The 103,513-nt window shown below is 49.5% G+C and overlaps 9 protein-coding genes across 12 annotated transcripts; 6 read left to right on the plus strand and 3 right to left on the minus strand.

Moving 5' to 3' along the window:
* Positions 1–15,803: 15,803 nt before the first annotated feature.
* On the plus strand, positions 15,804–46,998 carry notch3 (notch receptor 3). Its single transcript, XM_067233644.1, is given in 34 exon segments — positions 15,804–16,021; positions 17,283–17,355; positions 28,366–28,508; positions 28,625–28,960; positions 29,536–29,658; positions 29,755–29,988; positions 30,101–30,256; positions 30,416–30,601; positions 31,780–31,893; positions 33,149–33,262; positions 34,489–34,722; positions 34,831–34,941; positions 35,060–35,252; positions 35,381–35,526; positions 35,903–36,126; positions 36,128–36,137; positions 36,300–36,452; positions 36,825–37,053; positions 37,385–37,586; positions 37,754–37,910; positions 38,032–38,216; positions 38,333–38,465; positions 38,606–38,863; positions 38,989–39,101; positions 39,232–39,767; positions 39,895–40,221; positions 40,348–40,496; positions 40,707–40,932; positions 41,097–41,187; positions 41,322–41,490; positions 41,605–41,909; positions 42,222–42,369; positions 42,491–42,588; positions 42,829–46,998. Coding segments are annotated over 34 exon segments (7,434 nt in total). The 5' UTR covers positions 15,804–15,960; the 3' UTR covers positions 44,326–46,998.
* A 241-nt stretch (positions 46,999–47,239) lies between these two features.
* LOC136941205 (microfibril-associated glycoprotein 4-like) lies at positions 47,240–48,970 on the plus strand. Of its 3 annotated transcripts, none has more exons than XM_067233646.1 (5): positions 47,240–47,319; positions 47,417–47,614; positions 47,747–47,843; positions 47,983–48,144; positions 48,242–48,970. In XM_067233646.1, the coding sequence occupies exons 1-5, from the start codon at positions 47,314–47,316 to the stop codon at positions 48,484–48,486; spliced, it is 708 nt and encodes a 235-aa protein (XP_067089747.1). In that variant the 5' UTR covers positions 47,240–47,313; the 3' UTR covers positions 48,487–48,970. The 3 variants fall into 3 exon arrangements, with proteins under 3 accessions (XP_067089747.1, XP_067089748.1, XP_067089746.1); XM_067233647.1 differs by having other exon boundaries at positions 47,417–47,563; positions 47,977–48,144; XM_067233645.1 differs by having other exon boundaries at positions 47,241–47,319; positions 47,977–48,144.
* A 717-nt stretch (positions 48,971–49,687) lies between these two features.
* On the minus strand, positions 49,688–51,343 carry zmp:0000001048 (retinol dehydrogenase 8). The gene is made up of 6 exons (XM_067233188.1): positions 51,247–51,343; positions 50,951–51,112; positions 50,575–50,754; positions 50,321–50,414; positions 50,006–50,189; positions 49,688–49,903 (listed from the first exon to the last, which is right to left on the minus strand). Exons 1-6 carry the CDS (start codon positions 51,341–51,343, stop codon positions 49,688–49,690), a joined length of 933 nt encoding a protein of 310 aa, XP_067089289.1.
* Positions 51,344–52,584: 1,241 nt separating this feature from the next.
* shfl (shiftless antiviral inhibitor of ribosomal frameshifting) lies at positions 52,585–55,797 on the plus strand. Of its 2 annotated transcripts, XM_067233121.1 has the most exons (9): positions 52,585–52,706; positions 53,094–53,229; positions 53,353–53,402; positions 53,660–53,725; positions 53,992–54,033; positions 54,173–54,328; positions 54,506–54,609; positions 54,690–54,847; positions 54,975–55,797. In XM_067233121.1, the coding sequence occupies exons 1-9, from the start codon at positions 52,689–52,691 to the stop codon at positions 55,208–55,210; spliced, it is 966 nt and encodes a 321-aa protein (XP_067089222.1). In that variant the 5' UTR covers positions 52,585–52,688; the 3' UTR covers positions 55,211–55,797. The 2 variants fall into 2 exon arrangements, with proteins under 2 accessions (XP_067089222.1, XP_067089223.1); XM_067233122.1 differs by lacking the exon at positions 53,660–53,725.
* A 2,561-nt stretch (positions 55,798–58,358) lies between these two features.
* Positions 58,359–61,068, plus strand: LOC136940537 (heme-binding protein 2-like). The gene is made up of 7 exons (XM_067232726.1): positions 58,359–58,369; positions 58,506–58,565; positions 58,880–58,961; positions 59,115–59,235; positions 59,357–59,496; positions 60,260–60,423; positions 60,563–61,068. Exons 1-7 carry the CDS (start codon positions 58,359–58,361, stop codon positions 60,654–60,656), a joined length of 672 nt encoding a protein of 223 aa, XP_067088827.1. The 3' UTR covers positions 60,657–61,068.
* A 2,597-nt stretch (positions 61,069–63,665) lies between these two features.
* LOC136941123 (heme-binding protein 2-like) lies at positions 63,666–65,844 on the plus strand. Its single transcript, XM_067233536.1, has 7 exons — positions 63,666–63,726; positions 64,083–64,142; positions 64,654–64,738; positions 64,856–64,976; positions 65,074–65,213; positions 65,296–65,459; positions 65,568–65,844. Coding segments are annotated over exons 1-7 (666 nt in total). The 5' UTR covers positions 63,666–63,724; the 3' UTR covers positions 65,662–65,844.
* A 1,538-nt stretch (positions 65,845–67,382) lies between these two features.
* Positions 67,383–71,912, plus strand: nr5a5 (nuclear receptor subfamily 5, group A, member 5). The gene is made up of 7 exons (XM_067233535.1): positions 67,383–67,550; positions 68,417–68,532; positions 68,821–68,962; positions 69,731–70,515; positions 70,700–70,819; positions 70,954–71,101; positions 71,284–71,912. The coding sequence occupies exons 1-7, from the start codon at positions 67,457–67,459 to the stop codon at positions 71,529–71,531; spliced, it is 1,653 nt and encodes a 550-aa protein (XP_067089636.1). The 5' UTR covers positions 67,383–67,456; the 3' UTR covers positions 71,532–71,912.
* A 363-nt stretch (positions 71,913–72,275) lies between these two features.
* Positions 72,276–94,074, minus strand: camsap3 (calmodulin regulated spectrin-associated protein family, member 3). The gene is given in 19 exon segments (XM_067233534.1): positions 72,276–74,897; positions 75,038–75,156; positions 75,293–75,411; positions 75,512–75,605; positions 75,743–76,035; positions 76,256–76,383; positions 76,486–77,217; positions 77,219–77,530; positions 77,532–78,621; positions 78,722–78,794; positions 79,034–79,104; positions 79,262–79,298; positions 79,444–79,528; positions 79,640–79,779; positions 79,878–80,016; positions 81,489–81,572; positions 81,840–81,980; positions 87,677–87,948; positions 93,607–94,074. Coding segments are annotated over 19 exon segments (4,362 nt in total). The 5' UTR covers positions 93,740–94,074; the 3' UTR covers positions 72,276–74,597.
* Positions 94,075–94,942: 868 nt separating this feature from the next.
* Positions 94,943–101,144, minus strand: xab2 (XPA binding protein 2). Its single transcript, XM_067232542.1, has 19 exons — positions 101,005–101,144; positions 100,456–100,604; positions 100,174–100,297; positions 99,867–100,064; positions 99,593–99,727; positions 99,285–99,449; positions 98,985–99,129; positions 98,301–98,452; positions 98,021–98,140; positions 97,741–97,872; positions 97,449–97,580; positions 97,169–97,282; positions 96,900–97,062; positions 96,554–96,744; positions 96,316–96,438; positions 96,069–96,234; positions 95,718–95,844; positions 95,362–95,474; positions 94,943–95,215 (listed from the first exon to the last, which is right to left on the minus strand). The coding sequence occupies exons 1-19, from the start codon at positions 101,038–101,040 to the stop codon at positions 95,154–95,156; spliced, it is 2,547 nt and encodes an 848-aa protein (XP_067088643.1). The 5' UTR covers positions 101,041–101,144; the 3' UTR covers positions 94,943–95,153.
* Positions 101,145–103,513: the final 2,369 nt, after the last annotated feature.

Here is a 103,513-nt window from a genome sequence, read left to right on the forward strand (position 1 = left end):
ATTAGACATAGCAGCAGCTGTCCCAGGCTCAGGCCCCTGTCTTACTGGCCTGGCATGGCCAGAAGGGCATTACAGTTTTAATGACTGATTAGTGTCAGATATCTGGCCTGTGCCACCCAGGCCTGACTGTGGGAAACCTTCCGGGGTCCACCTGATATCTGGCTCAGTTTAGGGTTTCCATCAGGAGGAACACAGAGAAGCAGCAGATAATAAACAGGACATAGAACAACAACCCGACAGAATGGCTTTGGATGAAGATAAGCAACGTTTTCCAGCAAACTCCAGCGTCGCCCGTCTTCACCCGCATCCTCGCGCTGTCGAAAATAATCGTTTCTCATCCTTCCCTGCTCTGCGCTGTCCAAATCTCATTCCAGTGTCATAGTGACATTTGGTGTGGAGGCCGCAGAGTGTGTTGCCAGGAAAAGGAGGGAGGTTGTAATGTATTCTGAAATCCTGTTGGAAAACTTTAACGGTTCTTTTTTTCTCTTCTGTTCTGGTGCTTTATGGCTATCATTTTATTAAGGAATCATGCTTTTTCATGGGAATACACCACATTCATAACTTACCTTTGCAATGTCTTGCTTTTGCCAAGCAAAGTCAATTTTCTACAAGCGGAGCAGCACATATGAAACCAGTTTTGTCAATACACTATTTGCTTGAAATAGCTGTCAGTTGTACAGTTTTATACCTTATAGATATACGGAATCACTTACAAGCTTGAACACAATTGTTTCCTGTAAGCGTAACAGTGCCAATAACCTGTTTCGTATCTACAATATCACCTTGACTGGATTTGTCTTGATGCAAATACATATTTCAGAAGGATTTGTGGACTCACCATCCCTTCCCAAGAGTGGAGCAGTCAGCCAGAGAGAAATGAGGACCATGTGGGCTCTTAGGGAGGCATCCCTCACTAATCACCTGCAGAGTGACGCCTGGCTCGCTAGCTGGATGTTTGACTGGCTGGCTGGCTTGATGGGTGGGTGTCTGGATGGCTAGCTGGCTTGATGGGTGGCTGGCTGGCTGGCTGGCTGGCTTGCTGGGTGGCTGGCCAGAGAGGCTCATTAGGATGTTTAGGGATGTGGGGTTGGGGGATGAGGATGAAGTAAATAAACAGAAACAGAGAACAGAGAGAGACCTTGAAGGCTAAGAGAGAGAGAGAGAGAGAGAGAGAGAGAGAGAGAGAGAGAGAGAGAGAGAGAGAGAGAGAGAGAGAGAGAGAGAGAGAGAGTGAGCTCATGTTTTAAATGAAATAATCCCCACCATCCGCCATAATGCTTACAGTCATCACACTTGAAACCCCCAAGCGCTCTCTTCTCTTTTCTTCTACTATCCTCTCATCTCCTTCTCTCCTCCCTCTCCCACTTTCTCTTCCCCTCTCTCCCCCTCTGTTTCGTTCTCCCTCTCCCTCGTTCTGTCTCTCTCCCTCTCTCTCTCTCTCCCTCTCTCTCTCTCTCTCCCTCTCTCTCTCTCTCTCCCTCTCTCTCTCTCTCTCTCTCTCTCTCTCTCTCTCTCCCTCCACTCTTGGCACCAGCGGGTGTGAATGATGGCCCTCCCAGCATCTAAGAGCAGTGGGCAGAGCAGATGGGTCTCTGTGTAACGGCTGCGGTGTCCTCTCTAAGACAAAGAGGAACTTGGCAGGCCGCTGAGCTGCGGCTGGATCAAACACGCACTGTTTATTGGACCTCTCCTTCCATTCTCCCCTCTCATCTTAGCTCGGAGGGGAGACTGCAGCTCGGAGGATCTGAAAACTGCACTCCACAGGCGCGCGGGAAAGCACACACACATTGGTGGACTGGGGAGAGTCGGACCACACACAGGGTGTTCAGTCACCACAAGGAAGGGCCACGGTATTACGTTATACACACTGTTCATATCGTAGGGTCCTATTCTGTCTATGCCAGGCCCTGTTTATTCTATCTCTATCTGTTCTGCTCGTCCTCTGCTAGTCTCTCAGTCCCTCCTTTATAAATGTACAGTAATGTCCTGTTCTTTTTCTTCCCTCCTTTTTTGTTTTTTTCCCATGGTGCCAGTGCAGGAATGTGTTCTTGTTAAAGGTGATATATATTCACAGTCAAGGCAGAGACAGGCTTCATTACTGCCTGACACAGATACAGGGGGAAACCGAGTTTGAACACAAACTCCCAGAGGCATTCAACAGCCCACACTTGGAGCCTGGGAGAGACCTGAGACGTTTGTAGTCTTCGCTCTCTCAAGGATGGTAAATCTTACAACAACATGACAGCAGCAGCGGGCTGAGGAAGTGTGTGTGTGTGTGCGAGAGAGAGAGAGAGAGAGAGAGAGAGAGAGAGAGAGAGAGAGAGAGAGAGAGAGAGAGAGAGAGAGAGAGAGAGAGAGAGAGAGAGAGAGAGAGAGAGAGAGAGAGAGAGTGCGTGCCTGTCTTTGCAAGTGAGAGTGAAGATTATGATGGGCTTGATAAGTGTCGTAGGATGATGTGGACGAGAGAGTTCAGGTAGAGACAGGCTGTTGTTATCCTCACATCTCTACACTGGTTCCCAGCAGTCCCACGTCCCTTTGGATTGGGGAGTTGTGGAGGATAGGGGGGTGAGGCTATGGATCTCCAAAGGTGTTGTTTTCTCATTGGAGCCCCTGTCCCCTAAACGCTCCGTTCTTACTCTCCCACGTCCTCCTCCTATCTCTGCCCTTGATTCCCACGCTAAGCCCAGTGGTCGATGGGAAAATTCCATAACAGAAGGACACTATTAGGTTCCAGAGTACTTGCGGTGTGCACATAAACTATCCCCGCGTCACACAGTTTGAAGGAGACAGAAAGCGAGGGAATGAGGGTTAAAAAGACAGAGGGGGGAAAAAAAGTTATCTGGGTGACCTTGCTGGTGTTCATGTAATGTTGAAATTACAACATGGGGAGGAAGTTCTCACACCAGTCCTCCATGCCTGACCAAGGCCACTCTGCAGCACTCTTATCTGGCCCTCATCGATCCCCACTGTGGAGTGCAGCTTCCCACAAAGACTCCTTTCACCCTTTCAGCGTAAACAAACACGCAGGCCCTGCCATCTGGGTCTGGGATGGGACTGCTCTGCTCCAGCTTCAAGCCCGGGGATGGACGTGGCCTCGGGGAATCTCCGACCCTGGGAGCTGCTACTCGGGACTTCGCCGTGTCCTGGGTGGGATCCACGGCCACCAGCAGAGCGCCAACCGAGCGGCTTGGGCACATCCTGGGGATCTGGGTAGCCAGGGTAGACAGCAAACAGACGGACGGTGTTTGATTGGATGCTGTGGAGCTGTTGAAGCCAGGCTGGTGGAGTTAGTCGAGGCTATAAAGGCCTGCCGTGTCCACACAGAGAGCATGTGTTTCACTCATCAAGGGGATCGTATGCCCTGGCTGCTTCTCTGGCTTCAAATGGCCCACCACTTTAAGAGCTGTGGCCTCATTTAAGGAGCCGGTGTGCAGACTAGAGTGCCCATCACACGACATGGTTAGCAGGGTTTGGTCTAGTTAAAACAAGAGTAAAGGCCTCATAGGAATACCACATGTTCAAGATGAACTTGGAGACGAAACATTTAAATAGCTGAGATTTCCCGTATGTTTTGAACTTCACCTGTTTAAAAAGTCTCAATCAACCTTTCTCGGTCCCCACCAAAGAAACTGTATTTATCGTTCTCAATGTTGCCCTGCCTGCCTTGACAACCATCCACTCAGCACTCTTCGGATTGAGACGCGACCTACTGGAACATCAGAATCAGAATTGTTTTTTATTGCCATGTCAGTTACAGTAACACAAACACCGAATTTACTGTGGCAGGAAGGTGCATACAATAAACATATACGGATCATCATTTTTTTTGTTTTGTTGAAAAAGCAGAATGTATAAATAAAATGTAAAAGTCTAATACTAATCTATTCTAAACTTTCGAGAAAGAACTAAGATGTTTAGGGAATACATGACTAAATATCCTGTCCCATCTCAGTCGGAAAAGGTTCCTATTTGACTCATATCATAATGATTATGGTAAGGCACTTCCCCACTCCCCTTCCACAGTATCATAACTCGCCACTGTTTTCCCCTCGATCTCACCGAACTGAGAACTCACGGAACATACTTGTGGCGAATCAAATGTGTTTCCTGTTCGGGGAGAACCACAGAAGATGTGGAGCATCAGATCAGCGTCTCCACCGCGGACGGCTCCTTCCCCCCCCCCCCCCCCCCCATCTGCGTTTGAACTGCGAGTCTCACCGCCTCATCCAGGCCTCTCTAGAAACCTGTGGCGGGGACCCCCCCTCTGCAAAGAGAGGCTTGGTAGGAACGACGATGAACAGGAGTCCGAAACACAGACACCGGTTTCGGGGAGGGACTTCAAACAGGCTGAGTTTGGAGGGACGGCCTGTGTGAAACCACTAAAACCAAAGGACCCCATGTGAAGGAGAGACATTCCCCAATATATGAGGGCGGGGGTTGGGACCCCCTTCCGTCTTTTGCCACCCCCTCCCTCCCTTGCTGCAAGCCCCTTGTGATTGCACTGACCCTCATCCTGGTCGGGCCCTGGAGGCCGTGGGCCTTCTTTGCTTCCCCCCGTATTTGTCCAACGGGAGCAGGGAGAGAGGCAGGAATTGGAACAAGCTGTTGAAACAGCGCTTCCATGGGAGAGCTGTACTGAGAGGCCCCCTCTGCATGCCCCTGATCTTTCTCATGCGCGTGTTGGGAAACTCGGTTGTATTCGGCGCCAGGAAGTAGGCTGGGTGAACCCTCATCCTTTCATATAAGCTACGAGAAACAACTGCTCGAGACTTAGGAGTCATGCCTGGCAAACGGGGGAGCGGTAGATATGAATTGGTCGAGTGGATGCTTTGTGTCATGAATCGCAGCAGTATTTCATTTGGCTGCACACTTTCAGACATTCAGAGAGTCTTATTGAGCAGTTGGCTCTGACCAAAAATCTATTTGAAAACATTGTGGAACGCCCAGAAATATTACTGCAGTAATGAGTCATTACGTTTTTTGGTCTACGGGAGTACACTGTGTGTCGGTGCACAAGCGTGCGTGTGGTTGTGAGTGAGCATGCATGCACGCACACGTAAGTGTGTGCGTGAGGGAGATGAGAACAAGAAGATAAATCAATCGACATTCACTTGCCTGAATCACGGAGCGATTCCCAGTAATTATGTTCTATAATGGAGCCGATAGGATAATTAGGGGGTTAGCGCTTAGCAGAGAACAGACCACATCTGGGTTCCCCAGGGTCTCTTCACAGAACTGTGAGAACCTGGCCAGGAGACACCTTCTATGTGGAACTGTACACTGTGGAACTCAGGCATCTGAGAAGCAGTTTTGATACGAAACGATAAAAGTATTAGATTGGAACGCATTTATCTTAAAACTGGTGTCTTTGTTGACACCAAGTGCTTCTTGCTTTTTCGGAAGACCGGCATATCTTTTTTTTCCTCCAGGCTTTTTCTATAACGGGAAAACCGCGGTATTCTGTGAGAATCTTCTGCGAGTCAGGATCTCATGCCACGGGCTGCCGTCATGTCTCCCTCTATCTCCGAGGCAAAGCTGAGTGAATAAACAAAGCAACAGGTGACCGTAGGTCTGTTTTCCTCCTCAGCAAGAGAGACAGCGGAAAAAAAAGAGGGAGAGAGAGGGAAGTCGCGCAGCAGGTGTTCTCCTCTGTATAAACATACCGGCAGGGGCCTTCGGGGTCCAGTGTGAGAACGACGTATCAGCCTCCAACTCACCAGAGACAACCCCGCCTCCCCCCCACCTCCCCCCCCCCCCCCCCCAGGCCCCCGGAGGACCCCTTCCCCTCCAGGCCTGCTCCGATGCCATGCACCCCTAATTAGTGGATAGTGCCAAGGGGCCAATTCTCCTATCACTGACCATCTGTAAAATAACGACCGTCATCTCCCCCCCTGTAATCTCCACGAGCTCCTACCTGCCACAGGTGACGTGGTCAGCAGATGACCTGGCGGAGTGGAAGTGAGCATGGGGTGGGACGTGCTGCACTCAGAACCCCCCCCCCCTTCAAACACTCCACTGGCCGGGCTTTGATGCTTGAGGGTTTGCAGAGCTCGCGACAGCTGCTCCCAAATTAGAGACTAGGAAAGGACACGACAGGGCCAAGGAATGCCAAGACTGTCCTGGCCCTCCGCTTCCTCGGCGCAGTCCTGGGAAGAGGGCAGCAGCTCACGGTAGTTTGTCAGGATGTTGGCTCATCGAGCCTGCGCCATATATTATCTGGCTGATATTCCAAAAATGTGTTTAGGGGGTGGCCAGATGTTTGTTTTGTACAAAATGTAACCATGTCAAACCAGGAGCCATCGTTTTGCGGTTGGTGTGGGGACAAATACATGTTTCACATGCTCGCACTGAGACTCGCCCAAGCTGCCTGAGTGATGGTGTTAGTTGTTGTTGTAGCCCAGCAGCGAGGCTCATCCGAGACCACCTCCGTCCTGCAATACCACGGCGCCTTCATTAGTAACCAGGGAGACAGTGACCAGGTCACGGGGGTCAACGGGGCCAGAGGCATGGTTGTAAAATCAGCCAGACAATAAAGTCGGCCTCAATAACAGTGTTGGATCCATTCACGGGAGATTAGCGCTACACAGATCTCTGAGATCCACCCCACACAGCTCCAACCTTTACCTAACGCCAACGGAACACAAAGACAACAGAGGCCGTGAGGGAGGAGCACCACCGGGCTCTCCGACCGTGAGGCTGCTGTGATAGTGAGGAGCCCCCCCCCCCCACCCCCCCCCCCGCGGGGAGCCATGGGGAGCGAACATCGTCAGGACCCGAGAGAGGAAGTGGAGTAGCACGGGGGTTGTGAAAGGGTAGGAGGAGAGAGTGAGGGGGGGGGGGGGATGGTGAGCGAGGGAGGGAGGGGAGATTAAAAAAGAGTGGGCCGCATAGAAAAGCGGCCGGACAGCTGTTTGGACGGGATGGGAGCGGGTGGAGGAGAGAAAGGGAGACAGAGAGCAAGGGAGGGAGGGAGGAGAGGATGAAAGGTTCATGGCCAGAGATGAGGCACAAGCGGCGGAGGAGAGGAAAGAAAGGGTTGGGGGGGGGGGGGGGGGGCGCGAAGGGGGGGGGGGGGGGGGGGGACGAGGTCACGCTGATTTTCTTTCCCCCCCTGCAACAACAGTGCGGCTTGTTGTTTTTCTTCAATATATTTTAATAAAAGTGGTATTACTGCACCCCCACCCCCCACCCCTGCCTGGGGGTGAGTGGAATGTCTGCTCCTCTCAGATCCCCCGCCCCCACCAGCCTCGGAGGAAGGCCGTGCTCAACTCCAATCATACACTTGACCCACTAGACCCCCGATATGGGAAAGAAAATAATTTAGCACAATTAACTTGAGTTAGCATTCCCACGCTCTCTGTTTCATACTAGCCTCAATAAGAAAGCAAGGCATCCATAATCTGTAAAAATATAAACATGCCCTAAACACTAATGACACGGGCTGACAATTGCATTTCTTAACAACAGTGTGTACGTGTGTGTGTGTGTGTGTGTGTGTCTGTGTGTGTGTGTGTGTGTGTTTGATTAGGCTACAAGATAAGGGTGAAAGGTCTATTCAAAGTTTCCTTTGTTCCAGTAAGTTTGCCTTCCAGCACAAAGTATTCCAACCATGTCAGCCATCATCGGCTTCATTCCTTTACTGCCCTCTCACTAAATACCTCCCCACCTGCCACAGTCCGGGCCTGAAATGGGATGAACGTGGTGGAATCTAAGAGCAAAAAGCCTTCCCATTCCAATTCCCCAAATGAGTCTTGGCCTTTCCTTGACTTGATCCCCACACGGAGTGCCTTAAGACGGGCAAAGAGTGCGTTCCCGTCATGGGCTCTTCTGTAATGAAGTGGAGCAGCTGTTGTGCTGTGGTGCAGGATAACATCTGTAACAGGCTCTGGCCATGCACTCTGCCCGCCATGCCTGATGAAGAGGAGGAAGACTCCGGTAATAACCGGAGATGTTATCTGACACCGCTTCAGTGGGCTCCGACAAAAGAACAAGGGGCCCCATGACGGATCCTGCGATCAGAGACGGCTTGGCCGACAGAACAAACAGGCCTGTGGACATTGGCAGAGCAAAGACTGGCCCATCTTGGCAAGACTCACACACCAGTCATCCACGCAGCCAATGCCCAGCCACAAAAGCCATAATGCCATAAACATATACATCAAACGCACAACTGAAAGCGTGGGCAAGCCTGAGGTTTTTATGAGTCGGTTTAGTCAACAGTGAAAAACAGGGATCAAAGTCTGCCCATGAGAGCAGGAAGTAATACTGAACCCGTCCATGCGTGTGACTTGGCAGAATGACACTCTATGTGTTTGCTGTGACGTCCCTGCTAGAAGGTGGGAGTGTCTGCGTGTGTGTGCGTGCACGCGCGTTGCGAGCGTGCGCGTCAGTGTGTTTGTGTGTGGTATTCCTAAGGTAATCACCCTGTTCTTGGTTGCGTTAGTTGTAATTATACCCTAGTGGTGCTCTGGCATTGTTTTCTTCCTGGCTGAGTTTAAATGGAACCCAAGCCAGATTTACCTTTTCCCCTGTTTTTTTTCCTCCACAGAATGAGAGGAGGCTCAGGAGGGCTCTGCAGGGGCAGGTAGGGACAGGTGGAGCAGAGGGCGCAGTCTCTCTCACCTCTGTGAGGTGTGGGAACCGCTCATCCCCCACTAGTGCATGAGTAACGAGACTCCTGAGGGAGTGTGGCGTAATCTCTCTAACGCTTTTCTCTTTCTCTTTCTCTCAAGACGCACACATTGACACTCAAGGAAATGGGCTCGCGCACAATCACCTGAATCAGTGCCTATTCACAAACGCCAATCTAAAAATGCAAAACCCAGTGTCTGAGGACAGAGGCAGACTGTGGTGTCAGGAAACAATCCTAAGCACACAAGTTGAATTATGAGGAGACGAGTTCTACCTCCTACACCCAACACACACACACACATATAACACACATGTTGACTAACTACCTGGTAAACGCCAACTGACACGCCCATTTTTAAACTGGGGAAAAGGTGTATGGGAAATAATAGTGACACCGTTGATGTATAAAAGGAGTCTCCTGGAGCTCATGTGATTGTGAAAACAAATCACGATTACTAACTTATATCAAGCCACCCACTGAGTGCAAACTTGGATAATTGCTAGTAAAGAGCCATGCCTAAATTGGAACGCTGCCTGTCTCAGTAAATAAAGTATCCATAACAAAGTGCTGTAAGACAACAGACGCACACACCAACCTGAAAACACTTAACACACACAGACGTACACACCGCACACTTTCTTAGGCATAAACAAGAAACAAGCAAGTGTAATGGTGACAATGGCCTGTTTAGAAGAATGAAGAGGAGGGAGTAACAATGGAAGCAGGCCTAATACCGGTTTTATAGTGCGGGGCTGGAGGAGCAAGGCTGCCCGAGGTGCTGGGGGGCAGTGGGCTGGCAGCTGTTGCCGCTGTGCGGGGGCTCTCGGGTCTTGGCCTACCCCTAATGGCCAGACCAGCTGTCGGAGTTCTGTCTGTAGGGGCGCGGGGCTGCAGGAGGCGGGGAGGGCATGAGAACCTCCACCCCCCTGTCCTGGGGGGCGGGTCCCCGGCCTGTCTGCCCTCCTCTGAAAAGGGTTGATTGATGGCGCAGGGTTGACACCATGCTTCCACAACAATTGACTTAGAAGGGAAGGAGGACGAACAGAGAGGTTAGGTCCCCTCCATTTCTTTCTCCTCTGGTTTTCAGAGGCAAATGTGGGATCAATTGCAGTTGTATTTCAGTCATTTTTCTCAATATGTCTTTTTTTGGACATTTTTAGGAGAACATATGCTACTCTAAACAGGCTTCAAAGGCCCCTCGAAACATTGTCCTCAAATACTACATTCCACAAGTTATGTGTTTAGGGATTATTTGGCAGATAAGCAGAATCTGGACTTGTTTCTGACGAACGTCTCAAATGACCCCCGACATTCCTTCAGATAAGACCCCTTGTTTTGGACTGCCACTGGTGCCCTCTCCTCGGTTACGGTTCCTCTCCAGAACCGTAAAGCCGCAGGCCAGACAGGGAGAAGAAGAAGTGTGATGACCTGTGGTGTTCTTTGGTGCTCAGGGCTGGGAGGACAGCAGCACCCTGTGCAGAGGCCGTATGCCGGGTGATGTGTGGCTCTCAGCCTTAAACCCCGGCACCAGGGCCTGCTAACACAGACCTGACCCCGTGCACTAAACCCCAGGAACCCCTCCGGAGGCCTTTCAACAAGTCGCTAGCACCTCCCGGCCTCCTCTGAGATTTACAGCCCCGTGGAGAGGGAGGGGGGGCAGGGGGGCAGAGGAGCTGGGGGTGCTGAGAAGGGAAGAGGGGGGCAGAGGAGGGGGGGGGGGGCACTGTCCGGCAGCTGTTCACAGTGGTCTTAAGTAGCAATTTCACACGGAAACGGAGCCATGGCACTCTGAATTCCTCCAGCTGGCTTGTCTCCAGGTCCATCTGAAACACATTCCTCCACAGAGCCATCCTATGCATGTCCTCCTCTTTCAGCACCAGGGCCGGGATCTCAAGCCTGGGCTCCACCACGGTCTGCTGTAAGGTGTTCCCTTTGTGTCCTGTCATAACAAGAAGGGTACGGGTAGAAGAGGGGAATCCTCTGATTCTTACCTCCCTTCCACATCACAGATTGTCTGTTCAGAGAGTCCCACTTAGGTCAAGAGAGCTGTGCATGTGAAAGCTGGCCACCAACAACACAAGATTCACAGACACAAAATAGTGCACAGTCAGGGATTGTTCTAGAAGGGTACAGGGGGAAGAGCTCAGAATACAGAAAAAGTCTCCCTGATCCTTAAACAAAAACGCTGTTTCTCACATGGACACAGGAAGGGGGAGAGAAGCCGAGACACGCAGGCTTTAATAGCCGTTTAGAGGGCTTGTGTGAAAGTCAAACTCCTTTTCCCACAATACAGAGGAAGATCCATCATTCACATGTATTTACCTACCTAAAGCAACAAGCCTGGTGTTTGTGTGCGCGTGTATGTGTGTGTGTGAGAGAGAGAGAGGGAGAGAGAGAGGGAGGGAGAGAGAGAGAGAGAGAGAGAGAGAGAGAGAGAGAGAGAGAGAGAGAGAGAGATAAAAAAGGAAATAGAATGTGTCTGGTTGTGTTGTGTAAAGTGGAAGAGATTAATTTTGTTGGTGAAAATCAAAAATCACAGCTAATGGTATTATCTATTGTACAATAAAAAAAAAAGAATCACAATGTTGTTTTAAAACTGATTTCAACAGATTTTACCATGCAATCTTTTGAGTGAGACATTTTCTTGAAATACTAAAATGATTATAAAGAATTTGAAAGTTGGAGGGGGATTTTTTTTTGTTCCAGTCTATTTATCATCCTGGAAAAAGCAGAGGTGTTCCTTTCCTGAGATCTGTTCCAGTCCTGAGATATTATCTTGACTTTCCAGTCGAGATACAAGTGATGTCTTATCATCCTGGGAACAGGCCTGTGTGTGTGTGTGTGTGTGTGTGTGTGTGTGTGTGTGTGTGTGTGTGTGTGTGTGCGTGCGTGCATGCTTGCACGTGTCTACGCCACCCTCCCACCCCTTCTCACACCCTACACAGACAATATCCAGAAAGATGTCTTGTTGTCTTGTTATCTTAAGATGTCCTGTTATCTTCTTACAGTTCCATGGACTTCTACAGTCAGTTGAAAGAACATCAATTCATCCTTTAAGCTCTCTTGATAAAGACATCCTGATTTCATAAAACACTGATAGGCAATAAAGACAGTAGAGCTAAATGCAGTGTGCTGATTGGCCGTGACGTCTGTCTGTAGGGGGTCTAAGTTGCTGATTGGCCGTGACGGGTTTTGTAAAAGAGGCTTTTAATCCTCTCCACACTCTCCACAGGCACTCCCAGAGCTTTTCCCACATAAATCAGTCTGGTCTGGGTGGTAAAGTCATCACGTCCACACAGAGGATGCTAACCCTCAGGCATGCTAACACTCTCTTAAGGAGAGCACTCTCCAGTCGGGTCACATCTACCGTCTGACCCGGCTGGTTGAGTTTCGATGTCTGCATGTGACTACTACGGGTCACAACCTTATAAGTGAAAAATTGTGTGTCTGATAGTTGCAAAATAATATCTGATATGGTTGAAGAGCCGTCCTACACCATCTCCTATTTATAGGTACTTTATCCTAGTTCACATACTGTAAAGATTGAACGACGGCATACTCTCAGAATAGTCCGACTGGGTCCAGCTTGTTAGATGGCCTGGCACTAGATGTGATTCTTACAGCGTCAGCGTCTTTGTTATGTTGGCCTAAGTGACCCCTGCAGTGTATCAACACTTCTGGGGCTGGAGTGCGAGGGGGCCAGGTTAGGAGGAGAGAGAGATAGCACGTTTATGCAGCTTTGCTCTACTCGGGGTGGTCCCCCCCCCCCCCTAAGTTGTGTTAACCCACTGCTTTCCCTCTTCACTCTGTAAACAGATCGTATCTTTCCAATGCAACACTGAGGGGGAGAACGAAGCTGTGTGCGACAATGTTGAATTACGATACAACAGAAGAACTCGTCGGCTACGGGGATCAGATAGTTGAACCTGGTACAGCTGAACCTACATGATCACAAAGCTATAAATAGTCGTACGATCCCTTAACAAAACAACGTTATATGTGGGTCCTATTACACAGTGTTCATGATGGTAATAACATTAAAGTGCACAATTATACAGTGTAAAGTACACCCAATACCTGTAAGCCTTGCTCACCGTCACTTAAAGAGGAAAATGTTCAAAGGAGAACATGAGAGACTGTCACCCCCTTGTCTCATCAGTGAGCAGGGCTATAAATCGTTGTTGCTGTCGCAGTCTTGTTTGTCTGATTTTAGGATCCCCCTGAGTCTGGCGGGAATTTTGTCACCAGTCTTTCCTCTCTCACACCCTGGATCCCCTAGACAAACAATAACATCTCTCTGTCTTTCTCTCTCTCTCTCTCTCTCTCTCGCTCGCTCGCTCTCTCTTTCTATATGTCTGCCTTCGAAATTCATTAAATACAGACCAAACACAAGTTATGAAAAAAAGAAAAACTGACGAGAGACTACGTAATGTGTACATTCATGCAGAAACTAGTCTGGTGTTCTCTTTCACTCCCAAACAATCAAGGAGAGGTCTCATTTCAAGAGCTGAAGGCTTGGTACTGACACTTCCACAAATGGGATCTGAGAAAAAGAAGTCAAACTGGAATTTTCTGATTAGGCTCCTTTTCTGGGTATCATTAAACCTTACCTCACAACATTTGTGCTTTGTTTTTTAACACAGAAGGCGTCTGGGGTTTTGTTCGCTAAAGCAATCTCTCAACACACAAGTCCAACAATGTGGGGGATTCTGGATTTCGTCAATAGCAGGATATACACGTGACTGATGCAATGTCTGGCTTAAGTTTCAGAAGATATAGGCCAACAGTTTCATGTAAAATAATTTTTCCGACTCAAAAGAAAACTAGCCAGCATGTTTCTCATTTTACAAACATATATGGTGATAAAGTATATTTTTAGTTTCGTAAGCACTGTACTTCTGTAAGAATTACTGCAGGACAAGACTATAGTGCTATTGCATGCAAGGTCTCTTGATGAGATTTTAATGCCTGTTAAAGTAATCATCCAAATATCTGCACCCACCACATTATAATAACCTACTAGATGATGTTAAACATGCCATCAACATCTTCACAATTATAAGGTTTCAGGTCTCCATGTCTAGCTAAGCAACAGGACGATACTCTAGAATCTAATACACTTCTAATTATGTTACATTTTCTTGTCATAACATGATTGGTCAAATCCCTGTCATCAAAGCCTTGTCAAAACAGCTTAGAGCTTGAAATTGTGGAACTGAGCCACTCTCGTAGTCCTAAGCACAGGGGTGACACACTCTGCAGTTACAACGACACACACACACACACCTCAAATCAAATCGCTGTCCTTCCACAAACCCAAACATCTGTCCCAAATGTTACATCTCTGAGTGCTACTCCTGCTGAAGTTTGAAATAGATTACATTTATTCATTTAGCAGACGCTTTTATCCAAAGCGACTTCCAAGAGAGAGCCTTAAAAGATGACGCTACATCTGCAGCTGTGAGATTTTAAAGTCCCACCTCCTCTGTGAATGTCATCAGGAGAAACTGATGGATGAGGAGGTTACAGACTTGGAATTCCTAGCTGGTTATGAGTACAGCTACAGAGACAACTCTCTATCTCTAGGCACACCGAGAAGTCCATCTCTGGGAAGACATCCTGCTGGAGTCTATTCAAAACATTGTGCCTGCCAGAACCTCCATGGAGTAGCTTTAGCAGGGTTTTGTGGCCACAAAACTGCAGCCAGGTGAGACACACACACACACACACACACACACACCCTATTACACATACTTGCAAACTCTGCCCCACTCTATCTGTTTTTCACATACATTTGCAGACACACTCACACAAATACCTTTACAGACATGTAGTTGAAAGTCTGCATCCAAAGGAACACAGTATGGAGGAGATTCATTTTGAGTGTCAAAGTACAAAGACTTCTTTAACCATGTCATTGTGTTTAGGCTACTGAATCCAGCTATTGACTGAAATCGTTACAGCAAACAACTTTTATCAGCCAGTGCCAAATGAAGCAGGTGTCTGGAGGGCCTAACAAGCTCTTTTGAATGACCCTTATAGATGACGTCACTAGCTGTAACGAACTTCATTCTAAACTAGCCTGTTACATTCAGAGCCCTATCTGGGCTTGTCATTTATTCAAGGCCCGAACCAGAAATAGGGGGGGACAACGTCCTTGAATGTCAGTGAGCTGCCCCCTCCACCTCCATCCCCTGCAGAGAGAAACTGTGTCATAATGCCGGACTCCTTTTATCATTCAAATCACGGCCATTGTCTCTGTAAGCGACTGGCTCCGCTCTGTGCCTCGGAACAACCGAGGCACTATATACCGGCTGTAGAAAAGGAGTCCACCAACATGGGCTGTGGAGAGAGGCAGGCTGTCAGAGCAGGCCGGCTAGCCCAGTACAGCAAAGGCCTGCATGGAAGGCGGGGTGGGGGTGGTGGCGGGTGGGTGGGTGTGGTGGCGGGTGGGTGGGGGTGGTGGCGGGTGGGGGTGGTAGCGGGTGGGGGTGGTGGCGGTGGGGGGGAGTTGACAGGGACGTCTGCTCTCATTTCCATCACATAAACAAGATACATTCTCTTATCAGCAAAACCTCATGCGTAGATACACAAACAAACATTAGCACACAGACACACTCCTGTCTCGATGACTTGAGGCTTATTGTTAAAGCGCATGCTATATGTTTTGTTGCTACAGTCTTGTAGTCTGTTGTGAGTAGTTATTGTGAGGATAGTCAAATGTATACATTTCTGCTCTCTGTTTATCTCGACAAACTTTTCCTTTTTAAAACACCTGTTGATGAGAATCATTCCGATGGATGTTGTTTGTGCAGTCAGGAATGGAGGGCTTATCAAAGGACAACAAAAACATCAAATTTAGAATTTAGTCAACTATTCTTAGATTTTTAAGATAATGAGAACTGACATTTTGACGAGTTCGTTTTCTTAAACATCACTATTGTCCCATATGATCATATTAGGTTGGAATAGAATACCAACACGAAAAGCGCAAACTATTGATCAGTTGGTTTGTGGACTACTTGAGCGGAATAACCCAAGAGAATCGCAAGAGGAGTTGGAAAAGGGGGAGGAGTAACACTCCGCTCGATCCCAGATCAGGCCTGAAGCTGAGGAGAGGAAAGTTTTTCAAAAGTTCCAGGAGGCTTACCGAGAAGTACGGCAGCTGTGTCCGAGCTGCGGAGGGAAATAGGGATTGGACCTACGTTTTCAAAATCGTCAATTTTATGAGGATTCCCTGACACTCTTGGAACTTTTATGTTTGTTTGAACTTCTAAAGGATGTATTACTGCTAATATTTTAATAGAAGCGTTGGGATTTCCACCGAAATGGGGGGGAATATTCCTTGGATATTCCTTTCAATTATATTCACTATTCATAATTGTGAAGGTAAGGCAAACTTTATTCACTTGCACATTATAAGTAATAAAACGGTCTGTTCGGATGGGACAGCTCCACTGTAACATTGTAGTCTAGACAGCACTTACCGGCATCTCTACATACTATGATCACGAATGCTACACTTGCTACTCATAATTTACTACATTCCCAGGCGTGACATTAAATCAAAGCAGGAATACCGGTGACTTCCAAAGTACAAAATCCGAGTGTCTGTGATTAGCCTACCATTGTATCCTGGGATTCAAGCTAACATTGCCTGCATCGTTGAAATGCTTTGTTAACTACAAGAATCACAGTATATGCGAAAGGGGGGTTTCTACAACTGAGAGTGCAGCCCATGTGCCATATGTCAGTAGCTATTTAAGTCCTGTTTTGGTAATTGAGACAAACTACTATATACTTTTCTACTGTGGGTCAGTTTTTCTTTTCAGATTGCACAAAATAACAAACAAAGAAGAATGCATGTTTGTGCGGTATTGGTATGCTTGCATAAGGAATGGCTGCTTCTTGGGGGTTAATACCACCGTGAGAAAATCATTGAAACTTGAAGTAAAGCTCTGCGTTGCGCTGAGGCGCGAGCAAGCAACTCTAACGCGTATGGGTTATAGATGAGAAGAATGTGAGACTAACAACATTAGGTTTTTTTTTTTTTTTGGGGGGGGGGGGGGGGGGGTTGCATTCTACAAGTTGTACACATGGTAGGCTATAGCTTACGTATAACTGAAAATAATTTGAGAACTGAGTTTTTGTTCTCCCCAGTAATTCCTTAAATCATCCCGGGGAAAATAGTGGTTTGTGTGATTGAAAGGGGGTGATGAGACAAAACGTATCCCCCTCCTTGATCTGAACAAAGAGCTTTTAACAATTGAACTTTGTTGGGTGGGGGAAGTGAAGATGGCAGGCTAGTAGCCAGTGTGTGTGACTGTGCCCAATATCACGGGCCCAGAGATATTAATAAGGTGGCCGTTAGTTCTAGCCAAAGAGTAAACACAGTAACATCCACAGCATGCTGGCGTGTCCATAAAATGCCATTTGACGTGGTAATACAGCCCTACTGCTTCTAGAGCAAATCTATAGTGAAAGTCCAGAAAATGGTTTGGGAAATTGTTGCCTAGTCTACTTTATGTCCAGTCATGGTTCCAATAGGCTCACCAACTACTTTTAAATGATTTCAGTGCGCTCAACTAAATACTGGAGGTCTGTCGTAGGTTATATTAGTGTCTCTAATTATTTTCCTCCCTTTCAACAGGATTCCGCTGCGAGAATAAAAACAGACCGTGTGAAAATGGAGGGACTTGCATGGACTCACCTGGTCGATGCATGTAAGTGCAACATCGTTTTAGGTTTACTTAGATTTTTATCCTATCCCCTAATGCTCATGACAAACGTTGCTCTGACGGTTCCGGGCATGCTGAAAGCGAAAAAGCGACTTATTAACGATGGAGGAGATCGTTGCATAACATGCATAGCCCAGCCTCATGAAACTTAATTGTCTGGAATACAGCCAAGTTCCAAAACTCTTATCGTTGCAGTGGCACATAAACTTCACGTGACATATCTTTGTTTCCAACGTCATGTATAACATAACCCATCAATTGGGGAAGATAAGTGTGCTGAAAAACTAATAAATGCAAGGTGACGGCATACACCCATCCTGCCTGGACTTGAAGGCACTTAACTGACAGTAGATGTTCACTTGCACCTGTTGAGAAGCTTTGATGGCATAAAGGATGTTATATTCTATGAAGCAAGACTAAGGTGCTCCTCGTTGGCAGTATAAATCAATGTATTGTTCTATCATTACCCAGAGCTGGGCTTCTATTGAAAAAGGGGAAATATCATGGATATTAGGCTATAACGTGCGAAAAGTTGTCTGCTTTCTTCTTTCCCGCCTATACGAATTTAAGTTTGAATGCAGTCGTTAATGGTGATTACAGGATCTTTTTTTTTTCATCTTGATGGGAGCGTGGGAAACGATCTCTTTGGTAAAGCTACGTGCAGTGACATTCTTGAGGTGGGAGCTTTTGTGTAGCCTACATTTAGGCCTAATATGTATTTGTGTTTCAAATTGTGAGGTTTACCACCCCAAAACATGACTGTTTCGAATTCAATGAAACAAAAATGTATTCTTGTTTTGTGTTTTGTCTAAGGTCAGCTGTCTTCCCACTACAGTATTTTTATAACTTTATGAGTTTTGACCTACCACTCCCTCACCTTTACACAAAAGTCCAATTTGGAGCTAAGTGGCCTTGTTAGCCTACTGTGCAGTTTCTTCAACAAACATTTAAGCAAAAGCATTAAATATTTTGTCTTGTCCTCTATTCTTTGTTATTATCACATTTTGGTCTAACAGTGTAATTTGCTGTAAACTATAACTGACAATAGCGGCACATTAATTTATGGACACCTGTTTAGTAAATGTTGCTCAAGCCTATAGGTTTTAATTATTACCTAGAGTTAAGGAGGGTATGAGTCATTAGGTAGCCGGTGGGTAAATGTGTTTTCAGTATTCCAGATTTCTCAGTATTCCAACAAAACCAGACCTTTCTTGACTGTCTCTCCACTCAAATGTGTTGTTGGTTGGACTAGGTAAACCCTTGACCTTGGACCAGTATTCATTAACCTGTACACTATAGTGATCATGTCTCTGAGTTAGTGCTTGTCATTTACATTCTGTAGCTCACCTGCGTTGTGTGTGTGTGTGGGTGTGTGTGTGTGTGTGTGTGTATGCGAGTGCGTGGAGGGCCGTGCATGCGTAATCACTCTCCCGGTTCCGTGCCAAGACAGCAAGGGGCATTTCTTTAAGTGCGACAAGAGGGACTTCCAATGGAAAGGGGACACCAAATGTCATACCACACAGTGTGGTAGCAGTACTACTGCAGGGCAGCAGAGCATAGCGGGGACAGCGGCAGACAGAGGCTTGTAGAGCCACCCAAGCTCGCTCCCCAGAGACTTCACAGAGAAACTGGAGATCCCAAACAGCAGAAAAGATCCTTTCTTCCCCCAGATACCTGAGTGTAACCGGGCACCAGCAGGACAGGGCGGAGAGGGTGAGAAAAGAAAGGACACTGGAGAGTGAGGCAGATATGGGAGGAGAGAGAGAGAGAGAAAATAAGAGAATATATAAACAAAGGGGTGTAGAAAATGAAGAGGTCAGGTGGGATTTTAAGATTAAAGGGCACATGAGCCATTTATTTAGTTCCAGATTGAATTCAACCATTATTTTCCTTGTGATGTCGTGTTGAGCGCACATTTGGTCCTGGTTTGAGTTGGGCAAGTAAGATTTGATTTCCAATAGCTTACCTCGCGGCTAGTATGCTCTCAAGTAACAGCAATAATATGTTTTTATAGATCTTTGTATTGTCATTGTTAGTGTCCTAGATATCAAAATATCCTTTGTCTCGTTGGCAAAAAATGAAAGTCACACCAATCTGTGTCCTAAGCATGCCAGAACCATAAACTTTGTTCCTTTTCCCCACGCTTCTTGCCAGGGATCCTCTGAGATTAATGAGAAAAGACCAGGCATATGTACTTGATACCAGATTACAGCAGTAAAACAGTTTCACTGATTGAACACTCTTAAATAGCCTGATTGGCATCGTTTGATGGGCATTTCTGTAGAAGCCTGAAGCTTGCTGGCAGTTAATCACGTGTCACTCGTAGAAAAGTGTTCGTGTTTAAACTTTGATGTGGCAACTGCACCTGTTCTTGTGCTTTGACTCATCAACACCCCACTGTGATTCACAATATCGAATTACGACATTGTCCTTTAGCTTCAGGCAGTGACGCTTCCAATTGTGTCGAAGAGTGATACTCAGTCACTCCCTTTTCTAAACGGAATAAAATCCCAGTTGGTTAAAACACTTTATATTGCTTCCGCTTCCAACCTATCTTCCTGTCACTGTGATTCCTACCAAAAAAGACTGGCATGTGCACTTGACAGTTGAAGGGCTGAGAGTGTCACCAGAAGTGCAGCCCTCTAGGTGAGCAGTCAAGAAGTCCGGTGAGGAACCCCAGGCCCCTCAGCTCCGCCCTGTGTGCGGAATGTGCCGCTCCAGTGAGGGGCAGTGTCGCGGGCCTGGAGGGGCGATAATTAGGCAGATTGAGAGGGTGTCATTCAGAGAGGATCCAGCTGGAAGAATTGGGAAGGGGGTGGGGGGGGGGTGGGGATGAAGGGGGTTGCGTAGGGGACAGCTGGTGGATGTTGTGATGGTAATCCAGTGAAGTCAGATCCTAACAAAGGGGGAGCGGAGGGCCAGGTGCTCCCATTGAGCGGCTGGCTGCCCCCCATGCTGGGAGCAACGGGCCCCGGCATGGACGAGAGGAGCCCGGCGGCCCACGGGTCTCTCCCTGCACATGCGCCGCGTCTCACGGCGCCTTTGTCTCAAACCGCTGTTTGGGTCTCGAAAGCACACAGTGGTGGATCGACAGATGACGCTCTGCCCTGAGACTCTCGGCGCTCCATGCGTACGGATGAATGAGACGCTCTTCTCAGTGTGTGTGTGGCGGCCGGAACGATACAGTGGTTCTCTGTGCCATTATTAACGACTTGGCCTTGACCCTCCGTAGAAGAGTAGCCTATAAATTATGAGTGTTTTGTTTTAATGACCCATGGAAGCTCCCAGGCTCTTAGAGCATGATGAATGAGGACAGTTTTGAGTTTGATAGGGAACAACACACACACAGTTAGTGTGTGTGTTGTGTCTCTGGCATATCTTCCTCTGTGTGACCGGGTCTACTTCCTGTTCAAGATGAACCTGAGGACAAGATGGCTTTGGGGAACGGCCAAGACTTTCCATATAGAAAGTACATGTTGTTCTATGAAATACACTAGCCTCTTTTATATCATTTAAGATGGATGGAGAAAAACGTTCCAGTGCATCGTTCTTTAAAAGCCCAATTTACCTTGAAGGGGAGATTTGCACACAAATTCCCAAGAAAATGCCCTGGCTGACTTTACACAGACACACACAGTTTATATTGTTGGCTTGGCCTAGAGCACCTTGGGTATATTTTTCCGGTGTCTTCATGGTGGATTAGAAAGGAATGCTTAGTAAGAGTCTTCCTTTCCCCCTGTTGCTTTGAGAGCATTGTCCTCACCTCCAGTCCATTCACCCCCGCCGCCATCTGAGGAATGCCTCAAACAATGCCGTCGACCGAGTCTCATTTAGGAAGGGATGTTTGGAATCGCTTGTTTGATTTGCAATTAGTTACTCTGCAGTTTGCGAGCCAACGTGTAGCCCAGATCACTCATGTTTGTTTGACAAGCAGATGGAGCCATCCGTCATGTCTGGAGCACCATTGCCACTAAAGAGCCTGTACACCAGGTCTGTGTGGCATGGGGACGGGAAGTTTGAGTCGAAGATGAGCGCTATCTCAGGGGGGGGAGGGGGGGTCCCCACTGCTCCTGGGTCGTGACTTGAGACGGGGAGTTGAGGTTCCCAGGCCCCGTCACAGGAAGCGGTGGCTCCTGACCCTGCTGCGACGCACATCCTGTCTATCTCACCAGCGTGGAGGAGCTCACTCACCACAGGCTCTACTCCTCCCTCTCATCTCTCCTCGGACCACAGCGCGTCCAACCCTCGTCGGCGACAGGTCCGTGGCGTCCGCGACCATCCTTTTACGGCGCACCAAGTCGAAAGGGAGACCGGTTTATGTCCACCTTACGGCAAACGCGGAATTTGACCATCAATGTCCCGCACCCGAGTGGCACACACACACAGACACGGCTAGATAATCAAGGTCAGACTTTCCATTATTGTGCCGACTGCAGAGGCAGGAAAAGGGTTGAGTCGCGTCTTATTAGTCCTTGTGCTGTAGTCTGTGTATGTCTGAACCACATGCTTAGAGAGGGATAAGCCTTCCTCAGATGTCTCCTCCTCTGATTGTTTCTCTTCAGCTGGGAGACGGCTTCTAAAGAGACATGTAATTGGAATAACCCAGGTCAGCCTCCCCTGCCCAGCTGAAACTCATCCTGTTCCTCCCTTCGTTTCAGGCTAGCGAAAGGAAGGGATGGGTCCTTCTTTCCCAATGTGACGGGAAGAAAGAAATATTGCCCTTCCTCCCCCCTCCCCCCCCCCAAACGTGTTTATTTTGCTAGGAGGCTTTTACGCTAAGGAATATCGGTTCTCAGCCCCGGCACAGAGAGATGTTTTGAAGGTGCGCTGTTGGTACAAGACATGTATCACAGACAAATAAAAGTGAATTCCCACGTTGCGGTTGTTAGTTTCTGTGTTTATAAGATGTTGGAGAGGATAAGAGAGGATCTCCACCCTTCATCCTCAAGTTGGAGAGTGGTTTATTGGGGACAGTGGTTGAGATAATGGACATTCTTGAGTTGTTTTCTAGCATTCCCCCTAGTTTGTTATCACAAACACACAGTGGATTATCTCCCAAGGACTCTGATCTCACAGTCTATCTTCTGTGCCATTTCAACAGTTTACAACTGTTGAAATGTGCATTTTAAACTTTACCAAGTAGCTGGGGTATAAGAGGGAAAGTCTTTTAATAAGGGTGCAATCTTATCCCTAGTTAGACCATACAATGTTGAATTATGTTTGTGGTTTTGGACGTTCATGGATGGCCTTCTCATTGTGCAATAAATGTTCACTGTGAAACACATGACTCACTATTGGAAGGAGTACACTGCAACCTCTCATCAACTGTGTGATTGTCCAACGATTTAGGTCAGGACAATGCAAGGTATTGGGAAACTCGAGTACTGTGATATTTTATGCTAGAATGGGGCTTTTTTCCAGTATTTCCAAAGATCTCCAGATGTCTGGTTCAGTTTGGGTGGTGGGGTGGGGTTCTGTGGTTGAGCATTCAAGAATGCTTTGGAAGACCTCAACCCTAGGATACATGCAATGAGGTTATGGCTGATGCTTTGCTATTCCAAAAATCTCCTGGAGTTTTCTCTCCAAAGTCTGTCAACTGTTATGTTCACACATACAGATAACTAAATAGCATTAGCCTATAAATGACTAGCATATTGCCAGCATTAAGCATTTAGCTTAAAATGTATTTTCAGTTTTAGATTTGATTTATGTAGTGTCGTGGAGAGTCCACTCGTGTAAAGGATTACGACTGCTTTCCAAATGCTCAGATCTCTACACGACCACACCTATGTAATTTCCTGGCGGAAGAAATGTCAGGACATTTGGCAGAGCAAGAGATTGAAAATCAGTTACTAATGTGTGCTTTTGTGAAGGCCGGGGCCCTCTGTTCCAGGCAGACTTGCTGGTCAGATTCATATTTGCTTTTCTTTAAGACAAGGTTAATTGTCTTAATGTTCACATGGTTAATATTCATGCCATGGGGGGTGCACCAGAAAGCTCCCTCTGGTGATTTCAATACCTCCATTGTCTGTTCAAGCACCATTGTTCAATTAAACCTTGGTCTTTAAACGGCGAAAAACTCACACACATATCCTTTTTATATGTGATCAGAGTCCGTCGGATTGATTTGCCGACAAACTGTGCTCGGTGTTACCTTTGTCTACAGGGGAACACTTCTCAGAAGTTCTCAAACTGTCCTCACAGAACCTGGACTCCCCAAACCCCCCCCCCCCCCCCACACCCTCTCCCCAACCATGGGTTACTGTTGCCAGGCTACAGCCGAGGCCTGTTGGTCCGTGTAAGCTCAGGCCTGAAAGCCTGGCTGTTTGGGTCACTGCCCCCCTCCCTCCAACCCCCCCCCCCCCCCCTCACACAATGGGGTTCTGACTACTTTAGCTCTTTTATTTGGACCACAAAACGCTCCCCTACCCCCAATCTGGCTCCTTTCTGAGAAAGAAGAGAGCAGAGGAGAGGGGCTGTTGGGGGAAGGGGGACTCTTGTTGGCAGTGTGGTGTCAGTATGGAGTCTCACAAAGGAATGGAGCTGGTTCCTGGTTGTGGGGGTTTGGGGAATGGGGGGCTGAAGCTTGGTCTACCACTCTGCCTCACAGAGACTTTTGTTGGGAGTTCCCAATTCCCATACCTTCATAAATTCCTTCAAAGGAACTCGGCAAACCAACAAGTTGGCGACTGAATTCCTTGTTCTCGGCTGGGATGGGCAGACGGTCCTTCTTGTTGTTGTTCATTTGTTTTGTGTAGAGTTAGGGTAGGGCTAGCAGTGCCTGGGGAACAGGATCCCCATAAGTGGGGAGAAGGGGCATTCATCCATACTTGTTGCTTTGTAGGCCGTGACTGTCTGTATTGAACCGTGTCAAGAGATTACTGCCTGCTGGCCACAGGTGAGCCGCCCTCCGACCCAGAGGTGATTCGGGGGTATTGTGTTGGAGAGGATGGGCTTAGGTTACCTGCCACAATGACCCTCAGGCCGGAAAACTAGCATTGGGTTACACAGGCAGAACGAAGGTGACAGGATTCACCTACATAACTCACCAAACCTTTATCTTGGGAACAACACACTCTCGGGGGAGAGATCACTACAGTCTGACACTTCATTATCAATCTTGGCAGATGTGGGTTCTGTGAAGGATTCCCTTTTCTGTAAAGTTGTGATATCTACATAAAAGTAGCTGTGTCTTATTGTCTGTGTTCTGTACAGCAGTGGACCCTTTCTACACTCTGCTGGGTAAAGCAGTCACCCTCATCAACAGCTAAGACGGGTTGTAAGTTTTTTGCTTGTGTTTGAGTGTGTCTTGGAGTGGTTACTGCATGAGTAAGCATACAACCTGAGTGCTTTTCCTTTTGTTGCAGTGGTGCCTTTCGTTGTTAACGCTCTCGACGGTGTGTTTACGGGTAACTGAAAATGCATGTGGGCTTTCGTGAAAGTACGAACCCCGTCTGTGTGAGAGTGCGTTTGGCTGCTTCTCCCCGTCTCCCGGGCAGAATAGCTCCATTGTTGGAGGGTAAAAAAAAATCCGGGCGAGTGCCAGACAGCCGGACTTCTGCTGACAGATGTGGACAGATGCGCAGGCCCTGCAGCTGGCGCGAGCTCTCTGGGGTGTTGTGACGTGAGGAGATTAGGGCCTTCCCCAGGCCCGTGCCCGCAGACTTCCCGCCCGCCCCCTCGTGCTCGCTCTTCCTCAGGGGTCAGGAGTCGGGGGGGGGCTCCGCGTAAATCTCTCTCGAGGATTGGGGCGGGTTGCGCAACCACCTGCACCTGCTCTCCGTTTTCACCACAGGCAGGTCCGTCCCAGTCCAAGGTTCTCCCCCCTCCTCCTGCAGACGGTTTCACAACAGTGGCGAGCTCTACTTGGCTGTAAAGTACTCCTGCTTCCTGATAAGGCCTCTGCTCTCAGGTGCAGGGCAATGTAGCGCCCTTCATTAGGCTGCTCTGATAGCACTCGGGCTTCACTGTTATGGGAGTAGCATACAGCCGGTGGCCAAGGCCCAGACAAAAGAATGTGTGTTTTGACTGTCGGACTTGGCTGTGTGTTTTTAAATGAGGACAAATAATCACTCCAGCATTCCCTCCTGCTCCTGCTCCTCGGCTAGCTAACCTACACACACACACACACACACACACACACAAACAAACAAACACACACACTATTCATTCTGACAGTTTAGCCATACTTTTGATATAAATACTCTTTGAACTCTCAAATCTCATACATATCCACACATAATCAGGTTCTCCACAGTCGTCTTTTGTCGCCCTGTACTTTTAACTCAGCATTTAAACACAGACCTGAGGTCACATAGATTCGAGTGTGACTGCACTGGGCTCATTCATTCCCACACAAATTGTCAGACAAACACACACAAATCCAGTTTCACATTCAGAACTTCCTAGAAGTGTCTGTACGTTTTTTTCCCAGTCCATGAAGAGCTGTGAAGGGCTTTGGAGCGGACCGGGCCATAAAGATGGCTGTTCTGTGGCTTTCTTCACTATTTAAATGTCCATGGCACAGAATGGCCTCAGACGGGTCGGACTGTCAGACTGTGTTGTACTTCCAGCCCTTCAAGAAGCTCTCTCTTCAGTCCCTGCAAACCCTTCTTTGTGCTGCAACTCTGTTAAATATCTTTTTTTGGTGACACCCTAGATTCCAGACATAGTTAATTTGCTTCTAAATAAACCCAGCCAAGCCATGACAAATAGCCAAGGGGACATGGGTAGGGGGTGATTGGTGGGGTGTCAGGGTTGCTCGTTCGTCTGTGAGGTTTCCAGGGCAACGGGGATCTAGGATTCAGAGAGAGTGTGAGTGTTTTCAGAGCAGGAGACGAGGGATTACAGAAAATATGACATGACATTCTCTCTGGACCAGACCCCCCCCCTCTTCAGCCACCCCCCCACACACACACACACACACACACACACGCACACATACCGAACCACCACCACCACCAGACCCCCCCCCACACACACACACACCCCCACCAAGCCACCACTCTCTAAAGACATTCCCCCTTCAACAGACGCTCCCCTCTCTCCCCCTCCCGGCCCGCCCCCTCTCCATGGCTGACTGACATTATCATCACAATCAGACGGGGGGGACCTCTGACATTTGACCTCTCAGCATGTGGGGAGGGGTTGGTAGGGAAAGACGGGCCTGGGCTGGAGGCTAGCTGTAGGGGCTTTGGAACATGGTGGAGTAGCCGTGGCAACTAATCTAGTCCCCTCAACATGGCTGTTCTAGCTCTTTTACTACGTAGAACACGTACTTCCAGCCAAACCAGTGACCCCCATGGATGCAGCCACATCAGCCAGACCTGTTGGAACATGAAAGGGACTCTTCTTCTGTGAATGTAAATGTCTCATGGTCCCAGATACCCAAATATCTTTATTTTTGTTGGGCTACCCCCTTATCAAAAGGAGTGATGGTGGAAAAAATATAGGTATTTTGTATACGTCGAGAACACTTCCCGGATTTTCTCTTTTGTCTTTGAATGTGGTCCGTGAATGTGTGTCGTTTCGCATTTTTGTGGGTGGGCTTGTCTCAGTGCTGAGCCTTGTGGCTTCCCTGTCTCGCCTTTGTCTTGTTGTTCTGAAGAAAAAAGAAACTAGAACACTGAACGGTCTTGTTTTTGCGAAGCAGACCAGAGCAGCCAGGGAGACGCAGAGACCTGGCAGCCTCAGCAAGCGTCCGGGCTGAAACGGCGCCCCCTAGGGGTCCCACCCCGTACCTGGGGCCCTCCTTACAGCCCGGAGAGAGAGTACAAGCAAGTCAGGGAAAGGCAAGATCGAGAGAGAGAGAGAGAGAGAGAGAGGCCACAAAAGAAGCACACACAAATACAAGATGAGCTCGCTCGGTGTAATCGCGGGCCCCCGCTGCATAAAAGAGAGAAGAGGAAGAGTCATTGTTGTTTTCTGCCCAGGGGTTATTTTACAGTGAAAGAGGGACGAGGGCCCGAGGGAGGTCGGAGCCCAACCACCACTGCCCTGTCATCAGCTTCAAACAGCCCCGTTTGAAGTGGGAGCCTGTCTCCCCCCCCCCCCAGTCAGGGGCTCCCTGTGTGGGTGTAGGGTTACCCAGCATGTAGCCTCACAAACAGCCCCCCAATTGGAGCAGTGTCCCAAGCAGGCCCGGGCTCCCTGGAGAGGGCCACAGGAAACCCTGTTTGGGGGGTTTATCTCGCCTCACCTGTGCTCTTTGAGGTCAGGCGCAGTCGTTCCTCGCAGTGGCGCGGGGGCTCTCCTGAAACGACTGCAAAGGAGGGGGGGGGGGGTCTAAGTTCTAGTCTTCGCTGATAGTCTCAAAGCTGTGTCGGCTGTTTTAGACTCTAGAAGTCCATGTCATGGGTCAGTGAGGTCTCAGGTTGTCTTAACGCTGCTGACAAGGTGACTAATCTGCTGGTTTTGGGGGGGCGTGTTTGTGTTAACATAGGATCGAAACGCGAGCTGAAGTGTGGAAAAGCAGTAACGGAGAAGGAATGTTAACTGGCATGGAAAAAGTGAGGCTTTCCAGCCGGTAACAACAGAGGGAAAGAGAGAGGAATGCATTTCTTGTCTGTTCCAGCGAAGACAGAAAGACTTAAGAGAAGGCCTGCATCTGTTTCCGAATGAAAACTTGCGTGTGTGTGTGTGTGTGTGTGTTGCCACTGACAAACTCAGTGCAGGCTTGGGATATTGTGAGGGATTGGAGTTGAGTGAGAGCCGGGCCAGCCCAGGGCCCAGAGGCCCATGTCCTGCCAGGGTCTGACTCAGAGGCAGCGAGGTCTGCCAAGGTGTCATGGAGACCCAGGCTGCCAGAACCTTGGGCAACATGGTGGGAATGGGCTCCCGGGGCTCTGGCTGGAAAACACACACACGTCGTTTAACATCTCAGTCCTAAATGCCTCAACTTGTCATTTTGTCTTAACCCGCTAACCAACAACTGTCTATTCTGAGAGGGCTGTCTGTCTGACCGCCTGTCTGTCTGTCTGTCTGCGTCCTGTTCAGATGCCGGCCCGGCTACATCGGACCTCTCTGTCAGCACCTGGACCCCTGTCTCCGGTCGCCATGTCTCAACGGAGCTGCCTGCAAGAGCCAGGTGGCCAACGGCATCCCACAGTTCACCTGTGTGTGCCACCGAGGGTTCCGAGGTACAGACGAATCCGGCGCACCCGAAGGACGGCGTCGTCGAAACGGACGACGCCGTCAAATCGCCAGTGGCTGTGTGTTTGACCGTTTAACGTTTCCCCTCTCCCACCGAAACCAGGTCAGGACTGCTCCCTCATAGACGCGTGTGCCACCAGCCCCTGTGCCAACGGTGCCCGCTGTGCCAATTGGAACAGCCACTACAACTGCTCCTGCGCGCCCGGGTTCCAAGGCAAGAACTGTCGCAGCGACATCGACGAGTGCCGCAAGCCCGGCCTGTGCCTCAACGGAGGCCTGTGCCTGAACACGCACGGCTCCTTCCGCTGCCAGTGTGTCCCGGGGTACAGCGGGCGCACCTGTGAGGTGTCCTCCCTGCCCTGCGCCCCCTCCCAGTGCCTCAACGGGGGCACCTGCCGCCAGACCAGCGATCACACCTACGAATGTGCTTGTCTGCCAGGTACAAATTGCACTTCCCCCGACACACACACACACACACACATTTCATCTCAGGCTTTCCCAGGGCTGATGATGTAGCTGTCAGGGATGCTGGGATGATCTCCCCTGTGCCAGGTCCACTTCCTGTCTGCTATTAATAGCCACTGACGAGCAGAGAGCAGGCCACCGCCCGGCTCTGCTCTGCTCACTACTGGAGGAATTTACTTTATGGGCCTTCTGGTTTTCCTCCGGGGAGCTGACAGGAAATGTCTCATGCCGGAAAGGAAGTCATTGAAACTGTGAGAGATTATAAAACAAGCAAACACAGCGGGGAGTAGGGACCTCTGGAGCAATGTGGTGTCAGAAACAGGCGCTGCCACGGTGGGAAAACGCCATGAGAAAATGTAAACACTTGGACACCCACTGAACCTTTTAGCTGCCCACGCTGCCCTCGCTACCTTCACTACTGTGGGAAACGGAGAGGGACGGGGAGACGGGTGGAAGTGGATGTTAGACAGCTCGGCTCTGGAAAACGGGCATGTTTATTATCCGGCGCTCAACCCCCCCCCCCCCCCCTTACTTTTCTGCCTCTCCCAGGGTTCGATGGCCACAACTGCGAGACCAACATGGACGACTGCCCGGGCCACAAGTGTATGAACGGAGGCCTGTGTGTGGACGGGGTCAACACCTACAACTGCCAGTGCCCGCCTGAGTGGACAGGTACGGCAGGCGCGCAAGCAGCGCACACACCAAGCCCTGTGTTTGTATCACGCGCCATGGAGTCCAACATCTCTCCCCCCCCCCCCTCCCCCACAGGCCAGTACTGTGCCGAGGACGTGAACGAGTGCCTCATGCAGCCCAACGCCTGCCACAACGGCGGCACGTGCTTCAACACCATCGGCAGCCACACGTGCGTGTGCGTCAACGGCTGGACGGGCGACGACTGCAGCGAGAACATCGACGACTGCACCACCGCCATGTGCTTCAACGGCGCCACCTGCCACGACCGCGTGGCCTCCTTCTTCTGCGAGTGCCCCGTGGGGAAGACGGGTGAGTCGGCGCCTCGCGTATCGGCCGGTGTTCGAACCCGGCGCACGCGCGCACGCACACGCACCTCCAAAGAATAGACTGACTCAGCCGTCTCTTCCACCCTATCCCTCAGGCCTGCTGTGTCACCTGGACGACGCCTGCGTCAGCAACCCGTGCAACGAGGGCGCCGTCTGCGACACCAACCCCCTGAACGGCCGCGCCATTTGCACCTGCCCCGCTGGCTTTGTGGGCGGAGCCTGCAACCAGGACATGGATGAGTGTTCCATCGGTAAGCCTGCCGACAGCTCGGCACCTTCCCGAAACCCCACCCCTCCTCCTCCTCCCCTCTGTTTCCTCCCCCCCCTCGTCCCCCCCTCGTCCTCTCTCCTGGCCGGCGCGGCGCGCGTTGTGTGGAAGTGACGCTCTTTCCTTCTCGTGGGGCCTCCAGGTGCCAACCCCTGCGAGCACTTTGGGAAGTGCGTGAACACCGAGGGCTCCTTCCAGTGCCAGTGCGGCCGAGGCTACGCCGGGCCCCGCTGTGAGATCGACATCAACGAGTGCCTGTCCATGCCCTGTCACAACGACGCCACCTGTCTGGACCGGATAGGGGAGTTCACCTGCATCTGCATGCCAGGTAACCACCCCCCTTTCTCTCTGTCTCTCTCTCTCTCTCCTGGAGCCCCTCACAGCTCTGACGCACCGAAGACAACTCGGCGCACCCGCCGCCCGTAGGCCCGACGCGACACATAGCGTAGCCGACGGCGCTCGGATCGGACACGGAGCCGCTGTCGTACCTCAGCACCATCGGCCACTTGTGGATTCAGTTATGTAATCCAAGCCCCCTGGCTGAGCTGTGGGGGGGCGGGGGAGGGGGGGGGGGGGGTATGGAAGTGTTCTTTTTGTACTGGTAATAGTGTACAGCCAGACGGGGCCAAACAGAGGGCTACCCGGCATTGTGGCCGGGACTCTCATTCACAAACACAAATTGAAACTCTCACACACGGTCCTACATGCATCCTGGGGTTTCGAGGGGGGACTATACAAATTAGGAATGGGAGTGAGGTCTATAGGGCTGGGTGGGAGAGAGGGCGAGCGGCGAGGGGAGGAGTGTGCGGCGAATACTAATGAGCCGTGGAGTGGTGGGAATGGAGGGGAACAATAGGGCCCCTCTGTGCTCCACTTTGCACCCCTCATACACACGGAGAGGGAGAGGAGCTTTTTCCCAGAGCCTCTTCTCCCCCCCCGACCCCCCCCCCCCCCCCCCTCCATTTCCACAGACGGGCCCTTCCTCGCCCAGCCTCCTCATCGTCGGCTGGGCCCCGGCTAAGCCTCATGCGGAGCGGGCCCTGTTCTTTTCCGATTCCACGCTAGCTCCGCCGCGCCGGCAGCGCTCCGCACTCGGCTTTCGCCTCAATGGGAGGAGTTCTTCCGTGGTGTCGTTCCTTTTGATTCGCAGAACATGTATCAGCTGAATGGGGGAGTTGACCCAGGGAGCGGTAATACTCTGTGGACAGTAGGGTGTGGTGATTCAGGTCAGCGCAGAGGGAACTCTCGGATGTGTCTATGATCGTTTCCCACCCAGAGGGGGAAAAAAAGCTTGACATTCCCCCTGTGGTTTGGGGAGGGGAGGCCGTGATTGAAAGCCCTGTGGCCTCCTGTGACTGCGAGGAGGAACTTTCCCACAGCCGAACTCCCCTCAGTCCAGGAGAGACAGCTCGCTGAACCGTCGAATCGCTCCCTCGTCGCGCTTTAGCGCCGCTGCGAGCGCGGAAATCTCTTGCTCACGCCTGTGACCGTTCCCCCCTTTTGCAGGCTACATGGGGACCTACTGCGAGGTGGATGTGGACGAGTGCGAGAGCAACCCCTGTGTGAACGACGGCATCTGCAGGGACATGGTCAACGGCTTCACGTGCACCTGCCAGCCAGGTACGGTATGGCCCGCGTCGGACTCTCCACGTCGGGCCCTTCTCCAGCCCGTCTTAGACCCCCTGGCTGGGTGTGGGTGTCCGGGGGGAACAGGTGTCAGATCTGAGGCTTCGTGTCGGAGCACCGATGGGCCTGCTGCAGTTTAGAGACACCGCTCATAAAAGCCAGGACCTAGAGGCGGCCTGCCTATCCTCTCTGCCTAAACAAAGACACCATTGTACCCCCACTTCTCCCTACCCCCCTCCCTCCCTCCCTCCCACCCCAGTCCCCTCTCTGGTGGAATGTGGAAGGGACAGCAGTCTCCGTCCCCACCCCCCCCCTCCCTTCCTGGTGGTGGAGGGGGAACAGCAGTCCTACTAATGAGATTCTTTTCCAGGTCCGCAATTTACATCTGGGGCAGACAAACCCCCCCCCTTCACCCCCTATCTAGCTATTGAGCCTGCCGAGCTGAGGCAGGGAGGGGAGGGGGGGGGGGGGTTCCCCAAGAAAGAAAACAATCCCACTGTCTCCCCCCCTCTAACCTCCTGCCCCAGGCAGCAGTCCCCAGCCCATCCTCACACTGCCCACCAACACAACATGTTCCACCAGCGCACCAAACCACCCATGACCAGCGTTTTTTTTCCTTATTTTTTTTTTTCCGTTCTTCGCTCTGCAAGCTTCTTTTTTTTTTACAGCAAATACGTGATTTTTCTCATGTTAAGTAATGTCATGAAATATATTCACGTTCATCAAATCGAGAAACCGCTTGCGGAAATTGCGTTGGTGTTATGGTAGTGCAGTAAGTGTAAAAGTGTCTCGTCTACCCAGTCCAGTTTCGCATTAGCCATTTGCAGATTTTGGAGATAGTTCCAGACATTCCAGAACCCAGCACCGTCCAGACAGGCATTCTGAAATGCAACTTAGCCCAGACATTCCAGATCCCGGGATATTCCGGACATTCTAAAGGATACACTGTCATGGAATTCCAAAATGCAGGGCTCAGAACAGGAGCCGGTCGTTACCTCGACTCCGGTGTAGATTCCTGAATCGGGCTGTAGCATGTGGGCTGAGGCATTTGGAGTCTATTATTCCAAGCCCACAGGTAGCACGTCCTCCCCAGGCCGGCCCAGACGGCGCTATCCTAGCCTAGCCTAGCTTAACCAGAGACCTCTGGCCTCAGTGGTCCGATAGAGCGACCTGCCCTCCTGACCCTTAATGTGGACACTTCCACTGGAGCTTCTCTCTGACCCTTCACCTCTGTGTTTGCCTGTCCCAGGGTTTACGGGCACCATGTGTCAGATCGACATTGATGAGTGCGCCAGCACGCCCTGCCAGAACGGAGCCAAGTGCTTCGACCGCCCCAATGGATACGAGTGCCGCTGCGCTGAGGGTAAGAACCACTGCCCGTTGATTGTGCGCGCGTGTGTGTGTGCGTGCGCGCGTGTGAGGAATGAGTGCTCCCAACCAGGCCCCACACACAGCAGATGTGGCTCCCTCTCACACCTGAAGGGGTGTGGACGGCCCTTAGTGATAGTGGTTCCGAGGTCAGACGGTTCCCTGTGTGTCTGCGCTCAGACTGCAGGGGCAGACTGACATGAGGCCTCTAATCCCCCCCTCCCGACCGGACCTCTGGACCACAAGGTCACTCAGGGCCAGCAGCTGCTGGGGGGTGTCGGGGGGGCTAGAGGGCTTGGTCATCACCCCGACATCTGTTCATGTGTACCCCACAATACACCCCCCCCACGCACACACCACACCACCTTATGGCACATCTTAGCTCACGTCCATCCGAATTCTCATCCGCTCATGTAGAAGAATGCGCTCGGCTACAGTGGTTGAAAGCTTGTTTGTTGAGCTGGTGTGTGTTTTTAGTTTTTTGTTTGTTTGATGGGTGTGTGTGTGTGTGTGTTTGTGTGTTTGTTTCGAGCCGTGTGTATGGGCAGCCGGCTGCATTGTTTCAGGGGCCAGCTGCTTGGTATTCCCTGTGTTGTGGGACCCCTCTGTTGAGTGAAGTGGCTCTGTTAGACGTGGCGCGGGCCATTGTTCCTGCTGCCGCTGGGGAACAAAGACAGGCCTGGGAGGCCCGTGAAGGGCCCTTTGCTCCTGCAGACCAGCAGGCCCTCCCCAGCACACACACACTCTCACACACACACACACACTCTCTCACACACACCACACCGACAGCCTCAAACACCGTCGGCATGGAAACCACAGGGTCTAGACTCCAAACTGTAGAACCTTTCACACACAGAGCGAGTGGAAGGGAAGAGGGAAGTGGAGAAAGAGTCAAATGAAATAAAGGGAAGAGAGAGAAAAAAAGAGAGAGGTGAATAGGAGATGCGATATAAAGTGAGTTTGGATGAAGAGAGTTCGTAGGCGGCAGCCATTATGCAACCGAGAGGGAAAAAACATACATACACACTGGCCCCTCGATCCCATTAATAACGTAAAAGAATCGAGTTGGTTTTCCATTCCCACAGTCCGCCCCGCACTGTGGTCCCTCTAGCTGGGGAGAGAATGTTTAAGCCTGGACCTGACCAGATGAAGAGTGGTCAGTCAGTGATTCTCTCCCCCCCCCCCCTTCTCTCCCCCCCCCCCTCCCCCCCCCCCCCATAGGATACGAAGGCACTCTCTGCGAGAGCAACATCAACAACTGCCAGCCCGACCCGTGCCACCACGGCACCTGCGTGGACGGCATCGCCAGCTACACCTGCGACTGTGACCCGGGCTACACCGGCTACCGCTGCGAGAACCAGCTGAACGAGTGCCACAGCAACCCCTGCCAGAACGGGGGCAAGTGTGTGGACCAGGTCAACAAGTACATCTGCCAGTGTCAGCACGGGACGTCAGGTGAGTTGGGCGGACGAGCCAACATGACGCGTCAGCCGCGGACGCCGTTGCGGGTTCGACGTCGATCGACCCCCTTCTCTGACCCACCTCTCCTCTCTGTACACGCAGGCACAAACTGCGAGATCAACTTCGACGACTGCGCCAGCGGCCCGTGCGACTACGGCATATGCAAGGACGGCATCAACCGCTACGACTGCGTCTGCAAACCGGGCTTCACTGGTAAAGCCCCCCCCCCCACCGCTTGCACAGCAGTTTGGAACTCCGGAGCAATCCGTCCACGGTATGAACCCTCTGTTTGAACCCGGTCGACCCATCTGCGCGCGTGTCTCTCTCTCAGGTCCCCACTGTAACGTGGAGATCGACGAGTGCTCCTCGAGCCCCTGCAGGAACGGAGGGACCTGCATGGACGAGGAGAACGGCTTCCACTGCAAGTGTCCCGAGGGCTTCAAGCCGCCGTACTGCTACTCCCAGGTGGACGAGTGCGGCAGCAGCCCATGTGTCCACGGAGCATGCAGGGACGACGTCAACGGGTGAGAGACGTCGTCCTTCCGAGCCCCCGCCCCTCCGGGGGGGGGAGGGCAAACGGACGGGTCGGAAAAACCCCGCGTGTGAGGGGGAACCGGGTTTGTGACCGTGTCTGTTTTCGTCGCCATGCCAGATACCGTTGTGACTGCGAGCCAGGCTGGGTGGGGAAGAACTGTGACCTGGACCGGAACGACTGTCTGCCCAGCCCCTGCCAGAACGCGGGCACCTGCATCGACCAGCTCAACGGCTTCACCTGCAAGTGTCGCCAGGGCTTCAAGGGTGAGTCTGCTCCGCACCTCAGGACCCAGGGACGACATACACACACACACACACACACACAGACACATGCACACACTCTCACACGTCATCCACACATCAAACGCATGCTGTAAACATACTTGGGCTTGGAAAATAAACATAAACAAAGCAGCCAACAGCCCTGGAAGAGTTCCAGTCGGTTAGATATACACGTCTGGTTCCTCTCAGCGGTGGCCTTGTGCAGTTCTCTCATCGTAAGGGAGTCCTCCACTTCCGACCAACTATACCACATCTCCCCCTAGTGGACGCAAACGGAACTGCCCTGCCTTGACGTACGAAGGGAACGTCCAGTCTAACACGTCTGTGCTGTGCGTGTCCCCCCCCCCGTGTCTGTCAGGTAACCTGTGCCAGGTGAACATCAACGAGTGTGGCTCCAGCCCCTGCCTGAACCAGGGCACCTGTGTGGACGGAGTGGCCAGCTTCACCTGCCTGTGCGAGCTGCCCTACAGCGGGCCCACCTGCGCCGACGTCCTCACCCCCTGCTCCCCCAACCCCTGCGCCAACCACGCCCTCTGCGTGCACACGCCCGACTACCTGGGGTACCAGTGCAACTGCCAAACGGGGGTGGCAAGGTGAGCAACGCGCTTGATTTATTTCCTCGTATATTTAGTCATTCAATCCACGGCGTCCAAGGACCTGTTCATCCTCCAGTTCAAGCCCGGTCGATCTGTAAGACGGCGCGAGAGGAGAGATAGATTCCTGATATCTGTGTGTTTCCCCCCCGCCCCCTGCAGGCCAGCTGTGCAACATCGACGTGAACGAGTGCGTCTCGAACCCGTGTAAGAACCGGGGGACTTGTGCCAACAACCTGGGAGGCTTTGTGTGCTCCTGCAGGGCCGGCTACACGGGCCCCAACTGTGAGACGGACATCAACGACTGTTCACCTAGTGAGTGACACGCACACACGCGCACGCACGCCGACTGTGTTTACTGGACCACAGTACCCGAAACACTATCTCTTCTGTGCAGTCCAGTGACCAAGTTTGAATATCTCCGTAACTAATCTCTTTCTCTCTCTCTCTCTCTCTCTCTCTCTCTCTCTCTCTCTCTCTCTCTCTCTCTCTCTCTCTCTCTCTCTCTCTCTCTCTCTCTCTCTCTCTCTCTCTCTCTCTCTCTCTCTCTCTCTCTCTCTCTCTCTCTCTCTCTCTCTCTCCATCTGCATTCCTTCTCTGTCTCCCTTTCTCCCTCGCCCTCCCTCCCTCTCTCCCTGCCTCCCTCCGTCTCTCTCTGCCGCCCGCCCTCCCTCTCTCCCTCCCCAGACCCCTGCCTGAGTGGGGGCTCCTGTACGGACAGCGTCAACTCGTTCCGCTGCAGCTGCCTGCCCGGCTTCACGGGGCCCCGCTGTGCCCAGGAGGTGGACGAGTGCCAGAGCGGCCCCTGTAAGAACGCCGGCACCTGCACCGACTACGTCAACTCCTACACCTGCGGCTGCAGGCCGGGCTTCACCGGCATCCACTGCGAGACCAACATCCACGACTGCACGGAGAGGTAGGTCTCAGTCTGTGTGTGTGTGTGTGGGGGGGGGTAAGTGTGTTAGTGAGTGAGTGTGATAGTGGATGTGTGGGTGGTAAGTGTGTTAGTGAGTGTGGTAGTGTGTGTGTGGGGGGTAGTGTGTGTGTTTGTGTTTGTGGGTGGTAGTTTGTGTGTGTGGTAGTGTGTGTGTGGTAGTGCGTATGTGTGGTAGTGTGTGTGTGTGGTACAATGCGTGTGGGCGGTAGAGTGTGTGTGTGTCGCAGTGTGGTACTGTGCGTGTGGGGGGTAGCGTGTGTGTGTGTGTGGCAGTGTGTGTGGGCTCTGACCCGTGTCCGGCGCTCCCCAGCTCCTGCTTCAACGGAGGGACCTGCATCGACAAGATCAACGGCTACTCCTGCACGTGTCGCTCGGGCTTCACCGGCTCCCACTGCCAGTACGAGGTGAACGAGTGCGACTCGCAGCCCTGCCTCAATGGAGGCATCTGCCAGGACGCCCTCGAGTCCTTCCGCTGCTCCTGCCCCAAGGGCTACACGGGCAACCGCTGCCAGGTACACACGCACACATTTCCTCACAAACACACGCACACAGACTCACACTCGCTGCCTCCACAAACGCGCACGCGCGCGGCATTGCTTTCGCGGCGACGGCCAAGACGCATCACGCGGATGTACCGAGCGTGTGAGTTGAGCAGGTTTTCTCCCCCCCCCGTGTGCAGATGCCGGTGGACTGGTGCCGACGCTCCTCCCCCTGCCAGAACGGAGGGCGCTGTCGGCAGAAGGACGCCTCCTTCTCCTGCGACTGCACGGGCGGCTGGTCCGGACGCTACTGCGACATCCCCGGGGTGTCCTGCGAGGTGGCGGCCCGCCAGAGAGGTGAGCGCCTCCCCCCCGCCCCGACCGCGTGCCCGTCCGTCCCGCGGGACGGAACAACCCGAAAAAAAAAGAAGAAAAAAACACGGTCTGGTTTGACGCGCTTCCTCGTCCCGTTTCCCAGGCCTCCAGACCGACGAGCTGTGTCACCGCGGGGGCCACTGCGTCAACACCGGGAGCGCGCACTACTGCAAGTGTCCCGCCGACTACACGGGCAGCTACTGCGAGAGCCAGGTGGATCACTGCGAGGACAAGCCGTGCCGCAACGGCGCCACCTGCAGGGGATACGTGGGAGGCTACCAGTGCGACGTGAGTTCGGCGGAGCTCTCTCGAGTGACGCCACCGCCTTTTCTTTGGAACCGACTCCCGTAAAGCTACCGGGTTCCATGCGATCCCAGCTGACGGTGTTTCTCCTCTTATGACAGTGCATGCCCGGCTACACGGGAGAGAACTGCGAGATGGAGATCAACGAGTGCCAGTCTCACCCGTGCCAGAACGGAGGCACGTGCATCGATCTGGTGGGCCACTACATCTGCTCCTGCCCGCCTGGCACTCTGGGTACGTAACCCCCCCCCCTCCCCCCGCCGCCGAACACACGAGACCCACCCTCGTCCGCTGTCGTCCGCGGCCGCCCCACGCCGCCGCTGACCAGGTGACTGAGGTGTCCCGTGTTCTTTCTCCCCGTCTCCGTCCCTCAGGGGTCCTCTGCGAGATCAACGAGGACGACTGCGCCCCACCCCCGAGGCCTCGCGGGGCCCCGCCCAAGTGCCTGAACAACGGCACCTGCGTGGACCGAGTGGGCGGCCACCGCTGCAACTGCCCCCCGGGCTTCACCGGGGACCGGTGCGAGGGGGACATCAACGAGTGCCGCTCCAGCCCCTGCAGCCAGGCCAACACCCTGGACTGCATCCAGCTCCCCAACGACTACCTGTGCGTCTGCAAGCCCGGCTTCACAGGTGAGGACTCGCCGGCTAATTGTTTGTGGTCGGTTGGGGTGGGGTGGGTGTGGGATGTTGGGCGGGTTATTGGCTGGGCCGGCAGCGCTCTAAACGCACGTTTCCCCTCGCCTGGTCGTCGGCAGGTCGCCGGTGCCAGAGTCGCTTCAGCGCGTGCGAGTCTCAGCCCTGCCAGAACGGAGGGGCCTGCTCCGTGTCCGGCAGCGCCGCCCTGGGATACACCTGCACCTGTCAGCTGGTCAGTACGCCCACCACCATCGCCCCCGTCCCTCCTCCCACCTCCCTGTCACGCCCGTTCTTCCTCTACAATCGTAGCGTGCTCCCCTAACCTCGTGTGTGCGACCTCTCTCGTGTGCGTCCCCCCTCAGGGCTATCTCGGCTCCGACTGTGAGAGGAGCCTCTCCTGCCGCGAGCTGTCCTGCTTCAACGGGGCCAGCTGTGCCCAGACCACGCGGGGCGCCCGTTGCACCTGCCCGCCGGGCTACGCCGGCCCCCAGTGCCAGCACCGCAGCAGCGAGGGCTGCTCCTCCCAGCCCTGCCGCAACCGGGGCCAGTGCACCGAGGAGGCCAGCTACCCCTTCTTCCACTGCCAGTGCACCGGCGGCTGGACGGGTAAGCGCTGCGAGCAGGCCGGCGGCAACGGCCCGGCCGAGTCGGCCCCGCCCGCCTGCCCGCTGACCGACTGCCACGCCAAGTCCAACGACGGCGTGTGCGACAAGGAGTGCAACTCGCTGGCCTGCCGCTGGGACGGCGGCGACTGCTCGCTGGCGGCCAACCCCTGGGCGCGCTGCCCCGACCCGCGCTGCTGGCGCGTCTTCAACAACAGCCAGTGCGACGAGTCGTGCAACAACGCCGAGTGCCTCTACGACAACTTCGAGTGCCGGAGCAAGGAGAAAGTCTGCAAGTGAGTTCTCCCCCACCCCTCCAACACACACGCACGCTCTCTCCTGCGCACCGCCACACACCGCCCTCCACGCCGTACCCCCCCTTGAGCTAACCTCTCCCCTCGCCGCCGCGTCTCACCCCCTCAGCCCCATCTACGAGAGCTACTGCATCGACCACTACGCCGACGGCCGCTGCGACCAAGGCTGCAACACGGAGGAGTGCGGCTGGGACGGCCTGGACTGCGCCGGGAAGGTTCCTGAGGACCTGGCCGACGGGCTCCTGGTCCTGGTGGTCCTCTTGCCCCCGGAGGAGCTGATGCGCACCAGCGCGGCCTTCCTGCAGAAGCTGAGCGCCATCCTGCGCACCACGCTGCGCTTCCACCTCGACAGCGACGGCCAGGCCATGATCCGGCCCTACACCCGCCGCGAGGCGCGCATCAAGCGCGAGTTCCAGCCCAACCAGGAGGTCATCGGGTGAGTGCTCAGTTATGGTTAGGGTCAGGGATCGCGTGTGCACCCGTGGCTCGTCGTCGATGCCGTGGTTCAGCGGCTAACCAGGCTCTCGTCTCTCCCCCCCCCCCCCCCCCCCCCCCCGCGCAGGTCGATCGTCTACCTGGACATAGACAACCGCCTGTGCTCGCAGGGCTTCGACGACTGCTTCCCCTCGGCCGAGAGCGCCGCCGACTACCTGGGAGCCCTGTCGGCCAGGGAGATGCTCCGCTTCCCCTACCCCCTCAAGGAAGTCCGCAGTAAGTTCAAAAACGACTTCCGGCCTCAGCGCCGGTGTTTTCGTTTAGAAGTCACGGGGTCTTCAGACCCTCCCGGGCGCCCCCGCCCTCGCTGTCTCGTCGCCTGTGATTTGTCCTGCGAACCCCCCCTGGTGCGTCCTGACAAGACGCCCACGGTGCACGTGACCCTAGTCAGATCCTCAGACTCTCTCTCCGTTTTTGGCTTCTCAGGCGAGAAGATTCCCGACTCGCCCGACGTGCCCGAGTGGGGGAAGCTGATGCTGGTGGGCGTGGCGGCCGTCTTCCTATTGGTCATCCTGGTGGTGGGCATGCTGATCGCTCGCAGGAAGAGAGAGCACAGCACTCTGTGGTTCCCCGAGGGCTTCTTCCTCAAGAAGGAGCCCAGCAGCAACAAGAACCGTCGAGAACCCGTGGGCCAGGATGCTCTGGGCATGAAGTGAGTCCCTTGTACACACACATACACACGCGCACACACACACTGTATGACTCTGACTGATTTTGATACTATTATTTAACGAGTTGAATTCTTACTATTACTTGAAATGTGTTCTTTTGGATTGTTATTTGGCTAAAACCCTTCTCCTTTGCCTCTCCCTGCAGACACATACCTAAGACCGTGGAGGAGTCTCTCCTCGGAGACCACAGTGACCAGTGGATGGACACAGACTGCCCAGAGGCCAAGAGACTCAAGGTGAGTTCTCCCTGCTCGCCTCACCGATATCACCCTCGGCACGTGGAGCCCGCACGTGTTTCGTTGAACGCAGTTTGTTTTTCCCTGCCTCAGACCTTACCCTGGATGTGTGCGTGTGTGTGTGTGTGTCACAGGTGGAGGAACCCAGCATGCTGTCGGACAGCGAGGACGCGGTGGACTGCAGACAGTGGACCCAGCACCACCTGGCGGCCGCAGACATCCGCGTGCCCCCCTCCATGGCCCTGACCCCGCCCCAGGGAGAGTTCGACAGCGACGGCATGGACGTCAACGTCCGAGGCCCAGGTCGGTGTTGGAACCGCGGAAGCTTCCTGCGAAGGTTTCTGTCACGAACGATAATGGCCGACTTGTCGACTCGTATTGACGTGCGTCGACTTCCCGCTCTCCCCCCCTCCCCAGACGGCTTCACCCCCCTCATGCTGGCGTCCTTCTGCGGAGGCGGCCTGGAGCCCGAGGTGGCGGAGGAGGAGGAGTCGGAGGAGTGCTCGGCCAACATCATCTCCGACCTCATCTACCAGGGCGCCTCGCTGGCGGCCCAGACGGACCGCACCGGCGAGACGGCCCTCCACCTGGCAGCCCGCTACGCCCGCGCCGACGCCGCCAAGAGGCTGCTGGACGCGGGGGCCGACGCCAACTCGCAGGACAACACGGGGCGCAGCCCACTGCACGCCGCCGTGGCCGCGGACGCGCAGGGCGTCTTCCAGGTACACATTTATACACACACACACGTGTTTATTCTGTATAGACACATACAGCGTATACTAGTACAGACATACACCGACGCACACGGAAATACAGGATATACACATATACGCACACACTCATATATACACACACACATGCAAGCTAATGTAAAGGCAAACAGAGCACATTCAAACTTGACAAACGATACAGTATTGGTGACAGTGTCTAGTGTCCAGCTTGTTTGGAGGCAGGAGACGGTGTTGACTGGTACGTATTGGTAACGGCGTCTAGTGTACTGGTTGCTGACTGGTATTTCTCCGGCGTCTCTCCAGATTCTGATCCGAACCCGCGCCACTGACCTGGACTCGCGCATGTACGACGGCTCCACCGCCCTCATCCTGGCTGCCCGCCTGGCGGTGGAGGGCATGGTGGAGGAGCTGATCACCTGCCACGCCGACGTCAATGCCGTCGATGAACTGGGTAAGCGCGCGTGTGTGTGTGTGTGGCGCTGCGGGCTTCTGACACATTAGGGCGCTCGTGCGGTTTGCTGTGTAGGCGTGGTAGCGATGTGTGACGCAGGTGTGTATCCGTCTCACTCTAGGCAAGTCTGCCTTGCACTGGGCAGCGGCTGTCAACAATGTGGAGGCAACCCTGGCCCTGCTGAAGAACGGAGCCAACAAGGACATGCAGGACCTCAAGGTAACACGCGCTGACTCCCAGTTACCATCATGCTGCTCTGTGGGTCTATAGGACCTCCTCAGAAGCTGCAGAGTAGCAAGTCTAACTCTCTCTCTCAAACTCTCTCCCTCTCTCTCTCTCTCTCTCTCTCTCTCTCAAACTCTCTCTCTCTCTCTCAAACTCTCTCTCTCTCAAACTCTCCTACCATATCTCTCTCTCTCTCCCCCGCTCTCTCTCCCTCCCTCTCCCTCTGTGTTTCAGGAAGAGACTCCCCTGTTCCTGGCGGCCCGCGAGGGAAGCTGCGAGGCGGTGAAGGTCCTGCTGGCCCACTTTGCCAACCGCGAGATCACCGACCACATGGACCGCCTGCCCCGCGACATCGCCCAGGAGCGCATGCACCACGACATCGTCCAGCTGCTGGACGAGTACAACACGGTGAGGAGCCCCCAGGGCCACGGCGGCGCCGGGCACCACCTGGCAGGGGGCCACACCCTGTCCCCCCTCATGTGCCCCCCCAGCGCCTTCCTGCCCAGCCTGAAGAACACCCCCCAGGGGAAGAAGAGCCGTCGCCCCGGGGCCAAGGGCTCCAGCCTGGGAAGCCAGCACGCCGCCAACCTCAAGGAGTCCGCCAAGGCGCGCAACAAGAAGCTGACTCTGGACATGCAGAGCGCCCTGCTGGAGAGCTCCGTCACCCTGTCTCCGGTCGACTCCCTGGACTCCCCGCGCGGCGGGGCGAGCAACGCCGGCTACATGACCAACCCCACCTCCCCGGTGGCCATGGCCTCCCCGGGCCTGTTCCACACCTCCATGTCGGTGCCCAACACCCCCATGGTGCACGGCAGCATGATGGAGGGAGCGGGCCCTTTCGCCGTGTCCCTGGCCCAGCTCAACGACCTGGGCGACGGAGGCCTGACCATGCAGGCCCGCGTCGCCATGGCCAACCAGGGCCACGGCTACGTGCTCAACGCCGGCCAGATGGGCATCAACATGGGCATGGTCAGCCCCGTCAGCGTGCCCTTCGACTGGCACAGCCGGATGACCCCCTCCTCCCAGTGCGGCCCGCAGGTGGTCAACCTGGTCCACAGCAGCCAGGCGGGCATGCACCCCCAGAGCCCCGCCATGCAGCAGCAGCAGAACAGCATGCTCATGCACCAGCAGCAGATGTACCGCAACGCCCAGCAGGCCATGCTGCAGCCCACGCCCGTCTCCGGCGCGCCGCCCTCCCTCAGCCCCGTCAAGCTGGCCTCCATCGCAGAGCAGCAGCAGCAGCAGCTCCACAACCACAGCCTAGCCAGCCAGCAGAGCCTAGCCCGCATGAGCGCCTCCACCCCGCCCACCCCCCAGACGACACAGCCCCCGCCCGCCTTCTTCCAGCAGCAGCAGCAGCCTCCCCAGCAGCCTCCTCAGGCCCAGGCTGCCCCTCAGCCCAGCCAGGCAGCCGCCCCGGCAGCCCAGCCCTCTCAGGGCCCTCCGCCCCAAGCCAGCAGCAGCACAGGGCTGGAGGATTACCCGACCCCGCCCTCCCAGCACAGCTACTCCTCTGCCCTGGATGCCACCCCCAAGCATTACCTCCACATGCCCAGCGAGCACCCCTACCTGACCCCCTCCCCAGAGTCGCCGGAGGCCTGGTCCAGCCCCTCCCCTCACTGCGTGTCTGATTGGTCAGACTCCACGCCCAGCCCGGCAGTGGCTGGACCTGCCCAGACCCAGATCCCCCATGTCCAGGAGGCCAATGGCAAGATGCAGGTGTTTGCATAAAGATCCCAAGGCTCCTCGTTAAGTAAAGGACCAGGGGGGGTGAGAGAGAGACGGCAGCAGGCTCAAGGGTCTGGCTGTGTTTATGTGTCAGCCTGTTTCCAAGATTTTAATTGGATTTGGATTGACTGTGTTTTATCAAGAGGATCGTCTGCTAGTGATGTTTGCAGAGAAAGAGTAAAGGGAAATGTGTGTTGTCTGTAAAAAAAAAAAAAGAGCAGACAATTTAATGAAGTAAGACTTATTCTGTCACAGATGGACTTGTTTTTTTATTATAAAAAAAAAGTATATGAAGAAAACTAAGTCTTTCATTTCAAAGATTTAGAGACGCTGTCCTGAAACTAACAAACTTTTTAAAAAGTAGATGAAAGAAAAAAAGTGCGAAATGTCGAAGGGAATGCCTTCTGTTTTTATTTATTGTTTTTGTGTCTCTCTGAACTGCCTTTTCTGAGGCGTTTCCTCTCTCTTTCTGTCTTGATCTGTCAAACAATGTTGTATTGTTACGTTGGACACAAGTTTACCCGAGGCCGGGGAAGAATGGGATTTTACAATGAAAATAGTCTAGGTCATTCATAACCAACCATTTATATAACTCTGTTATATACTCTGTAAGAATTTCTACCGGGTTGTCAGGCAGAAAGAGTAAGAGGTCTCGCCTCACTTGACTGATGTTATTTATTTAGGCCAACTAGATATATAAATGATCAATTGGCTCTGAAAAATATGTACTCTTCAGTTAGCCAGCATTAGTGATTTATTTTGATCTGATACAATTCCGAAAACAAATAATGATTACATTCCGTAGAAGTATTATGTCTAAGAATGTAGACGGGTGTCTCTGAAGCACTTCATGGGGCCAGCATTGCAGGGCGGGTGGGGGGGGGGGGGGGGGGGGGGCGGAGGATGGGGGCTCTGACACTGCAGTAAGACTCTCCAGATATCTGTAGATCTGGAGGTTACGTCATCACTGAGAGTTATCCAACTGGCTGTCTGTGATCAGTGATCCAGCTCTAAAAAGTCAGTGTTTTGTTGAAGTTACCCCCCCTCCCCCCTCTCCAGTTCAGCTCCCCTGGACTCCAGTCTGGCTGTTGAGGGCATCTATAAACCCGGCCTCAGACAACTATTTTTAAATATTGTTTTCATTCATTATATAATGTTTTTAGATGAGGGGATTGTCTCGCCTTTTTCTAAATCAGCCTGTCACTGCCCTTTAGTTTTGGTTGTGTTCTTTTGGTTCCTTTGTTTGTTTAATATTCTGTATATTTGTTGAGACCATGGTTATCTGTTTGAACATTACCTTGATGTACTAAGCTATGTTTATGGGCTGCTATTCTAAACCACTCTCCTGCAAACATTCCTGCATGTTTCCCGTCAGTCTGATAGCATGTAGATGTCGTGTGAATCCTCCTCTTCCCCTTCCCCGGTACCATCCACCTCGGATTGGACCGCGACCAGAACATAGCTGGTTTCGTGGTTCTTTCCCCCTGACCTCTGTGTTCGTGTTTCTGTCTGGCCTAAAGGAACCCACTTCCTGCGGCGCTGTGGTCGGCCCAGGCCCGGTATGGTCTCTCTCTCTCGCCCCGTGGTTTCGGTTTTACCGTCAGGTCTGTTGGGCCTGTCGCCGTGGTCGCGGTTTCGGTCGGTGTTGGCGGTCTGCAGGCGTGGCTGCCGGGCTGGGGCTGCTGGTGCTCTGTCACTCCTCAGGGAGGTGTTATATGGCATGCAGAGGAGCGTTCCCTGCATCTTCAGCAGCATCCGCCCCGGCAGCCACGGGGGCCGGCATCTAAGATGACTCGCTCGAAGACTGATGGAGAGAACACTACTATGTAGTGCTGCGCCTTCTGCTTTTGACTGTCGTCCCGGATGTCGTCCCTAGTGATCCGACTGGCCTCCATCTGCCGTGTGGCCAGCTGTAACTTTAGATATCTGAGTCTATGGGATAGGGACCATGCTCTGCATTGAGCCTCACGGATGGGCTTCCATTTTTATAGACCTGTTGAGCGTCGGGCTGGGAAAGTAACTTAAACAACATAAACTGTGTTTTTGATTTGGTAAATGTTGTCTCTTATTGCATCCACATAATACTGCCCAAACTGTCATGCCTTTGCCTTAACGCAGCAGTACATCTCTCCCAGAACATTCCAGGGGTTCCAGGCTCCACGACCCTCTGTTGTTTCACATTCAACTTTTAGTTTTGCTCCAGCAAATGTTTATGTCAGACCAGAAAGAACAGTGTTCAACTGATCTGCTCCCGTTCCAGATCCAGTTTTGATTTGTGTGTTTTGATTTCAGACTGGTCCTTTCATTTCTTACGTTGGCCACAGTACAAAGTGTTCTGGCCGTTTAAGATTCCGACTTCTGCCTGTAAATATGTTCGTTTTGGGTAGATATACTTGTTTAAGATGAGTCTTATGTTTCTAAAATGATGTACTAAAAAGGATAAAAACAAAATGTACTTCCTTTTAGCCTTTTTTGTGAATCCGAGGATGTGACTGATATTTTATTGGTCTTGTATTATTAGAACAGTCATAGATATTTTCTATCATTATTATTAATTCCTATACTTGTTTAAAAGTAGTTTAAAATCATTGTACATAAAAACCTTTCCACCATGTTTCTTTCTACAGAAAAAGTTGTAAAATAAGTTACTTCTAATAAAAACTTTAGGGAACTACATGATGGTGTTTTTGTGTTTTTTATACATTTTCAATTGAATTTGCATTAACTGCAAAGAGTTCGTTATTCTTGTCTAATAACATTTAGGTAAATTATTTATTTTGTTCTGTTATTCCCATTAAAGTCAAGGATGTATTTTACAGTCTGCCTCTGGGGTTTGCACAGTAAACATGTTGACCATGTTGCAGAACAACATGCCCTTTTAAGGCAGAAAACTGGGAGCTCCAGTTAACAGGTTATCATTCACTCGCTCAAATACTTGTCTTTTCCCGGAGCCAAGAAGGATCTAGATCTTGTTCATAGTTTTGCTGAAAAATGAAGGTGAGATTGGCTGGTGAATGACAGGTTGAGTCTAGAAGAGAATTTTCAAGGAAGGATTTAGGATTTCAGCGAAGTATTTGTGCTTGCTTGTTTGTAGGTCTTTGTGGTCCTGGTTGCACTGCTCCCAGTCGCAGTGAGCTCACCGCCTTTCCTACCAGTGGATTGTGCTGACGTGTACAGCAGCGGCTTCGGCTCCAGTGGAGTGTATACCATCTACCCTGCCGGACCAACTTCCCCTGTCCAGGTTTACTGTGACATGGGCTGTGTGGATGAACCAGATGGGGGTAGATGGACGGTGTGTGTTGGGGGTCCATTGTATGTTGTTCTGGTGTGGTTCTTAATGTCTTCTAAGGGTTGATACAGGATATGTGACGGTGATGCAGAGTGGAGAAACCTTCCTCTTATGTCGACCGTCTGTCTATCCCAGGTGATCCAGAGGAGAATGGATGGGACCGTTAACTTCTACCGAAAATGGGATCAGTACAAGAGTGGGTTTGGGCAAGCATCTGGAGAGTACTGGTTGGGTAAGAATATAAAGCGCTAGGCTAGTTTCTGTGTTGGGTTCCTGAAGGAGAGCTGTTAAAAGTGGTGTGTGTGTGTGTGTAAACTATATCCACCCCTGTATGCGTCTGTCGTCAAGTCGCTGTCTGTCGCCAGGGCTAGAGAACGTCCACCTCCTCACTCTGAGGAAGAAGTACGAGCTGAGGGTGGACATGGAGGACTTTGAGGGAGCTAAGGTCCATGTCCAGTACTCCTCCTTCTCTGTCGGGCCGGAAAACGACGGATACCAACTGGACCTTAGTGGCTTCACAGACGGAGGAGCGGGTGAGTTGCACTTCTCGCCTCGACCCGTCACGTGTTTTTACATTTGAGATCAGGACATCTCATCTTAAACCAATTCCACTTTTGTTTGAAATTTCAGGGAATTCCATGACTGCAGACAGCGGGAAGAAGTTTTCCACCTTTGACAAAGACCAAGATACTTCCAGTTCAAACTGTGCTCAAAATTATTTAGGTGGATGGTGGTATGGGGAGTGCCACAGTGTGAATCCTAATGGTCAGTATTTGTGGGGAAGCTCTATCTATGGGTTAGGGATTAACTGGGTGTCCTGGAAAGGATATAAATATTCACTGAAAGCCATTGAGATGAAAATAAGACCTGTGTAATATATGAACTGTGGCGTAATATCCTCTGACACTTATCACTCTCCTTCTGTCTATATTGTTTTGCACAGATCAGTACTCATATAATCGTGTTGACAAATTTCGTTTTAGACGTTTTCTTCTTACCCTGATGTGCTGACAACATGAAATTGCTTAGTTCGTCATTACATCTTGCTTGTTACAATATGTTATCATTGGTATTGCATTACCATAGGTGATGGCTATTATATCCATTATCCAGTATATAGGTAGTCTGTATGTTCTATCTATAAGCAGATACTGGTATGCTTTCAGAATAACCATGGTGAAATCATTTTATTTGAATATTTCCATCATCCACCATGTACAGTACTGCTTACTTTACACCATGATGCTTGATCTTTTATGTGTCCAATGTGCCTTGTCAAAGGATTAGCACACATTTTGGAAATATGTCTAAATATTCAGCATTTATATTGTATATCCATTGATGAAGTAACAAAACAAATATGTTTGTCTTGTGTTTATTCAAGTATTGTTAACGTATGCAGTAATTCAGTTCAAACACAATAATAGGGATTCAGAAATCGAAATGTACAATTACAGGTGTGTAAGCATATCCAGCTCTGACAGACAGGGCTGAACAGGTGCAGTTAGAGCAGGCAGTCTGGTCAGTCTAGAGACACACTGGCACTGCCAATGAGGTTCACCTGAAGAAAACATCACAGTTTAGAGCATAGTCTGGAGTGACATCCTTTTGGGAATGTACTTTTTATACACTTAATCAGGGGTGAAGGTTTTGTTTTAAATGTGGGTTTATAACCGAGGATGCGGCCAATAAATATAATGTTCTTAATAAAAGCCCCCACTAATAAAAGGGTGTTACAATTTCCAATGTTCCACCCATATATTATGAAACATACACCCCTGTGTTTAATGTACAAACAGCTCAAGGCAAATGATTGGGTTTCACACAAAAAAACATAACTGAATAGGACCTCATGTGTCCCTGACATTTGCGCCTATCATTCAGTCCTATCTACTGTACTCTCCAATCCTGGTGTAGGCATTATGAGTGAAGAGGAACCCAGGACTAACAGTAAGGAGTACCCCCCCACACACACACACACACACACACACACACACACTCCACCAGAATCTTAAAAGCTCATTGATTCTGTCTTTACTCACAACATCCCTCCAGGGGTTTCAATGTGACTGTCCTTCATATGGAACCTTTCCCCATTCTCTTCTGTAGCATACGCAGCACCCCCAGACTGGCATTGAACACACGGTCATGTTTGAAGAGCATCTTGTAGAAGGTGTCCAGAGGCAGGCGGCCCGTGGGGTCAGCATGCTTCAGGGCAGTCATGGGCATGTACAGACGGTTGGTTTGGTGGCGAAGTGGAGGATCCTTGGCTGTGATCACTTTCAGCGTTTGCTGCAAGAAATGAGCTGAGCTGAGCCACGCGTCTAGCAATTCAGCTCTGGTACCCGTTTTTTTACAGACCATGAATATGAGGCGTTTCCTAAACAAACTCACCTCGGCAATGTCCTCCGGGGTCTGGCCTAGGGAGGCGAAGACCTTCCTGGAGTACGGTAGATATATCTGGCGGAAGATTCTGGCAGTCTCCTCGTCTGTCCCTGACAGGTCCATCTTCTCGGCGTCCTCATACACCTTCCTCTCAAACTCTGTCACCACCGGCCCCGGCTCCACTAGAGTCATTCTCGGGACGAGAGAGGAAGGGAGACACAGACAGACCACCTGTGTTTAAAATGGTGATATAGTGTACTTCAACTGTTTTTGTCCTACTGCAGTGATCAGCTAGCGGGAAGGTGTCTTTCTCAGCGTACTCACTTGATATTAAACTTCATGACTTGAACAGCTAGACTCTCACAAAATCCCTCCACCGCAAATTTTGAAGCCGAGTAGACGTCATTGAAGAGCAGACCTACGTGTAAGACACCAAATAAATTGCGGCACGTTAGACTTTTCTCAAAAATGCAGTGTAAATGAGGACAGGCAAACCCGTCAAGCCATCCCATTCCCTACTGAATGTTTCGTGACATGACTGTTGACGGTTAAGTGGTAACGCCGCTTGGCTGACCCACCCTGAATCCCCATGACACTGCTCATCGCAACAATATGTCCGCTCTTCCTTTTCTTCATGTCGGGCAGCACCTCCTTCACCAGACGCGCCAGCCCAAAGAAGTTGGTGTTGAAGAGGTCCTGCATGGACTCCACACTCTGACACTCCAGAGGCCCGATCATCCCCACGCCAGCATTGTTCACTGGGAAGGTCAAACCATCATCGGTATCACACACTATTCATTCTGAGGTTAGGTTCCTTAACACGTGACTGTCACAGGACGACGTAATAATCGAGTGGAATACGTTTGAGAGAGTTTAAAGAGGGACTTTTTCATCCCATACACACAGATCGTGACGATGTTGAGGGTGTGGCGACAGAGACGGGGGTTTACTTACCGAGCACGTCCACCAGTCTGTCCGGCAGGCTGTTGACGCACTCTCTGATGGAGTCTTCACAGCAGGCGTCCAGTTGTCTGATCTCCAGGGTCCTGTTCAGAGCCTGGCCGGCCGCCCGCTCCAGGGCCTCCCTCTTCCCCAGGTCCCTCATGGTGGCCACCACTGACCCACATCCACAGCTGGTTAACTTGATCATCGGATCCACCATGGATCCGTGTTTTTACACACAGATCAGTGTATTTACACACAAAAGTCGAAGAATCTGTTCAGTATTCAAGGTTTGTGGAGTGTCTGACCTTTGAACCTCCTGAGATCATCCCTGGCCAGTCGGACAGCCACAGCTAGGCCGATGCCAGAGGAGCACCCTGTCACCAGAACCTTCCTGGTCCCCATGGATACCGGACAACAGCCACAGATGGATCTTGAGTGCAACAGGAAGATGTTGCGAACACTGACTTATTGTTTTTTCAGACTTTTCCTAGATGTGGTGGTCTTTGATGAACTATGTGGCCATGTTGTAGTTGGTATGCTTTGACTTTGATACAGTAACTTACTGTGTCTAAGGGCCATGGCCTCTATGTGAAGCAGAGCTTTTGTTTCAAGCTTAAGAGGCCATAATCCTATTTGACTGTCCCAGGAACGCTTTGGCTGCAGTGGTTACAGCCAGACTGGGGTTGCAATGCTTGTCCCACTTCATTTAACTGTCAACTGACATTAATGCTATGATTTTTTTTATGAAACAAGTTTCTCTTGTGATCAATGCAGCCTCAGAATTATTATGCAAGTATCTTACATAAATGTTGCATTGGATATAGGCTATAGCCTACTCTCTAGTTATATCTAATATAACAACGTTAACTGTTTTGTGTCTGAGCAATAGAGAAGTTTCAAAATGTACCTACTTAGTTAGAATGCAGGCTGCCCAAGGCTAGACATCGACTTCCCACATTTCGATTTTAGCGTCCACTCCAACACGTAAACCTTATTTATTTACACATTCAATTCCAAAAAGCTACTAACCTGTAAAAATGTTTTACTCTTCACAGTCCCTTCAGCTAAACAATAAGTGTCAATATAGATTTAAAAAAATCTAAAATAAAATCAGGCAATATCAAGTAATCAGTCACATCACGATACACCCTACATTCACCGAGCAGTGACCAACAGTGACCTAAATGGGTCATAGTTACACTGTGTCCAATGGGGTGCGGGAGTTGTAGTCCCTTGCCGACAAATGCGCAAAGGACAGGATTACGTATACTGGTGATTACTGGTCAGTTTGTGTGTGCTGGTAGACCGGGCGAGCAGCGGAGCAGGGTCTCGTTTTTAGAGAAAACCTGTCAATATAGACAATGAAAAATAGACCTAATGTATCTCTGTAAGTCAAGGAAATAATAACTATATAGATGTACGTGTGTGTATGTGTGTGTGTGTGTGTGTGTGTGTGTGTGTGTGTGTGTGTGTGTGTGTGTGTGTGTGTGTGTGTGTGTGTGTGTGTGTGTGTGTGTGTGTGTGAACTCGCGTTACTGCAATTATCATGGCTGGTTATGATTTCCCTCTAGTGGCAAAGAGCAATCCGTGCACTTTAGGGCCACCGTAGATACCAAAACGAAAGTTAATAATCCACCAATAACAGGAAATAGGAGTCAAACTAAAGTCTACAGCACGAAACGCAAATATTGCTATTAGTGTTGAAACATTCGATAAGCATCCTTTCGATCTCAAAAAGGGAAATAAAATGAATGTTGAGGTTGAGGTAGGCTACACAATTATTATTCTAGCGTTTATATCACGTTTGATAGTCCCGACTATTTATTCTGTCACTTTGCTCGCATGACGCGTCTTTTGAGCCAATTTAGTTATGGGGCAAATAATAAATGTACCGTTATTGTGAGCCTACTATCCAAATTAATTATCAATCAAATTGTTATTTATGAATTAAAACTATAGATATGGTATCGTTATAGGATACACCTTTTTTGTCTTTGGTTTTTACTGGTGCAGATAAATAGACAGCACTATAGGACATGCCCGCTCGCAATTTGGCTGCTGTAGTGTGGAATCCTTGGAGTGAAACGGTTACTCAGTTGTTTTCAAACTTGGTTACCACATCATAACTAACTTGTCTGTTTTGTTAACAAAGCTGGAAAAAAATGTCAGACGATTCAGAGAGAAGTTCCATGGCAAGGTTGCCATTGACAAGGCAACAATACTAATGAGGCGATATCTAAACAACCATCACATGGTCACCATGGAGGTGATTCTGATGAAGGATAGAGGTACATTGTTCCATTAATTTTCCATTCGGTTTTTTTTAACACAGTGATGTTTGTAACCTTACTTAAAATTTTTAAGGGCCGACAGCCTCTTGATATATTGCATTTGTTTTTGTGTCTGTGCAGACCTGGATGATGAAGATAGACAATGCCTACACAAAGACCTGGCTGTCAAGGTAGTTGATTATATGTATATGTGTGTGTGTGTGTTTTGTGTGTGTATGTGTGTGTGTGTGTGTGTGTGTGTGTGTGTGTATGTGTGTGTGTGTGTGTGAATGTGTGTGTGTGTGTGTGTCTGTGTGTGTTTGAGGTGTGTGAGTGTGTGTATTGTCTTACTTGTAGGTGCATCAGGACAATGTCTGTTTAAATAATTTGTTTAAACATTGTCATGTAGTTTGGGCACAACCTGACTCCTCATTGGCCTCCTCTGTAGAATGTCGTTGAGAGGCTCACAGCAGAGGAACGACAACAAGCCCCGCCCCTGGTTCCACCTGCACAGGTTGGATTATGTAGGCGGATACAGGCTGATATAGGCAGATATATGGAATGTATAACACAGGCAGGGACACCCAGTGTTTATAATTCAAGATCGGAATTCACTTTTTGCCTGATACTTCACAATACACCAATAAAATACAAATAAAATCACACATCAATAATTACATCGTTGAAAGGGGGAAAGGAAAAGGTTAAAATACCAAAAGATTCTCTGGTAGGGGAAATGTTGTTCACTACTGTATTTCATTCTAAATATGTAAACTTCAGGCCCGAGCTGACAGACGACCAAAGGAGGACGAGGACATAAAGGTTCGTCATCCATGGCCATGAATCCCAAGCATTTACACCGTTTTTTTCTTTGCAGTCGAGAAACGCCTTAATACACCACCATAAAATACGCAAAAAACTACCGCTGAAGAGACCGCGTGTGTGTTTTTGAATCTGTCAGGAACTGGGCCAGCGTTTACAGGTCCTGCCTCTCACGGAGAAGAACAAGCGCATGTTTGACAACGCTCAGCGGAACCTTACCCCCTCTGCCGTGCACCAGTTTGCCTGTCAGGCCTGCGACAAGGACTGGTGGCGTCGCGTGCCCCTGAGGAAGAGGGTATTGCACCCCGCCTTGCGTTCACTGCCCTCCACTCAGCCCCAGTAACACGCTCACACTTCAGATCCCGTTCCACGGCATGCATCTGTATATAGCATCGGTTTCGTGAGTGGGTATTATTTGTGGAAATGATTCGGTTGATTCACTCTTCAATCTCGGTCTTCGTCATCCATCCAGGTATCTCGATGTCATCTGTGCAAGCAGAAGTACGACCCTGTCCCTCAAAATAGAATGTGGGGTATTGGGCAGTTCAACTGCCTCGTCTGCGCTCGTGTCTTCAGGTAGAAGCTGTCCCATGACTGTTCCCATGGGTTATTACACATGTACATCTCTCATTGACCAGATGTTGTTTCTCTCCAAGGGGATTTGGCCGCATGGATCTGGGCTCTCCGTGCTACAGGTGCAGATCTCTGGTGATCCCGACTGAAATCCTGCCTCCACTACAGGGAGGGGCAGGAGAGCCTGGCAAGACACGGAACCCACACAGCTGCCTTGCTGAGGACTGCTACAACAGACAAGGTTATACACAGGCATACACACATACACACATAGACACATACACACATAGACACGTTTGAAACCAAACCAAGAGGTGACATCGTTCCCGCCAGCCTGATCAGTGACGGCCTGATCCCTGCTCCCCCAGAACCCCATGTCCCAGGGACAGAGTGTGTGCACCCACGAAGTCGCCAGGTCAACAGGAAGCCCAGGGTGGTGAACCCCAGCCCTTCCCACGACAGCTCCGGCTCCACGGTCAATACGTGTCTTAGCCAGGGCAGCCTGGACAACCTGTACGACCTCATCATGGACGACATCAAGGAGGAGAGCGACGACGAGAGCCGAGGAGGCCGCTCTCACGGCAGTGGCAGCAACAGCAGCTGAAACAGCCGTTTGTTTTTCGCCGCACTCCAAAACACATCCTCTTATTGATCCCAGAGGTGCCCCGTGTTTCAATTGGTTCGAGGGGAAACCAATGCTATCTCCTTCTCAACCTTTGACCTAAAAGCTGAAAATCCTAAACATTTTATTGCTTGACTTTCCTTTTGGTGTCAAATCAAAAGGAAAACGCGACAATCAATTTTGTCCAATGATGGGAAATACCGTCCCTTTTAACTTAAGTGATTCTTTTTTCATTGGGCTGCTTCTATAAACTAGTACATCTGAATGTCTTCACAATGCCTCACTCATCCAAAGTTTAAAATCAACGTTGTGTTCAACCAACAGTCGTGCCTACGGTTCCAGAAGTGTTGTTCGGTACACATGGTCTCGTACGTTGTCATGTAAGAGAATCAGAACTGATCTTTCGTGAGATCGTGTTGTACTTTCCCATAGTCCTGCACTAACAGAAAGTACATGTTCAACTGTTCCAGCCGTATTCTGTCAGCCCTGCTCAAGTTTCTTTCCACATTCATTTTAATTTGAAGCTTAACAACATTCATTAAAAGCTTTCTTTTCGGTTGTGAATTACATGACGTGTCAAGTATCCAATGATTTTCTTTATAGAATGGTAGAGTATGCAGCTGTAACCAAACACTGGCAATCAAGGGCTATACAATACATAAACAGTCAAGGTCAAGGTGTGTGTCTCACTTTTGCCAAATTAAACCAAAACATGAACACATCAGCAAGAGGACAACCAGGAGAAGATGACCAGGTCATCAACAGACACAAAATCACACTTTCATAACTGCAGCTGATCAGATTGTCTCAGAAGTTCTATATCAGGTTTCCTATTTCCATGGCGCCTGTAGGCGTGGTGGTCTAGATCCTTTGTCCCTATTCACAACAGAATTCATTACAAGGATTTAAGATCTAGGGACCACCACAACAATGCATGAAAAACTTTTTAGAACATGTATCGTGAGACCTGTGGTAATCCAAAGCAGGAAATTGAACCTTCACGTGCACACCCTCTTACTGTATTTCCTTTGGTGGAGAATCCTTTGTTACTGCTAGACAACAAAGAATCTCTAATCCCAAGGAAGTCATTGAAGATTAAATTACAGTCAGTACTGTGAAGCATAGTGGTGTAGGAACAGGACAAATGTCTCTGAAAAATGAATTTTGGAAATGAACAATTTAAGATACTTACCTGCAGTAAATGTTTGATGTAAATCAAGGCATGGCATTGTTGTCTCCAGCTGTGACACAACATTTAATTTCTACCATGATTTAATTTACAGCCGACCAGATTTGGGGGATTACAATTATCTTTGGTTGAACTGCTATGTTTCCCTGGTGTGATTTCTGAATGTGATTTAATTTTCTGAAGCTGACATTTCTGTAATGATATGTGTTGTGTGAGTGGGAGTTTGTAGGCTACCAGTTGAGACCAATTAAAGATCTTTAAGATTCGTGGTGCTCGTACTGAACATCAAACTGTTGGTTTACATAAGAGACATTTTCTTTCGTTGTTCCCCTGGAACAGAACAATCCCAGTTATGGTCATTGTAAATGGTTGTCCCTGTAGTCAATTTACAATACAAACAGATCTGATTTGTTCTAAAGGTGAAACTTCACTTACAAAACAGCAGCCTCACAACTACACGTGATCAAACTTGTTTCACACACTCTCGTGGTGTAGGAACAGGACAAATGTCTCCAAAAAATGAATTTTGAAAATGAACTATTTAAGATACTTACATGCAGTAAATTGTTGATGTAAATCAAGGCATGGCATTGTTGTCTCCAGCTGTGACACAAAATTTAATTTCTACCATGATTTAATTTACAGCCGACCAGATTTGGGGGATTACAATTATCTTTGGTTGAACTGCTGTGTTTCCCTGGTGTGATTTCTGAATGTGATTTAATTTTCTGAAGCTGACATTTCTGTAATGATATGTGTTGTGTGAGTGGGAGTTTGTAGGCTACCAGTTGAGACCAATTAAAGATCTTTAAGATTCGTGGTGCTCGTACTGAACATCAAACTGTTGGTTTACATAAGAGACATTTTCTTTCGTTGTTCCCCTGGAACAGAACAATCCCAGTTATGGTCATTGTAAATGGTTGTCCCTGTAGTCAATTTACAATACAAACAGATCTGATTTGTTCTAAAGGTGAAACTTCACTTACAAAACAGCAGCCTCACAACTACACGTGATCAAACTTGTTTCACACACTCTCGTGGTGTAGGAACAGGACAAATGTCTCCAAAAAATGAATTTTGAAAATGAACTATTTAAGATACTTACATGCAGTAAATTGTTGATGTAAATCAAGGCATGGCATTGTTGTCTCCAGCTGTGACACAAAATTTAATTTCTACCATGATTTAATTTACAGCCGACCAGATTTGGGGGATTACAATTATCTTTGGTTGAACTGCTGTGTTTCCCTGGTGTGATTTCTGAATGTGATTTAATTTTCTGAAGCTGACATTTCTGTAATGATATGTGTTGTGTGAGTGGGAGTTTGTAGGCTACCAGTTGAGACCAATTAAAGATCTTTAAGATTCGTGGTGCTCGTACTGAACATCAAACTGTTGGTTTACATAAGAGACATTTTCTTTCGTTGTTCCCCTGGAACAGAACAATCCCAGTTATGGTCATTGTAAATGGTTGTCCCTGTAGTCAATTTACAATACAAACAGATCTGATTTGTTCTAAAGGTGAAACTTCACTTACAAAACAGCAGCCTCACAACTACACGTGATCAAACTTGTTTCACACACTCTCTCTCTCCCAACTCTGCAGGATCTTTTATTAACACTGTCCATGTCACATTTTTCAACTTGGTACACAAAGACTCGAAAGATAGTCATTTGTTCAGGGTGTGTCTCACAGGTTTGGGGAGGGGCCAATGTTACTTTCATAACCTAAATCATTTAAATAGTGGCTCTAGTCCAACCATTCTGACACTTCTGAGGGTTCTGTAAACATTTAACTATTTTAACAAACACAACAATCTTCGTCAAAATGTAAGTAGAAACTTGAGTTTAGTGTGGATTTAAGTATTTTAAAGCTATCTTTGTGTGAAATGTTTTAATTTACTTTGGTACAATGTTAAAAGATGGATGATGTCTCTAGAAATGTGCAAACGGTACTGTATATCTTAAATGCAATCCCTTTGGTAAAAACAATCAACAGCATTTATTTTCTGCATCAGAATTGAGTTAAATGGGTGATTCATTCTGGTTCCTGTGATGACACTGAACTTCATTGTGTTTGTGTGTCAGGGTTTTTCTTGCAGGGTTGGCTGGCTTGCTGCTGGTGTTGACAGTAGAGGCCAGGGTTGGGTAAGCTGGTACTTACTTGTGCTTTAAGTACACACCAGGGGGGTATTCCAGAAAGCAGGTTATGAGACATAGGCTACCCTGGGTAAGTTAACTCCCCAGCTGACACCCAGCATTGCAGCAACATTGCCAGTAAGTTGCTGTGACATTGTGCGTCAGTTGGAGAGTTCATTTACCCGGTGATGTCGCATAAACTGCTTTCTGGAATACCTCCCAGGACCACACTTCTGACATGATTTGCTTAATTCTGCATTGTATTCTTCACTTTTTTTGCAGTTTTCATGTCATTCAGTTAGATCTTTTGTCTTTTTTTTCAGGAACTCCTCTGAGTCAGGCTTCTGTACTGAGACTAAAGAATGTCTTCTGTATGACCTGGTTTGTGAAAATGAAGGCTATGAGGTGAGTCTGGAGCTACAGTAGAAATTAAGAAGTCATTGAGTCAAAGTAGGAAGTAAATTTCCACTCAACAAAACACTGAACCCACTCTTGTGCTGGACCTGTACCCATCACCCAAAGACAGCTCACGACTGAGTGTATGTGATTGTCTCCCAGGTGCGTCACTATGAACCCACCAAATGGGTGACGACAGAGCAGGATTCCTACTTTATGGAAATGGCACTCGGAACCCTCTTCAGAAGACTCTTCAAATACATCAATGGGTCCAATGAGGCTGGTGCGTGTGTGCATTTCTGTGTGCAGAAATGAGTGTAATCAACACAATCTTCCCATGCAATATTGATCTACATGTACCTAAAATGTTCAACATTGTCTTGACATGATTCCTTTCCCAACAGGTGTGAAAATTGACATGACAGCCCCTGTGATAATCACAATGCAGGAAAAGAAGAGTATGTGGCAAGTGTCCACCTACACCATGAGTTTCCTGCTGCCGTCTGCCCACCAGAGTGCTCCTCCCAAACCAACTGATGACAAGGTAACTGATGTGGCATCCTAGGGGGATAGGTATAACTCAGTGGTAGAGACTGCAGAGGTCCCAGGTTCATCTCCATTGTGTGTCACTGATCATTTTCATCCTAAACACACTGAAAAAAGAATGAGGGGAAAATTATGAGATTAAGTGTAGTGTAATGTAAGTAACAGACTTTCCCTTGGTTTGTTTACTGGCTAAGGCAGTGTTGACAATAATACCATTGAATAAATAGCATAAATGAATATCCTGCGAACTCAGAACAGTTTAGGTTTTGGATTTATTTTGTCCTCTTAATGACTGTAGATGACATGTTTGATACAGTATCATCCGCTTGCTGTAGACCAGGGTTCCCCAATTAGATTTCCAAAAGGGCCAAATTTGGTCAGGCATGCCAAGCCAAGGGCCAACATGTTTTTTTTGGGGGAGACAGTTTTATGCGCGGATGTTACTTCTATTATGATTTTATAATTATTAGTAGTGGTGTTGGGAGTTACAGTCACACAAGAGAAACATTTACTCTTGAAACAAAATGTGTCCAAAACCGACTATTTAATTAGGAAATGCCGCTGGAGCATATTCTCAGCAAACAAAAAATGTTTTTCTAGATAGTTTGCATTCAAACTGTCAGCATGAATAGAGTTAAAGCTGTCAGCGTGGGCCAGACATTTGGCTCTTGCGGGCCGGATCTGGCCTGCGGGCCGCTAATTGGGGATGGCTGACGTCTGTGTTGTAACTCTGAGATACGGATGACTCCTTTCCTCTCCAGGTGTTTTTCACAGACATGCCAGACATGAACGTGTACGTGAGGAGCTATGGGGGGTGGATGATGTCCCTGTCATCCAAGATCCAATCCAACCTCCTGTCCAAAGAGCTGGACAATCTCGGGGCCACGTACAACAAAGACTTCCACTACGCTGTGGGATACGACAGGTGAGAAAGTCAACATTTTCCAAATGTGTGCCTCCAATTCATTTCACAGAAATACTAAAGGCGTATGTGTGTATGTGTATGCATTTGTGTGGGTTCGCTCGTGTGCGTGTTTGTGCGTGTGTGTGTCTGTGTATTACAGCCCAATGAAGATTCTGAACAGGCACAATGAAGTCTGGTATGTGGTTGAAGGGGAGCCAATGTGCCCTGCTCCTGAGGACCCAACCTCCTTCTGAGCTTCTTTTTCTTAACAGATCAAGCTGTCAGTTTGGACACACTGTCAACAACAGTGTTGGACAAGTAGTCTTGATACTGTGGCATATTATACCCAACCAATATATAAACGACCATGTTAGATAAACACTTTTTTAAAGTCATCATTTTGTCTAATGTGATTGTCGCACATTTGATCTCAAAATTATTTTACACTGTTAAAGTAGATGCACTGTTGTGCAAGTGAATTACAAGTAAATGTCATTGCCTACAGTACAACGACAGCACTTCAAAATGTATTGTCAAATCAACTGTATGTTAAACAGTCAAGACAGAATTGTTCCAGAATTGTTTCAGCATTCTGATTGAAAATTTAGAATGGAGTTATGTGTACTTTGCTCTGAAGGAAAATTAAATCTTTAAATCTTTCAAACTATTTAGATAGTCCCAGCTCAGGTTTGTTTCTGTACTGTCTATCATGCGAACCAAAGCCTTCTGTTTGTCAGATTCACTTCTATAGTCTTTGTAGACTAATATACCCCTGTAACTATACACAGTCAATCCAGGGTTATTATAATGAATGATCTGTACCTTTCTCACTTCCAATAATTTCTGCAACCAACACATGAACACATCAGAAAAAGGTCAACCACAAGACAATGACCAACTTATCAACAGAGACAAAGTCACACTTTCATGCTTGCAGCTGATCAAAAAGGCTACTGTTCTAAATCAGGGCCCCGTTTCCACGGTACCTTCTGCCACGACTGGATGTCAGCTGGGCCTCTCTCCACAACTCCACCTTCTATTCATTCATTTCTTTTCTCATTCTTTTGTTTATACATTTAATACGTCCTTTAGTAAAATTAACAAATGGACCCAGTTAATTCAATTGTGTGCAGTATAGTGAGACTTGGGGACAAAGCAGGAATCTCAACCTTCACATGCACACGGGTAACAACTGATTAAAAGCAAATGAATAGTATTCATGTGAGAGAAAAGTATATCATTGTGTAGCACTCTTAGTAACAGCAGTATCTTCTCCCAGCCAGTTTATGGGCTAGGCTGCAGGAGAGAAACTAAGGAGGGGGAGGGCATGTGGAACAATGTGGTTGGAGTCGTATTTGTTTGTTCAATACCTAGGCTATTACTGTTCTTTTCATTTTGGACAATGTTTAGGTTTTGTTTGCTAAATTATGCTGAGAATAACTACCACTTTAAGAAAACTCTACGGGAGAAGGGGTGCTCCCCAGGGTAAATCTGGTCAAATCTCTGCAGCTAGAACAAATACTTTTGCAAGGTCCATACCAAGGACATATGCCAAGTTTAAGCAGATGTTGTGTTTGGTCTATTTGTTTGTTTTAGTGTTATCAACCCTTGACCTCCATGTTTTCACTTCTTCTAATTCTTTTCTATCCCCGACGCTGTCCTGCATCATTTTGCTTGCAAGGCCAACCTCACACACCACGCATTTCCTCCTTTTGTGAATCATTATTGCTACTGAAAATGGAGAAACCATGGAAGATAAATATCACTCAGTGAAATGGGATGGACGTTTTACACTGTCTCCAAGCAAAAACTGGTGTGGAAGATTATCAACAGAATCTTTTTTATTCAACTGATACTAGTAAGGGAGAGAGAAAAGAGAAGGAAGACAGAGTCAAGACTCACTCCAAGATGTTGTTGCAGTATATGGCTGATGTAAATCAAGGAATGCATTTTATGTCCAGCTGTAACACAGAGTTTCATTTTAAGCATTAGTTATGCCATACCCTACCAGACTCAAGGATTTACAATTAGCCTTGGTTGAGCTATTGTGTTTCCCTGCTGTGTTTGCACAGTGTGCTGTCTGAAAGCCAGTCGTTTGTGCTGACCTTTCTGTGATGTAATAATCTATGTGTGAGCCCAGGACACAGGTCATTTAAAGCAGCATACACCATACAGGAAATATCTTGACCCGAGATTTGTGCCGAAAGCACTGAATGGGTCTCATGGGTTTACATGAGAGAAAAGATCATACAAGGTTTTTCCACTGAAGCTCAACCATCCAAGTTAGGCTGATCTCCCACTGAGCTCTGGAAAGGGTGGTCAGCTGTCCACACAACATGAATCTTGCTATCATGTTAGACTTCAAATCCAGCTGTGTTTGTGGCCAGCCTAAGAGGGTAAACATTATAACAAAACTGGGAAACACCCCAAAAAACTATTTTTCCACCCTGCCAATAGACTATTTGTCCGTCTCCCTCAGGCAGGATGCTGCGCAGCATCAGAACCAGAACAACCACGTTAAAGAACAGGTTCTTCCCAGAAGCTGTCAGATTTTCCTTAGAACTGACCAACTGAACTTTTGTCCTAAAAGTTACATTGCATTGTATTACAATGCTGCTAATTTCTATTTTTTTTTTGTATGTATCTATGTGTGTGTATGATTGGTTATCTGTATTTATTGTATTAATTTATGATGAGTAGTTTGTTTATTTATTTATTTGTGAGTGGTTTTAACCGGACCTCATTACCTAATTTTGTTCCAGCTCATGTACCATGTTTTGGAATGACAATAAAAATATTAAATTTGACATTATCCGACAATAAAGGATTACTATGCAGTATCTAAACAGTCTAAACTTTCCTCAAGTTCTTTTCTCTTTTGGTACTGAGTGATATGGAAGGACAAGACAAATATTAATATAATGTTAAAGTGTTGTCTTTGTAGTGAAGCCACAATGCAAACATACCCTCGGGTGGTTTGTTCTAAAGGTGAAAATCCTCTCTTATGAAACAGCTGTCTCACACATGTGACCAAACTTGTACCACATTCTCTCGCCCAGCTCTGCAGGATTGTCTACTAAAACTGACCATGTCACATCATTCAACTTGGCACAAAAAAAACTAATAGATCCCCCTTTGAGTCTGCTTATCAAAGGCGGTCACTTGTTAAGGGCATGTGTTATAAGTTTGGAGGAGGGACCAGTGTTACTTTTGTAACCCAAGTCATTTAAATAGTGGCTCTGCTCCATCCATTCTGTACACTTTCCTGAGCTGCTGCACACTTTTGACTGTTTGGACAAACACAACTGCATTCTTCCTAAAAATGTAAGTAGAATTGGGAGTTGAATCTTTGCATCAAATGTTTTGGTTTTTGTACAGCTATTGTTAAATGAGGGATAATGTCTCCATAAATGTTAATACATCTGAAGTGCTTTTCTTGTACATGTGGTGATCACAGTGAAGTAATAAGAAATATAAGTACATTTACATTTGGTAGTGTATAACCTTGTTGTTACAATAATGCCTTAGTTATAGTAATATCCATACAGAGTGGCATTGGTAGTGATTCAGTCTGTTGATGTACTAAGGGTGAATTGCCTCTGTGAATGATTGTGTGTGTGTGGTTTTTTGTGTGTGTTGCGTGTGCCTGTATATGCCTGTGCCTGTGTATATGGTGTCAGGGTCTTTCTTGCAGGGTTGGCTGGCTTGCTGCTGGTGTTGACAGTAGAAGCCAAAATTGGGTAAGTTATAACTTACCATCAGCAAACATCAGGATCACTGTGATTATATCACCCAACCAAAGGGACGTGTATCCCTTCACCTTTTCTGTGATTATATTACTTAAATTGTGTAGTTTAAAGGCAGGGTAGGTATGTTTTGCAAAACTAGAAATTTGGCTTGAGTTTGAAAGTATCCAACCCCAAATATCTCACCACCTCCATTCAAAGCCACTCCCCCAAAACACTGCTGCACTGCATTTGGTCCAAACGCAAGGATTGGTGGTGTTAATTACAGTCCTGCAACCTCCACATATACCATATTTATTTTATTTGAATGTCATAACATTTGATTTATTGATTGCTACCAGGGTGTGAAGTTCATTTCAACAAATATGACAACCAAAAAATGCTTCTCAAAAACATTACCGACCCCGGCTTTAACAATATGGAGACGTGTGGATTGTATACAGTTTGTGTCAATTGAGAATTAATAATCCTTAAATGCCAATCTGTTTTGCAAATGTCTTTTCAGGAACTCAGATCTACCGACAAGCTTCTGTACTGAGACTAAAGAATGTCTTCTGTACGATCTGGTTTGTGAGAGGGACGGCTATGAGGTGAGCCTGCTGCTACAGTGGAAATTAGGAAGTAATTGTGTTCAGGGCATTTCCTCTCTTGTGCTGTACACTATTTGTACCAATCACCTAGGGACAGTGTTTGTGATTGTCTTCCAGGTGCGTCACTATGAACCCGCCAAATGGGTGACAACAGAGGAGAAATCCTACATCATGGAAGTCGCAATGACAACAGCCTTTGGAAGACTCTTCAAATACATCACTGGCTCAAATGAGGCTGGTGTGTGTGTGTGCATGTGTGCATGTGTGCGTACGTAACCCAATTTTAACAAGTATTAATTAAGTTTTGTCTTAAGATGATTTTTTCCCCCCAACAGGTATAGAAATTGACATGACAGGTCCAGTGATTATCAAAACAGAAGAGACAGGCAATTTGTGGGACCCGACCACCTACACCATGAGTTTCCTGTTGCCATCTGCCCACCAAAGTGCTCCTCCCAAACCAACTGATGAAACGGTAGAAGCAGAGATCACTCAGTGTTTGTATATTTGTTCTCCCCCGACTGACTCCATTGATTTTTAAATCCTTCCTTTTGCAGGTGTTCTTCACAGACATGCCGGACATGAAAGTGTACGTGAGGAGCTATGGGGGGTGGATGTTGTTCGTGTCCGACAAGCTCCACTCTCACCTTCTGTCCACAAAGCTGGACAATGTCGGGGCCACTTACGACAAAAACTATCATTACGCTGTGGGATATGACAGGTGAGGAAATGTTCTTGTCAAAATGTCCTCCTATTAGTTCTATTTGATACTGTAACATTTTGTGTGTGTGTGTGTTTACATATGTGTGTGTGTGCGTGTGTGTTACAGCCCAAGGAAATTTGTGAACAGGCACAATGAGGTCTGGTATGTGGCGGAAGGAGAACCAGTTTGCTCATCTCCTGAGACCACAACCTCCCCTTGAACACAGTCCTCATAAGAGATCAAGCTTCTAGATTCAAGCTTCAAGCTTCAAGATTCTTTCCTAGAAACGTGTTACCAGCGTGAAAATATGAAGCACCTGAAAGGGAAAGACACGTTTATCACATCGCGCAAAACGAAAATGTCATGTATCCAACTACGTCCAATAAAATACGTATTACTATGACTTCATGGAGTTTTGATGTGTGATTGCCCAAACGTGTTAAACTGTATACAGTGAACTGAATGAACAGGGGCAAGATGATAATACTAGTATGTCTTTTTAATGTGACTTTTAATGTGACTATGTTCTCATCATAGAATATTTCCATAAAATAAGACTTTCTCTGAGACAGAGAATGAACACAGGGACTAAAACGTTCTTCAGCTTCACATCAACATTCAAAATCAGTTGAGTGGTTAAAGGGGAGTCATCTGTTTACTTGGGATCACTTTAGTGCGATTATTCATTACTTTTATTAACCAAATCTTTATCGGTTATATTCATCCCACTTACACAATCTTAGTGGCCAGAGTACTATGTAACTATATGGAGAAAAATACTTGTCACAGTTTCCAGTTATCTTTTCAAGTGCCAAGTTTTGGGTTGTGCCACCAGATGGCAGTACAAGGCATCGCTCCAACACAAACAAAGTGGTGCTGTGATAGAGTTCTGTATTGAAGTGAGTTCAGAAGAATTGTATCCAGAAATCTGCACACATTTTCTTTCAGTTACCGAAGTACTTCACCTTTCCTTTCAATGTCATTCGATGTAATTATCATCACATGCAATAGAATGGAAGCGGTCTATTCGTTCATGAATGCCATAATGCACATGCAGTCTGATGACGAGCTGGTGATATAACCAATCACCCTTGGACTGGTTTATCTGCTTTGGCGTCAGTGAGCTCCTAATTGAGGCTACCTGTACTTAGGACAGCTGATGGGTGTGGCATTATCTGGTTCCATCTGTGGGTTGACATAGAGTGAAAGATAAGATAAGGCAAATGTGGTGTCACTATATTCTGTTAATCTATAAAAGTATTCTGGTCACCAAGTGAATAACTTTCAGTATTGGTTGAATGTACAGTGATTTGATAGTTGTAGGACTCATTCTTGTTGAGGTGAATCCATTTGTTATAACATATAACATATAAGTAAATATCTGGGTTGCTTTGCTCCAGGTCTACGAGATCCGAGTGTGAATGGGAGTTGTAGTAATGGACTGCTGTCTCCAGTGAGCTCTTATCTTATCAGTGATGTTCCAGGATGACTGCTTATTACTGTACTGATTTCACAGCCTGTATGTCTATGTAGGATTCCAGCAGGCCTCTCTCCCTCTCTCCCCCCCCCCCCTCTCTCTCTCTCTCTCTCTCTCTCTCTCTCTCTCTCTCTCTCTCTCTCTCCCCCTCTCTCTCTCTCCCTCTCTCTCTCTCTCTCTCTCTCTCTCTCTCTCTCTCTCTCTCCCCCTCTCTCTCTCTCCCTCTCTCCCCCTCTCTCTCTCTCCCTCTCTCTCCCTCTCTCTCTCTCTCTCCCTCTCTCTCTCTCTCTCTCTCTCTCTCTCTCTCTCTCTCTCTCTCTGTCTTCCTCTGGCTGGGCTGGGTGGGAGTGCCAGTCAGGAGTGGGTTTATGACCTTAACAATGGACCAAAGTCCACCTGGGCGCATCAGCAAAGCATCGGTCCACAAGGGCTGCCTGCCCTCCTGTCTGCCTCTGTCTCTCTCCCCGTCTCTGTCCAGGCTCCCGCTCAGGCTCCTGCTCCCGACCCCCCCCCAACCCCGCACCCCCTTAGCCCCGGAATGGACCTGTCTGGGTATCCGTCAGAGCACCCCCAGCTCCACTACCATGCTGATTGCTCCCAGGACATGCTATCCTTGGTGGGATCTTCCACAGGTGAGTGGTAAACTTGTGTGTACCTCAGGGGTATGGTGCCTGCTCCTTTAGACTCTCGAGTTTGAGATCATTGTCTGCGGGGGGGCCTCGCTCCGAAATAATCGGTTGCCATAAAGGGAGGAGGGCCGCCGTGATTTTCGAAAGACCTGGATGTTTGAATTGTGTGCTTGACGTCAGAATGAGGTGATTTGTTTTGTTTAATGAACACCGACCATGATAATGAGGTCAAAACGAGGTTGACAGATCGATCTGAAGTAAATACAGAATCTGAGGAGATGTGTCAAATTCTGATCAGAAGATACATTGATTTATGGTCTGTGTGCAATGCTATTGACATATTACATTAAAGTCTAGTGACAGACCCTTGACCGTGTGACATTATGTAAGGCTGATGCCCCAGATTACGGTTTAGGCAATCAATCGCGGTGATAAAATCTTGTGCGCAACTTCCTGTCTGACCTGCACACTACTTCTTGTCCACCAGTCCTAAACCTTGCTATCAAGTCACATGATCCAATGAAAGGACAGTACAAAAGCATGTATCACAAACTAGTGAGTTTATTTTTTGGAAAATTGTGTTTGGGCTGACCTACTTTCCTGACTTGATCGTTGTTGCACTCAATGTTCATAGCATAATGCTAGCCTAGATGGTAACATTATGTGTGCTCTCGAAAAACAACAAACACTATCCATAATTAGGTTAAGACTGGTGTCTGTACACCAGAATCCAATTACAACATTTCTTTGAAATTCAATCAAAGCATTTGGGTAGAGCCTTGGGTTTAGAAGGGAGGGAGAGAGAGAGGAAGTGTTGAAAGTGTCATTGGTCATCCATGCAACCCTGGAATGATGTGATCCTCTCCCAGGCCAGGAGCTGAAGACAGAGCCTGAGACGAGGCCAGACCAGGAGGAGAGATGCCCTGTGTGTGGAGACAGAGTGTCGGGATACCATTACGGCCTGCTCACTTGTGAGAGCTGCAAGGTAGGCCATGCTGGGGCGCACAGAGGGAGAGAGAGGGGAGAGAGAGGAGAGAGAGAGAGAGAGAGAGAGAGAGAGAGAGAGAGAGAGAGAGAGAGAGAGAGAGAGAGAGAGAGAGAGAGAGAAAGAAAGAGAGAGAAAGCTGTTATCATGTTCAGCATATATTTCTTCTTCCCTAACATCGGCACACACCCCAACAGATGACATGCGCGTCGCGTTATTCCGTCGCTCTCCATTCCTCTGCCTCTCTCATCCTCTGTCTGTCTCTCTCACATGTCCATCTCCTCGCAGGGCTTCTTCAAGCGTTCCGTGCAGAATAACAAGCACTACACCTGTGCAGAGAGACAGAGTTGCCCTATGAACCCCTCCCAGAGGAAGCGCTGCCCCTACTGCCGCTTGCAGAAGTGCCTGGCTGTGGGCATGAAGAGAGAAGGTAAGGCTCACCTGGATATGATGTATGTACACATGCGTCGTGTACATGTAAACATGAGGCACCTATAGTGGGGGTCAGATGACTGAGGGGTTAGGGAATCGGGCTATTAATCAGAAGGTTACCGGTTCGATTCCTGGCCGTGCGAAATGCCGTTGTGTCCCTGGGCAAGGCACTTCACCCTACTTGCCTTGGGGGGAATGTCCCTGTACTTACTGTAAGTCGCTCTGGATAAGAGAGTCTGCTAAATATGTAAACGTAGTTCCACAGCTACAATTTGCACACTCCATTGCTTCCAAAACAACACATTTCTCATATTATCTGATTTGTGATTTGTGTCAAAGCACCCAGGACAGGTGTAGAGATCTATTCTGCTCAATTGCAACATACCCTACATGCCATTGACGTCTATTTTCTGTTCCCATCTAACTTATCTGCTAACTCATAAACCAGTGAAAGTGCATTCTGCTGTAAATGGGTCCACATTTAAATCTTGCTGTAAATGTGGTAAAAGGTTTGCTTCAGAGTGGGATTCTTTAGCGTTGAAGAAATCAACTTCTCCAACAACTGAAAACGTGCCAAATGGAAAACAAACGTTTACTTTATTAAAAAAAGTTCAATAAGTGTGTGAATAAATGGGTTTAATAATTAGAAAGTCAAAATCAAAAGAACAATTTATCATTTGATTTAGAATGAAGGAATTTTAGGTCTAACATTGAGCTATGAGAAGATAAAACTATGGGCTGGTGATTTGGTTCTCTGTCCCCCCAGCTGTAAGGGCAGATCGTATGAGAGGAGGCAGGAACAAGTTTGGCCCTCTGTATCGACGGGACAGGCAGATGAAACAGCAGAGAGTTCACCACCATCCAAACACTGCCCCTTGCAGGATCAAACTGGAAGGTACACAGACACACCTGGTGGGTGCGGGTGAACACACACCTTCCGCTCCAAGTGAACAGGATCACTGTGTGATTGGTCATCACAGGATGACCAATCACACATCCTTCCCACTTACGTCTGACCCCTTCTACCAATCCCAGAGCTATGCCCCTACCATGGTCCAATCAGATCTCCCCATGATTTTGGACTGTACCATGAGCAGAGAAAGGGCCCTGGCTCCTCCTTCTCTGTCCTACCCCGGACTCTACCACCGGCCCTATTATGGCTACCACCAGCAGAAAGGGGAGATGCCAGTCTCTGCAGCCCCTCCAACATCTCCCGCACCGAACAATTCCCTGACACCCCTCACCACACCGACAACGACCCCGAGTTCAACACCGAGCTCCACGCCGTGTTCGACCCCTGCTCCAACTTCAACTCCCACCCCTACTGCGACCCTCAGCACCGCCTCTAGCCTTCTCCTCCAGCTGCTAGACGGGGAGCCAGATGAGGCCCAGTTGTGTGCCAAGGTCCTGGCCAGCCTGCAGAGAGAACAAGCCAGCCGAGGGAAGCACGACTGCCTCAACACCTTCAGTATCATGTGCAAAATGGCCGACCAGACTCTCTTTGGTCTGGTGGAGTGGGCCCGCAACAGCCCTCTCTTTAAGGAGCTTAAGGTAACACGATCGTGACCTACAAACCTAGACCATGAAAATGTGCAGAGTTCAGTTATACTTATATAAGCAAATCCTAACATTCTATAGTTTCATCAGGCGTGATTCGCACAGCTCAAACAGCAGTGTTTTTTTAAGTGTGGTGCGTGGAGTACAGGTGTAGACACGGGTGTTCTGACTGGTGCAGGTGGAGGACCAGATGGTTTTGCTGCAGAGTTGCTGGAGTGAACTGCTAGTACTGGACCACATGTGTAGACAAGTGACCTACAGCAGAGAGGGCTGCATCTACCTGGTCACTAGACAACAGGTAACTAATGCAACCTGTGCTTATCATACACCTGGAGCTAATGGCAAGACTTCTGAGATACATATATTTACATATGTATACATATTATTGTGTGGGTACCAGCAGTGACCAGATATCCCTTCTCTCCGCTGCAGATTGAGGTATCGACGGTTCTCTCTCAGGCTGGGGCTACTCTGAGCAGTTTGGTGTCCAGGACTCAGGACCTGGTTTTTAAACTCAAGGCACTCCAACTGGATAGACAGGAGTTTGTGTGTCTCAAATACCTGGTGCTCTTCAACCCTGGTGAGTCTTAACCTCTGGGAAAATGGGGTTTGTTGCTCTAGCTGAAGCATGGATGAAATGATCGTCAGGAAAAAACAGTTCTTAGAATCCCGCTCAGATGTGTTTGTGTAGGAGAAAGTCCGAAGGGTGAGTTTGTTTTGCGTCTACTGCCGTGGTCCTGAGACGCGTCTGTCACGTTGCAGATGTGAAGTCTGTGCAGGAGCGCAGGCAGGTGGAGCAGACCCAGGAGAGGGTGAACCGGGCCCTGATGGAGCACACCCTGCACGCCCACCCCGGACACTCAGACAAGTTTGGCCAGCTTCTCCTCCGGCTCCCCGAAGTGCGGAGCATCAGCCTGCAGGTGGAGGAGTACCTTTACCAGCGCCACCTGCTGGGCGATCTGCCCTGCAACTCCCTGCTGACAGAGATGCTGCACGCCAAGCACAGCTGAGGGGGCGGTTCTTTTCGTCCTCTGCCTCCGCCTCCAGAGACATCCTCTTTACTCCGTTTCCCCCCTCCAGCCTTCCCTACGCCGGATGATGAAACATGACCTGGAGTAGTCCTTCAATGCTGCATTTTCGCTCGGTTGACAGTATTAACCGATGGCCCCAATTTCAGGGATCTATTTTGCGATTGTATTTTCAGTCGCAACCAAAGCAAATATGCTACTGAGGTTCGAGACAACTTGGTGAATCCGACCACTGCCATAATCTGCATCATCTCCCATCCTTCCGCCATACATTTATATAAGAGAGTCATTTTCTCAAAGCTGCACACAGATATTAAGACACAACTATTTGAAATAAAGCAGGAATGCATTTGTGATCATTGACCTATGCACTTTTTGTAAAGCTCTCTCTTGTAAGTTGCTTTGGATAAAAGCGTCTGCTAAATGACTAAATGTTCCAATTACCAAGTTGGTGAGTATAAATAAAATGTTTCCATTTGAAACGTGTTCCCAGTGACGGAAACAGATTGATGTGTTTGACCTTTCACATGTTCTGTAATCACACAACATGAGGCCAAAATAACCTCCTATGCGAGAGATGGTCATGCTAAACTATAAAAACAAAGTAAAAGGACAAAAACTTAGGGGGAAAAAGTGACAACCGGTACATGCAAAGTGAAATTGACTTTCAACTTAACATGGTTTTATGAGTGAAAACATAAACCAAAAATGAAAATGACAAACATGATCTTTACAGGATTTTATTCGTCTTCAGTTGCCCGGGGTAGATTGGTAATCATGAACAAAGACAAACAGGTACGTTCTGCAGCCAGACATGGCGACAGAGCAAAACAGAAGAAAAACAAATGCATGTTAAACATGAATTCAGTGAAATGAATGTGAATCACCACCTTAACCAAAACACATAAATAATAAAATCTGAAACTAAACATCAAATGAGCCCTCTAGCCCTCAATAAATACACCCCTGGACCCCTAGGACCTTCTACAGGAGAATTGCACCGAATCCAGTTATAGTTCAACTACCACATCCTTTTCTATCTTTTACACATATATACACACACACACATCCACCTGTCACACACTTTGCCTATTATCCTAGACAACACATCTCCAATGAGACCTCATTCAAACAACCACACATCTAGGAAGCAGTCAGAGGTGTGGGGGGGCAGACATGACAGGGCAGCTGACCCACCCAGCTGCTATAGTGCTATGGAAGGCAAAGGGAGAGCAGTTCAAATACCGGCAGGGTTCAAGAGAGTTATCCAGCTTCAGTTCAGGTGTGGGTGATTCCAAATGAAACTGACAGCATCTCCTGTTGTGACTGACCATGACCCCATCACTAGGACCAAATGGTTTCGTCTGAAAGCATAACCTGACTAGGAAGGTAGCCCCCATAGAGAGGGGAGCCGTTCGAGATCGAGGGGGGCAGGAAACCAGGGCTGATACAGTCCGGAAAATTCCATCTACAACCAACACTTATAGTCGCACACAGACACACACAAAAACAGGCAGTTATATTAGTGTATTCTCCAAAATAACACAACTTTGTTTCCCCGTGTACTTCAGGTTTTATTTCTCCTCGATTGTGGAGAGATCAAGTCTTTCCTGCTCAACTATCTCTACTCATCCTCTCTCATTCGCTCACTCTCCCTTTCTCAAACAAGCACACACACACACACAACTCACTAATGCTAAAGCAGCAGGCTAGCTTATTCATAGCTTACAAAGGTCAACTTGTTTGTACAAATCATTGTCAAAAACAAAAGTAATCAGCATTAAACAGCATTCGTATATATATTAAATCAGCATTGATTATCTTTTCTCACACACATATCCAGGTAATGCTAAACAAGAGTATAAAGCCCTCCTTCATCTTCCAGTTTCATTGATCAAGATATTGTCACATTTCCAGTCATAATCACATACTGAAATTGGAACTAAAGCAAGGTAGAGGGGGAAAATCTCAGAAAATGTTCAGTCTTCTTCCTGCCTGCAAAGGATGAAGCAAGTCATTCAGCAAATGTCAAAAGTAGTATCAAAAAACATCCAGAAGTCTCCAGCCGAAGTCAAGTTGGAGCAGTGCGGAGAAGCACACCTCTAATGGGGGGGAAGAGAGACAACCAGTCTCCAGAGGTTCCAAACCAATATCTCCATGGGTAGAACCGAGTCCTACTTGCCACTCTTGACAGACAGGCATGGCGGCCACTCAAGAGTGCGAGAGAGCCCTCGCTGGATCCGCCTACTTCAGAACCACCTAGCGTCTTGACTGACCAATGGAGAGAGGAAGACCCGGAGGAGCCGGGTGGTTTGGGTATGCCCTACATTCGTGACAGAGTAGTACCACTCCGAAATCAGCTGAGCTCCCCTGTCGGAGAGAAGACTCGCGTCTCCGCAGACAGGAGAACGAGCCCTGGAGAAAAGGCAGGGGTAAGAAAGAGAAAAAGGAAGAGAGAGAGAGAGAGAGAGAGAGCCAGAATGACTCTGCTCCCGTGTATGGTTGTTTGAGCAGTGGCAGTGTCTGAGTGTTCCCCCCCTCTCGCTCTCACCACCAAGTGCTTAAGGTCACATGGAGGACTGTGTGGGGGGAGCCAAGGGGGGAGACGAGGGGGAGCTAGGGTGGCTGGGGGGAGTCGGGGGTGGGGGAAGGGGGGGGGGTAAGGCAGGGTGGCATGAGAAGGCTGGGAGGGTAAAAGGGAGACGGGAAGAGTCAGGGGCGGTCCTTTTACAACATGATTATATTACAATCTAGGTAGTTCAGGCGTAGCCAATCATAGGCTAATGTAGGCTGCAGCCAGCGGTGACAGTGCTGGATGAATGGCTGTAGAGACTGGCTGGGCCCTGTCACATGACGCACGTACCACACAAAAAGCTGACCCGCTTAGGCCGACAGAGCATTTGCAAGCCTGTGGCGGTCTACCTCGCTAATGAGTCTCAATAAACAGAAGACTGGCCTCAAATAATGCCAGGAAAGGGCAAGGGCTTGAGTGTGGAGGGGGAGGAAGTGGCCCGCAGCCAGCATGTCCACAACCCCTCTCAAGTGGCTCTATTTGGGGGTCCCTAGCTTTTTGGGGGTCCCTGGGCGTTTCTGCCACAGGTGACCAGGGATGGTGAAGGCGTCAACACTCATGGACATGGTTTTGGACGGGATGGCGGTGAACTGCTTGCGGTCGGAGCTGTACTTGTAGATGGACTCGATCATGGTGGGGCAGATGACGCGGGGCCCGATGCCGGTGATCCGAACCATCTCCTCAGTCTCTGGGTTCATGGTGTACACCGCCCGGAACTGGCAACTGGAGTCTCTGAACAGGATCAGGAAGTGGTTGGCTGTGCTCTTCTCCATCTCCTGTAGGACAGAGAGGAACAAAGAAAACTCCCATGAACTGGCATGAAGGGGAAATGAGATGGGCTGTTGTGGGTTGGCAGAGGGAGAGATGAGCAGCTCCATGTGGACTTTGCCAGGCTTTTGACCGAAAGGGCTCTGACCTCTACTATCTTGTTTTTCTGCGGTTCGTTGACCTTGCCGGCCAGGCAGCAGCGAGAGATGGCGTTGTGGATAATGAATTTGTTGGACTTGAAGCTAGGCTCCTTGTACAGCTTGGGTCCTAAGAGAGAGAGGGAGGGGGTGAAAAAACGAAAAACAACGCCGTTTATAAACATATCCCAGTTTAACTGGCAGCAACATGTACCCGTGAGTTCAGAAATAAACCCCGCGTTTTGACTCTTTAAGCTGGGGCTTACCAGTATATTCCGGAATGGAGGCAGGGGAGGAGATGGTGGAGGCGTTCTCCCAGTCCCTCTCTCCATTGGGCGTGGCCATCCTGCCCGGGGACATCAGTCTCGACGGGGAGTGAGAGCGGCTGGAGGGGACGACAGGAGGTGTTAGGCAAGGGTTCATGGTCGGACAACGCGGCCCTGTCCTTGGGAGTGCTAAACCGGGCCGGCGTGATTGACAGTTACCTCGGAGACTTTCGGACCGTCAGGGTCCCACCGTCGTTGGCCATGGAGGAGAGGTTCATGGTGGAGTGGGAGTACACCTTGTTGAGCTTTGAGCCTTGTGGCAAGCAAAAGGAGAATGAAGGAAAGTAAATATTGAATGACGTCCATGTGGTAAACATGAGCTACAATGCACAGATAACAAACCCCCCCAAAAAGGGGGGGGGGGGGGGTGAGTACTAGCTCTGTATTTACCCATAAAGCCCTTGGCAGGGCTTCTGGATAGGACCGAGTCGTCGCGGAACACCGTCTTGGGCCTCTGCTTCTTCAGATCCCGCATGGTGGTGGGCTTCTGACGCAGGACCTTGCCCAGGTCCTCCATGATCTTCAGCTGCTGCCGCCGCTCGTACTCCTGCTTGGTGAAGTCTCCCCGCCGCTGGGGAGTGCCCTCGGCCGAGGGGGTGCGGGGAGGCGGCGGGGTCCCCGGGGTGCGCGGTCGCTCCTCGCCCTTGTCCCCCCACCCCTCGATGGTCATCCACTGAGGCCTGCTGGGGTGGGAGAACGGGGTTAGGATCAGGGGGAGACCCGAGGCGGTGTAGAGAGGTGCTGGAGGCTGTGCACACGTGTGTGTGTGTGTGTGTGTGAGTGAGTGAGTGAGTGAGTGAGTGAGTGAGTGAGTGAGTGTGTGAGTGAGTGAGTGAGAGAGAGAGAGAAAGAGAGAGAAACAGAGAGAGAGAGAGAGAGAGAGAGAGAGAGAGAAAGTCTCACTTGGCCTCTCTCTCCTTCTCCTGCTCCTGCTTGCGTCTCTTCATCTCCTCCGCTCGTTTCTGCTGCTTCTCCAGCAAGGCTGCTCGTCGCTGGGCCATCTCGTCCTCCGGCCGAACCTTGTCGTCCTGCTGATCACACGCAAACACACACACACAGAATCAGACACTAGGCTAAAACACCAGGCTAAAACAGACACAGTGCCATAAGACAGACAGACAGACAGACGATACCTTGAAGAAGAAGCCGACCCCTCCCTTGTTCTCCGGCTCGGTCATGTCACTCATGGAGTCGGAGAACATGTCCGGCCCCTGGTCGTCGTCCTCGCCGTCCCCCCGCAGGGCCGACAGGGAGATCTCAATCAGGCTGCCGCGCTTGCCGTTCACCGCCGCCGCCGGAACGTCGCTCTCGAACGAGCACTCGGACGGCGCCCCGGAGCTGCACCCCCCGCCCCCGGGGCGGGGCCTACCGGCCAGCGCCTGCAAGGGCCCCGCGTCCAGGTCCATGCTGAAGATGCTGTGGTCGTCGTTGGAGCCGGCGTCCGACAGGTTGTCGTCGGAGGCCCGGGCGAAGGGGGTCGGGGCGGGGGTCGGGGCGGGGGTCGGGGCGGCCCCGGCCGGGAGGGGCGGCGGCGGCTCGTTCTGGCCGGCCGAGTGAGAGATGGTGAAGGAGGAGGACGTCTGCACCTGGGACTGCCAGGGGGAGACGCGCCGCAGGTGGGGGAGGCTGTCCACGTTCTGGTGGTGGGGGGTGAGGACCCGGGACACGGCAGGGACTTTGGCGTCCAGGGGCCGGGGGTATTGGTGGTGGTGCTTGGGGCTCTTGGGCGGCACCGACTGGGCCCTAAGGGGGACCACGTGGGGAGACTTGGGAGCGGCGTGGCCGAGGAGGAGCTTCCGGGACGGCGAGGGGGAGGACGAGGCGGAGTTGAGGTCGCGGGAGGACTCGCGGGACATCCTCGCCGAGGGGGGTGGCGGCGGGGGCGGACGTCTTGGGGCTGGGAGGGATCACCCAGGACTTGTTGGTGGAGGCGGCCTTCTTCTTGATCAGCTGGTTCTGCTGCTCGGAGAGGCGCTGCATGTCGCTCTGCAGGGAGCTGAGCGCCGCGTTCAGCTTGGACACGGCGTTGTTGTAGTCCCCGAGCGGCGCCGCCCCCTTCTCCCCCCCGGGGGTCCCCGCCCCCTTCTCTCCTGGCGTGAGCGCCTTGTCCTTGGAGAGGGGGACCGGCCTGTCGTGGCGTGGCCCCGGTTTGACCTTGCCGACCTCCTCCACCGGGGGGGGGGCGTTTCTCCTCCTCCTCCTCTTCCTCCTCCATGCGCGCCAGCCTCTCCTCCAGGGTCAGGCGGCTCAGCTCCTCCTCCGTGGAGGAAGCGCTGACCTGGCTCTCCGCGTCCTCCTCCCCCTCGCCCTCCCCGTCCCGCTGCTCCTTCTTCAGCTGCAGGAAGGCGCTCTTGCCCAGCCTCTGGCGGTGCTTGGCAAAGATGGCCTCGATGCGCTTCTTCTGAGCCTCGATGGCCTTGCGTTTCTCCTCCAGCCTGGCGCCCAGCTCGGACATCTCCGTGGTGAGCGCCGGGCTCTGGCCGGGGCTCTCCTCGGACTTCTGGCCCCAGGACGTGGGCTGGGGGCCGGGGACTTCGCCGGCCTTGGGGGACTCCGCGGCCTGCTTCTTCCTGCGCTCGGCAAAGCTGGTCATCTTCACGCCGCTGTCGGGCGGCTCCTCGCCCCGCCCTCTGGAGGAGCCGGCGGCGGGCGTGGCGGGGGTGGACTGGGCCTTGGGGAGGTCCTCCGAGGCGTCCGAGTCCACGCTGCCGTCCCGGAGGACCGAGTCGTCGTCTCGCGAGCACTCCGAGGCGTGCCGGGTGCGGCCGGGCTCGTGCGCCTCCCCCGTGGGCCGGTACAGCATGCCGGAGCGCGAGGGGGCGGAGCAGCTGAGGGGGGCGGGGCTCCCGTTGTGCCTGTCGTCGGGGGAGTGCAGGTAGAAGCCGTCGGGGGCGCCGTCGGGGTGGAGGCGCGGCTCCATCTTGCTCTCGTTGTGGATGATCTGGAGAGCCTCCTCGATGGTGGGCAGCTCGCCGGTCTCGCTCTCCGCCAGGCCGTTCTCCTCCAGGACCAGGGGCACGCCCGGGTTCTGGGTGGCCCACGAGGCCCTCTGGGGGGGCAGGGGGCCGTTGGCCCGAGGGGCCTTGCTGAGCAGGTGGCTGAGGTCCTCCGGGGGCGTGTAGGGCACGCGGGTCATAGTGGGGCCGGGCGGGGTGAGATTGTCGGAGCTGACCGAGCGGGTAATGGCGCTCACGGGGTTGCCCATGACAACGTCCACGTCGCTGTCCAGGCCGAAGGGAATGCTGAAGGACACAGCCGACAAAGGGCGACTAGAGAGACAGGAAGTCGAATGTTTTATTATGTACAACGGAAGATAAACGGCTACATGTGTAGGAGAGCCAAGTCTTATGGAGCAGAAGAGAGACCCACCTGTGAGGCTTCCTAGTCCAACTTCTTCCAGTTCCTTCTATATGGGACATTGAGGTAGACTGAGTCAGAGATCCTGAGCACATTGAGACACACACACAGACACAAGTAAAGGCATGCACACGAAAATGCACCAAACACAACCGTCAAAACAAGCAGAAACGATGACACTCCAATCAACTTAATGGGTTCAAAAAGACAGAAAAAGATATACACACACAAAGATTGACACACACACACACAGGCACAGGCAACAGTGAACAGACTCGAAATAAGCCAACATGCCGTGTGACGCCATGACAACGCTGTTCTCACCTGACACGCCCCCTGGTGACACTGGGGAGGAGATGGGGAGGAATGGCTTTTTGAAGATGGAGGTAGAGCCGCTAAAATGCACAGACCCAGAGGATACGCTGTCAATCCGAGCAAAGGACTAATAATTCCCCAGCACTGGGTGGACTAGGCACAACGAGGTAGATTAACTACTTTAATATTCTATTTTATTGTTTGTTTGTTTTTTTTTTATTAGATGAAGTGCTTTACCTGTTACTGCTGGTTGGTGTCAGTGGTGCAGAAGCATCTGGGAGAAAAGAAAGTCACGTTCAACATGGAAAGGAATAGCATTCTTTCATACACATGAAGAGGGCTTTAGAAAATCACATCTATGCAACGCCACAGTAGCTGCGTCGTTTTCATAGACCAGTCCCTCAATGGCCTTCGCTTACCCGTCACGTCTACAGGCTGAACAAACTCTGGCCTTCGTACCTCGAACCAGCCAATCAGCTCTGCCAGGAAGCTCATCATGTTGACCTGAGAAGAAGACAACCCACTGTTAGTCTAACAATTATTGTTATCGTGGCTAAACCGATGTTGAATGAGAGCATGTGTGATACAGATTATGAAGGAGCACAGCCCACACACCCGCAACTGTTGAGGGGCGTAGAGCATGTCCTCCAACACCAGGGGGCAGCAGCTCTTCAGACAGCTGTCACAGAACTCGCTGATTAACTGCAGGTTGTACAGGCTGTCGTCCACCGACATGGACTCCTTCATACACACATCTGAAACACAGAGGAGGTCGAATCACTAAGCACTTTCCCAGCACGGGGGTAGCTCTGTAGTCAATCTGTTGTTATGGTTGCCAGGTTTTTGCTCGAACCCTCCAGTCGCAGCAGGCCAGGGCAGTAGTAGTGGATGACGGCAGCAATGGCGCAGCCATTGGACAGGTCTGTTATGTCGTTCACCACAGGGAACGTGGGCTTCTGTTTGGACTGCATCTTATCTTTTCTGTAGCGGATCTGAGAGGGAGAGAGAGAGAGAAACGGACAGAAAGACAGGTGAGAGAGACAGGAGATAGAGAGGTGGTTAGTCGATAAACATGGGACAGTACGGGAGATCCTTGGACCTCGCTTTACAGTTCAGCACTGTCAATGCAATACCTTTGGACGTTTGCATTTGGAGATTTGAGTTCACTGCAACACAAATGTCAAGGTCACTATTCTCCAAGCGGGACTGGGCAGTGAACACAGAAATGACCGTACAAGCAAGGCACACCTGGTTCGAGGGTCACACGACAAATGGGACAGGCAAAAGTGAAGTGAAGTAAACGAGCGAAGGAGAGAGAGAGAGAGAGAGAGAGAGAGAGAGAGAGAGAGAGAGAGAACAGACAACATGCGATGTATGAGGAGAGAGAGGTGCAGCCAGACTGCAGGAGCCTGGGGAGGGGTTTAGCAAGTGCAGACTGGGAACAGTGAGGCGATTGTCAGGAGAAACTAGGACAGGTGAGAGCCTTGGCAGAGAGAAAAGATATTCTAGCTGAAACAGGTAGGACAACCGAAGACAGGTCGAGCCAGTGTCAACACCAACAACTTCCCTGGAAGTCTAACTAAACTATTCCTTCCCCGAACACTCCCCTATCTCTGGTACGACCAGAGGGACAGGTTTTAAATGTCATTTCCAGGAGTGTTTTTTTTCTCTTCTAAAAATGTTTCTCCATGCACTGCTACATTTTTGCTACAAAAGGCCAGCGTGCATCACCCCCCCCACCCCCCCCACCCACCACCACCACCAGCCCCCCTCTCCCCCCCCCCCCCCCCCTCCCTCCCTGCCACGTCTCATGATATCAACAGTGACATCGCCAGGTTGATGCGGGAGAGCATGTAGCGGCAAACTGGCATTCTCATACGGTGCCGTCGGACGAAGGGGGGGGGGGGGGGGGGGGGGGTGGAGAACCGACCTGTCAGTCGTGAATCTGCTGACGGAGAGTAGGGAGATGGGGAAAGGGAGAGGAAAGGAGGGGAGGGAACAGAGGACAGGAAGGAACTTACAGGAACTAGCTTCCAGTACCAGCGAGTGGGACACTGCCGGGAGAAAGGAAGGAAGGAAGGGAGGGAAGAAAAGATGAAGGAGGTAAAGGGGGAGCACAGGAAAGAAGGAAGGGTTCGGTGTTAAAGGGCTAGGATGGAACACTCAGAAGGAGAGACACTCGGTTTGCAGTGAGGGACGCGGTGAAGTGTGCATTTGGTGTGCGGCGTGGGAGAAAGCGTGTAACGGCACCAAGCGCCGACAGCCGAACTACGTGGTAAGCTTAATGCACGGCACATAATGTGCTTGTACAGAGTCAATGTTTTATGTAAGAGTGTTAGCGTATGTGTGTAATCCAAGAGATTACAGCTGGAGTATGCATGTCATGTGAACCACTGGTATGTATGTATGTGTGTATCTGTGTGTGTGTGTGTGTGTGTGTGTGTGTGTGGAGAGGGGAACTCACAGAGGCCTGGACAGGCTGGGGCTCGGTGCAGCTCTGAGACGAGTCGCTCTGCCCCTCCGCTCGCTTCTTCAGATTCTGGTTCAGCTAGGACACGTCAAGAACGCCTCAAAGTCACACGGTGCACCGACAGGCGCCTCAACGGCGCCTCGGTCAACCGCCAACATTAGGCGTGGCGGCGCCCGGCGTTGATTGTTGGTTAAAATGTTAGCGTTCATTTAGGAAATCGAAATATGTGGTTCTTTCACTGGATGGGATTGTTTGGTGTCTGTTCGACGCCCAGTCTGGTGACTGGTGGACATAGTGAACACATCGTGAGGGGGCCCACGGGGCCAGATGTCCCCGGCTCCTTACCTCGTTAACCCAGTGGAGCAGGGCTGCTTCCCAGCTGGCTCCTCCCCCCAGCAGCTCCGCAGCGCCGCACGTCTTCACAGCGCTCACCGTCTCCGTGGCGCCCACTGCCATCAGGGCATCCATCACTGCCAAGTGGGCACTCTGCACCAATCAGAGGAGAGAGAATGGGAGGAGTCCGGCCAGGGCCAAGCAGCAAGGAACAGATGACAGTTGCAACATGATTCAATTAGCTCTAATGCTATAATGGATCCTGGTGACATGTCTACTGTTCCGCCAGGGCAATGCAGCCCGGCCAGGAGTGCGCTGCTGCAAAGCCTTTCAATACCACCCTCAGCCACTAGGTGTCTCCAGGGTCAAGATTCGTGTGGGAAGAGAGACCTGCTGTGACAACATGGGACCTTGTGCTTTAAAGCGGGCCGCATGTACGTGCGTGAGAGTGGGGGTGTACTTTGCTCCCTTTGCTGACTGTACAAACGCGCCAATAAATCAATACGATATCAGCTCCGCGCCGGGGGGGGGGGGGGGGGGGGGGGGGGGGGGGGGGGGTTTCCTTCGCCGATTCGTCCTCTACTTTCTCTCCAGCTTTCCTTTCCTTCTCCCTCTTCCGCGTCTGCTGTGAAACCCAGCAGTGTGAGTCATGTGTGGCAGGCTGCAGGAAACCGTATCGCACTGCAACTGCCTGACTGACTGAGGAGGGCTGGAGGAGCTGCAGCGGTCGTTTGGAGTGAACGCAGCGTGCGTGCGTGCGTGCGCGCGACACATACATCTGAAGTGCAGCGGAACCAGTGTGCGTGGGCAGAACAATAATATTTAAACCCCCCCCCCCTCCCAAAGCGCCACAGAGACTGATGTAAATCTTCAGAACAAAAGGCATCAACAATATTGTACGCCCACAAACATCCCTAGTGCAGCAGCAATAGCCTCTCCTTCTCTCATAGTCAGAGCCTATTATAGAGCCTCTTCCCTAGGCCAGAGTCCATTAAAACACACCGACAACAACAACATTATGAGCTGAGAGAGAGAGAGCGCCTTAGCTCCCCTAAGAGGGTTAGCTCATTAGATGCCGTCTCCAGCCACACCATGGGCCCAGGCTCACCTGCAGCCAGGCCCAGACAGCTCCATAGGGCGCCGGCTCAGAACAGTCAACGTTTCACACACACACACACACAAGCAAGCAACCTTTGACCTCTAAAGGGAAAAGTTTCCGTGTTTATCCACCACAGCTCATATAATCAATGTCAGAGAGGAACGAGCGTATGAGAAGAGGGTTCTCTAAATAAGTGGTTGCTCGGGAGGTTTCCGAAGGACAGAGACACACAGAGAGAGAGACAGACAGAGAGAAGGAGAGAGAGACATAGACGAGGGAGACGGAGGACGGCAGAGCAGAAGCCAGCTGAAGGCGTCCTGAGCCTGACAGACTGACGGAGGACCAGGGGGGCTCTGCTAGCCCCGGAGGAGCCGGGCCAGGTCCTGACAGCCTGGCCTGGTCGAGTCAGGGTCTGGACGGGGCCAGCGGGACGGGCATGGGGCACACAGGCTGTATCAGGGACATTTCTAGATCCTTCTGAAGTCAACAACAACCACTGAACGTTGCGAGAGAGGAACAACAACAATGTGAACTAGATCCCATAAGTGGAGGCTAAATAGAAGATGGTGGATACAAGCATGTAGAAATATGTCCCGCGGTCGGTTACAACACGCATTTATTTGACTCTGAAGCCGTTGACTTATTCATTCTTGCTGTCAGCCGGAGACAGAACATCACCGTTCTATCTTGGTCTCTTCAATCTGTGTCAGTTTGTGTTCCACATAATGCACACCAGCCTCCATCCCACCCAGCAGTGGGACTCCACCCTCCTGGTGATTGGCTCACCACAGCCGGCACTCTGTTATAATCATTAACCCCGGCCAATGGAGAGGACAGACGGGTCATAACAACACATTCCTAGTCACAGAGGTCTTTCCACAATCCCTGATCTGAGCCCGGTTTGAGCCTAATCTGTGCTAACTAGTGCTTGTCCCCTTGTACTCCTTCTTAGAACTCCAAGGAGAGGTGCGTGTTCTCCTTGTAGCTTCACACACGAGCACACACACATACACACACACCCCACACACACACACACACACACTCTACCCCAGGCTGTGTCCTGTGGTGCCCCGCTGCTGATGCTGCTCCGTGCATGTCTGCAGCTCGATCTGTCTACCCATGCTTGAACTGCTGAGCCGGGCTGGCCCGGTGCTGTGGGAGAGCGGGCCGCGCCAGCGGGGACCCGTCACATGGCATTCTCTCTGGGCCAGGAGACGGACTCGGTCACTCAGGGCCCCTGCTGGAGGGAGGGACCCTGGGAGCCACGGCTTGTCTGCTCAGTGCAAACGTCTGCATCGCAGAGGGAGACAGGCATGGGATGAGGCTGTGATGACGTCTGGGCGAGGGCTAGGATGGACTGGGCTGGGCTAGACTGAATAAGACTAACGCCACAGTAGTCTTCCCCAGGACTGGGCCCAGAGACCCACATGGGGGTAATACCAGCACAAACAGAGTTTTATCAATGACAGTTTACTGCTGACCGGGTGAAAATATAAGAGAATTCAAGCCGTTGAGAGTGAGAGTCTGCCGGCGCGCTCTGTTGTTTGTGTGGTACAGTAATGATTGGAAGGAGGGAGAAGAGGTGGATTTTCATGACAAAAGAGAGGAATGAAAGGAGAGTGGAGGGAGGAGGGGCGGATTTCCCGTCCTGACCCCGCCAGAGCCCGCTAAGCCAAATCACAAGTTTCCCTAATGAGAGAGGAGAGAGGAACAACCCTGGAATACAGAGCGCCCGCTCTGCCAGATCGTCATAACAACCAACAATCTGACCCACAATGCACCATACCACAATCCTGAACACAGCGGCGCTCCCAGCTTAACATCGACTCTGTGCTAAGAAACCCAGGGCCGAGGGAAAATAGCTAGCATGATTAGATAAACATTCCTACTACGTTTACCCTCACCCTCCAGATATTACATCGTATGCCACGCATGTCAACAGCAGGCATGAACAATGAATGCAGAGGCATTTCAGAAAATCATTAGCAGCGATTAGGACCGAGGTGAAATCTGATTATGTCTGAAATATGACTTAACCCCTTCCCCCACCAACAGCTCAGCGCGCTGCTTGCAGAGAGCACGAGAGCGAGAGAGAGCGAGAGAGAGAGAGAGAGATAAACAGAGGGATCAGCCAGGTTTGGGGCCCAACTGGGGGTCCAGAACAGGAACCCCTCTAACAGCACATGGGTCTCTGAACATGACATGGCTAAACAGTCTGGCAGAAAAAGCTATCTGGACTCTAGCTTTTTAATAAGATTCTTCTCAGAAACAACACATTATAAGATCAGTCACTCGATCTGAAACATTCTTCTGTTGTCTCTGTTACCAAACCACCAACAAAGAATATATAATTGAAAGTGAACATTATCTTTTCCTTTGGCACAGTCCCATGACCAAATGTTGCCAGGCAAAGTTTATCATTCCTGATCCCGGGGATAAAGTCTGCCACTTCCAATTCACATTGAGCTTCTGACTGATGCTCAGTTGAGCAAAAACCTGCCTACACAGCAGTATGATTTAAGACAAAGTGTCAGCGCCTAGCCATCATGTACACTCCGGGCTCCAGCTTATCTACATCACAGCTCAACTACTGACCTTGACGATCCCAAAAAGGCAGCCCTTTAGCCCTTTATGACAAACCCACGGACGCCCTCCCAAACAACATATCTGTAAAGTACATGACGGGGCGTGGAGAGAATTAATGAACAGCACGCATTGCACAAAGATGTCTGGTGAGAACGCACGCCGTGTGCACGGTGCGGTGGTGTGACTCAGTGGTGCGTTCTGGGTGATGGGGACTGGGATGATGACGTTCAGTCTGGATGGCAGATTATCTCTAATCTTCAAAAGATCTTTATCCTCCAATCTGAGGAGCGATGGGGGGGGGGCGGGGGGGGGGGGGGGGGGCTGGCCTGGGACATCACCAGCGTGACCCAGTGGGAGTCCTCCAGCTAGCTGGGTGTCCTTCAGGGAAGAGGCTCAGCTGGACCAGAAGCTCCCCCAGAGGTGGGCCCCCCCCCCCTAGAGAACCTCAACGCAGACGGCCCCATTGGACATTCCTGGCACCGGCTCTGATAAAACATTTAAATCCAATGACGCAAGCTGTGGCTTTATCAATACCATATCAGAGTGGTCAATAATATACGTGGTGACATATATAAAAGATTAAGATAGGGTTTGGCAGCGAGTAAACAATGTCTTTGCTCTGGTGGTGAGCATGCTTACTCTGAGCGCGTGTTAGTGTGTGTGTGTGTGGCAAAGACATGTTGAGCTTTAATATAAAAAAGCAGCCCAGCAGATTGCTGTTGCTCCAAAGCCGTTTACTGGCCGAGGCCCCAACATTGCTGCTCCATCCTCCTAATGCTGCTGCATGACCCACTTTCCCTGCAACGCTGCCTCCCTTCCCCAGCGCCAGGCAGCTGCACACGAGCCCAGAGCCCAGCACTGCAGCACAGAGGCGGCCAAGGCAACACTTGACAGCCGAGCTCACGGTTCACCGACGGGCCTTGGGAGTGCGCCGGGCGCTGCCTCGACCAGGCCCGCCCGGTGGCGTAGGCCAGGGCTGAGCCCACACAAGCTGAACTCCACTCGCTCACACACCAGTGAGCTCGTTATGGCTGCAGCGGGCCCGGCGGTGACACACCTGGTGCCACGGCCACCAGGCCGAGGCAGCGGAGCAGAGGGGAGCTTTCAGTCGTCTACTAGGAGAGCACCACGTCTTCCCTGGTCCCCGGAGACACACTCCCTCCCCCCACTCCCACGAACAGAACACAGCCCAGCTCTCCAGGACGAGACGAGGTCCTACAGACGGCCAATTAAATGGAGTCAGTCGAAGGTCAAACAGCAAATCATATTTTCGACGAGGAAGGAAGCGGAATTTAAAAAGGTTGTTTATCCAACGGGAAGCAAAGCCTGTGCTAGCGCAACCAAGTCAGCCCTTTAGGACACGTAAGGGGAGAGATCGGTTCTCATGGAGAGAGAAGACAACTGTGAAACATGAGGCTCTTCTACTTGTACAGGAGGGGGACGGGGGGGGGGGAAAGGGGGCTTTATTTCAGACGTCTGAGAGAACAAACCAGTTCCGCTTGATTCAGAGGCTGGGCTGAGGGCTAGCTACGAGCCCCGAGTGCTCTCTCAACACACGGGCTTCGGTTTCACGGGTGCTGCTCGGCCATTGTTCTAATCTACAAACCGGATTTGGACCCACCTTTTGTCTATCTCTGGTGGCTTGCCCACCCCGCCCAGGCTACCCCGAATTTACTGAAGAGCTGTGTCCTCGAGTCAGCACTGACTCCACCCAGAGCCACCCTAGACTGCACTGGCCCTTCACAGCTGGAACCACTCATCCTGAGGGGGGTGGGGGCACGGTGGGGCAAGAGTGGGGGCTGGGGAGGATCTGTTTGATGTCCTTTAATCCCGGGAATCAAAGCATAAACATGTCCACATATACCGCCAGACCCGGCCTGCAACCCACCCCCACCCCCACCCCCTGGCTAGCCCCCCCCCCTGTACTCCTGTGTTCAGATCTGTACTGTGTGTCCCCACAAGATCGATGGCGGGATTGATTGGGACGAGCGGTTCCCTGCCCAGTCAAACCGTGATGTCTCCTTACATGAACCTTTGGTGGACACCACCCCAAAGAAGTAACGAAGCGAGACACCAGGTGGGTAAACCTTCATCTCAAAGACCCGGTCGAGCCATAACAACAGCGATCCTAGACCTCGACGACAATCCCCCGGGGGGCCCTTACCATCTTGATGGGCTTGTGCCGTAGGTCTGCTTCCGTCACCGGGGAGTCCTGGTCTTTGGGAGCCACGCCCCTTTTGGCGAGGAGCTGGAGGAGGGTGGCGTTGTCTTTGGGGGGCGTCTGCGCCTCCGCGGACCCCGGCCCCCCCTGCAGAAGGCCGTAGGTGCGACAGTAGAGCTCGGAGGACAGCAGCAGGCGGGTGACGGGGGGCTTGAGGTGCTCCTGCTCGTACTGGTCACTGTAGAACGGCTGCCGCAACTCCACCGGTACATTCTCTACAGGGACGAGGGACACGAAACAAAACGCAGAAGCTGTTACAGAGAAGCAGTTCAAAAGGAACCCAGAGACCACAGCAACCCAAGGAGAACGAGGACAAGGATACGGTCTTGCAGCCGGATATGAAAATAGGACAGGATGTTGGCTACGCGCACACACACACAAAACATCTACTAAACATGACAGCTCCCCGTTTAGTCTGGAACGCTTTGTGAATGGAAGTGAAAAACGAGGAGTTTAGAGCCACCGTGGGTGAAGCTCGGGTTGAAGTATTTGCTACCTGATGCAACACAGATACACATTCACTGGCATATCAGGCTAGCCTCTGCCCTAAAGCTACAATCTTCTGACTGAGTGCGTAGAGCAGGGGTTAAATGAAGCATGCATGTGTGTGTGTACAAGCGGGGGGGAGAGAGAGAGGGGGGGGGGGGGGAGCGAGCGAGCGTGTAAAACTTCCTCAGCAAAGCCAGTCAAAACAATAAAAAAAAGCCAGAGGGTTGGGGGATGAGGTGACAGGACGCTTGAAGTGGTTCCACTGTCGTCTTTCACGGAGGAGGAAAACACGGCTGTTGCCATTTCCCCTGTCCTGTCACCGGCCGCTCACTGCGAGTGTGTCATCCTGTCGCCCTCGGCTACGATACTGCGGTGCATTACACCCCCGTCAGGTCACATGTCAGGGCCCTGCTGGAGAGTGAGGCCGGTAGTCAGGCCACTTCAGGGTATCCAGACCAGGGCTTACAGTCTGAGGATAACCAGACAACCACTCTTAGAGATAAGCTTGGCAGGTTCTTTAGAAACCCAGCCGTTGTAAAATGCCACTTCCTTCAGGAGCTAATGCAACATATTTTTATAACGGCTCGCCTACTACTATAACATGAACCCAAAAGCAGAATGTCAAAACCTTAGAGCCCACAGCAAGTTCTGGAAGTCCCTACATAATAATCGAGGAGCAGCGCTCTGAGTAAACACCAAGAGAGCACTTGAGACTGGTTTTTCTGTAAACAAGCTCCGAACACCAAACACACACAACACTGAAGCACACACATGACACACCCAAAACAGGTTTAGCTGCATTCAGGCGGAGTTGAAACCCACACAATCCAATACTTCCACAGAAAAAAATGCACACATTACAGTCAACAGCAACATATTTGATTATTCAAGTCAGGAACAAGGAAGAAAAGAAAAGAAGAAAAGTAGCGAGACAAATATGGCCTCGGTAAATCAGTGAGTCACTGCTGCTCCTCAACCCATAAGGACAGACTGAAGGATAATGAGATTCTCCTGACTGGGTTGTTGTGTCATTAGGAGTTCTGTAATTAACCTATTGAAAGGGCACAATACAAAGTAACGCCCATCAGCGACAATGTTCTGGCTTCTCTGTTTCTATAGCTTACCCTCACAAACAACAATTACAGGTGTAGAATACAATAGTGTTAGTCATGCTGAGAGCACATATTTGGGTATGAATGTCCCTTTGTGTCTTACTACTCCAGAGGGCAACGTTAGGAGTAGAAACACTTTCACAATGTTGTTGTCTCACCAACAAGCAGCGAGGAAGATACTTCTTTAGAAACATGGGGTAAAGGCCTCCAAGATAGCCATGACAAACTATACCCAGAATGCAAAGCAGGATGCAAAGCTCACAGCAGTGAGCGATGGATGTGGTCGATAGAAGCATCATTTCCCTGAGGAACAGTCCAGCAAATGAATGACCGGTCTGTCACACGCACACGAGAGTGGGAAAATGGACATTCTGCAAATGTAAACCCTTTTTCCAACAAGATTACACCACACAAACAGCTGAAACAGGAGACAGACTGAAAGGGAATTATGGTAACGCCTCAGCTCAAGCTAAATAGAGGAAAATGTCAACACAATGTTGAAATCAACGATGCCTCAGGTAAGTATTTGGACAGCAATCATTATGGTTTCTGTGTACAGGTATTAACCACACTGGCCTCCCTTCCCCCTCCCTCCCCATAGCATACATGCATGCATACAGATCAGAGGTCATGGTTTATCTATTATCAGAGCCGAAAGGCCAAAGGTCAAATATGCACATCCGGGCAATTCTGGAAAGTGGTTTGGCAGCTAGGTAGCCTAAATTATGCAGAACAAGAAGCATGAGAGAACCACCTTGCACCTGCAACTGATCCCATTAAAAAAAGTCAAGGAGTCAGACAGGCATACCAGTTAAGTTAATAGACTTTTACAGAGGTACTAATGACACCTCTGTGTTTGGTCTCCAACCCCTGGGGGTGGGAGGGGGTTGGGGGGGGGGGGGGGGGGGGGGGGGGGGGGGTGCAGAGGCCATGTGGCCTCCTGCATAATTGATTGAGTTAGCGTACTGGTCATGTCACGGACATTATAGGCATGGGCCCAACAGATACTAAAGGACACAAACAGGAGTCCGTTCGATCCAACCAATGTTTAGGTTAAGCTAGTTCCCTTGGGAGTCTTCTGTGAGGCCGCCCATTTTTCCCTCTCCATTCCACTTTAAACCCGAGAGCAGCGTCCAGCGTTGGATTTCAGACGGGTTGTCATGGTAACAAGTGAACATTAAGACCTCTTTGTCCTAATGAAGGGCCACGGCAGCCTCCACAAACACAGAGGCTGAACTAAGTATACTACTCCGACTGTCCTGCTTAGACCCCTTCAAGAACCCTCACAAGACTTCAATTATTCATAAGAGCTCAGATGTGTAGCAGCGTGAAAGGTAAGCGATGGAAGAGAGGAAGGGTTGACTCAAATGTCTGCATTTTGCGAGGCCGGATTCATTACAAATTATGATTAACAGATAACAATAAAACGGCAACATTTTGTAAATCTGAGGGGAATCAATACTTGTGTTTATTATATTGATCTAAGGAAGATATTGTTTTGTTTAACAGGCATTACACATTTTTCTTTCACAAAATTATATTATATTGCTATCATCTACATTTTTCTCATCTGTAAATAATATTAAATACTCCTGCAGTAGACAGGATCAAACAAGAAATATTCACACTCTGAACAAAGCCAGTTCTTGTTGCTTTAATTCTTCCAGAAATGAGGCCGGTGAAAAAGCAGCTTTACGCTGTGGTGTACATGTGACCTCAAGTCTCAACACCTCCAGAGACCCAACAAAGCTCCAGCATACAGGTCCAGACAGCACATCACACATCTCGTATATCTCTTTATACGCGAATAAACGTCCCCTAAAACTGCACCTCATTTCAAAGCTAAATCAATAAAATCAACCTCACAAAGGAAATCTCACAGACACATTGGTGAAACCGGGCTCCCTTTCACATGACCAGATAGGTGGTCTTCCTTCCCCCTCCACATTTCCCATCTGCATGTGACAGTAAGCTTTCCAGTAAAGCTGTGCAGTAGTACAGCAGTCCACGACACAGCAGGGGGTATCCGGCTGACCTACAAACTCTCAAACTCTACAAAGAGCCACTTAGCATAACAAAATATGATGCCTTCCACTTCCACATGGATAACCCATCATCACAGACCTGGTTTTGTAAGGACCTCATCAGCTTATTCAAAACATGAGAAGGATGCAAGCACCAAGGTCCTTCTTTTACAATGCTCATTTCAAATGTAGCCTCCCTGGGCTTTTACATGTGCACTACTCCAGAGTGGACTGTAGATCTCCACCCATAGGCTAAGGGGGTTGGCCTTGATTCCCTCAGATCCTCTCGGGTATCCCAAGAGGAGAACATCTGTTAGGGAGCATCAGAAAGACTTGGGAGGTTCAGCACATCACATGCTAACAGCCACGGTTTGTGTCTCGCCCCGGTAGCTGCCCCCAGATCCTCCTGAGTTCCTGCTCACCTGTCGACTTCCACCCTAGACACACTGACGGCTGTGATGACATCACAGCAGGCTGGTCCCTGCAGCTCTAGTAACAAGGTGGAGCCACAATAACAGGTTTCCTCTGGGCTGAACAAACAAGAGCTTTTATGACCTTTATTCAGGAGGGAACAGCATTTTCTTTTCTGAGGAATTTGGAATCAATAGGGAAAGGCTGAGTGAATTAAGGAGGGGCTACATATTTCCTTTCAATTACTGAAGTTGTTTGAGATCTGAAGTTGTGTTGCCTACAGTGAGTGTGTACATTTTACAAGCAAATGTATTTAAAAACATCTATTCTGGTTTTTACTGATATGAATTTAACAGGGTAAGAGCTTTGGGGGTCTCAGTTACAACAACCAACACAGCACACCAACACTATCCCTGGACACACACTGTTAATTCGTCTTCCAACAAACTCACTATAGAAACTGATTATGGTGTGGGTACTGACTCATACACAATTAAAGAACAGGACATCTTGCTCCAGCAGTAATATCTGTTGTTCTTCAACATTAGCCTTCTGGGAAGGGAACTGATGATGTCACCATGTTTAGGCAGGGAGATAACTGCAGTCCTGGGCCGGTTCAGCAGATTATCTAGCAGAGGGGAAAGCATCCTCACACTGTATATAACATACTCCAAACTGCAGTCAGTCTCAGGGCTTAGTCCTTTAGCCTGGCTTTGGGGGTGACTTTGGCCCAGAGGGTGTGGCAGAGCCCGAGTGGGGCTGGGTGTTGATGCCCTGAGCAGGCTGGCCACCCACAGTGAAACAGCAGCCTGGACCCATGGCTAGGGATTGCGTAACACATGACACATAAGCCAGGTTGCTAAAGTACAATTGAGCTTGTGTCACACCATAACCAAATTTAAACTGGAATATGTGATGTCTCCCAGGCTCATCTCATTGTCACTGGCAGGAGAGATTTGTTTACATCTAGGGAAGCACTTTCCAGGCATGGATTCAATAAATTATAGTCGTGAATGAGGAAGTAACAGCTAAGAGAACAATTGTGTAGGTGAGAGTGTAAAAGGTTATACTGTATATTTTAGTAAGAACAATCAATAGGGTGAAGAGTATAGAGTATAGGGCTGTAAATTATCCCAAATTTGGGAGTGGGAGTTCATCCAACAAAAGGATTCTCTAAAGTGGGTGTGTATCCGCGTCATGAGAGCCGGTGCTTTGTACACACGCGCCTCTTGAATATCCGCCCTTTGGCATTATAGTTGATTAATATACCTATATATTTTTTATATTCAAGGATCGATGAGTAAGCTATGAATGTACTTGTTCAGTTGCTAGAACTAGATCCATGCCGTAAGCCGAAAACATGTGATTAGCACACATTATTCAAAGTGTTATGATTCAATTGATTATCATTACGGCCAATATTCAGCTACCTGTCAAAAATAACCTAGAGGCCTCAATGCACCAGTCTGGTTTGACATGCGGGCTACATCAAATCGGCTTAAAATCACATCGGCTAGTCTATAGGCCTAGACAAGAAAAAAATATAACATTTTGTGTCGTAGCCTAATGGTGCATTCATTCAGATTAAATGATGTTGTGCTTTAGACAACATCCCAAGAATGTGAAAAAAAAACATCTATTAGGGTTAGGCTACAGTGCACGATCCATTCATGTGCTGCTCTTTGTGTGCCCAAAATCGCTGAGTTTACACACAGCCCTCAGTTCACCTTCATGCAAGCGTTTTTCATTAGATTGACAGATATGGAAAAATGTTGGATTACTGGGGATGGGGAAGCGTGTTGGAAAACATACCATAAAACTATAAATCACAACATACCTGCATTGCCGTATGATTTAGCCAACAGCCAACCGACACTTGCGCATATTTTTGCCCTAGTAAAATCGTACAAATCCAATGGCTTTATTTCTGGGACAACAAACGTCTTCCTCGTTGCATTTGAGTCCACCATAGCGAGTACTGAAACAGGCCGTGGAAACGGGAGGAGGAAACAGAACTAGAAAAAGAGTTGGTTACAATAAACGTTCAAAAATTCAAGCTATCATTATTGACTATTCCATAGCACAACGTCCTAGGAACACGGATGTGGGTAAGCGTTTTCTCCGGGGGAAAAAACCTATATAGTAACGGGTTATCCAGTTCAAGATATTTCTCCACGAGTTTAGTGAAGAAAACGGTCATGAGATGAAGGCGTGCGCGGTCTCACTCCCTACTGTAGCCCCCAACCCATCTGTACAAATGAAAAACACTTATCTCCCGTTTCGCACTATAATGCGTGTAGCTGGTTATACAGTCGGCTAGAGCCCCGCGCAGATGACGGATTTTCAGGTGCTCCACACTGGCATCCCTCAGTCAGTTCACTGGCCAATAGCATTTAAGGAAAATTAGTGAGGGCGGGATCTACGAGTTGTGAAAAGAACCAGCAGGTAGAGGTATGCTTATGAAACAGGTGCACCCACCCCTTGCGGTCAACTAGTCAGGTAGCTCGTACACGTTACAAAATAACGCTTATAATACTTCTTATCGCATGAACAAGGATACCCAAAATTTCCTGAAAGTTCCAGGAAATTTTTTCCACCCTTGAGCACTAACTTTGTAGGTGTATTACTGTTTTAAATCTAATTATAGATGGTACAGGACAAGTCCTTTATTTTTCTTTAGTGATTCTCTTTTAGTTGTGTATACACTGACTTCGATAGGCTACTGAGCATTAGTAGTACTTTTCAATCTGAATTTACATTACAGACAGGTGATTCCATAAGTGTGGTTTTAATTTGTCGATTAAAGAATAAGGGAAAACAGAAAATCCAGTCCATTACATGAACCAGTGGAAGTCCAGTCCCAGTTTCAATCTCCCAGCCACTTAACTCCTCCCCCATGTTTTTCTAGGGCAGGAAACTCCCTCTTGCCCAGTGAAGGACTGCCATAGTCTCCTAACACTGTGAACACAAACGCTGATGTCCATTCCTGTCTTTGTTCAGAACTCCCACAATGTCATTAATGTAAGCAGACTCAAATTTAACATCTCACATTCATCATCATTTTCGACCGTGCATCAACTTTAAAGGCTACAACAATACCAGTAACTGACCTGCATATGTGGGTTAGGGTGACATCTTGTGGCCAAAGCCCAAATGAGTATCATACAAGTATCCCTAATGATGTAAATAGTCATTTTTATTCACTGATTAGGTACAGACATAACAAAGCAGACTTCCAAAACAATGGAAGAAAAAGACGAGCCCACATACAAAGAATCGACGATGAAGTCATTATATGGATTCCGTTCCCCACATTTTAGGGAGCTCCTTCGAGCTTCTATCTACAGTGTTTGGCTGATGTCACTACCGGCTGGTATCCTACATTCAGTCTTCTTTAAGCCCTCCGAACACAGCTGTGGGGACACTCTTTTGTTCCAGCTGCACTTCTGTGGAGTGAAGAGCATAAGACACAAATTTACATGAAGCAAGGAAAACATGGGTCACTTTAATCTTTAGGTATCGTACATCTGCTTCGGTGGAATGGGGGGGGGGGGGGGGGGGGGTGACGTGCCAGGCTGGTGTCCCAACTCACCCTCTGGACCCTGATCTTCCTCGTCTTCATCCTCCTCATCTTCATCGATGTCAATCTCATCAGGGTTGGCTTGCTTTGCCAGTTCAGCCAGCTCACTGCGAGATGTGTCACTCCTAAAGAGACACGCGTGTCAACAACATTGAACCTATTATTCAACCGTTTTCAACCAATTCAGTACATGCGCACAAAGTAAAAGAAAAGAGCTCTGGGGGAAGAAAAAGACGTACGTTCTCCCACTTCATAGTGCAATTCTCTCTTCGCAAACTAGACCCACGGGGGAGACCCACCCAGTCATGCAGCTGAGCTCTCTGAGGAGAGGGAAGATCAGGCACTGAAGAGGGGACGGGACTACTGACCTGACGAAGAGAATCTTCTCCTTGGGTTTGAGTTTGTCCTGCTCGGCCTCGGCTGCCAGCTGCTGTGCCCTCTGCTCCAGCATCTTCATGTCGTCAAGACTTCCCTGCCCTGGGGCAAGATCAGAGACTGGACACAAACACAGTAGGGTTATACAGGAGGTACTCATGGGGCAAACGTATATCTTATATAAAATGTTATATGCATATATTTAAACAGTTCTGAAATGTAATTTCACAACTTTTTTTTATTTTATTTTTTAAAGAACGCAAAGTAGGAGACATCCAACGTCTTTAGAGACAGAGGGGGACCTGTATGTGAGGGTGTGCACGTGTACGCGTCGTGTAGCATACCGGCACCAAGGGTGGTGGCCTTCATCATCTGCGAGGTCATGAAGTTGACCTGAGTGTTGTACGTGGCCTGAACACTGCGCTTGATTCTCAGCATCTCCCTGATGGTGTCCTCGTTCCCGTGGCGGATCTCAAACTCCTTCCACGTCTGCCAGAAGTGGGCCGTCAGCTGCAAACACAAGAGGCCGTTGTCAGCACTGAGCGGAGGGGACGCGCGTTCTGGTGACGGAGGACGGTCCTGCCGACTCACCCTGGGATCACAGATCTGGGAGCAGAAGGAATAGATGGCTCTGGCGCGGTCGATCTCGCCCAGTTTGCTCTCCATGTCAGCAAAGCGCAAGCACATATCCCTGGAGTGTTGATCTGGAAGGACCTGGGGGGGGAAGCAACACAATGTTGGTCACATGAATGAAATGGTTCATAGTTTTTAGTGAGATAATGCCAAATATAGACATGATAGAATATGAGCAAGCAAGTAGTCAGTGTACCTCTATAGCTTTCTGGTAAATAGCTCTGGTGTAGGTGACTCCGTAGATTTCTGCGGCTCTCTTGATGTAGATGTTGAACATTTGGTGTCTTTCGTCATTCTCCACGGCCTCTGTGGCTCTCTCATAGACTGCCATGGCATGGCGAGCGAGACCAAACTCCTCTTCCAGTTTGGCATACAGTAAGTAGATGGCTGCAAATAACATCAAATCACAATTGTCATCCCTTTGCCGAGTATATTTAAGAGTATCGACTTTCTTTTATTTACAAGATACCAAGATTGAATTATTCTCGTGCTGATTCCTGAAATGTCCCCTATGTCTTTGTCAGCATAAATGGGATCCTTACTCTTGGCAAACTTTGCTGGGCAGCCATCCAGAGCCTGCTCAAACAGGTCTCTGGCTCTCTCCAGCTTCTTGCCCCCATACCGGTCTATGAACTTGGTGAGATAGGTGTTCCAGATGTCATACACATTGGGCCATCTAAAGAGAGCGATGCCACGCTCATATGCCTGGAGAACACAACACCCATTTATTACAAAAAAAATGTGAACTGGTAGACATTCTTGAAGGACAAGGATTATTTAAGGGGTGTTACAATAGCATATATGGTTTTACCTTAAAGCTTTCCTCAAAATAGCTGTGCTCTTCAAGGAACATGGCGTAGTTAATTATGATCTGAGGCGTGGCAATGCGCAGGTCTATGATGCGATCATACACTGCCTTAGTAGACTGAGAATGAGAGCGTAAACAAAACAAAACGGTTGGTTCTCTTTGAATGACAAAAAAGGTGACGAAAATGCCAGTGCTACAGGGTTTGGTAATATTGTAATTAAGTCAACATACTACATAAACATACCATAGCACTGCTCAAAACCCAGATGTGTCATGAACATACCTGGAATGTCCCGAGACTCTCCTCCAGGTCTGCCAACATGGACCAGACCTTCAGGGACTTGTACACTCGATTCTGGACTGGCTCGGATGCATCGAAGAACTCTGCTTTCTTGGATGGGATGGCAGTAGCTTTCTACAGAATTGAAACAAGACCATAATCACAGATACCCATTTTCAAAAGCAGTGCTAGGAGCAGTCTACTCTGGATGAATCCACAATGATGATGCTTCTGTAGAGAAGAGACCTGGTTCCTGTACTGATATGGTTCTGCACCAAAGGTTTGTTCTCCTCACCCTCAGAATACGAAGTGCCTGATCATAGTTCTCATGGCGGAGCTCCATCTCTCCATATTCACACCAAACCCCTGCAAGGTCATCCACCTGCTTGTAGTTGACCTTGGTGGACTTCTCAAAGATGGTCCGGGCCTGGTGGGAAATTATATGGAAAAAATAAGTGGTACAGAGGTGAGTGAGAAATACTTGTAGCAATCCTTCAACTTCTTAATTTTTAAAAAACAGTTTTAAAACAGTTTGTTCGACAGTTTCCTACATATGGCCAAGCTCTCTGACTTACATCATCAAGCTGCTCGTTCTCCTCGTAGAACTTTGCGAAGGAGACCCAGAGGGAGGAAGGTTTCCCTGTGGCCTTCATAGGATCCACAGTCTGCACTGCCTCTGTGTAGGTGTTGATGATCTACCAGATGAAAGTGACATTCAGGCATTCGGTACATTGCAAAACGGTATAGTTTAAACTGTGTGGAATATATCTGAATACATCAACAGCGATTCCTGGTTAGAAATGGCAGTAAATCAGGTGGAATGAGGTGGACAGATCAGGGTGTTCTAGGATCTACCTGTCGCGGTTTTCCATCGTACAGCTTGACCCTTTTATGCCACTCGTGGACGTTGTGGGGGTTCTGACGCAGCAGTACGCTGTTCAGCAGGAGGGGCCGCCGTGCAATCAGCTGCTCAAAGCGAGCAAGCCGAAGCTCCAGGTCGATGTCATCTGGAAAAAATGGAACCAGACCACAAGACATCATGTAACATCATTCATTCATTTTCTTGGCCTCTTTTAAGTCACAGTCCAGCAAGGAAACTGCAGAGGTAAGATGGCTGTAGCACAATTTTCACATTCATCAGCCAAAAGTAACAGGACAGGTACCAGAATCAGCATCTGCTTTATTATGTTATGTTCATAGTACGTTTACACAAACAAGGAATTTTCTGTGGCAGGAAGGTGCATACAACAAACATATACGAATCTTAAATATAAAAAGTAGAAAATGTACAGCTGTCTAAATAATTCTAAAACAATAATATACAATGTAAAATAAGATATAAAATAAGGGCCATATGACTGGTAGATTCTTTGGTCATGCCCCTCTGGACAATCCCTAGCGGTCTTCCTAAACCTACAATAACAATCTAAACCTATATTACGTACTGCAAGTCCCAACCTATATGAGCTGCTACACTTATCAACAATTGACATACATAAGTCCTAGATGAGGAAGACATCTGTAATAATCGTCACATACCATCTTCGTCTTTGCCCATCTCTGAGGTTGTTTCCATCTTGGCAGCGATCATGCTTTCCTCAAACTGGGCATAGCTGTCAAACACCTGGGTGAAGTCCCTCACTGTTACCACCGTCAGGATGGCTTCCTCGTAGACGTCACGAGCCTGATTGGAGATGAGTGGTATTTGTTTCCATCCATACCATAACACACGGCTCGGTAAAAAACGAGCAGGCATTCGATTTTTTTTTTACCATCAAATAACATGGCAGCTCAACATTCAACGTTGCAGAAGATGAGGTTCAGGATATGACACGTCACCTTCTCAAAGTGCCCGCTGCGGATGTAGTAGTCGGCGAGGGAGCACCACAGTTTGCCCAGCTGGTCCGTGAAACGCGTGAGGCCTCCTCGGATGATGGCGCCGACATTCAGAGATTTCACCTTGTCAGGGTTCTGGGAGATCAGGTCGCACATCTCGTGCCAAAGCTGCGAAAACCAACCACACAGCCACGTGGAGATGACATCAGTGAACATGCACTGAACTCGGATGTCTGTGTTAAGAATCGAATCCTTAGACCATGACTCTCATGAAAATGTGTACATGAGGTCATTGGATACAAACATCCTACCTGGTAGTTTGACTTTCCCTCCTTGGACACAAAGCTTTCATCGTTGACAACCGACGCCAGACGCACGGCTGCTTCGTCCAGACGGCCAACAGAGCGGAGATAATCTATGTACTCCTCTGCGTTCTCTGGAGACAGCTGCATAGGAGGTGAGGACGAGTGCGTCAGTACTTAACGGACTTGAATGACTGACATCACAAACCCACACACTCAAAAGACGCATGAGGTGTTGGTACACTGACATGCGGCGGTTATTTGACCGATCCGAAGGACTTACCTTGAGGTATCTGCGATAAACCCGAATGGCTGTCTCTGGCAGGGGCAGGTTGCGTGCAAAGCGAAGGTACAGAGGCCATATGCGAGGATGCTGTGTGACTGGAAGGGCTCTGAGCGCACGGTCAAAGGACCTCCTGCACCTTGTGATCTTAGACTGAGACACCAGGAACTGGCAGTAGTCCAGCCATATTCTAGGCATCTTGAAAAGGGCAAAGAAAGGGTCACTGATACATCCCTCCAAAATAACACACTCAAGAACCAAACAAATGACCAAAGAGTTTGGTAATGGGTCAGATAATTAACATTACCTTATGCATAAACACCAATGCTCTCTCATGGCAGTTGTTGACCTCCTCATAAGTTGGCTCTGTGATGCACTTCCCCTTTACCTGTTTTCGTCTTTCCCTCAGGTAGTTGTACCATAGCTTGTAACTGCAAGACCATTATAAAAGAATAAGCATGTTTTAATCAATTCAATTAAGGTATTCCCAGAGAACAGACACTAGGCTCACAATTTTAATGATTCAGTTGATGCACTACAGGAAACCATATCTATTTATCGCTATAATGAGGTTAGTTGTGTTATGTACCTTCCAGGTAGTTCTTTCAATGCTCGTTCGTAGATCATATTCAGAATGGATTTGCCACCATTCTGTTTGAACTCTATGTAACGCATCCAGCACTTGACCGAATAAGGGTTTCTGATGATTTCTTCCTCGTAAGGCAGGTCATCTTCTTCCTAAAAATTTGTTTAAATAGTACAAATACGTTCAAACACATTATATTGCGCATGACAGTTTAGGTGACATGCAAAGGCTGTGATAATGGACAACCTTCGGTTACTTTAGCCTAGCCTTCTAAGCGTTTGTGCCTACCTGTTCGCCTTTTCCAGTTATCTATAACCTTAGCTACATTCAACTTTACTCTTAGTGTGAACATTATGTAGATAGCTAAAATATTCATCCGAAATGTTACTTAAATAAACTTTCGTAAGCAAAACTTCTCCTTGCCTGGGTAGAGAGCTACCCCAAAGCGGCAGTAATGAAGTCGAGCTCCGAGGCTATAAGCAGGCCGCACAAAGACTACGAAATCAGAGCAGTATTTGAAGTAAAAACGTGTAATAGCCTGTTACTACTTACAAACATGACATCCGGTTTCCCATTTTGCGATGGCATTTTAGTTTTCCGATCAAAGGTTATAATATATAAACTCCCTGAAATGTATTGTTAGCTAGTTCTTGCTAGCTAGCTAAATTGTATTTCCTCAACGTGTTCAGAACGTATTGTTAGTTCCGCCTCTAAGAAAATTCGAACCAATCGTTGGCCATAGACACTCAGTAGGCGCGTCCACTTTGGTGTTTAACCAGTGGCTCGAAAGAAATACATATTGCTCTGTTTGAAATTGTGTAGAGCTGGGATTTGTGTGCAAGTGTTTAATAGGAATTATTCATTACACAAACCGGCCCTGAAAGCTGCTCCATCGTGGCAACTTCCAAGGTGCACAGTAAGCCTTAACGTAGATAAGTGCAGCGTAAAGCCAGATGAAACCAGTGTGACACTTTATAATGTGGTTGGTAGCCCATCAAAAATAATTAAAATATCAATTGTCTATTAACAAATGTAGACTTTTATAACTTAAATGACAGGCCCTTAATTCCAATGGAGGACAAAAAGTGCAATCGGACAATGTTTTAAACGTTTATTGATAAGTAAGGAATGAAATGTTCAATTGACTCATGGTTCACGTCATAAAAACACAAAAGTACATCAGATTGAACAGTGCCAAATAAAATACGTGTACATTGCCTACATAATAAAACAGCCATACAAGTTGTATTTATTTATTTTCAAACAAATAGCAAAATTGCCCCCCAAAATTTAGACATTAAATTAATTGTTAGGCTACTATCTTTTCCTGACACCTTCTTTCTTGTCTTTCCTTCCATCCCCCTTTCCTGGATTTCCCTTTGCCTTCCCTGCATCCCCCTTTCCTTTACCCTTTCCAGGAACTCCTTTCTTATCTCCTTGCCCTTGTTCCAAGCCCTGTAGCTGTGCGGTGTGAACTCTCTGTATCAGGGAGAAGTAGTCTTCATCTGGACTTATTGAGCTAGTCATAGGAGAACTGTTGCTTGGGGTTGCATGATGTCTCTGTGCATCCCGATGGGGTGAGACAGGTCTGATGCATGACGGCTTACTAGCTCCTGAAGGGGAAGGCCTTGGGGAGCTCGGGTGTCTTGGGATTGCCTTGCATGGGGAAGAGGGCCTTGAATGACTTTCCTCTTTTGGAACCAGGTTTAGGTTGAGGGAGAGAGGTCTTCCTGGAGCTGGACTCAGCGGGACGACAAGAGCTTCTCCAGGGGCTCCAAGTGTGAGAAAGACTTCTGGATATGTGCATGGCTGGTTGTCAGCCTTGCGTCCCTATATGGTGGATACAAAACGGTTTATTTCAAGTTCTAGTGTCATCCATTCCAACTCTATTATGAAACACTCAAACACTATAAATAGTACCTGTTGTGGCGTGAAGCTCATGGATAATGTCAAGGTCACCTGGGAAGGAAAATATAATTAGGCTACTTTGGGCTGTCATCAATACATTCTCTATTCAGTCAGTTAGTGAACTTGTATCTGACAGAAGAACAAATTAACCTATTTTCACAAACATGAAAAACTACCTGAGCTGGAGGATTCTGTGTGTTCATATAATTTGAGGCAGGGCTAAAAGAGGCAGATCTGGGTGGTCCTCTAGGAGAAACTGGCTTAGTAAAGGTCTGGCAGTGAGGTGCTGGTCTGGACTGGACCTTTCTGAGTGTAACTGGAGAGCCCTCACTCAGGATGATTTGAGGTGCCACACAAGAATCCTAAAATACAATCACAGGGTTAGACTATGTAACTAGTTATTGCCCTATGACCATGATTATATGAAGGTAGATCAATAATCTGATTTGTGGAATCTGAATGATATCATACCTTTGTATTTGCACTTCTGGAAGTCCCCTGTATCCCTGGTAACGAGGGAAGTGAAACTCGCTGGTCATCAAGCCTGCGGCCCTGAGTTTTGGCCAAGAGTTTGAAGAATCTCTCAGAATCTGGACCTATCAGAGAGGAAGAGGAGGGGATCACTGAGGACTGATCAAAGATCAAACATAAACTTACAGCAGTGTTTTTTGTCACAGCAGACCTGTTGGTATATGGCTGGTGTTTTTCGGTGTGGAGGGAGAGCTTCTGCTAGGGTCTATAGAGCAGCGCTGCTCATCCATATGGTCTCTCTGGGAGTGACTGATCATGGAGAAGAACTTGTCCTGCTCTGCCTATTGGTGAGATTAATGCACAAAATATGAATTAACACTGTTTTGTAGTCTAGCCCAAGAAAGTTGAATGCCTCAAAGCATATTACAAGTATAAGAGCTGTATGTGAAAGGAATGAGCGGGATAGCTGACCTGCTGGTGGTGGCTGGTGTTGCTGTGAGGTCTTTCTTTTTTGGGGATGGGGTTGAAGGAGGCTGACCTCCGGGGTGCATGGCTCAGTGGGCCCAAGCCTGTATCTAGAGCCTGGGTGTCAGGTCTGGAATGGGACTTCTTCTGGGCAGATGGGGTCCCAAGGCTCTGGAGGATGTGCGGTGCAGAGCACCTCTGTTCGTCCATCCTGGAG

This window comes from Osmerus mordax, chromosome 3 (genome assembly GCF_038355195.1).
Source record: "Osmerus mordax isolate fOsmMor3 chromosome 3, fOsmMor3.pri, whole genome shotgun sequence".
Lineage (NCBI taxonomy): Eukaryota > Metazoa > Chordata > Actinopteri > Osmeriformes > Osmeridae > Osmerus > Osmerus mordax.

Excerpts from the sequence above, each read along its gene's own strand:
- LOC136941205 (XM_067233645.1), top strand. Across the intron at positions 47,615-47,746 it reads CAGATGGGGGTAGATGGACG|GTGATCCAGAGGAGAATGGA; the intron begins GTGTGTGTTGGG and ends TGTCTATCCCAG. Across the intron at positions 47,844-47,976 it reads ATCTGGAGAGTACTGGTTGG|GGCTAGAGAACGTCCACCTC; the intron begins GTAAGAATATAA and ends GTCTGTCGCCAG.
- zmp:0000001048 (XM_067233188.1), bottom strand. The coding sequence starts at position 51,343 with ATGGGGACCAGGAAGGTTCTGGTGACAGGGTGCTCCTCTGGCATCGGC. Across the intron at positions 50,190-50,320 it reads GTCATGAAGTTTAATATCAA|AATGACTCTAGTGGAGCCGG; the intron begins GTGAGTACGCTG and ends TCTCGTCCCGAG. Across the intron at positions 49,904-50,005 it reads CCCCGGAGGACATTGCCGAG|CAAACGCTGAAAGTGATCAC; the intron begins GTGAGTTTGTTT and ends CATTTCTTGCAG.
- shfl (XM_067233121.1), top strand. Across the intron at positions 53,230-53,352 it reads GATTCTGATGAAGGATAGAG|ACCTGGATGATGAAGATAGA; the intron begins GTACATTGTTCC and ends GTGTCTGTGCAG. Across the intron at positions 53,403-53,659 it reads ACAAAGACCTGGCTGTCAAG|AATGTCGTTGAGAGGCTCAC; the intron begins GTAGTTGATTAT and ends CCTCCTCTGTAG.
- LOC136940537 (XM_067232726.1), top strand. Across the intron at positions 58,566-58,879 it reads ACAGTAGAGGCCAGGGTTGG|GAACTCCTCTGAGTCAGGCT; the intron begins GTAAGCTGGTAC and ends CTTTTTTTTCAG. Across the intron at positions 59,236-59,356 it reads CAATGGGTCCAATGAGGCTG|GTGTGAAAATTGACATGACA; the intron begins GTGCGTGTGTGC and ends CTTTCCCAACAG.
- LOC136941123 (XM_067233536.1), top strand. Across the intron at positions 64,977-65,073 it reads CACTGGCTCAAATGAGGCTG|GTATAGAAATTGACATGACA; the intron begins GTGTGTGTGTGT and ends TCCCCCCAACAG. Across the intron at positions 65,460-65,567 it reads TACGCTGTGGGATATGACAG|CCCAAGGAAATTTGTGAACA; the intron begins GTGAGGAAATGT and ends TGTGTGTTACAG.
- nr5a5 (XM_067233535.1), top strand. The coding sequence starts at position 67,457 with ATGGACCTGTCTGGGTATCCGTCAGAGCACCCCCAGCTCCACTACCAT. Across the intron at positions 70,516-70,699 it reads CTCTCTTTAAGGAGCTTAAG|GTGGAGGACCAGATGGTTTT; the intron begins GTAACACGATCG and ends TGACTGGTGCAG. Across the intron at positions 70,820-70,953 it reads ACCTGGTCACTAGACAACAG|ATTGAGGTATCGACGGTTCT; the intron begins GTAACTAATGCA and ends TCTCCGCTGCAG.
- xab2 (XM_067232542.1), bottom strand. The coding sequence starts at position 101,040 with ATGCCATCGCAAAATGGGAAACCGGATGTCATGTTT. Across the intron at positions 99,450-99,592 it reads AGGGAAAGTCAAACTACCAG|CTTTGGCACGAGATGTGCGA; the intron begins GTAGGATGTTTG and ends TGGTTTTCGCAG. Across the intron at positions 95,475-95,717 it reads GAGAAGATTCTCTTCGTCAG|GAGTGACACATCTCGCAGTG; the intron begins GTCAGTAGTCCC and ends GTGTCTCTTTAG.